Here is a 121,564-nt window from a genome sequence, read left to right as displayed (position 1 = left end):
TACCACGATTTGAACAACTCGCAATAAATAAATACTGTCCAGCATAAAGCACAGTTTTCAGTAACAGTGTCACGTGCACACAGCAGCAGAGTAGTTTTGTTTTGAGTGAAAACAGGGCGGAAAAGCTGGGAGGTTTTAAAAGAGCACTAAGGGAATTATACAAAGGAATATATTAATTAATTAATTATATGAATGTACTTCTGAAGGTTCTGACTGTCTTCAGAAACAATTCGATGGCATTTTGTTTTCACCTTCGCTCCGTGTAATACCTAAAGGAAGTGTTCTTAATCGCAATGCTGCTTTTTACGGGAAACAGCTGTAATTCTGCTGTTCCATAAGCGCCACCTGCTGTCAGAGAGTGGATTTACAGAGACTTATATTTACATTCAGCTTGTGTGCAGTTTCTGTCTGGCCAAAAACGGACCGGATTTGCATGCCCTGCTGTAAACTTTGACCGGTTGATGAAAAACAAGCTTGGATTGAATGTGGATTCTACACATTTAAACAATTCAGATAAGTTATCTAGAATTATTTATGGAGCAGATAAAATACATATAATCATTTATTAATCAATTATCATTTTGACTTAACTCTTCTCTTTATTTAAAGGCTGAAATATGAAGTTTACCTTTTTATAAAACTTTTTCAAAGATTTATTTGAACATTTACATTAGATATTTGAACATGATATTAAACTGTTGTCAGTCAAGTTGTCATTTAAAATCCGAACATCATTGGTAATGTTATTGTTTTAGTAATTATGCAAACAAAAAGTCATTTTATTTGTTGTTTGCTGATTTTTAAATATAAAACTTGGTGAAGTGATCTATGTGTCGGTACTTTTTGAACATCTCCAGCACATTTTAACAATACCGTGATAATACTGATAACCGTGATATTTTTGGTCACTATAATCGTGATAAGAAATTTTTATACCGTTACATTTCTATTCGGGACCCGATGAAGGAACCGCACCATCTCCGAGCGCACAAAATGTAATCTCGTAGCTTCGTAAAATTACGGTTGAACCCCTGATGTCACATGGATTATTTTACCCATGTCCTTCCTACGTTTCTGGACCTTGATTGTGTTAATTGCATTGCAGTCAGAGTTCATCAAAAATAACTTAATTTGTGTTCTGAAGATGAACGAAGGTCTTACGGGTTTGGAACAACATGAGAGTGAGTAATTAATGACAGAATTTTCATTTTTGGGTGAACTATCCCTTTAAACTCACCTTGACGTACATTGTTCATTGTTGCGTAACCTATATTAGTGCACAGCATTTGTGCAAAACATTTCTAAGGAACTGATAAGATTGATGAAACAAAAGACAAAATCAACAAATGCATGTTCTGTTCTTTTAATTTCAATAGTATTTTAATTTAGTCTTTCTTCTTTCATAAGAGTTGAATTTGCTTTTTTATTATGTTCAGATAATAATCATTACATGCTTTCAAAAAAAAAAAAGAAAAAAACAACATTAAAGTTTCAAAAAAGTGAAGATTTTTTATTTGTTCTGTGTGTCGATTTTTTTTCCCCCCATCACTCTGCGATGAAGCGGGCCGTCCAATCAGATTTGAGCTTAGATAACGTGACTGGAGCAGCTGCTGTTGCACAAAAGGCAAAGGGTGAATTCCAAATGGCTTTTTTGCGCCCTTGAAGAACGCCGGAAGGGACGCCATTTGTAGGGACGTTCCAAACGAAAGTGAACAACTGATTCCCTTCACGAAGGGCCCTTCCAGAAGTCCGTTAGCGAAGGGAACATACGATGGTTTGTGATCATGTGATCTTCATTTAGGAGATCTAGTGATGCATTTTAAATCAAAGTTGGGGTTTATTTTGACTTTACATGTAAACGTAAGTAGTAATTAAATGTCTTTATTTTTATGTAATACAAAATATTTTCGTCAGTGATAGAAATATGATTTAAGACTGTATTGTAAGCAAGTTTAGTTTGAAAAAGTTTAATAGTAAATGAGACACAATTAGACAGTATTTGAATAAAATAATAACAATAAGAAGAAATATTTATTTGCAACAACTGTTGGAGCGCTGAATGCTGCACGCACACGCAGCGTTGTCAAGGTAACATCCATAGACTGTATAAAAAGGTAACATCTGGTCCATCATGCCCTTCACCAAGGGAGTTCCAAACGCTTATAGTAGACAGTAATGCCCTACACCCTTCAAAGAACACACTTCAAGGGCTCTGCCCTTCGAAGGGAGTAGGGCATAGGGATGCTCACTTCAGTTTTGAATTCGCCCAAAGAGTGGTGGCGCTACTTCAAAAACAAGTGTAAACAAACACCGAAGAAGAGTATTCCAAAAGAGAAGAGAGTGGACGCCGAATTCTTGTTATCTTTGGTATCTGAGAACAGATTTATTCTCACATGTTCTTAATATAATTTCTATTATTCCATGGTCTGTCTGAATACTGGATTCTGATTGGCTGGCAGGTATGCAATATAACCGTTTATACTACGGGGCCGTTGAATGCTTGAATCTGATTGGCTGCCGAACGTTCTGAGGTGTGCAATTATTTTCAGGGAAACGCACGGCGAACGTAGTTCCAGGCAGCTCTTGACCGCATTACATGACCATATCACTTCGCCAAATGATTACTGTTATTTCAAAGGTCTTTCAAACCAAAACCCACAACGACACTGGCCAATCAAATAAATATAGTAAACAAAAGGATAAAAACGACAGATCATGTCCATGTTTTTGCCTCAAAATTACGCTTTATTATGTACAGAAAGCACATACTCTATCTCTCCCGCTCTCTCTCCCTCAGACCGCACATACATAACAGTTTGCACACACACTAGCATACATCGCGCTAATATTGTTAGCGCTACTCTGACGATTTTATCAGTAAACAACTTAAAAACTACATGACTTCTCACAAGCGAGGTAACAACAACAGCGCTGTTCGTGAAAAAAAGGAACTAAGTTTCACTATAACTAGAGACATTGCTAAGAAATACTATTGCTATAGAAACACCAAAAATACCAAAGGTTTTAAAATACCATGTTGGTAATGATAGAACTGTACCTTATTTAATGTTTGTGAGCATTTACAAGGAACAGTTTTCAGGTGCACCTTAAAAAAAATTTAACATTTTCTGTTGTTGTTACAATCTCTTTGTTAAGCATTGGATGCAAACTGACAGGCCTGCAGTGAATCTGTGAATGACTGGAAGTGACTGCACATGTGCGTGTCTGTCAGATGGGCACAGAGAGAGAGAGAGAGAGGGTCTTATTACTCTTCACCATCTGCCATCTGTTTAAAACACTCAGACTGACACAGAGACACATGTATACCTACAAGTGTTAGTTCCACAGCTCAGACCAGTCTGCTTATTAATGAGTTAAGATTAAATATAACTAATATAAACAACACGCTGTAGGACGACATCTCTGATTGATAACTCATTGAAGACATTGGATTATAGTAAAGCAAAACATCATTAACAGGTAAGTATATTTACTATAGTTTAGGTCACGATTCACTCCTCCTGTTGAGAATGTATGCTTTTACATGTTCCAATATTTACATTTATTTGCTATTTGCAACAGAAAATGTCCGTTGTATTTCCTCTGAAAGTCTGCCTAGTGAGAGATCCTAATTTTGTTGGCTTCAGATAGAGTTTCCAGGCCTAGAAATAGAAACTGTATGTGTGTGTGTAAGGACCAAATGTCCCCACAAGGATAGTAAAACCTGAATTTTTTGACATTGTGGGGACTGCCCTGCGTTCCCCACGAGGGAAAATAAATAAATAAATAGTAAATTATGTTTATCTGAAAGTGTAAGAATGCAAACAAGTTTTCTGTAAGGGGTAGGTTTAGGGTTAGGGAATAGAAAATATTGTTTGGTCAGTATAAAAGTAATAGAAGTCTATGGAAAGTCCCCACAATTCACAGAAACAAACGTGTGTGTGTACTTAAACCATATTTTAGGGACAAATTTGTACCCAAAAGTGAGCTAAACCTGACAAAAGCTCCAAAAACCTCCCTTTGGGGACATCCACATTTGTAAAACAGGTAAAAATTAAAATGTATAAATTAAAGTTGTTTTTATTATTATTATTATTGTAAATATACAGAATGTTTTCTGTGAGGCTTTGGGTGTGGGTTAGGATTAGCTTATAAAATGTATAACCAACTGTATACTAACTAAAGTATCTGAACTAACTATCTGTATCTGTAACTATCCCAAAGAGGCACAAAATCCCTTTCACAGACTTTTACATTAACTGTTCCCTCCTGGTGGAACGACCTGCCCGACTCAATCCCAGCAGCTGAGTCCTTAACCATCTTCAAGAAACGGCTAAAAACACATCTCTTCCATCTTTATTTGACCCTCTAACTCTAGCACTCTCTATTATAACTCTATTCTTTAAAACTTGCACTCTATTCATTTACTGCTTGTTTTTCTTTTCTAATCTTTTTGTATTCTATCTATTTGTGTTCTTTTTATTTATTATACAATTAACAAAAGCAAAAAAAGGCCTCTAACACCAGCTTGCTCTATTCTTTTTCTATTCTGTTTTCTTTTTATGTATTATATAATAAAAAAAGAAAAGAAATGTGTAATGCGTTAAGCTAACTGAGACTTGTTATAGCACTTGTGTATCATTGCTCTTTTGCTGATTCTGATTGCTTCCGTTGTCCTCATTTGTAAGTCGCTTTGGATAAAAGCGTCTAGTTTAATGACTAAATGTAAATGTATATAAAAACAACAGTAGTCTATGTAATGTCCTCATTTAGAGTAAATGTGTGTGTGTGTGATATTAAATGGCTGAACTAATGTTTTTGATTGGACAAATATTTCATATTTCATTATGCTTTACACAAACTTATGCAATCTGCTGTACTTGTTTCAAAATGAATGTTGCTGCTCCTGTACAGTCATCATAATGTTTTCTTCATTAGTTATAAGTAGAAACACAATTATTATTGCACAATAAAAACAAAGTTCAACTGAAGGCAATACATAAATATATAAATAATACTTATATAAATAGTATTTTGTCAAAATTAAGCCAAGACTTTACTAACATCAGATACACGTTGACACATCTACACAGCAGGATTTTCGGTTACACTTTATATTAGGTGGCTTTAACTAATATGTACTTACATCAAAAAATAAGTACAATGTACTTATTGTGTTCATATTGTTGTGCAAAACACTTTTGCTGCTATTGAGGTGGGATACGGGTAAGGTTAGGGACAGCTTTGGTGGTATGGGTGGGTTTAAGGGTGGGTTAAGGTGTAAGTGATGGGTCAACAGTGTAATTATAAATGTAATTACAGAAATTAATTACAGATGTAAGTACATATAGGTATTTTTAAAAATATAAGTACAATGTAAAAACATGTATGTACGCAATAAGTGCATTGTATCAAATGATTACTTTAAATGTAAGTACATATTAGTTAAGGCCACCTAATATAAAGTGGGACCGGATTTTCAATGACGTATTTGTCTGAAGACAGTAAAGTTAAACTGCTTTGTCAAGTTACAGTTTTCCCTGATCAACTTTAATATGTAATATATCAAAGTTACTGATAATTTAAATTAGCAACAAGTAAAAAAAAATAAATAAATTACCATAAAGCATTTAAAGATGTGGGGTGACAACGTCCATGGTATTTACAGTATTTAAAAAATAAATAAAAAGGGGAAAAATCTGATCATTTAAAGCTTTCATACAAACTGCTATAGCAACATAAAAAGATGCACACAGTATTAATTTGCATTATTTTGATGTTAAACTAGCCTGTTCCCTAAACTCTGGTGAGGTGGGCATGTCAAGCAATTAACACAGTGGCCTTAACCAGCTTGCCCCTTTTACAACAGATTTAGTTTATCAACAGCTGGCCATCACAAACTAAATAAGTGTAAATTTGATTTACATTAATCAATACTACAATTCTTATTTTTCACACCATCACTCACACATGTTGAGGCTTAGAGAATCTCCCGTTTTTTGGCTCATTTTTACTCAAATAATATAGCCTACTTGTACAAGTGCTTCTCCATTCTGCTTATTATGGTATTTCAGGAATTAACAACATACCCTGTATAGATATTTTATAATTTGGCTCAATATATGATATGAGGTTCATGCTTCGGACACAAATCTTGATTTTATGTAACAATTAAATGACATACAACACAAACTTGCTCAAACAGAAAAAAACATACATAATTATGAGGCAGCCCTCTCATAATTATTCATAAGAAATAAAGTTCTATGCTGTTGAGTATTGTTTAATTACACTAATTAACAGTATAAGACTATTACCAATAAAATGAAATCAGTATCAACAAAAGTACATCTTTGCACTGCAGAGGTGCACAGAAACTGCATTTATATGTATTTACACTGCAGTTACAATTGTATAAATAATGTTATGAGATCAATGTTTTAAATACAAAATTTTGAATATAGAAATTCATGAAATCCATTCATTTAAATTGGCTGATTTATTAATGAATGAAGCAAGCGACAAAAGCCAAAGCTATTCTATCACAAAGCTAACTTGTTAATATGAACTTGAATATGTATGTTTATAAGATAGTATCTGAAACATACGCTGGAGTACTAACAGAAACCTATATATGTGGGCGGAATTATTTTTTTTTAATAGGCTACTCTACTTTTCTGAAGCATAAACTAATTAAAATAGTACTTATAATTGAATAAACTTTTATTTAGTTAGTTAGTAAAAGTCGAATCCCTTTAATTCAAGGAAATCTGCAGGACAGTAGCTCTCCAGGAGCAAGGTTGGAGTTTCATCGTCAAATGATTTGAGTGAACATCAGATGAGTTTACGTGTCATGGTTGTGTAGGTGCTGAATTCTCCTGACTGACTGCAGGCTGAAGAGGCTGGATTTATGGCTCAATATGACCAGTGAGTCTTTCCACAGATTACATTGTTTTTCAGGAAGATTAAATAAGTGGACAACTATCCAAATGCTGATTGTGTTTCAGACTCGAGGATAAAGATTCACTGGATATTCATGATAACCCTCCAGCTCCAGACAATGTTGTAAAGGAGGACGACAACACTGTACGTATGTCAGTCTCTCTCCTTGTGTCTGTATTTTGTGCACACGGCTCACTTTCTGTCCTCCTCAGGTTTATTTTGTGTATGATGAAGAGGTGGAGGAAGAGGAGGCCCCTCCCGCTCCGACCCCTGAGCCTGTAGTTCAGATCAATGACAAGCCACACAAATTTAAGGACCACTACTGCAAGAAACCCAAGTTTTGTGACGTCTGCGCACGAATGATTGTTCGTAAGTTCACATCTCACACCGGCATTGCGGTGAATCGAACACTCCTCAACAACAAGAAGCAATTGTATGTGTGGGTGTGTGTCTGTATACACGTCTGTTTGCAACAGCTTAACCAAAGGATCCACTGAGACATTCACACAGTTGTGAAAATAAACCGCCACTGTCCTAACATTGGGATGCTTTAGAAAGTAATGTTTTTTTTTTAGTCCAGTGATCCTGTTGTAGTGTTTCTTCTGTCTGTGGTTAGGACAGTGGGCAGGTCAGGAGGATGATGAAGTAGGCACTGATCTGTGAATGTGTCAAAGTGTGTAAAATAAAGCTGCATATTATGCTCATGTGAATGTAATTTAGAGAAATAAGTAGAGTCATACCCATTACAAAAGGTAATTTGGTATAATAACTGATTTCTTTTATACTTTCAGTCAATAATAAGTTTGCCTTGCGCTGCAAAAACTGCAAGACCAACATTCACCACTCGTGCCAGTCATATGTGCAGTTCCAGAGATGCTTTGGCAAAATAGTGAGACATTTTATTATACATATATGACAGGGTAAAATCGCATGAAACTGATTATTTTTTTCATTAATATCTTCTTTGTCAGCCACCTGGTTTTAGACGGGCATACAGCTCTCCACTCTACGATCAAGAGATCAATAACCCTGGTGAGTATGATGTATTTATAAGAGAGAATTGTTTTACAACACAAAAAAAGACTGCAGTGTTGAAGCAGTGTTTAAAAAAGAAAGAAAATAATAATTGGTAACACTTTGTTTTAAGGACCAGTCCTCACTCTTAACTAGCATACATATTACATGCATACTAGCTGTTTAATAATACTTATAAAGCACATATTAATGCCTTATTCTGCATGACCATATTTTAGATCCCTTAATCCAACCCCATACCCAAACTTAACTACTACCTTACTAACTATTAATGAGCTGCAAATTAGGAGTTTATTGAGGCTAAGTTGCAGTTAATAGTGAGAATTAGGCCTTAATACAGTGTGTCCAAATAATCCAATCAAGTAAGTTTTATGTCATGGTTTATGTCATCTTTTCATGTGTTACTTCTTGTGATTGTGTGCACCTGTTTCTTGTTAGTCTTTTCACCGTGTGTATATATAGCCCTTGTGTTTCCTATGTTCCTTGTGAGGTCTTGTTTATGGCTGTTGACTGAATGATAAAATGTGTACAAAATAAACTGAACACAAAAGAATTATAGAATTGAAACTGCATTTGCATAGGTCAGCAGAACCGCACTGACCCGGTGTTTGAAACACTGAGAGTGGGTGTAATCATGGCCAATAAAGAGAGGAAGAAAGGTTCTGAGGACAAAAAGAATGTAAGGGGTCACCTTCTGCTGTCAGGAATTATTAAACATGTGCCTGAGGTCTTCCTGTTATGAAGAATGTAATGAACATGTATCTTTTCTTAAGATGATGATGATGATGATGGAGGAGGAGGAAGCTCAACAACCGAAAGAGGATGAAGAGGGTGGTGAGGGTAAGTTACATTGTTTGTTCTCTGTACGGTGAAATTCCGCAGGTGAAATGCAGTCATTGCATTAGGAATCCACAAGATTGAGCATTTCATTTAAGGGGCGTGTGAGGTGAAAAATTTCCCCATGCACATTTCAAATCATGTTTAATCAGTCAAATCATATCAAATTTGCCACATTTACCCATATAAAACTGTTTGGTTTAATAAAAATAAATAAATTGTATGTACAGTTGTGCTATAGATGATAGAATGGAATAGAATAGAATGAGATGCAGGGATGTGCTAGGATGGAGGTGGTAACAAATAAATATAAGGTTATTGCACATTTTTATCGCATAATGCGGGTAGATTGGTAGATTGCCTGGGGGAACAAACTGTTCTTGTGCCTGGCTTTTCCTGGTATTTGGGGCTCTGTAGCGCCGGCCAGATAACAAAAGTTCAAAAAGGGGATGACTTGGACGTGAGGGATCCAGAGTGATTTTCTGAGCCCTTTTCCTCACTCTGGATGTATACAGTTCAGGGGAACACCAATAATCCTCTTCTCTACTGTTTATATACCATAATTAATTAGTTTAGATTCCACCTCCACTGTAATTCATTTAATTTTTGCATATTTGTTATCTGATTTTTGCTCGTCACTTTGATACAGTATGTCGTTCATTTTCTTTATCCATATAGTCCATATTTGACGTGTATGTGTCATTTCAGTGTTTAATGCATTATATTCTTTAAACATACATATTTGTATGGGCTGGATTTAATTGTCCATATAATACATTGTTCCAAATTTGAATAGGCTTTATATATATATATATATATATATATATATATATATATATATATTAGTGCTGTCAATCGATTAAAAAATTGAATCGCGTTAATCACAGTCATGGACTGTGATTAATCATGATTAATCACAAATTTAAAATACTAGGATTTACCTGTAAATGTGTTGAAATAAAGAAATGCATGACAAACTAGTTTAAGGAAACAGAACCTTTCACACTTCCGCCAGGTATGAGACATAATCCTTATTATTCTTTTATCATTATTCTTTTGTTTTTATTCAGCCATTATCTGCCTTTAAACTGGCAATAAAACATTTACCAAGCCACATCGCTTCAATCCCAGTATACATTTACCCAACTATTATCAAAAGTATTTCTAAATAAATACAACAAAACATTTTCTTGCGACCTTACGTGAAGTATTATGACAAAATGCATTATGAAGAAGAATTGGACCTGTTCTGCAGGTGCATTAGAGCTAATATTAGCATCATGCTACATAACACAATTTATGAGATTTAATAGTACACTTTTACTCAGAAATCACTTCAAACCACCATCGAGTGTTTGTAATAACTTTCTTTTGCGATCACGTGTGGAATTTGGTCATTTACTGTTGCTAAAATATGCTATTTATAGCCTTTTATATCGCTGCACAAATTAGCATTTCAGATGTACACATTCATTTAAAAAAACAAAACACATACAAATATCCTATCGTAATCGTGTGTTTATTATCTTATATACTCTATAGTGGTTGTTGTCAAGTTTATTTCTGCTGTGTAAAAGCCATGTATGCTCTGCTGAAACTCACGTTGTTTGTGATGCTACAACCGCCTCTCCATTCTTAAGTTGCCAGGGATACATTCCAAGTATAATACACATTAGTTAAAAGATCTATTTTAATTTTTATTTGTCTATATACACTTTGGGCGGCCGCGGTACATTATAAAAGTAGCCCCAAAAAACCGCAAACCATGGCTCTGTAATTTTTCACGCGACTGTATTTTCAAAATAGCCCACTTGTGCTGTTACCCTGGCAACACTGGTTCGCTGTACCCTCATCACACAATGATAGATATCCTTCCGCGTTGCGATGACGGGAAGAAGTTGGTGTCAAACCTTATCAAGCGATTAATTTGCGTTAAAAATATTAACGCGTTAAAAAAATTTATTAATCGCACGCGTTAACGTTGACACCCCTAATATATATATATAATATATATATATATATATATAAAATACAAAGTCACTGTAACAGACCAAAGCAGCTGAGATACATCACATATATCTAGACCTGCCACTGGGCATCAGTCCAATAGCACATTGGTACTCAGGGATATCAGTACAACTGGATGAACCATAGTGGATAATGTGCTGTTTCGTTCAAATCTACTTTCACTCTGTCAAATTTCCTCCAGAATAACTCCAAACTGTATTTGATTCCAGTTTCATGCCAATGTTAGAATGGGTCATGATTGAGCCAAAAACACAGCAATATATTATCACCAGCTTAACTGCTTACTGATCTCTTTCACCTAACAATATGACATTGGCCTGTTAATTCTGGTATTTTGAGAGAAAAAATAAGACCGTTTGCATTTTAATCAGTTTATACTGGCTTTTTATATTCATTAATTCCAAAAGGATATTTTGAATGGGCACAATTTATCCTTTAGGAAAGCAAGATGGAGACAAGAAAGACAAAACAGCAACAGATGACAAGGTAAAAGGCTGCGGCACTAGTGTTCATGCTGTGTCAAACCAAGATACATTTGCATTTACCTTTTAAACATTTAAAAGTTGCATGGGCTGGTTTGTCAACTTTATGCAGACTTTATATACTTTCTTGTTCTGACCCTGATTGTGTCCAGAATATTGAATAATATTATTAAATTTTGAGTTTAAATGTGTGTGTGTGTGTGTGTGTGTGTGTGTGTGTGTGCGCCCTTCAGTTTGTCTTGTCATTTGGTGCTTGTTGTAACTTGGGTAGTCTTTAGCTGTCATTAGAGGTGCCACATATAACTATCACTATTACTATTGCTCATAGTGATGGGTAAGGGGTTGAAACACAACTCTAAATACGGCACTTCAGTGCATAACTCACCCCACAACGTTTGTGCTATGGGCATGAAAGGTACTTCAAAATGTGTGGTTTGCTGTGGAGAGGTGTGCTATTTAAAGGGGACATCAGATGCCCATTTTCCACAAGTTGATATGATTCTTTAGGGTCCTCATGAAAAGTCTATAACATAACTTTGTTAATTTCTCAATGGTAGTGTAAAACAACACCCTTTTTACCCTGTCAAAAACAGCTCTGTTCACAGCAAGCCGTTTTGGTGCATGTTCTTTTAAATGCTAATGAGCTCTGTTCACCCCGCCCCTCTCTTCCGTGGGGTGACGAGCAGTTCTCATGAGATTGTAAACCTTAGCCGCATTTACCAGCGGGAACTTGCTAACTAGCACATTATTAAGAAAGGTGATTTGCAAAGATTCATTAAAAAAAAACCTTATACTCACTTCTGCAGGTGAAGCTGGATCACAAATGATTCATGCAAACATTCCCTTCAAAAACAAATGTAATCCACTGCGTCTTCAGCGGCTCAGATGTCAGGAGTAAATGATGACTGCTATGTTCATTATTACGTCCAACAATAAAGCACACTACATGTGTCTTCTACACCTGCTCCGCTGGACTGATGACAGCTCACTCAGGGCGGGTCTGTGCTAAAACGCCAGTGTCAATCAACAATCGTGGGAGGGGCCTTGGCCTGTGTGACATACATCTGGCCAGATTCTGAGAATGGCTTAATCTGAGAAAAGGGTTATTAATTATGGGGATTTTAAAAAATAGAGTGTCTATTTACACTAAGTGCAAATAGCCCGCCTTGTTGGCAAAGGCTATTTACACTAACTCCGCCCACCAACGTGTGATTGGGGTAGTCAACATAGCAAAAAGACGCTTGTTCAACATCAGTTTCAGTGGTGTAGATGGTAAGGCGCGTGCTTTTCTATGACAGATTCCAAGTGTAGCAGACATCCAAAGAACTCAACAGATCGAGATCAGCTTGTCATATTTTTCTCTGAGGAAATGTCCCTGTCTTTTGAAAAATTTCATGATGCACATCAGCCTCTCTCCATTGCGAGAGGAAAATACACGCATCCTGCCTCATCGGTATCTATAAGAGGTCTGAGGCTGATGCAGCTTCCGCAAACAATAACAATACAATGAGCATCACTGATGTGTGCCCCACCTAAATTAAACACTTGCATTGTGGTTCCTAAGATAGTGGTCAGTGACCCACACAGGAAATAAGATCACAAAGTAGATTTTTAACTAAGAAGAAAATAAGATTTTGGGAAGCTTCCTTGTCCTGGGGGTAACTGCAAAGTAACTGAGACCAACCAGTGACCAAAGACTGTTGATAACTTTGGCTTGTGTTCACTGTCAGAAGATCCAAGCCAAATTTGGTGAAGGTCAGATAAGTTGTTTTTCTGAACCCATATCATTATGCTAAATGTCATGGGAATTCCACTGACCACAATGCAGAGGAAGCAGAAAGAAAACAATACAAGACTGTTTTAACCTTTTTTTTTGTTCTATAGAAAAAATAAAACAAATTTCTTTAACTGTGAGAGACTTTGTTAAACATATGCATTGGCATGTAGTACACGCTCCAACATGTTGCAACTAAGTCTGAATCTGGTTCTGCAAATAAACCCTCTAATCTTCTGTTGATGTTGATGTTTGCAGAACAAGAAGCAGCAGCAGACATTCAGTCAGTCTCACTATTATATGGCTTTGTATCGCTTTAAAGCCATTGAGAAAGATGACCTGGACTTCCAGTGAGTTTATTCACACATTTGTTAACATTTCAGTTTAGCCATAGCTTTCATGCATAGTCATACGCATCATACGTTATTTATTTGTTCCATTTGTAAATCTGGTCAGATGTGCTAAGTGTGTATATGTGTGTTTGTGTTTCAGTCCAGGAGATCGCATCACAGTGCTGGATGACTCCAATGAGGAGTGGTGGAGGGTGAGTTCCTCCTACTGGAATTCTGTAGGAAAAAAGTCTGGCGTAAAGTGTACTTTCTTTCATACGTTTATTAGCAATGGAATAACTGGGAGTGATCTCAACAGAGAGGAGCAGCGTTGAGTTCCCTCGAAGGGGAAGCATTTGTATCATTGGAGGAGCATTGCTTCAAGCAGTGTGTGGAGACATAGTATTGCTGTGGGTGACTCGGGGAGCGAGCAGGGCAAAATGCCAGAAAAGCACAGGTTATAAATATGTTTATGATGAGGATGGATAGGACTGAATGATTAGGTTCCATGTAATGGAAATGTGTTTGGTTTTGCACACAAGATAAATATTGTGCCTTCTGTTGTATGGTCAGAATAGTGCAGAATATAGCAAAAGGGAGATTAAAATTAATGGGTTATTTAGTTTACAATTACCAAGTAGTTGCTAAAACTGCTTTCTTGATTAATGGCCAGGTTTGAACATGCTTATGGTAACTTTTAGAGTAAATATGCATATGGATGGCTTATTCTTAGAGTGTACTCACACTAGGCGTTTTGAACCCCCAAAAAGGTTTAATTAGTACTAATAAATGGCTAATATTCTAGTAATATGCATGCTAATAAACAACTAGTTAAGAGACCCTAAAATAAAGTGTTACCCATTCACTGTGTTAGACTGTCAGCTTGTTATGATTCTCTTCTGTCAAACACATGCTTATTTCATTACTTATAAATATATAAAATATGCTTCAAATGCCTATATAAATAGGTAGTACTTTAACAACAAGACAAGGTGATGTAGTTGTTGTTAAAACGAATAATAAAGAATAGTATTGACAGCAGCAATCGTTGTCCCCTCTGACATGTTTAAAGTTTATGGCCTGCCTAATTTGGAAATTCGAGTATCAAATATACTCCTAGTAGTAAATACGACTTCAGAGGCCATTCGTGTCCAATTTCTGATTAGGAAACTCGTATTTACGATAATTTCAACAGCACATGAAGGCAGCATAAGTGTGCTCCGGCCTGGAACATAAAGTGCAGTGTGAGTGCAGGCCAGCAGGGGAGTGGGGACAACCGTGCCTGGTGTGAGTACACCCTTAAAGTGTTTACACCTTAGGCTGAGAGAGAAATAAACCTTCAAAGTAAACACTAGCACAGATATGCTTTAATCTCGCTCTCTCTCTGTGTGTGTGTGTTCTAGGGTAAGATTGGGGAGAAGACCGGATACTTGCCCATGACTTACATCATCAGGGTGCGAGCTGGCGAGAGGGTGTTTAAAGTGACACGCTCCTTTGTGGGAAACAGAGAGATGGGCCAGATCACCCTGAAGAAAGATCAGGTCAGTGTGTGTCTGTGTGGTGACATTGAAGCAAATCAGTGCACACAGCTGCCTCCTGTTGACTTCTCAGTGCAAGCAGCTCAAATTATATATCAAGGTAAACCAGAGAAATGGCAAAAAAAAAAAAAAAAGTTTCAGGTGAGAAGGTGAAAAGTTTTTTTTTATTAATGTTTATTTATTTTTTGTTTGCACAAATGGGGTGTTTTGCTACCATTTTCTGTACAGTATGTCAGCTGTAAATGTAAACAGAGTTCTTTCAAGTTCTTTCAAGGTGGCACCATCCATGAAAAGTCAACAGGAAAACCCCTCACCCCCTGTATGTCCTGTATGAAAAATCTGGTCATCCTAATTAATGTTTGTACAGATAAAAGTCAAAATGTATTTAGAGGCAATTTATTGACTGATTACTAATTGATTGTTTAGATCTCAGCATCTATTACTGTGCCCTGGTTTGTAGATTGTGGTGAAGAAAGGAGAAGAGGTGAATGGATATCTGAAGGTCAGCACTGGCCGTAAACTGGGCTTCTTCCCCGCTGACCTGCTACAGGAGATCTGAATGACGGAGATTTAATCATGAAGAACATAAGTAAAGCTTAAGAATGGATGGAGAAAGAAGAATAAATAAACAAGAAATGACAACAATATCTGACCTCACTCTGTCGCTCTGACAGAAATATGAATACATGTGCATGAACACAGGGTCTAAATTTAATACTCACCAAGCACTATATATGAATACAAAAGATATTTACTCATAAAGAAAAAAACAACATTGCTTACCTGTTGACCAGTTATTTTATTAGGAACATAATCAATGAATTCACACTGCATGAATGATAGTGTAATCCTAGCTCATGTGAGCGACATACAAACTGTTTTGTGAAGAAAATCACAATACTACATTTTATTTAGGAAAAGTTTGTTTTCTCTAGAACTTATTGTGGCAATACTTACAGTACATTGACCAAAAACAAAATCACAGGGTCTTCATGGAGACAGACTAATCTCAGATGTCAGTGGTTTTAAACCCTGTTCCCGGAGCCCCCAACAGTGAACACTTTACATTTCTCCTTAGAACAGAGTTGAAAACCACTGTCAGATGTTACAGTATATGATTAAACGACACAACAAAAATGATCTGTTTCTGTTCTGCTTCTTCTGATGAATGTTTTTGAGAGTTTTAATCATTTCATTAGGGGTAAATCTTAATGCTACAGCAAACAACCTTCTAGAGAATTGTGAGCTTGTTGGAACAGCTTAGGAAACTTTTTTTTCTTTTCTTTATTAGCACTAGTTCTTCTAAACAAAACGAGTCCATAAAGAAATTCTGGTAACATTTTAGTTTAGGAAACACATATTCACTAATTACTAAGAGTTTTCCCTCAATGAACAAATGTGCTGCTTATTTATAGTTAGTAAGGTAGTTGTTAAGTTTAGACATGGGGTCGGGTTAAAGATCTAGAACTTGGTCATACAATACAATACAAATTTTATTTTTATAGCACATTTAAAACAACTGCCATTGACCAAAGTGCTTACCAGCCTCAAAACATACAGTCACAAAAACAAAATTCAACAACAATTCAACAAAATTCAACATTAAAAAGTACAACCTGAACCCTCTAATCAACTCCAAAAGCTCTACTAAAAAGGTAGATTTAATATGCATTTGGAGAGGGTTCCATAAACGGGGAGCAGCCACTGAAAAGGCCCTATCGCCCTTAGATTTTAATCTCGTTTTAGGAACATGAAGAATCATCTGATTCGAAGATCTCAACTTCTTGAATTTTGATAAGGACTGAAGAATTCTGGTCATGCAGAATAAGGCATTGATATGTGCCTAATAAGTACTAATAAACAGCCAATGAACCCCACTGAACACATTTGAGTCATTCTGGAACAGAAAATGACCCTTCTTCAAACTAAAATGGCAAAAATAAAGGCACCAAAATGAAATGTCTACAAATGCTATGTCTCATAATGACAAATTATCTTTCCTGTCAATAAAAATCTAAAATACAATCTGTGATTTGACATACCATTTTTTACGGAAATATCAATAATTACTAATAATTCTTCACACTCCACTATTTCATTGCCCTGTGCATCTGGGTGTATTCATAGCTTTTTTTGCCATGGCTGGTCCTCCCTATATGCAAATCATGCAAGTTACGAATCCAAAGCACACAATTTATATACAATATAATATACAGAGGGGGAATCACGATTTTGAAATCTCCGCATACACAGGTATGTACACAACCATAGTAACGACAATTGCGGAAACAAGCGAAGATGACACACAAGCATATTCAAACAAAAGCCAACAGGGATAAGTTGTCTCTTCACTGCTGGAAAGCTGCTCCGGGTCCTACCTCTTACCTGATCGTAACCCTTATTTTTTAATGTTTTGTTTCTCTGATATTTTCCTCTTTTTTTATCTGCCATCTCTCTCTATCTATAGTCGATCTGCTAATATCCATCCTGTGCACCCAAATTGAGCGCTCTCTTCTCTCTATCAGTACAAGACACGCCCCCTTACTGCTGATTGGCTGCAAGTGTGTTTTGGGATTCGGTCAGGCACTGTAGTCAAAAGCGTTTTTCCAAAATCGCTCCGTGCACATTTAAGGAGCGGCGGGCCGGGCCGCCACTACTTAGGCTAAAGTACATAGCAGAAACCCCAATTAATCCTCTGTTTACCAATGTCGCCTTTCGTAGAGACAGTGAGGGGGACGGATCGGGTCACTATGAATCTTGGGGGGGTCATGTCCCCCCCGTCCCTAGTGCCATCTGCACACCTGAGTCATCAGTCACGCCATCAGCATCAGCATCAGCATCTGACTTTATTTTGGTTAGGTTCAGTTTCTTCTGTAGTTGTGTGTTGTAAAAAATGCTGAATATCCATTCATGCCATGCAGCGGGCAACCTGTATATACTATAGCAGTGGTCTCAATCTCAATTCCTGGAGGACCACAGCTCTGCACAGTTTAGCTCCAGCTAATTAAGGTCTTCAGGATTACTAGAAACCTCCCAGCAGGTGTGAGTTGGAGCTGGTTGGAGCTAAACTGCGCAGAGCTGTGGCCCTCCAGGAACTGAGTTTGAGACCTCTGTACTATAGGCTATGTAAGATATCAGAGCGAATCAGAAAATTTACGATTTGATCAGAACATCGAAACATGAGGAGCCAAAATTCCACAAAGAGGCCCAAGACAACAGGATGTCCGAAAATCAGATCCCTAGCGCTGGCCAGTCTGAAGCAAGCCAACCAACCAACTCACGGAACAGCTTGCAACATTAACACAAAAGAACACTTTTATTAATAATCCCAATTTAGGAAGGAGATTGTCAAATTTGGGGCAAGTAACCAAGATTGATGGTCAAAGACACAGCACATCATGACCATCACATGAGGAAAATCATTTGTAGAGACTTTGTTTGTTGGGTGGGTTCCCCCACCGAGGACAAGAACCAGACTGAAATTCCTTATGAGACCTTTTAACCTCTTTGGTCTTCACAGAACACATTCTTACTTAATGGAATGGCACAGAAACTGCCTTTCCATGCATATGTAGATGAACCAAAATCATCTTAAAAGGACTTATGAGCAACTAATCATCTATGCATAACTCCATATTATGTATGTAACCCACATTTGACTATCATGTTCTAATCACTCATTGTGTATGTCTTTTTAATAACTATTGAATAGCTTAAGGGTTTATATATATGTTTGGTATGTATGAGTGTGAAAATTCTTGCTTGAAATGTTTCTTCCAATCAATTCTTTGTCAAATGTATCATATTCTGGTTATAGAAATCATGTCCAAAATTATATTCTGCAAGAGCGGGAAAATTCGGACCATGTGACTGATAACATCGTGAATTTATGTATTGGGAGGAGAAACAGAGCAACACCCCGAGCTAAGACAATATCTAATTGGTCAACACACCATTTTGGGATGTGTCCAAAAGTCCAGTTACCTTGTCGGCTTTTAGCCACCCTTTTAGCTTTTGCTTTTAGTCATGCTTTTTGTCATCACTTTGTGCGTTCTTTGAATGCCGTTCCAGCGTGCTTCGGCTTGCTCGCCTGCTGCTACTTAGCCACAATGAGAAGAAAACCCACCTAGTCTCATTACTTCTATTCCTTTACTTTAGTTTCTTTTCTTTCCGTTGAGAGTTTTGTGTTCTGAGTTAACATTAAGTTTTGCCTGCCATGTCTCCAAGTTCACCTCGAGTCTGCCCCCGCCTCAAAACTTCAACCAGCCCACAACTCCGCAACTTCAGCCAACGCCCAAGACTTCACTACGAACAACCACTGAACTTTCAGCCAATCTGCAACCTTGGGAAACCCCCTTTCTGTTTAGACATAATTTATTGAAATCACAGGTGTTATCCAATAGAAACTTTAAGTCTAATTGCAAACACGTGCCAATCACAATCAACCTTCTGTTTGGAAATGCTGCTGAAGGTTTATAAACGTGCAGAGCAGAAAGCAAGAATACACAAACTGCACTTTCATTGTACATTCACACGATGGATCTACAGAGGCCTAAAAAGCATTTTACACTACTAGAAGTTGTAGAAGAACTTTGCAAATGAAGTGATGATGAGTAAAATCATCATTCAAACGATGAGCAAAATCTTCACTCAAGTGATGATGAACCAGATGTGTTTTTGCCAGAGGAAATGTCTGATTCAAACCTAGAGCAGTTAATGATTTTTTCAAATTTTTTATTCTTTACACAATCTTTACTAATTTTACTGGGTTGTGTGTAAATGTGCCATATAAACATACAATTGTATGATAAGTATACATTTAAATGTACAGTATACTGTATATAAATGAATTGTGCATGTACTATGCAAGTTTTATGCTTTATTCAATTTGTGCTATATTGTTGCATGTACCATATTAGTGACAATCTCACTTTCAATCTCTTAACTTCAACCAATCTCTGTAAATTAAAAGGTATTTAGAAGTTATTTTATGTCTACCTAGAATATTTTAGTTAAAATACAGATAAAGTACTGACCTGAATAAGTTATTTGACATAAAAGATGTTTACATATAGTCCACAAGAGAGAAAACAAATTAAATTTATAAAAATGACCCTGTTCAAAAGTTTACATCCCCTTGATTCTTAATACTGTGTTGTTACCTGAATGATCCACTGCTGTGTTTTTTTTTTGTTTGTTTTTTTTTTTAGTGATAGTTTTTCACGAGTCCCTTGTTGGTCCTGAACAGTTAAACTGCCTGCTGTTCTTCAGAAAAATCCTTCAGGACTCACAAATTCTTTGGTTTTGCAGCATTTTTGTGTATTTGAACCCTTTACAACAAGGACTGCATGATTTTGAGATCCATCGTTGTCTTGAGGACAACTGAGGGACTCATATGCAACTATTACAGAAGGTTCAAACTTTCACTGATGCTCCAGAAGAAAAGAAAAAAAAAACATGCATTAAGAGCTGGGGGTGAAAACTTCATTATTATATCATTAAAAATCTATTTAAAGAGACGTGTGAAAAGTGCAGCACATGGCATTAACTGCAGGCATTTTGTTAGCCCCAGTTATTTCTGAACTTTGCCCAATCTTGGCTGCTCAATTGACTCTTCACCGGGAGTTTGATTAACAGGCGATCTGACCAATCATTTTTGTCCGACAAACAAACCAGGCAGGTGAGTAGATTAACGTTGGTGGACTTGAACTTGAAAAATGGTGTATATTGATTTCTTTTCACGGTTAAAACAAGATGCCTTCTGATGTTCATTCATGTTTATTTCATTCTATAGCTAGTAAAGATGACGAACATCTAGCACGAACATCTTTCTTACTTTAATTACCAAAATAAAATGACATGCTCTAATTTTATTTTGCATTTTTTCCCCCCATATTAAACATAATATTAAACATAAACTGTCTGAAATGACCTACATTGCGTAAGTATTTTATTTATATAAACCATCAGTAGAATATAAAAGCACAAAAACTGCCGATCTGGGACATATATCTATAATGGAAAACACTCTGCAGTGGTCGCACCACATGATATTTTCAAATTCAGAATTGGCCACCTAAACAAAACAAGCTAGCTTCCCACAAAATGTCACTATGAAATTTTTATTGTATTTATTTATTTATTTTTTTGAGGTCATACCGCATGATATCCAAATGTGATAACTACATACCAGCCGTTAAAAATGTAATTTTTTTTATGGTGGTTAAGGTAGTTACAAACCTGTTTGATGCCTCCAAGGGTCCTTGGCAAATTGGTATGATGCAACATCCTATCTTTTAATGGATTTCAACATAAAAGTCCCAAAATGGTAGTTTGTTGATGGTCGCACCACACAATATTTTATAAAATGGACATCATCGGACAAAGTCTGTGTGTATATTATGATGGAAATATAAATACAAATGCTTTGCGATTTTATAAAAGATTACAAAACACTTTGAAAAAGCATGCCAAAAAGTGCAGAAAATTAATCAGAATAAATTTAGGGTAATTTCAAAGATGTTACCAAAACAGCAGTTATGGCCAGACGGTCGCACCACATGATATTTTGACACTTCGAATAACAGAAAAATTACAAATAACTAATGCTTTTTTTGAAAAGTTAAAGTGAGTACACACATAGGAGAGGTACTTCATACATATGGCATCTTTTTTATGGATTTAAAATGCAATCGGACAGAAAATGTAGGTGTTTCATCATTGACCCTTATGTGGCATTTCCTTAAAGTCATCAAGTACTTCATAAAATGAGGCTAATAGCCAATATCCATGTTATGTGGCTAACTGCAAACATGTTTTTTTCAAATACAAAGCTTTGAAAATGCATTTTTACCACAAAAACCCATGGACATCATGTCTGGACCATATACATGTGACAATACAAATAGTCCGAAACAATGCACAGATCTCAAAGATTTGATTGCACATCTCAGATCACGCCTTTCTGAACATGAGATGGTAAATTGTCTGTTTGCTAACTTTGGCTAAACATTTAAGGTACAGTCATCATTTTCATCCCATATATCCAGAACTCATAAACGCGCCATAACAGGGCAAGTACCATGCAGAGTTGGTGTGTATTGAGCCAGCTTCTGATGTAAATGAAATGTTTGCAGGTGAAAATGCAACTGCATCTGAAGAAATGCTAGGAGACACTGACATGAGTGCCACGTACACAAACAAATCTTTATATGTTCTACGTGAAACTACAAGCAAAACACCTCATTCCTTCATCCACCATGCAGATGATTGTTGAAAAAAATAAATATCTTAGGTTACACTTTACACTGTAACAAGGACACCTTAAAATAATTATACATTTAAGTACTGAGTAATATTAATTAATTACATGTACTTACTATATGGTTTTATAATTAAAGTTTGGTTTAGGGTTACTTGCAGGTAATTATGCATAATTAATTGTTATTATAATAGTAAGTACATGTAACACGTGTAACAAGGACACCTTAAAATGATATCTTACATGACATTTGCAGTCAGCACACAAAAAAAAACAATTCAAAGAAATACTTAAAGTGAAAACAAACATCAGATTCAGATGCAAAAGCAGCTTTGTGGTTTGACAGATTTGCATTCTTCATGAAGCATTCCTCTTTCAACAGATTACAGCAGGAAGCAGTTTTTCTGCAAAAACTTCTCATATGTGCACCCAGAAGCCATTCATTTAGGAACAGACGACAATAAGACAGACAGGTATGCACAGTGCATCCCTCTCAAAGACACTTTAAAAGCTTTATAAACAGATCCTGTGGTGTGGAAGCAAGATGTGTGAAAACTGAAAAATGTCTCTCCTACTGGTGTGTTAACTGATGTGTGTGATGGATCAGTGTTTATAACTAACGCTCTGTGTATGCAGTCGGGTGTGATCTTGAAGCTTATTCTGTGCCAGGATGCTTTTGAGTCAACCCTTTTGGCTTGGAAAAGAAAAAGCACAAGATTGTGGGACTGCACTTTACACTTGCCAACTATGAGCCATTCTTTTGGTCAAGTGTCGATCACTTACAGCTTTTGTGCACAGAGCAAGATTTAAAATACTTTGTGCATGAGAGATTGTTTTCAAGAATGCTGTCAGACATGAGAGTGAAGAAAATAGTCTAGTCACTTCTTCAAGTCATACTGTATGCGCAACTGTCTTGTGCATCATTGGGGACAATTTGGGTTTCCACTGCACTGCTGGTTTTGCTGAGAATTTCAGCACTTCCTCTCACGTTTGTAGGTACTGCTTGGTACCCAGAGAGTAAATTGACAATGTGAATGTTGGTCTTCCGGTTAGGACAGTTGAGAACTACAAAGAGGCAGTGCAGCTACTGAAAGACGGTGGGGAAACCACTGTAAATGGAGTGAAGTTTGACTCACTTTTCAATGGTCTTCAGTATGTTCATGTGTGTCAGATTTATTTGAAGGCGTAGTTGCATATGATCTTTCCATTTACCTACAACAATTCATAAAAGAAAAGAAATGGATGACTTACCAACAACTCAATCGGCGAATCAGACAGTTCAAGTACCTGGGATCAGATGCTAGTTCAGTTCCTTCAGATGTCGGTGAATGTGGAAAGAAAATTGGTGGGCAGGCAGTCCAGAATTGATGGGTACATAGTTGACGCCAGAATTGACTTCGCAGTTACGATTGTTAGGTATTTGCCAATTAGAAAGTCATGAAATTGCCAAAAAGTATCGATACATTATGTAACTGTTACTTTGTGTGTTAATAGGGTATGGCCTATTAGGCCATGATCAGACAGAATACATTTTTTTGTAGTTATAGGCACCTTTTTTAAATTTGTTTCTATCAGCAGTGAGGGCTTTGTGCGCTGTTTATGCACCTCGCGGTTTAGCCGCCCGCTGCGCCTCGCGTTTTTATAGGAGCGCTCTGAGCACGTAAAGTTGAAAAAAATCAACTCTAAGCAGAAAAACACCCCGACGTCATTCACGTTTTTTTCCATTGTCCAAACAAATGAAAGGTGAGGCGGGCCTTCTGTTGTGGTGACGGAAATGCTTGGAACATCCGGAGACTGCAATGATGGAGGAGAAACTTGTGGTGGCTGTTGCAGGTTACCCAGAGCTGTATGACTTCACAAACTGCAACAATTTAAACTGTACTAACGTTAACAGCAGTAGCAACAGTTTGTTGTCTCTGAACTGCTTTCATGCGGATTAACATTAGCTATTAACTAATTTGTTAGTTTAACCCCCGGCTTCAACGTTTATGTCAGGGCTGAATGATCTAATTCTAGTTGTCTAGGTTTATCTAAGAAGCTTGTTTTTTTTCCTGTAGGTCAACCACAAAGATGTTAAATGAAAAAAATGTGAATATCAGAATTCAGGGAAGAAACACCACACACGTTATACTAACCAGGAAAGTGTATTTTAAGCAATTATTTTAAAGGGGTCATATGATGCAATTTCAAGTTTTCCTTTCTCTTTGGAGTGTTACACGTTGTTTGTGCATACATAAGATCCCTGAAGTTGCAAAGACTAGTCTCAAAACCAAAGAGATATTCTTTATAAAAGTTAAGACTCGACCACGCCCCCCTAAAACGGCTCATTCAAACACGCCCCCACATGTCTACGTCACGGTGTGGGAAGATTTGCAAAACACCGCTTTTGACACACCTCACACCACAGGAAAATTTTATTGGAAATCTCATTAATCTGTAGTGCAATCAAGGTAATCAAGATAAGACTAATTACTGCATCGTTCATGGATGGTTATACAATCTACAGGGTCATAGGCGGTAAGGTAATATGTGAAGAGAAGACCCTTGCTGAGACAGCGTTTGGCTTGGCACAAAGGGGGAGCATGCTCTCTTACCAGCACCTGATTTTGCTGAGTTTGACGTGTTCCTAGGTCAACATCTTTGTTGACCCTGGAACAACATTGTGATTAGCCAATCAGATTTGAAAAAACAGTTTATAGTTTTTGAGAAGTTTAGGCTTACAATCAGTGTTTGGTGCTTGTACATCAGTATCATTCTTCTATCATTAAATCTGATTTTAGGTATTACTCACGGGTAAGGTTAGGTTTAGGTGTAGAGATATGGTCAAGACTAAATTTATTAAAATGTAGTTCCAGGGTCAACAAAATATCAGCAAAATCTCTTACCAGCAGCCTATATTGCCCACGAGGTCGCCCAAGATTGTCCACCTTCCCCACCACTGCCTCTTGGGGAGTACAGGCTTGATCCTACAGAATGCGTGCATGTGTGCACCGAGGAGGACTTCCACCTTAAGAGCTTGATGCTCACACTGGACATGGCCTATAAGATGAGACTGACAAAAGAGAGCGAGCAGCAGAACAGGAGTGGCATCAACTCTTCATATTTCAGAGAGATGTGTTTTGTCAGGGGGAGTCAGTTCTGCAGCGTCTCTTGCTGAAAGAATCCTCAAAGGAACAAAGCAGACCGCCGAAATGAAACGAGGTGCAGACATGGAGACTGAGGCTGCAGTGGAGTACTGCAGGATGAAGAATGTCAACTACACACCCTGCGGCCTCATCATCCACCACGATGCCCCTTGGCTTGGTGCCTCACCATTTATGATCCATCCACACAGCCCGTTTGGACTGGTTGAGATCAAGTGCCCTAATTTAAAGAGCTACGTGGACTGTAAATATCTTCAGAACTCCATCAAAGCCACCCTGCTGAAAAAAACACAATAGAAAATGTAATGGTTTTAATGGGAATTGCATTGGTTTTAATGGAAACTATAATGGTGTCTACTGGTATGTGATGGATTCTATCGGTGGGATGTTAAATCCTGTTGGAAAAATGCCCAAAACACACTACAAAAAGGAATTTTGTAATGGTTTTACTGGAAAAAGCTAATGGTTTATAATGGTATTTTAATGGAAACCATTGGAATTTCTGTGATGGTTTCTATTGGGCTTCTATTGTTTTTTTTTAGCAGGGCACTCATATTTCTGGCAGATCCAGGGTCAGCTGTTGATCACCGGCCTGCAGTGATTGTGTGATCTGTGCCCAGGATGATATGATGGCGCAGCGAATATACGTTGACCTGAAGGTAACAGCAGCCTTTAGAGAGGGTGGACCAGTTTTATTTTAATGTTATAGGCCAAAATACCTGTCTTTCTGCAAGAGCTTGTAATGATTGATACAGGATAATGTTAGTTGTTAAAGACTTAGTTCATTCACAATTTATTATTTTTTTTCATCATTTTCATCACCCATGATTTTACTGTAGACATTGACTTTCATAATAGTATTTTTTTCACTCACATGGAGGTCAAAGGCTGCTGTCAACTGGTTACCAGCATTCTTTAAAATATTTCCTTTTGTGTCCAACAGAAAAAAGAATCTTATGCAGGTTTGGAACAACCTGAAAGTGAGTAAATGATGAAAAAGATTGGGTAAACTAACCTTTTAAGTTAGTTTCTTGACCATTTGTATTTTTCATATGTGACCCTGGAGCACAAAGCAGTCTTAAGTCGCTGGGGTATATTTGTAGCAATAGCCAAAAATACACTGTATGGGTCAAAATTATAGATTTTTCTTTTATGCCAAAAATCATTAGGATATTAAGTAAAGATCATGTTCCATGAATATATTTTGTGAATTTCTTACCATAAATATATCAAAACTTCATTTTTGATTAGTAACATGCATTGCTAAGAACTTAATTTGGACAACTTTAAAGGCATTTTTCTCAATATTTAGATTTTTTTGCACCCTCAGATTCCCAAATAGTTGTTTTCGAAAAATTGACACTTAAGACTGGTTTTGTCGTCCAGGGTCACATATTTTAATAGGCATAATAATGTCAGATAGTTTGTTCTCTTTGCCCCGACATCTCACATTGAGGTACACAGCAGAAATCATTATTAGGATTTTTCCACTTCTGATACTTTATAGTTTTTGACAAAGGCATTTTCTTCTCACAAACATTCAGATATCAAAATAAAAAACAACATAATACAAATAATAATAATACAAATAACATTAAAAAGACGTGTCAGTTTAAATCTACATCAAAAACCCATCTCTTTATCCTGGCTTACACAAGACACACTCACATTTCTAATATTATTTATTTTATTTTTATGATGAAATGCAGATAAATAAGGTTTATTTTATTTAAACTATTTATTTACATACAATTTAATTAACCTCAACTCCAAATTTAAAGCCCTGGAAATTTAATATGTTAAAGAATTGAACTACATAACTTTTCAATTATACTTAAAAGTGAGTAGTAATGTTACTTAAATTTGTGGCAACCAATTGTCTTTTTTATGTTTACTTAAAGTAAAATTTAAGACATTACAACCTAAATGCATTTTTAACAACACATTTAACTAAAGGAAAGCTCATTTGTTCAGGCCATCAAATTGTTTTATTTTTATTTATATTTTTTTTTAAACTAAAAATGTCATCGACATAATAATTTCTCCAATGATAACACTTTAAATAAAACCGCTGACGTGTTTTATTATGTATATGTGTTTTCTGTATGTACGTCTGTGGGTTCAGCGTGTGAGCAGGACTTTTATTTGAGGACTTTTAGTGTGGCGATGTGACGTCATACGTCTGCGCCGCGCTATCGCGTCTGTTGTGACTCGGCTGAAGAAAGGTTTGTGTTTATAAGCGTTTAAAGTGTTTAACCTCAATGAACGTTATTTTGTGAGTAAAACGCATGCACACACGAGTAACAGAAAAGGTGCGCCTGATTTCGATGCCTATATCGCGAATCCGTTAAACGAAAACATGAATTTGGCCTCTAGCCACTAAGATGAGAGAAAAGGATCTTTCAAACTACGAGTCAAATGAATCAACTGCTTAAAAAACGATTCACTCGCTCGAATCACCAACACTGACCAGAACTGCAGGGTCAACGAGAACAACAAACAAACGTGAATAATGACAGCTTTTACAAACAAATAGCAAATGTTTTTAGGAACTGTAGTTAATTAAATGTAATGTGAAAATCAGTAAATACCAACTAGGCATATAATTTATGTTTTTTTACTAATTTGTTGTGCTACTTCAGCTCATTTAAGGCCATTCTAACTTGCTGAGCTGTTATGGAGCTGATTGAGACACACACAGATTTGATTTGGTTGTATTTTGGTAACACTTTAGAATAAGAAACACACATTCACTGTTAATTAAGAGTTTCCCCTTAATAAACTCCCAATTAGCTGCTTATTAATAGTTAGTAAAGTTTGGGAATGGGGTTGGATTAAGGGATCTAAAATATGGTCATGCAGAATAAGACATTAATATGTGCTTTATAAGTACTAATAAACAGCCAATATGCTAAAGTGTTACCTTTTTTCTTAGTTAATTGTTCTCATATTAAACACGACAGAGTCCAAATGCACTAAAAACCCTCCCGAAGCAGCGGAGATCCTCGTCTCATAGGCTTCTGTTATAACGATGGCGTTTATTAAAGAGGAGACTGACGACGTTAAGATTGAAGATGCGATCGGAGTGAAACAAGAAGATGCTGAAGAACAAACAGGTTGGTTTTCATTCTCAAAGCTTATTAAAATATCCAGAGCTTTATTTACACATTTTGATTTTCAATACTTTGGACTAATAAACTTCTAAGTGTTAAAGCATTAAAGTGGTATTAATACACGTTTTTCTCTTTAGACCTAATGACGTTGAAAGAGGAGAGTGATGTATTAAATGTATCGGAAGAGAAAAGAGGGTTTGAGAAACTTTGTGATTTCATTACTGGTGGAAAACCCACAGAGATTGAGACGGTGTCCTCCCCAAACACAGCTAAGAGTTACTCCACCTGCCGTCAGTGTGGAAAGAGTTTCAGTAAAAAACGAAATCTTGAAGTCCACATGAGGATTCACACCGGAGAGAAGCCTTACACCTGCCAACAGTGTAAGAAAAGTTTCACTCAAAAACAAAACCTTAACGTCCACATGAGAATTCACACCGGAGAGAAGCCCTTTACCTGCCAACGGTGTGGACAGAGCTTCACCAACAAAGGAAACCTTAACGCTCACCTGAGAAGCCACACCGGAGAGAAGCCGTTCACCTGCCAGCGCTGCGGGAAGAGCTTTACACAGAAAGTAAACCTGGAGGTTCACACGAGGCTTCACACCGGAGAGAGGCCTTTCATGTGCCTTCAGTGTGAGAAGAGTTTCATATATAAAAGAGACTTGAAACGGCATTTGCCAATTCATTCTAGAAAGAATTCAAAGTGTTCCGAGTGTGAGAGGTTTAGAAACAGAAGAAATTTCAAAAAACACCTTTGCATTCAGTCTGGAGCGAGGAGGATTCATTAAAATTATTTTGCCATCACACCTGGAAAGTCACAAGCATGTGAGACCCTGCTGGTGTTCTTTGTGTGGAAAGAGTTTTAAGTTGCTGCACAATTTACAATCACAATCTGTGTGCAATGAAAGCTAAGGTAGATGCTTTCTGTGCTGCTCGTGTAACGGTAACCACCGGGTCTCGAGCTGCTCCCGGGCCGCAAGAAAGTTCTGGGAAAAGTGTCTATCTGTTATTTATTGTGCATTAATGATTGTTCTAATTATTCTGTATTTTCATTGTATGCGATTGATATGGAGTATCGATTTCATGTTAAATTTGTAAATGAACGATTGCTCTGATCTGTCAGTGTCTATATTTAGGGGTTGAAACGGAGTGTAGTTGATACGTACGGACCAGACCCCCCCGTTCGGCACGCATGTGATTCGCAGATTTAATTTGCCAATTTACACGTTCAGGCAATTTTAAACGACAGGAAGAAGAAACAAAAGAGAACTCCGTTTGTTACTCATGCGCTGTTCTCACACACGAGCACAGAGACGTGTTTCAGACTGCGCAGAAATACCGAGTTCATTTCTCTTTCGCGTCTCCCTGCATTTAACTCTGTATAGCTATCTTTGTGAGGACATACATTGACACAATGCGATCTCTAGCTCCTGACCCTAACCTTCAGAACTAAGTGCCTCACCCAAACCCTTACCCTAAACCTGCCCTTTACCCAATTATAACCTGACCCCTGAAACCAAGTCTTGACCCTCAGACAGGCCTTTAAAGGGGTCCCAGAAAGTGAGAACCGGCCAAAATGTCCTCACTTTACAAGATTGTCCTCACTCCGATGGTCTAAAACTCAAACCGGCCCTCACAAAGATAGCTGTACAAGTGCACACACACACACGTTCGTTTTTGTGAAAAGTGGGGACTCTCCATAGGCGTAATGGTTTTTATACTGTACTTACTGTATGTGCTATTGTCCTACACCAACCCTACACCTAAACCTACCCCTTACAGGAGACTGTGCATTTCAACTTTCCCCAAAAAAACCTCATTCTGAGTGATTTATAAGCGTTTTGAAAAGTGGGGACATGGGTCAATGTCCTGAGATGCCACCTTCACCTTGTAATACCTGCCATACCCTCGTCATTATACACATCTATGTCCTGACTTTTCACAAAACACACACACACACACACACACACACACACACACACACACATGCCAGACATGTTCACAAGTCTCAGAGGTCCAAGTCACGTCTCAAGTCTTTGTTCTATTTATTAGCAACAGTTCTTTCAGCTAGTAATTGAGGCTAAATCTGTTTTGAAATACTGATTTCACAATATGATTTTCTCAGAAAAAACTTTAACAAAATTTAAGACAAATTAGAAATGAAAAGGTGTCAATTTATTGTCAAAATGCACATTTCTTTGTAAAATTGAAACGTGTCAGCGACAGCGGCATTAATATACAGTTTCATGTCATATCTTAGCGTATGTCAATTCCATTGTTTTGTCTCGAGATGCACACCAGTAATGTTTTTTTCTAAGTAATTTTTTATAATATACTATATTGAGTATCTTAAAGTGCTATGAAAAATTAAGTTACGATACTGATACACAATTGAATTGAAACAAATAGGAAGTGGCACTAAATTTATAAAGGTAGGCTTTTCTTTTTCTTTGCGTTTATGATTTTTATTGTAGAGCACTTCTTTGAAGCAGTGTTATGCTGTTCATGTGAATGAACGACAGTGATATATCTCTTCCAGTTTGAACTGATGCATTGAAGCACTGCTGATTGATTTTTTAGAAAGCACAGAATGTACAGCATTCAAATGTTTACAAGTGCAACAGTGAGTGCAGAAATGAAAAAAACATACAAATATCTAAACATCAATACTGTAACAACATAAGCAATTCACAGACTTTCATAGTGGTCATGATTTTGCATTGTCTGCAACGAGGTTTGATGAGGACTGAGGGCTGATGCGTAATGAGGATGAGCCTGTGCTGGTGGCTAAAATGTGGATGGTGTGGGTTGTGCATGTGAAGACGAGGATCATAATCACAAATCACTGTTTGAGATGCTCCTTCATTTCACAAATCAATGAAGGCAGAACATGTGCTAGTTGCTGATGGCATGTCAGGTCTTGATTCGGAGAGATCCTGGTCCTCTGCGTCACCCGGCTCACTCGATGATGCACCAAGCTGAAAGAAAGATGAAATTGATACCGATATGATTTGGGAAGAGTTACTTTAATAATCTGCACTTACATGTTGTGTAACTCATTTCAGCACTTTGCCTTAAATGTGGCCACAAAAATCCAGCAAGAATAGTTTTTCACTTGTTTGGAACGATCAGCTATCTGCCCCTATTTCCAGGAAACACGTCTAATGAATGAATGCTAAACGAATCCTCAGACATTAGGCCTAGATGCATATTTCTGGTCTCCGTCAGAAGCTAAGGAATATGAACCCATTGTTAAAGAACCTATTTATGTTACCATTACAGAGTAAATGGAGATGCAATAAAGGAAAATATGAGATTTTCATCCTTGCCTAGTATAAGATCTAATTACAAAGGCAGTATCACCAGTGGTGTAATGTAACGAAGCAATCATACTTTGTTACAGTACTTAAGTATGTCTGTACTTTTCTTGAGTTTTTAAAATTTACTCCTCTACATTTCCTAATTAAAATGTATACTTTTACTCTGATACATTTCCCCTAAGCATATTCGTTACTTACTACAAAATAAAGTCGGATTATCATACAGTATGCATCACTGAATGGCACAGTTTTGACTCTCATGAACGAGTTTGAAATACCTGCTAATTATGTTGCTTTTTCTGATCACTTATATTGGGCACTTTTTGCATTTAAATTGGCTTATTCTGACTGTTGACATTAAAAATGATGCATGTGTGAGGTATCAGGTAATTTCTTGATTAAAAAAGTTTAGAAAATTTCTGACCATTTTTTAAAATATGAACAATAAATCCATCCTTTCTCTAGTTTTGTCTCCCTACTCTCAAACTATGGCTTCTCTGTCTTCCTCATAGATCTGAAACAGCTCGCCCTCAGGCTGATCTCTCCTGTCACCTGATCCTTTTCAGAAACTGAAAAATATGACATTTATAGCTTTAAAGGGTCGTATTAACATAATAACATTAGTGAAACTATATAACCAGAACACAAAACACAGGCTATAAGAGTATGCGCTGTCACAAAACAAGCTAGCTGACGTTAGTTTGAGAATACGTACCTTCAAAGTTCTTGATATGACTTGAAACATACAATTTAAAACCCTTGTAAATAGAGTACAATAGAGTATATTCTCCCGCTGGCCAGTCCGCGCCTGGCAGTCTAGGATGACTTACTTAAAAGCATAAGCGCAGCAGCATAAAGGTGCTTGTGGCTTTTACAGTAAGTTTTTTTACAAACTTTTGTAAACACCGAATTTCTGCTTTTGTGTTCTTCTGATCAATCTAAATTTTATGGGTTTGGAAAAACAATACACAAAGCGACAACCTAATTTCCAATATTTGTGTGAATAAGCCCCTAATTTAAGTCATTTACATCAATTGCTTTTGCTCAACCTTCTCTTTGTCCCCTTGAGTTCCACACATTCTGGCAGGGAGATCTCAGGTTTGGGATCGGACTGTGATGGGGGTTCTGGAAGCAGTAATAAAGTAGCAATGTCATGAGGTAATTTAATTTATCCCATTATTGGTATTTTGCCATTTCAGCTCATTTAATAACCTCTGTTCTCATTCTGTGTTTTTTCCACAGTTGACAGCATGCGACAGCATTTGGACATGACACTGTAAAATGTTATTGTTTCTTATTTAACAATGATTATGATCAGGGCCCAGTGCGAGTTAGAAGATGCGGGGCCCACCTGGCGATTATTCTGTCAACTTCATATCAAACAGTGTATGTGTCACTGCAACGAATCGTTTATCAAATACACAAACAGAATTTATATGCGCAAAATCAATTTTACTCTAAGTTTTTTGCGATCTAGTCGCTTGGCTACTTTTCATCCAGGAAAACCACTTTAATCACGAACGCACAAGCAGTTGTCGTGGTAACGAACAGCAGTGTTTGTGACGGCAAGTAAAAACATCATGCAATCAATTTTGAGAACAAAATGAGGAATAATCAACATTTTTTCACGTCTGAGAACGCATATTCTCACTTGTATTTGTGAAGAACAAGAAAAATAAGCAGCTCCCCACTCTTTCCACACAGACAAGCAGCGCTAACCATACCAATTAAATTATATATATATATATATATAAATATAAAATCTCATGGCAAAAGTAACCCAAAGTGCACACACAAAAACACAATTTTTTGTGCATCTGCTTTTTTGGAATAAACCAACCAATTTCTTTCTCCATTTGGCAGTTTTCTACAATAGAACTCCTCGGTTTTCGTTATTGAAAATTGTAACTTAAAGTATGACAACCAGAAAATGAATGTTTTTGTCTTCACTGGGATTAGAGTTGAATGTTTACAGACATTTTGCTCTGTTTTGTTCGGGTTTAAATGTAATAAAATAAATTCTATTGCCTATCCTCCACATTTTGCATAAACACCATCAAACCGATGAAAGCTTCGGATCTTCCAGTGTTTCTCTATGGTGCTGAAACACGTGCGACTGATACTCGTCTGCCATTGGCTAGTCTGCGTTCAAGGGGAGGGGCTTACCGATAGTGCTGTCTCTGGAGGTACCTTCTTCTGATCGAAATTTGAAGGCAGCATAGTTGCATCCTTCGCTGCCTTTGATATCCCACAATCCCGTGCGTTCCATTCCGTGATGGTTGAGCTAAAAAAATAAAGATGGCGTCTGAAAGTTGCGTTTGGTGGTCAGTTTGTGTGTAAATGTATATTTCTGACTAACTTTTTGCACTTTTGATGTTATTTCTAGTGGGAAATTAGTATTATAGTAATTAAATATTAATTTAGTTATCACCAAAACTCGTTCTATTTTGTTGTATATCTTTAAACCGTTACACTGCATCAGAAACCTGTCCGAAATCAGTTTCATGAGGTGCCTTCGTGCAAAAACGCTGCCTGCAAAGTCATTGCCTGATGAGGCAGTGGGAAAGTTTTCAGATGCAGCCAATATTTCACCTAGCATAACGGGTTTTTGCGGCTTTTTCTGTTACCGCGTGTGCAGTGAGCAACATTCATATCCATTGCTATTTATGCATGTATTTATTTATTTACGTATGCATGATGCAAGTATTAGTTTATTTAGCCATGTGACTGTGAGTGCTTTAACATTTGCATTTAGGAAACGTTTAATATGGTGACTTTTAACAAATTAATGGTCTTCGCTTAGAATAACAATAAATTTGTAAGACTACTTCTAATAATAATGCTATAGTATTACATTGGTTATGCAAGGTACAAAGTAAAAAAAAAAAAAAAACGTGTTCAGCAGTTTTACTTAATATTTTTCACGATGTGACAAGAACAGTTTATTATCAATCATAATGCAAAGAACATCCACAACACATCACATCCCATCACACTTGGCATAAACATGCGACCTGTCTCCTCATACACATTGAAAAGACAAGTGTAAACGCGCTTCTGATATATGTATCGTGTTTTTTTTTTTTATGTGTGTGTGTAGCATAGGCTAAGTGTAGTATTGTAGTGTTTTTTTCTAATGTAGCTTGTAAACGGGACTTTTACTTTGGTTTGACAATATGACGTCATAAGGCCGCGCCGCGCCGCGCCGCTGTTGTGATTCGGCTGAAGAAAGGTTTGTGTTTCTAAGCGTTTAAAGTCAGTGCAACCCGTACGGTTAGCCTTAAAGATGTGTTTACAAGCAATTTAAGTTACTTAATTATTCTAGAATATAACTTTGCAATACTTTATTTAACGTTATGTTTTGTGAGTAAAGCGTATCAGCACATGAGTAACAGAAAACGTGCGTCTCATGTCGCTCCATAAATCGCTTTATCTTAAACACAAACTCGATCACCGGCGAGTAATGATAGAGAACAGCTTTCTGAAGTAATTGCTCTGCGGATTCGCTTCACGCGGACGACATCTGCTGCTCAAAACAGTGTAAATGCAACGAAAACACAAACGTGAGTAAAGACAACTTTTACAAAACAAATTCTAATGCTTTTAAGTATTTGTTTTTGTAATATACAAATTATTACATACAAAATAAACCATAAACATCTAAATAATAGGTTTCTGTATAATTTGTTTTCAAATTAAACCATTTAATCCCAATTTTTTTCTCACACATGAAAATATCAAAATGATGTGTCATTAGTAACCCCTCGAAATAATCAATAATTATTATTTTTAAATTTTTATGGAAAAGTGTGTTTTATGGTTGGTCACAATTAAAACTGCCAGCAGGTGGCAGCAAATCACTGTTAATAAGTGAGTCACTGCGATTGAACCGAATCATTCAAATCAATTCGAATCAATTAGTAATGCTAGTTTTTAGGCTAATCAGACTGTTTTATCAAGTTGACTGATTCTCTTACAGGTGCACTGACTCCTGGACTTGGGAGCTGACTGAGATGCACAGAGATTTGGTTTGGATTTGTTTTTCTGTCTGTTCATATTTCTCATCTTAAATATCTAAAGACAGAAACACTCATGGTGAAGCAGCTGAGATCTCAGTGACGTACTGTTATAACGATGGCGTTTCTTAAAGAGGAAAGTGAAGACATTAAGATTGAAGATGCAATCGGAGTGAAACAAGAAGATACCGAGGAACAAACAGGTTGGTTTTCATTCTGAAAGCTGAACTCAGTCATTTGACCCTTATTTAAATGTCAACCTCAGAAAAATAGTTTTTTTGCATGAGTGAAGCAGTTTTATTTGACATGTCGTGGTTTGTTTCATGTGGACAGACATGTTGAGATCACGTGACCAGAGAAATCCTAATGGCTTGTTTCCACCGAGCGGTTCGGTTCAGTACAGTACGGTATGCAATTACTTCCTTTTCCATTGTCAGAAGTTGTGAATGGTACCAATATATTGAACCGCTTTTTTGGTACCCTTCTGTTGGGGTGCCTAGCACAGTACTAGACTCGCTGCAGAACATTGATTGGTTGACAGAGAAACGTCACTTGTGCGTGCTACAAGAGGAATGAAGCGTCTCCTTCACTTGTTCCACCATGCTGCTTATTCGTGTTGGGCTTGTTTACATCAGAGTGCACAAAATAAAATAAGTGTATTTGATATTTTCACACACAATGTCATGCTTCCTCCTTTGTGTGAGAATGATGTCGATCGCTACTTTCCGGCATACGCCACGCCTATCAAGTAAGGGTACTGTTGGCGGTAGAAGCGCAAGCCAGACCAGGGTGTACCGCCCCGAATCATACTGTACTGTACCGTACTGAGCTGTAGCGCTCAGTAGAAACAAGCCTTAATGCTGCCTTTAAGTGCATCTCAGAAGGCCTTACTTCCAAGCCCGGCATTTCTTATGACATGTCACATGTTAAATTAGGGAAAATAATACAGAAGTATTCAAAACAATTATTTTGTAGCTCGCATTGAATTGTTTTTCAAATATGCATGAAACACATCTTATTAGAGACGCGTGATATAAGTCTGTGCCATTAAGTAGGCAGTCATTACTGTAATTTTAACATTAGGTATTACATGCACATTAATTTTTGACAGACATCAATGTCATGATATAAGTTAGTAAGTTAATTATTTCTTAGCTGGCAAAAGTAATCAGTGAATGATTGTCTATGGCCACATATACACTGCAGCTACATTAGGTTGTCAGTACACATTTTACTCCTTAATTGCATTCTGTACACACAATTCACTAAAATACGGGAGTTACAACCGCATTAACTCCTGAAAAATCCAGGTAGCGACAACCACATTTACAGAAATACTATGCAGTGTTTACTGAACTGAACTGAACAGCTAGTTGTTAATGATGTATTTGAACATGCATCATAAATGTGTCTTCGTCTGTATGTGAGATGTAATAAAATAACAGTGAAAGAAGTCTTAACTTTGCACATTTTGACACGGAGCTAGCTGCGCTCTGCGGTAAAGTGTCAGTGTTGCTAGATCTTCATAGAAAAAACTAAAAACAACAAAGAAGGTCAAGCACACAAAAAAAACCCCACTAAAACACCCAAATGTTTGTTTTGTAACACCAGTTTGGAAATGATAATGTGTTTAAGGGGGGAACTATGTTTGATATTTGGGTAATTATAAGGCGTGCTTAAGACATTTAAAATGTTTTTGCATAGTTCTTTATATTTATTTTATGGAATGAAGTTTATTTTGTGGCTTGAGTAAATTACTTGTTACTCAGAGACTGACATGTTTGGCTTCACAAAAATGTTACCTTCAGCTGTCGCAATTTTGTTGACTTTTGAAAATCAAGTTAATTCTTTACCAGGAAAGGAATGGTTTTTGATGCAAGAAGTTGTTTTAATTGTCTCTTATATAGTCTCGCGTAGCCAGACCTCCGTCTGGAAACTTTGGCCGCTTTGAATGGCCAAGACCCACCCAAGAGGCCATATGACTGACAGGTAAAGCAACCAATCACGTTTTGTTTTGTGGCGTAATGTTTAGGGGCGTGGAAATGTCGCCACAATAATAGACTGGTGTGTAAAACTCTCTGACATATTTGAAAGATTCAATGCTGTGAACTTTAAATTTTTTCACATACTTTTGAAAATCCAGAGATTAGTTGATCCTGATAAGCGCTCGTCGTCACAGTTGTAAACACGATGGCTTTCTTCTTTCGCAAAGGGGTTTAGCGCCACGACATCTTTGTTACCAGGCGGAATGTTACAGAACGCGACACACACATCTCCTGGAAATCCTGTATAATTCAACCAATCCGACGACGACTTTGAAACTCCTGAAGTGTTTCCAGCTAAGTGTGCCGTATGCATCAGACGTTCAGCCAGCGATCCGTGGGCGTGACGTCTGAGACTATTTCAACCCACTTAAGTCAGATCTTGTTGCAAATAATAGTAAAGAATAAACCTGTTCCATTATTATGGCTTAACTGATTTTGATTTAAATATTAATTGAATCAAGCAATACATAATTTTGCCTACTGACACAGCTTTGTAGAGTTACTGCATGGTGTCTACATTTGTTTTTCATTTAAAGGGTTTTGGAGAGCATGTATTTGCTCCAAAGTTTTTGTGTTGCAGCCTTTTCTCCTCCAACCTTTGAGATGCAGGGCAGTGAGAAATTTTAAGTTTTTCACCCTGTTAGGGCATTGAGGATTTAATAACGGCACAAGTCAGGACTGTAACTTGGATAATCACAGCAAGCAATAAAATGTCATATTTGGTGAGAATATTTTGTTTGCTTGAGGTATATGGGTTAACTTCACCGCTTTATATTCAAGCACATTCTGCTAGAAGTGTTGCTGCTTCTCAGTCATTATTTAAGGGTTTGTCTGTGGAAGAGACGTGTGTTGCGGCAGCACCAACGTGAAGAGATATCATGTAGGTAACCTTAACCTGAATAGAGAATGAGATGCAGCTTAGCTTTTGCCACGGTTTCATTTTTACAAATCTGCGAAGCGATGGCCCGAACTCATCTTTTTAAGGCATTGGAGACGCAATGCAGTTGGTGTTAGCAGCACCATCAGTCAGTGAATTGGCATGATTCTATACAGGCTTTAGACAATTGGTCAAGCTGGCGTAGTTCCCATAATGTCAGCTACTGACGCAGCAAATCAAAGTGCAAAGATGTTTTTGGGAAGTGTGCTAAATACATGTTTGTGTTGATGTTTTATGCATCTCAGTGTTTTTACGTTTTGTGGCATTAATCTGGAGTTAACTTTTGTTTCTTTTCTTCCCCTCAGACCTGATTGCACTAAAAGAGGAGAGTCTCAAACTAGATGAAACCGAAGAGAAAGATCAGTATGAGAAACATCATGACTTTGTAACAGAAAAGTACAGTTGCTCACAAACTAAAAAAAAGTCTTCCTCACGAAAACGAACAGGATCTGGTAGTCGTTTCACCTGCAAACAATGTGGAAAAAGTTTCAGTCAACATGGACACCTCAAAGTCCACATGAGAATTCACACTGGAGAGAAGCCCTACACCTGCCAACAGTGCGGAAAGAGTTTTGACCAAAAAGGAGCTTTTACAGTCCACCTGAGAATTCACACTGCAGATAAAGCATTCACCTGCCAACAGTGTGGAAAATGTTACAGTAGAAAAGAGAACCTTAGGTACCACATGAGAGTTCACACCGGAGAGAAGCCTTTCATCTGCAAACACTGTGGAAAAAGTTTCGCTCGAAGAGGAAGCCTTGAAAGCCACATGAGGATTCATACTGGAGTCAAGCCTTACACATGCTCTCAGTGTGGAAGGAGTTTTACACACAGACCAACTCTTAATGCCCACATGAGAATTCACACTGGAGAGAAGCCTTACAGGTGTTCTCAGTGTGGAAGGAGTTTCGACCAACTTGGAAACCTTAATGTCCACATGAGAATTCACACCGGAGAGAACCCTTTCAGATGCCCGCAGTGTGAAAAAAGTTTCAGTCGAAAAGGAAACCTCGAAGTCCACATGAGGATTCACACTGGAGAGAGCCCTTACACCTGCCAACAGTGTGGAATGTGTTTCACTCAAAAAGGAAACCTTAATATTCACATGAGACTCCACACTGGAGAGAAGCCATTCACGTGCCAACGGTGTAAAGAGTGTTTCACATATCAAAGAGACCTGAAACGGCATTTGCAAATTAATTCTGGGAAATCACAGTGTTGCACAGTGTGGCAAGAGGTTTACAAAATAGAGCAATTTTAAAAATCATATGCTCATTGACTGCAGAGGAAGAGAAATGTAATTTTGCTCCGTTTCAATTGCATTTGCCATCACACTCATAGATACACCTGGAAATAAAATGTAGATGTGTGAGTCTATTTATAATATAGCATGACCCTATTTGTGTTCTTTCTGTGAAAGAGTTGTAAAGGGCTTTTTAAAATGCTGTTCAAAATGGCACCTGTGTAAATAGGTATAGATTGTATAAAGGTATAGTTCGTATATGTGACTAAGTTTTAAAGTACCCTTATTATGGGTATGGAAAGGTTCATATTTTAGTTTTGGGAGTCACCAAAAGCAGGTTGACATGCACGCAAGGTCAAAAAACACTTTCATTTTCTTATAATATGCATTTATTTTTACCTTACTTACTCAACGACTCCCAAATGATTCGCTGAACGATTCGTTTTTCCAAACCCTCCTTTGCGTGACACCAATCTGCGGTGATTGGTCTCATTTCATCTCTTCTCGCCTGATAAAGCAGTGTTTGAGAGTGCGGTGCTGCTTTGTGTACAGCGTTACCGGGGAAACATTTTTAACGCTCCAACAGCGGCACCTAGTGGCAAAGAATGAATTTGCATTTTCATTCAGACCAACGCAAAAAGACCAACAAGTGGGCGGACAATATGCTAATGTTTCATGTTGACATCAACATGAAACGGCTTGGGATTCGTTTTAAAAACGACTCGTTTCAGTGATTCAGAGTCGACTCCTTTCTTTTGAGAGACGATAACTTTATACACGGTGCACTTTCAGATTTAAAACTTTGCAGGGTGTTAATAAACTCATAACTTGCTGTGAAATTATATAATGTAAATGACAAATTATAAATAAAATGACTTCAGTGTGGCTACTGTTGTGGCTATCTATGTATTTGTCTGTCTGTCAGGATTGTTTAGGGGCACACCTTAAATCTGGGATCCTCAATCTGGCTCATGAGATCCACTTTCCTGCAGAGTTTAGCTCTATCCCTGATCAAACTGTGATTTTCAAATGATCCTGAAGACATTGATTAGCATGCTCAGGTGTGTTTGATTAGGGTTCGAGATGAAATCTGCAGGAAAGTGGATCTCACGAACCAGATTTGAGAATCCCTGACATAAATCAACCAGCAGCTGAAGTATTCACATTTTCACCCATTTAATTGTATTATTAACAAATGCCTTGATAATAAATAGACAGCATTACAGCAGCATTACTGTCGTTACAGTAATACATTGCAATATAATACATTATATTGTACATAATACATTATAAACAAATATATTAAATGTAAACATGAGGTAAGTGGTCATTAGAGCATCAGCAATAAATAAAATTGTGTATCAATTGACTGAAATTAAAATAATTATAAAAAGACATACTGACTTTTTGATGGAGGTTAGTTTCAGTTTTGTTTGCTGCAGTTGTCCATATCAGTGTGTATGTATGTGTATATAGTTTAATATTTATTATATATTTCCATAGGTGCGCAGGCCATCAGCAGAAAAAGAAAAGAAGAAAGAGAAAAAAAAAACAGTAAACAGCCAATGGACGTAGAGTAGGAGATGGATCGATTTGTAAAAGGGAAGAGAAAGGCCATAGGCGTTGCACAAACCGAGGCAGGTCATTCAAAAGCTAAATGCAGAAAATATGACAAAGCATATCTTGCTCTTGGCTTCACTGTTAATGTCGTTGGTGAGGAGGAAAGACTCATGTGTGTCCTATGCCTTAAAACACTGGCAGCGGACAGCATGAAACCCACAAAATTAAGGAGACACATTGAGACTATGCATCCGAATCATGTTCAAAAGCCACTTTTTTAAAAAGAAAACTTGACCAATATCGTGGGCAGCAAACACATTTTGTAAAGCCACTACAGCAACAGTGAAAGCACAACTGGCTTCTTACAAAATTGCACAGTACAAGAAATCTCACACTATTGCAAAAGAGTTGATTCTTCCCGCTGCCGTAGATATGGTGTCAGTTATGCTTGATGAGGCGAGTGTCGTGTAATTAAAGACTATCCCAGTGTCAAATGACACCATATCAAGACGAATTCACGATATTGCAAATGACATTGAGGAACTGCTCATTGAGAAAGTTAGAGGAAAGCGCTATGCGCTTCAAGTTGAAGAGGCCACTGATAGTAACAAGGACAGTTTGTTAATAGCGTATGTGCGAATGAAGTCACTGAATGAAGATTTACTATTCTGCAAATACATCCCAAAAAGAGCAACGGCTGATGAACTTTTTAAGATTATTGATTCGTACTTGACAGAGGCTGGGATCAAATGGGAGGACTGCTTGGGAATTTGCACGGTCAGCGCACAGACCATGGCGGGGAAACGGGGAGGATTGCAGGTGCTCATCAAGAGAGCTGCACCGAAAGCGCAGTGGACGCACTGCATTATACATCGGGAAGCACTTGCATCACGGCAGTTAAGCCCTACGTTAAATGATGTTTTGTCTGAAGTTGTTATTGTGGTCGATTACATAAAAACAAGACCACTGAAATCACGACTTTTTTCCGCACTCTGTGAGGAGATGGGCTCCGATCACACTGAAGCGAGATGGCTCTCCATGTGAACCAAAGTGCTGTCCAGAGTGTTTGAGCTCAGGGAGCAAATTCTAATTTTTCTGCAGGAAGGTGGCTTGAATGAGCTTGCCAGCAAATTTGATAATGGACCATTTCTAATGAAGCTGGCATATCTCAGTGACATTTTCTCCAAGTTTAATCAACTAAACTTCCAGCTGCAGGGCAAAGACAAATACCTACCAGATCTGGCAGACCAAGTCTCACAGAAAGCACAGTGATCCCATGTTTTTTGGAACACATTTCTGCTCTGAGAGGTCATTTTAAGAAATGCTTCCCTGACAACAGTGTGCAGTTCGACTGGGTGAGAGATCCATTCACTGGAAGATGAAGAACAGAACAGAGCCATCCAAGAGAGCAAAATGTATGTACCACACAGAAACAATTATCATCATATTCTGTAACCACTGCTCCTTAGTAATTTTTTCTGTATTTGGGCAAAATATTTAGCCTTTGTACTGGCAATGGCAAGTTTCTTTTGTACAAAATTGCCCACACTTTCTGCACATGGCTGAACGCTGAGGGTGTAAGGCTGATGGCTCAAATGAAGTTGCTGTGGCAGATGTACAGGCAGCTGAGGGCTTGATCTTTCTAAACTTTGTCTTTGCCTGTCCAGCTGTGTCTGGTGGCTATATTGTGGAGACACAACAGGCTACACTCATGCTGGAGCCAGAGCATCCAATGCACAACCTTATGAAAATTATTTCATCAAGGTGACAGCAATTAGGCCACTGCTAGAGACCCACTAGAACCCAAAACACATATTTTGTGCTGTCGACACCAGGAGTGAAGACAGCTTTTGTAAGGTCCACACGATTGGCCCAGCGGAGGTATCCAATGATAGCTGAAGGTTTCTTGCATGTTCGGTCTTTTCAGTGTCCAAAGTTATTATAAGTTCAATTCTAATCTGACTCCATTTAAATATCTAATCTAATCTCTATTATATTATGACCTCGAATTTAGGTTGAAATGCAAATTGTTTGTTTGTCCATTTTGAATTATTATTATTCTGACATTTGATTATTCTATTTAACTCTTTATTTTATATTTACTCGTTCATTAGGAATCTATGTCGCTCAGAGTGCCTCACGTCGGCTGTTTTACGTGGACCCCACGATCACAAACTCGCCAGTCTGATCATTAGTCAAAGGTTATGGTTAACTATTTAATAGATCGCCCATTCTTACCATTCTTTAAACAGTGGTTCTGTTTAGCCCCTACAGTCACCCATGTAACAACTTAGTTAAAGTTCAAACAATAATCAGAGGTTATACTAGTACTATTTATCTAGCCCTCGATTGTTATATAACTACTTACAACTTAACAAAAGCTGAGACAATAATTAAAGGTTATGCTAGTACTATGAAATATGTTAGTATTTCAATAGTATTTATTATCTAGCCCCCGATAATTAGAAATAACTACGTACAACTTGAATAAAGCTCAAATAATAATCAGAGGTTATGCTAGTACTGTTTATTTAGCCCCCGATAATCAATTTAACTATGTACAACTTGAATAAAGGTGAGACAGTAACCAGAGGTTATGGCTAGTACTATAAAGTATGCTTGAACCAAGCTAGTACTTCAATAGTATTTTGTCTAGCCCCCCCATAGTTAATGCAACTCCATAACAACTTAACTAAGGCCAAGCAGCTAGTCAGAAATCTAGAATCTCACCTGATGTGCCCCATCTAGCCTGAGATATAGTATGTACTTAACCTTGGAAGCAGATTTGCGGTAACATACACCTTAATCTACTTGAGAAAATAATTTCAGAGTAAGTCAGAATAAAATCAAATGTAACAATTTATTATCGGTCAGGTAAATATGTGTTACACCAATTACATGGCTAATTCAGAGATGTCAAATCAATACAAAACATCAAATTCTCAAACATAAATCTAAAAGTAAAAGATGCATACCTAACTTTAGAAAAATGTATTACAGACTTGGCATATGATAAATATTTTGACATTACATTGCAAAAAATGTATCAGTGTGCTATGCAAAGGTTTAATGCCGACAATTCAAGGTCACAAAAAATATTTATTTGCATCCTAATAGATTCAGAATTTAGCACAGTCCTGACCCTGAAGAACACACAATAAAAAGGAAAGAAAAAGCAGAAGCATTCCTGGAAGCTGAAAACATCCGAGTTCTTGCATGGCCAGCATACTCACCGGACATGTCACCCATTGAGCATGTTTGGGATGCTCTGGATCGGCGTATACGACAGCGTGTTCCAGTTCCTTCCAATATCCAGCAACTCCGCACAGCCATTGAAGAGGAGTGGACCAACATCCCACAGTCCACAATCAACAACCTGATCAACTCTGTGTGAAGGAGATGTGTTGCACTGCGTGAGGCAAAAGGTGGTCACACCAGATACTGACTGGTTTTCGGATCCCCCCTGGACCCCCCCAATACAGTAATAATGCTGTCTAATCAGCATCTTGATACTCCATCCACCTCACAGGTGTGGCATATCTCGGCAAAGGAGAAGTGCTCACTAACACAGATTTGTGAACAATATTTGCGAGAAATAGGCCTTTTGTGTACATAGAAAAAGTCTTAGACCTTTGAGTTCAGCTCATGAAAAATAGGGGCAAAAACAAAACTGTTTAGTTTATAATTTTGTTCAGTGTATTTTTCTTTTCTTTATTGGATTATTACTAATTACTTTATATATCCCATATCTATCTCATCCAGGAAGAAATATGCAGACCTCATTTTCTCCGGTAATGTTGCCATGGAGACTCATAATATCTGCACTCCATTGATCATGGCTTTTTATAGTCATGGTGCACGTGCTAAACTCAGCATCAGCCTACTCCGAGTTGATTGAACTAACTCAATTCAGCAGTTCAGAACCCGGAAACTCAAGAGTTTTCCATCTCAGGGTAAGTGAAGTTTGAACTCAGAGTTGGTTGAACCTGCTTATTGAAACAGGCCCCTGAACAGTCTAATCAAACCAATTAATAACAGACTACTTGACAATTGCATACAGGTGTGTTGAAACTACATGTTGCGGGGCAGTAGCCCTCCATGATATGTGCTCTGTATGCGTTTAGAAGTCAGATACACAATAATAAAACTATTGTTTTAAAGTGTTTTTTTTTTTTTCTTGTGCACATTACACCACACATTCACAAAATATCCATTGCTTTAGAATTAAATTAGTTTATGAATGTTATCACTATCTCAAAGTATCTATATAATGTACTGTGAATGCCTAGAAATTGTTTGTTTTATACATTGTACTTACATAGTATTGTACAAAAGGCCACTATTTGATGTTGTTTTAGCAATGCTATAATGACCATATATAATTATTTTTAGCCTCTTTATTGGTATACAACAAGAAAATACATTAAATTTGTAAGTCAAAAAAAAAAACAGCTTCTACAAGCTAACTTGGCAAGTATTTAGTGTGACCTCCTTTATACTTGAGCAGTTGAAGGAACCTGGCTTTTTTTAATGAAATGGAAAAGGACTGAAAGCCCAAGAAAACTTCTGAACAAAATGGCTTCAAAAATCTCTATTTAGTGTGAAAGAACTATGAGAAGCTTATCATCAGATTTTTTTTTCATTATTAATTTAGTTTGTGTATTTCCTTTATTTTCTGTTTTCATCATAATAAAGATACATAAAAATAAATATGGATGGTCATTAAGCATTTGTAAAATGACAAAGCAGGTGGTGACCTATGATTAACTATATGCATATAAAGTTCAATTTAATTGTTTTGAAATACTGTATGTGTGTTCTTTACACAAACCCAAATTTGTAAATGATCAGAAGATGCTTTTGTCTTATAATTTATTAAGCTACTTTTTAGCAATTATTCATCAAGGAGGTGAAGGAATCTTTCCTCCCTTTCCTTTGCCTCCATCTCTCTCCTTTCCTCTCTTACTTTTTTGTTTTTGAACAATTTGTTTGAGAAAAAAACTAATTATGCCAGTATGATGTACAGAAAAAATGGGTCAGATATCTCTTTACATATTAATAATACAAAAAAAAAAAACAGAAAAAAGGCACAGGTCAGTTCAAAACACCACACAAGAGTACTAGTTATGCATGCTTGAGATACAAATCATAAAATCAAAAGGGTTAATTTAGGAAAAACAGTAAATGAATAAATTGGCTTAATTGTAAATTGTGGCTGAAGGTAATAAAAGAATCAGTCCTCTCTCGCACTTGCTTCTTGGTGCCGTCTGTCTTCTCTTTGTCTTGCTGCTCTTTCTCGTCTCTCATCTCTCTCGGTCCTCTTTCTCTCCATCGTCTCTCCTCCCCTCTCAGCCTATCCTCATGAGCTCAGCTGAGGGAACAGGCCTGGTCACTGTAAAATAACACAATAGTGTTGCTAACTGTACATTGCTGAATTATGTAAACCATGCAATACTTCACATAAGTTAATTGTAAACTGTTCCTGGAGTGATGTCACACCAAGATGCAGGGTCCAGCACTCTCAGGTTAAGCCCATATTATTTTTTGGTGCAAAGCATTGACATTTTCAGCTCAGCATTGGTCACTTGACCAGCCTCAGAACGTTTGTAGTTACAAATGCACTAATTGGCTGGGCATGTTTCTGCACCTCTTGGGTATGCTTGTGCTTTGCAGATTTGTCATGTTGGCTCACATCACTTTTCCCTCCGTGTGATTCACTAAAGTCTGTGAAGCATATTTTACAAAATGCATGACTTTGCCTGCATGTAGCTCTTGGTTAAGTCTCCTCGCATTTGTTAAGATACTTGCACCTTTTTTGCAGGTACTCCGACGCCATCTCTCTCAAGTTCCTCCATCTTCGGAATGTTTTTCCTCTTTGGCCGCTATGCTTCTTCTCCTTCTTCTTCTTAGTGAATGACTTCTGTAGATGTTACAGCTATACTGCCACCTGCTTTACCGGAGGTGAATGTAGCAAATACGTGCAATGTAATTATTTTTATAGAACAATTAAAAATACGGGAGAAATATGGGAAAATATTTAAACGGGATGATAGTGGGATAGAATAGTAAGGTAGAGGAGAGTCCCGGGATTCAGGTTTTCAGTCCACCTAACAAATGCTGTCTATGCAGAAACCAAACAATAAAGATTGCTCCGAATACAAGAAGTGTTTGTATTGCCTTCCTTCTGATCCCAACATTCATATCGTTTGATCATTGAGATAATTGGACTTCGGTCAGTAATCACAACTGTCTAGGTGTTACTACACACTTCATCGATAGTGACTGGACACTTCAGTCCTTCGCGTTAATGGTACTGAAAACAGCCACACGGCACTATTCTGATGCATGTGATGAACAGTTCCTAACAGTGGCAGAGAAGTGGGACATTACAGAAAAAGTGCCCACCATCGGAACAGCCAGTGCTCGAAACATGGTTGCAGCAGCAAGAAAACTTCCATTTGATCACATGCACATATACTGCAGAGGATCATCACTGTTTGCCTCTTGGACAGTGGGTTTGTTGGTGCATTGACAAAGTGTCGCAAAGTTGTTGGACATATTAAGCACAGCCCTGCTAACACAGAGGAACTACATCAGCAACAAAGAGAGCAACTAATACAGGATGTTTCAACGAGGTGGAACTCATCACTCGATATGATCACACGTATCTTACGGAATGAAGAGGCTGTTAAGGCTACTTTAGCCCAACAGAAACACAAGTTAGTCATGCTAACCGCTGCTGAGTGGGACAAACTGCACAAGCTGCAGACGCTTCTTGAACCATGCAAGTAAGTCTGCCACACACCCATCTTCCTCAATTACATTAGTGTCACATTCTATTGTTATTGCATGATTGTTGTTGCATTTATTTGTGGTTCCAGTTGTATTTGTTACACACAATATATATTTTATTTGACAAGTTGAACCCAAGAATGTCACACATAAAATGTCTTCGAGCTCTTACTGATCAAGACAAACGTGCTTGTTACAAGAAAAAGCCTTTAAAAATTCCACAAAATGAAAGACTTTTCTCACTGGCGGGCAACATTGTGCAAAAGAAGAGGGCATCTTTAAACTCAGAAAATGTAAACATGTTAGTTTGTCATAGCAACTGGTTGAAGGAGAAATAAGAAATGAGGTTAGTTTAACTGTGTTTCAGTTAAATTACTGTATGACCATTGTAGCATAAGGGACAGGCTTATTATAATAATGAAACATGTCATGGCCATTGTAGCCTTGGTTTGTGTTCAATAATAAAAAAATGACCAATGTAGCCTAAGTGATAGGCTTGTGTTCAATAAAAATAGTAATAAAAGTTGCTTTTTGTAATATCTGTTCAATCTTCATTTAACACAATAATTTTAAATGATATTTTGGGGGGAAATTTCTCATCTAATATTTGTGTGATTAAATGATTAATTAGATTAATTAATCAGCACATCATGTAATTAATTAGATTAAAATAAATTTTAATTACTTACCAGCCCTAGTTAGTAATTGAAACAAAATAAGAGGGATCATGAAAATTCCATATTACTTTTTATTTAGTACTGTCCTGAATAAGCTATTTCACATAACAGATGTTTATATATTCTCCACAAGACAAAATAATAACTGAATTTATGAAAATGATGCTTATGGTCGCTGGACTCGCTGCTCTGGATGGAGATGAAGATCGCCGAATAAATGCTTGAATTTGTAAATAAATAAATGATTCTGAAGATTTGGATTACAGCGCATGAATAAAATTGTTTCATTTCGTGATTATGTTGCATTTTTGGCGTATTTTATGAATCTATTGTCAGTCGGAGAAAACGCCTTGTGTGGCCCATGGCAAACAAAGTAAATATTACATGACAAGTAAAGGTTAAACGATTGCCAAAATGTTATTTATTTTAAGGGTTTAATGTGAAGTCTTGTTTATCATAATGTAGGCCTATTATTGGAATCGATCTGGCAGCAGAAATCACACAGAACAAAACGAAATGTTAACATTTCATATTAAGTAAACAATTTAATGATGCAGTTGAAAACGATAATAATCAAATTAATGCCGCAATTTCAATATTCATAAGGATTCATTTTTAGGTGTCGTACGTTTAAATGCTGAAAATACATAAGTATTTGTACGTTTAGATGCTGAAAATATTTCAGTATTGTACATTTTAGTGCCTGTAAAAATGTAGTTTTGTAGAACCATATTTTACATAAAATACTTATGAATTATCATGAGATCACATTGGCAAGGCTGTGTAAACTCACTCAGTGCACATGGAGAATGATATTGCGTGAGTGCAATATTAAATGAATGCACAATTCAACAGAAAAACATAGAGAGACTATTAAGTCGTTCATTCAACAACATTAAGTATTGTTCATTAAGCTACTTAATAATCTTATGTTTAAAGTCAAAACAAAGATGTAAATGGAATGAACTTTTTATTGAGACAATTTAGCTCCATCCATCGCTAAAAATTGTGTGACGCGTGTCCCGAGCTCTCGTCAGCGTCGCCCTGGAAACGAACAAGGAACGGTCACAGCTGAGCCCAGTTAAGCGCCAGCTTTATAGGCTGCCAAGTCACACACACCGGTGAGACATGTCTCCAGAAGACAACCTGATAACGTTCCTCTCATTTATCTGCAGAGAGCAGTGTGTGACCGGCCAGCCAGGATTCACCCGCACAGCACTGGACCCATCGCACCCAAGCACTCAGACCCACGGAGGACACAGGTTTCAGAGCACAGTTCGACCCACCCAGGACACACGGATTCATTCAAGTTTGCACAATAAACGCACCCTTCGGGGCCTTTACCGAGCCAAACTTGTCACGTGATCCTTCCTCCCGTTACAATCGGCACTGGTTATGGGTCATATGAACAAAAACCAAAATGGTGTTAGGGACCAACTAGCCTTGAGCAATCCAAGCGTGCAAACAAGTAGGATAAGAAGACTGGAGCCAGGGGGCATTGTCCAATAGCAATTGTATACAGTGGACCCAAAACATATTAAGACACTTTAGCTGTGGCCAAACTTATTGTTAAAGCAATTATTAATAAATTGCTTTAATAATCATAATATCAAACCAAATAGTATTTGGCCTAACCATAAACAAATGTTAATGCACTGTTTCTAAAAGGAATACATTTTTAGCTTTCTTGTCAATAATAGTATGCACTGTATTTCATGTAATTTAAACATATCATCATGTATAATCATGGACAAAGATATTAGTTCAAACCATTGTTGTTACCGCACCAGATTTAATTAACAAAACAACAAGTGCTGACTATAAATATATAATTTTCATGTCAAAATATTAATGAATATACACTTACTGTTCAATCTCATCTACCATAGACACCGTAATGAGTTAGAAAGAGGACACTGAGGCAGATATTGTTCAAAATAACTTGGACTCAGAGGATACCAGAGTGGACCTGGAAGAAGCAACAAACAAGTGAGCATGTACCATGTTGCACTCTATCTTTTAAATATCAGAACAATAAAAGCTGCCCACAGCAGGAAAAAAAAAAAAAAACTGTCCATATTTACACAATGTAGCAATTTGCACATTCCCGTAATGCCAGGCAAAATACAAGTTCAAACTGAAAAACAGGCCAGACAGAATGTGCAAAATGGTAAAGATCCTGGTCAGTCAACATGGAGAAATAAAACACAAAGTGTGTGAGAAAAGGCCAGCAACAAACCTCGAAAGAGGAACACTTGCTAGAGGAATTGAGTGGAAATATGTCCAGCTGCGTCAACAAGAATGTGCTGAAGGCAATCAGCTCTGAAATTAGGAAAAATAAACTACTCCACACTGATGTGTTAATGGAAATGCATCTCATGCAAGGCATACTAAGAGGATGTGACACCATATTTATTTTAAAATACCAGGATACATACAGCATTTCAGCATGGACCCTTTTGGTGTTTATACTGCATGTACACTTTGCTTGGAATCAGTGTTCTTATGGACCATTTACGCAGTAGGCTTCTTCCCGTGTCCCTTATCTGGATGCTCCTGGAGGAGTGGTCTCAAAAATCACAGATCAGCCAAAGCAAGTCTTATACTACTCACTCACTCTTTCAGGCAGGGGTCGGGATGCTCCCCCTTTACCAATCTGTGAAATGTTATCAAATGATCATTCAGTACCTCCAATCACATATTGACTCATGCGATTTACATTGCATTGTCCAAATAGACAAATGCACAGCACCAGGTTGAGACAGACTATAGTTGAGCTCTCATCCAAAGTGTTCTGCAAGCTTTCAACAGGGAGCAAATCACATGCCAAGAAAGAGTTTTTGACATTTGCACAGGCAAAAAGATTACGGGATGGCATGAAGCCTCACACTGTGCTGCACATATGTTCTGCTCACATCCTCAAGCAGTCAGACAGGCAATATCAAAGCAAACTGATGACCAAGGCCTCAGAGACTTTGTCACATTTGCCTCTGCAAGACTGCAGAATGCCTGTTCACTAGCTGAAACAAGATCAACAAGGAAATACAGTTTTAGTTCGATTTTGTGAACCGGCTCAAAAGAACAATTCGTTCAACATCATCGATTTACATTGTAATAAATGGCGCTTACAAACTTGTGATATGCAGCGAGTTCCAAACAAAATCTGATTTCCGTCTTGTTTTCTCATGCTGAGAGAGAAGCAGATGTATGTGTGTGAGAATACCATATATTGTGTTTACAAATTAAACAGAATTAACAACAGAATTTAATGAACTTGCTTCAAAAAAGTAACATATCAATACATTCATTTTTGGTTTTAATGTTTTTTTTTGTGGTAAGCATTTTATAAAAGCAATAAGGTACTCGAGGCGTGCTGTATTGTGAATGAGTCACGGCTGAAGGAGTTCCGCTTCGCATCGTGCCTAACAGTGCGTTTCCACTGGCACATAGCAAGTGCCCCGGAGCGACTGTTTTCAATTCATTCATATGGAAGTTGAGCTTAAACGCTTGCATGGTGCATTATGGGATTGAAAGCAACGCCAAGAAAGTGGCCGAGAGCATCAAAAGGTTTGGGCATTCCTCGACTTTATGCAAATATCGAGCGAAAAACTCCGGGCGACAACCAATCACTGTGAAAAGAAGATGAAACGCAAACAGGATGCAAACATTGTTTTTAAGAGGCGTGCTCTGTCCTAAATTTGACACGCCCCAAAGCAGGCGTTGTAGCGTTGCAAGCGGCACTGAACGCAGATTTGATGCTGTAGTGGAAATGCACCATAACAACACCCTTCAGCCATGACTTATTCACAATCCTCCAAAAAAACATTTTCCCACCTCAGTCACAAACTCCTTATCCTTTTTCTTCAGGCAAGGGCGCCTTTCTTGTGCCACCCCAATATGAACAAGACATAGATTTTTTTTACATTTTATGTTTTCCTAATAGTAAAATGTCCCCTTTTTGGAAACCACCAATATTCTCCCATTTTTTTATTCTTAGATCTTTGAAAAATCTTGAAAAATTAATTTGACATTTCAATGACTTTCTGTTTATAGTGAAAAAACTAATTCACTTAAAAAATACAATTAAAGTTACATTTATTTGATTAGACAATTACACACAATAAGATCATCACTATGCATTAATTTATGTAACATTTCATTTTCTTTCCATAAACTTTTAACAAAATGACCCTGTGACGGGGTGGTCCACTGTGACAGGGTGGTATGGACAAAATGTTTCTGTATATGAACTGCTGGTTTTAAATTTTAAAAATTGGGGAAGGGGAGACATTAAAATAGGAGATGTAATGGAAATCTTGGTCATGCTCTGAAAAACTGAAATGAGCATCATAATAGTGACGGGGAGAGTCGCATCCACACATCCTTCTGGATTTCCATGTGGTGGGATGTCACAGGCTGTGGTGCTTGAATGATTTCGAGCACATCATCAAAGAGATTCCACAGGAAGTCATCTCTTAGAGGCCAGAAAAACCCGTTGGCCCCAACACGGTGTATACATTTTACAAGGGAAATGCTGTGTGTTGAGGCTCTGACATCTCAGCTGCTTTTGCGTGGAGCACATGCAGCTAACTTCCTGGTAAAGGATTTCTCCTGGAGTGAATGTGACCACTTGGTGGGTTTTCATTGTTGATGGCACTGGTGGAATCTGGTCTGGCATCCTTTCCATTGCCTGCTCCACTGCTTCGGATGCTACATAAAACAGCTCAACAGTTGTAAATGTTTCTGTGAGGGCCTTATATAGCTCATGGGCATCGGGTATGTCACGGGATGAAAGAATGGACGAAATGCATTTGTCCATGTTTCACTCCATCTCGAATCGCGCTCACAGAAAGTGCTCAAGAAACAGTATCCCTTCCACGGCTCGGTATACGCTTTCAACTCGCTTTTTTTTTCTCTGTCTCGAGCCTTGGTCAAATCTCTGCGCACATTGTTAGACGAGCACTTCGTAGAGAACGAGTTTTTAGGGACAGACAAAATCCCCTAGCTTTTCCTGATACTTACTTGTATGAAAGATACAGATTTTCCGCAGAAGGAATCTGTAATATTTGCGAACTTCTTGAGCCGCACATATCACATGTGACACGTCGAAGTCATGCCCTTACTGTACCGCAAAAAGGTATGCATTGCGTTGCGTTTTTTTGCAAGTGGTACGTACTTATATGCGGTCGGTGATGCAGAGAACCTTGGGAAAAATACGGTTTGTCGAACCATTCACAAGGTGATCCTCACACTGCAGGGGTACATGAATAGCTTCATAGTGTTCCCTGGACATTTATCGACCATGTCCATAAAAGAGGGCTTTTATAAAATTGCCGGTAAGATGGATAGGGTGACATCACATGAACAGATTTACTTTTATACATTCACTTTTTTTTTCTCCCCAGAAAGCAGATTTCACTTAGAACACTTAAATTATACAATACAGTACATGTTAATATTATTCTAAATCTTTTTCTTTTTTTTTATATTAATCTTATGATAGGATTCCCTAGAGTCATAGGAGCAATAGACTGCACACATGTTGCAATCTCCACAGCTCTTGGAGAACATGAGGCAGATTATGTGAATAGAAAGTCCTTTCACAGCCTCAGTGTTCAGGTAGGTGTACTATACATGCAAGATGATTTTTATTTTCAGTGAGATGAATCATTAACACATATGACAATGATCTACTGTACATTTCATCTTCAGATAACTTGATCACGAATGCATGATCACAAGCATGGATGCCAAATGGCCTGGCTCAGTGCATGACCCACGAACTTTCCGTGAGTCTGTGTTGTGTCAGCACTTTGAGGAAGGCAAGTTACATTTGGAACAGTACAAAACACTTTAAAGTGTTCTTTTTAATTGACAAAGCAAAACTTGTACAATTTTCCCCTTTTCTGTTCTGTGACAGGGCTTTTTGATGGCCTGTTGGTAGGAGACGGGGGTTATGCATGCCAGAGATTTTTACTAACCCCCTATCCTGACCCTCAGACAAGGCCACAAAACCGGTTCAATGTGGCCCTCAGTAAAACCAGGGTCAAGATCGAGATGACCTTTGGCATCCTAAAGGCACGTTACTAACTGCCTGCTTTAGTAAGTTCACATACTGAAATCTGTTATTCCAGCTGTTTGATCTCCAATTTGATTTTTTTAATTTTGGAGGCTCCTCAGCTCACAGTCCAGCTCCTTTAGTGTGCAGTCAAATTCTAGGCTCCTTTTGTAAAGGGCCCTGACTGAGTCAGTCTCCACCTGAAACATAATTCCTCCACAAACAATCATTAAAAGTCTTCTTAAGGTAAATCAAATGACAAAAGGCATGACTTAATACAGGCACAGGACTGGCTGTAATTTATGTCAAGGGTTTAAAGCAGTACCTTGTTCACATTCCTTCTGAAACCCATTGAGGTAGAGGCATTAGTTTGTGGGGCCGGTTGTGAAAAATCCTACAATAAAAGAGATAAGGGCCAGTCACATTTGTGAGACATTAAAATGTGTGCCATAAAAAAATGCATTCACCTCAGCAATGGTTTCAGAACACACAGAGAGGGTGTCTTCGTCACTTGCTTCACCCTAATAAATAAAAGTAGGCCAATGTAAATCATAACTGTTATAAAGCATATTCATAGTGTTCTGTCTGCTGCAAGCTCACCTCTGTGTGGGAGACTGTGTGAACGTGTGCCGGCTTCAACAGGGACACTGTATTTCCCTCTACTGCAGAACATACAGTCAGCTACATGTACAACTTTTAAAGGGGTCCTATTATGCTTTTTCACTTTTTGAATGTTAATCAGTGTGTAGTGTGTATGTTTGGGCATAAAAAGATCTACAGAATTACAAATCTCAACGTCCACTCCAAAGGGAGATATTTCTTTTTTTTTTTTAAATCCCTTTTCAAGAACTACAACAAACAGCTTGTTTGGACTACAAAGTTGTTTTCCTGTATTTGTGAAATTTGCAAATTGGCCAATTAGAATATCATTAAAATAAATCCTGCCTATGGAAATTCGAATGGTTGGCGGGTGGGGAGAACGCTTGGTTGAGCACTGCACGTTTCAAAATCGGAAACCGGTGCGGGTGTTTTTATATCACTGTATTTCTGAAGGAAACCGACTGTCTTCAGAAAATTTTGGATGTCATTTTCATTTCATCTTGTATGTAATGTCTGATAAAGCAGTGTTTGAGAGCGGAGCGCTGCTTTGTGTACAGCGTTACCGGGGAAACCTCGCTCTCTACCGGGCAGTGTTGCCAACTTCTTTCAATGGAAAGTAGCTAAAGCCAGTTTGAAAAGTCGCTAAATGTCGCTAGATGACGTCATACGCTAATTAGCATATTCATGACGTCATCACGTCGTATTGCCTTTTACATTGTTTGTCTCTCTGTGCTCACATACTGTATTTTAATGCAGCCAAATTCATAATAACTGTTTTCATTTATATATTTTACTGTTTCTCTGATGTCAGACAAAAGAATAAATATGAAATAGTGACTAAAACGCTGCCTTTTAAGAGTACATGTCTCCCTTTCAAGACATTAATCTGCACAAAAATCCTGATTTATAATTGAGCCGTCTTCTGATTAAATCAAATACACAAAAGACAAGACAATTCCTGTGCTGTGATATCGGCTATATTTGCATGTAAAATTAGAGAAACAACATCATATCTATTTTAAATGAAGGCGCTGCTCCTCTCAGCCGCTCGCTGAACAGAGCAGATGCAAAGAAAGAGGTGTGTGTGCGCTGACCTCGCGCCGTTGCGGCAGTACGAGCGATCACAGAGACTCGCTAAGGTTTGTTGCTTTTTTGGAAAAATAGTCGCTAGGGGGTCTGAAAAGTCGACAAAGTCGCTAAGTTGGCAACACTGCTACCGGGTCTCACTCGTCCTTAAAAGTGAAGCTGCGGGCTCTTTGATCGCCCCCTGGGGGCTGGCTGCAGTACAGGTCATAAACCCCGCCCTCTCCATGTAAACGAATGGGACTTCAGTCGAAAAAAATAAAAATAAAATTACACTTCCAATACAATTTTCCAAAATATGGTTTTGGTCATTTAAGGTATTTGTTATCTCGCTGATATATGTTCAATTGTTCGTTTTTGTGATGCGTTTGAATTTAGCTAGTAATTTGATGCTATAAAAACGGGGCGTGCCGTTATGGTTGATTGGGTCTGCGGGAGTTTGATTCCGCGGCTCCACCTCACAACTCTACTGCGCAGACTCGGGCTCCAAATGACGTCATTTACTCAAGTTGGCAGCGGCCATACGGAGTTGTATTCGCTTCACTTTTCTATAGTGGAAAGAAGCGGAGACGCGTCGTCCATCTTTTTTTTACAGTCTATGCTCTCTACCGCTCCAACAGCGCCTCCTGCTGGCAGATAATTAATTTGCATATACAGTATATGCCCACAAATAGTGTAAGTCTGTGGACTATGGTATAAATAAATTCAACTGTATAACAGTTTCACTGCAGTTCATGTTATAATGTTATAATTAAAGAACAATAAACATAATACATATTACCGTTGCACTTATCTGTACATAGTAAATGCAGTTAATTTTAAGCTGTTGTTGACATCCTATCTAAAACGTGATTTAGCCAAAAAAAAACAACAATAATGTTACCACTTTAATATGTCTTGCAATATCCGTGCGTGCAAAGGTTCTGCACGATCCTCTTGTTCAATATTCTCAGGGTCTGAATTGATATGGCAATATTGACGAACTTGCTGTTTTGGCAAGGGGCGGGGCAATACTCAAACACGTCTAAGCTGTTCGCCAATCACAGCGCACTGGGACAGCTAACCAATCACAAAACATTTCATTTTTCGGAAGGCGGGCCTTCATCAAACCCGGAACTAATCGAGGCGTTTATGCCAGGCTGGGGAGAAAGGTATTATAATAATGTAAATTATGTGAAAAATAATGCGATTTTCAAACCACCAAGCATGAGAGCATGTTCTAGTACACCCCCAAAATAAAATCAAGACTTTGTAAAAGAACATAATAGGACCCCTTTAAAAGGTAGTAATACATTGCACACATACCCAGTGTCACTTGCTTAGAGGAGCCAGCACCAGGGTCAGATTGTACAGCACCTGTAATACCATCCATAATCGGCCGCCAGGTGGCCCTCCCCCAGTTTTCCGAATGTCACACTTTTTTCTGTTTGCTGCAAAAAAGTTTTTTTGAAAATGTTCACGAAAATAATAAAAGGTTATGGTAAATACTCACCACTTTCAATGATATTTTTATATTTTGTCTTTATCTGCTGCCAAGAACATTTGTAGTTGGGGTTGTATCTAAAAATCAATGAATAGCCTATTAATCTATATGACATTGTATATTAGGCCTTTCACATTTTTATATGTATACTATATGTATGTACATTTTAATTTAAGCATTAATACATTTTTAAAATAAAACTGTAACTGTCTAATGCACAGTGAAGTAACTTGAACAACTATCGGAATTAACATTAGATTAATAAATGCTGAAAAACTATCGTTCATTATTAATTCATGTTAGCTAATGCATTAAGTTCTCTAAACAAATACAACCTTATTGTAAAGGTATCATATACACGCGCGCACACACACATCATACACATCATTTTTAATTAATATTGAATGTATTTGTTTAACTTACGCATTAACGCAATCAGCGATCTTTCTCCAACACTCTTCTCTTGCTTTGGCAGCAGAGACAGTATTACTGCGTGCTTGTTTATATGTTTATATTCCTTGTATTTTTGAATAATTATTTCTTGCTCCTCCACGGAAAAATATACGGCTCTGGCTCATCCATATTGAAAGCGATTGGTTGTTCAGTGCCGACGTCACTCTTTTATGTGCACACACCCTTGGAGTAATCATAGCTTAAGGATCAAAGCCCGAGTTGACGAGCTGCGTCATGGTATGCGTCAATGTTTTCATTCAGTTGCAAAATTACTTGCAAAGTAATTCTATCTCCGACATCTTTCAATCTAGCTTTAAAACCCTGCACAGCACTGAGTCCGTGCTCTTGAAAGTTTTTAATAATATTTTGTTGACCACAGACGCCGGTGATACTATGGCATTAGTGTTGTTAGATTTGAGTTCAGCCTTTGACTTTGTGGACCACAGGATACTTTTATCCTGGCTTGAGCATTCAATCGGCATTTCGGGTACAGTTTTGAAATGGTTTCAATCTTTCCTGTCAAATAGAAGTTTCTCCGTTAGTTTAGGTGCTCTTTCATCCTCGATGGTTCGACTTACTTGCGGTGTACCCCAGGGATCGATTTTAGCACCATTGTTATTTTCGCTGTATATGCTACCTCTGGGTTCTATTATGAGTAAATTTGGGGTATTGTACCACTGCTATGCAGATGATACACAACTCTATATACCCATAAAATGTATACCTCAGCATTTAAAAGACTGGAATCCTGTTTGCAAGAAATCAAATTACTTTGTTACTCAACGATGAAAAAACCCAAATCATTCAATTTGGGCCAAAAGAGCACTCAGGTGGAAAACCCATTGACCATGGCGCACTTACTCCATATCGTACCTCAGATGTCAAGGACCTTGGTTTCCGCTTTGATAACAGTCTCAAATTAGACAAACAAATGAATGCAATAGTTAATACCAGATTTTCATCATATTCGTCGGTTAGCTAAAGTCAAACCTTTCCTAAAAATCACACCAATTTTATGCACACTGCATTGGCTACCAGTCCAATATCGAATCGACTACAAAATTCTATTATTTGTCTATAATGCTCTTAACAACTTAGCTCCGAGGTAACTCTCCGACTTACTCACCATCTACAACCCGGCTAGGTCACTTAGATCCCAAGATGGCCATGTTCTGCAAATACCAGGGTCTCGCCTGCAACGCAGGGACGACAGAACCTTCGCAGTAGTTGGTCCTAAGCTATGGAAAAGCCTGCCATTATCTGTCCGAACTGCCTCCACGTTAGCCGAATTCAAATCTAGGTTAAAAACGCATCTTTTTTCTTGTGCTTTTAATTCTTCGTAATGTGTATCTGTTTTTATCCTTACTGTATTTTACTTTACTTTGTACAGCACTTTGGCCAACAAAAGGTGGAATTTAAACGTGCTCTAGAAATAAACTGAATTGAATTGGTTTGGTTTTGTCAACTCAAAACTAATCCTATGACCCTGAGTTTGTTCCGCCACCATCATGGTACAGGCCCCTGAACCGTCTTGTCTTTACATTCCTCACACTCATCATACATGCACATTTTCCTGGAGGTGTCTCAGGTTATCATTTTAATCAAACTCTTGAGATCTGAAGCCTCAAATTATGCAACTTTTTAAAGACAAATCAGATTTTCATGGATCTTGCACAGACATGTGTTCCATTCAAAGAGAGTGGGATATACAACCCAAAACTGGGCAAAGCTTACGGAAAAGGGAGTATGATATGTTATTTGTGTTTTCAGTGAGAAATTTATTGTGAAGATATTTCATTATGTCAACCAGAAACTGCTAATTGTTTGTTTTCATCCAGTTGTTATCCAACTGTTGTCATCTCAAATAAAGAAGCTTTTGACTTGAAAGCAGCAGTGAACCCGTTAATGGGATTTCTGTTGCTGGAACAGAAGTCTTCACTCTGAACACTGTGACGCTTCTTTGAAAATCCAAGAGCATTTTCGGCAAATCCTTGTAGCCTGTACTTCTTCACAATCTTCCCCACTGTTACTTTTCTTTTCTTGCTTTACACTATTCATTTTGTGTCTTCAATCAAGGCTTCATGAAAGAGCTTTTTTTTTAGTTTGGAGCTTACTCTGCCTGTCATAGTTAATTATTTTATTTTTAAATGAGGAGAGTCATTCGTCTTTAAGTGCTTATATCTTTTTCTTATTCTATTTTCTTATTATTTCACTGGCGATTTCTTTAATTTCTATACATAGTGTATCCCTGTTCCCACGCTTTGCTTCTTTATGTTGCCTGAAACAAAGCACAAATCTACTGGTAACTTAGGGGTTCAAGTCATGTGCACCATATGTAAAAACAATTACTCATCAATGATAGGCCTGATCTTGTTTTCTACATGTCCATTAATTTATAATCCTAATTACGGATTACCCTGATTTTTGATCTTGAAGATCCTAACTGCCACTTTGACTGCTGGACAGGATCTGGATGACAAAGTATTTACAGTATAAAATGGATTACCAATTACTGTAACCTAAGATTTGTGATCCGACTTCTAAAAAGAGAGCTTCAAAAAGCTCTAAACCACACCTGCTTGGAAGTTTCTAGTAATCCTGAAGAGCCTGATTAGCTGGATCAGGTGTGTTTGATTAGGGTTGGAGCTAAACTGTGCAGAGCTGTGGCCCTCCAGGAATTGAGTTTGAGACCAATACTCTAAACCAGGGTTCCTCAAATCTTACCCTGGAGGTCCAATCCACTGCAGAGTTTAGCTCCAACCCTGATCAAACTCACCTGTCTGTGATTTTCTAATGATCCTGAAGACACTGATTAGCATGTTCAGGTGTGTTTGATTTGGGTTACAGCTAAATTCTGCAGGAAAGTGGATCCCAAGGTCCAGATTTGAAGAGTCCTGCTCTAAACAGTCTTAATTTTGTTAACTTTCAACATCTAGCCTCTTTATTTTTCTTTATTTAACCAGGTTAAAAAACTCATTGAGATTAAAATCTCTTTTGCAAGAGTGACCTGGCCAAGAAGGCAGCAACAAATAACATAGCATATACAAATTTACATCATAACACAAAACACAAATAAACAGTCTTAATTTTGTTAACTTTCAACATCTAGCCTCTTTATTTTTCTTTATTTAACCAGGTTAAAAAGCTCATTGAGATTAAAATCTCTTTCGCAAGAGTGACCTGGCCAAGAAGGCAGCAACAAATAACATAGCATATACAAATTTACATCATAACACAAAACACAAATCAAAGATCACAACAACAATTCACCAAAGGATAAAACACACAGTTTGTTAAAAGAAGCTTAAATTAATGTAATGATGGAAGCACGGTCATCTTTAGAATGCTTTGTAGATTATTCCAAGCCAAAGATACACTATATCCAAAACCCTTTTTTCCTAGCTCTGTTCGAACCCGAGGGACTTTAAAATATAACTGATCATTAGAGCTTAGAGAGATTGTAGCATACCTTTGATAAAAAAAAAAAAAAATGTTATTAGACACGTTATCCGTCTTCTGTGTGTTTTTTCCCCCCATGTTTAATTTATTTTTCTCAATGTTACATCATTAGGCCAGTAAAACGACGCTACTTGGATACTTTTGAAATTGCGGTTATGTTGTAGCACAGTATTTGTATTTATGTAGCCTATATGCAAACTAAGCAAAAAAAAATCAAATACAATTTCCCTTTTATGATAGGATATTTTCATGCCTGTTTAATGAACAGTAAATAATTATTGCACATGCAGTGAAAGTGTCCACATGACACAAACGGTTTACATTAATAAGGGTCACAGTACAAGGACACCGAAGAAGAACTTTCTACTGACTGTAAAAAATAACACCAGGAGAAAGATGCTCAGGGTCCTTCTGCAGGAGGCATGAGGACCATGTTGGACAACTTTCACATGCTTTGGACGAGTAGTGTAACGTCTTACAGTAAAAAATGGCAAATTTGCTTCAGTCCATGAGGATTAGGTGCACTGTTTAATAATAATAATAATAATAATAATAATAAAGCCCTTTAGGCTCTGGGATGCAAACCCAGGACCTTCTTGCTGTGAGGCAACAGTGCTACCAACTGGGCCACTGTTATCTGAACTGTTAATATTAATAATAATAACAAAAATGATTATTTTTCATAAAATTACATACAAATGACACAGCTGAGCATGGTTCGTTAAACAAGTTTTTCACATAATTATATGCAACAGGTGCATAAATGGCTATATATAGGAAGTGTCACAGTTCAGGTCCAGCATCTCTGGATTTTCATTTACAAGTTTTGTGAAGAGAATTGTAAAAATACTACAAACAAATTCATTTCAAATAATGAGTATCCTGATTCTGCAACAAAGTCAGAAAAATGTACTAATCGAAGAAGAGCCTCCAATTATGTCCTTCAAGGTGAGTTTCCAATTAGTATTGTTTTAAAAGTGTACTTTTGAGTCAATTTCACAAAAAAAAAAGAAAAAGAATTAATGTGTATTATACATTCTATAACTACATGTATAAAACAGAAAAACATGTAACTAATTGCTCCAATGTGACATACAAAATATTTTTTTTTAAACACAAACACTTAAGTTAAAAATCTACCTTATATCTACCTAATATGTTGCTAACCCCTTTCTGAATATATATATATATATATATATATATTATTGTGTCCACATATGGCCATACAGGTATAGCAAAAATTAAACATGCTAGACAGAATTTTATTTTGGAAAGCAGAATTTATAAAGGCTAAACTATTATAGTTTATGATGGCTTTGAATTGGGAGTTTCAAAACAACACCCCACCCCAGGGTGGAATCACACCTCTAGATACTATGAATGAATAAATAAATAATCATTTTCATCTTTCCTGTTTGTTGATTCTCCCATAAGTCATTTCACATGTCAGTCATTACAAATGTGTCATATTCAAAAATGAATAAGTATTGTATTACATAGAATATAGTTTCTCCTGAGAAATTATAAGCATATTTTGGTTAAATGCTGACATTGACTACAGATGAAGGCATTATGTGCATCTAAGTGTTATTCCCATTTCACCCGTTGATGATTTACAGACCAAGAATTGTACTATCTATCTAAAACACAAAGGCACTGCCGAGGGGCTCCGTGTGAAGGTAAGCAGCAGACCACATCTTCCAGGAGTTTCCCTGTAGTGCTTTTGGAGCACACTGCGGCCAAATTAAAACTAGAGATGCCATATCTAAAAGATTCTGCTGGCCTGGAATGTCTTTAGATATTGATGCATGGCTAGGTACATATTTGCATAAACTACAGATAACCTCCCTTACTGTGATTTAAAGTATGGTAACAAGCTTTGAAATTTGATCATTTTTATCTATTCTTTATCTGTGTTTTGTGTACAATCAAGTTTTCAAAAACCCTATAGGTTTCCCGGTGTGTGGTTTGCCAGAGCAAGCGTCGCGACCTTAAGCAAGGTGTGGAGTACATCCCTATAGAGGTATTGAAAATAACCGAATATAATTATATGCAGATTTTAACATTTTAATGATGAAATATAAACATCAGATGTATAGAATGTCACCTCATTCCATTTTCATCTTTTACTGAAGGGTAGTTTTTTATTCATACATTTTATTTTGTAATTCATTCTTCATGGGTGTGATGCTATACAGGAGGACCACAGATATGCATTGTTTACTTATACCCTGTGATTCTCAAGTGTTAATGAACATCTTATGCAGTGGTTCACGTGTGTAAATGGGGTTGAGGGTAAATATTGCAGGACACCCAGGCGGTTATAATTAATAAGCATTGGTTATGTGTGTGGTCAATGCATTCTTTATTTATCAGGTCACTGCCCCGTTTGAGCTCGTTGGGATGGATCTCATCGGGGAACTCACAAAAACAGATGATGGATATCAGTATATTTGTGTCCTCATCGATTATTTCACAAAGTGGCCCCAGGCTTATCCCCTGAAGACCAAGTCAGCCAGTGAGGTCACAAATTGTATACTGAAGTTTTTTTTATCAGTTTAAGGCACAAAAAAAATATCCTCACTGATCAAGGCAAGGAATTTGTGAATTCGGTATGTATCTATATACTCTAAAATATGTATTACAGTTGATTGAATTTGTATTCAAAATGTTTGCATTACAGATTTATTTTGCTAGACAAGTAAAAGGTGAAGTGTGTATTCCAGTGTGCCAGTACAGCTACATATGTGAGTCATTCATTGCCTGATTTACCACGGGCATTTAAAATTGAACTGACCTTCAGTTTTGGATGCAGTACTGGCACAGAAATAAATATTCAACTTAAAATTTAGTTTTCGATGAAGTCATTATTTAATTTCCCTAAAAAATTTATGAAATGTGAACTTTACTCTGAATCTTTCCATTGTCCAAATTTGTACTATTTTCAGATTAACGCAAATGTATGCAAAAGACATTGAGAGGAGCTTGTGTGCCCCTTCTCATCCCCAAACCAATGGGTTGGTGGAAAAAAATAACGGAACAGTGCAGAGGTAAAATGTATTTATTATTATTATTATTATTATTATTGATGTTGCAAACAAAGACAAAATAAGTTGATTTAACAGTATGGTTTTGCTTTGAAAGTACTTCAAGCTATGCATTCAGCTTACTATAAACTGATTTCTGAAAACCCAGGGCCCTGGGAAAACTGGTGAAGAGCAAACCAAACCAATGGAACCAATATTTGGATGCCGTGATGTTTGGTCTAAGAACAAAAAAGCAAATAACAACCAAATACTCGCCGTTTTTTCTCATGTTTGGCAGAGAAGCCCGCTATCCTTCTGAAACACCAGAGCACTACCAGGTTTGAGAAGATTGTGCAAACTATATTATTTTCTCTGCCACTTCCAGAATTTGTATTTTAAAAGTGTTTCTTGATTTGATATTTTTGTTGATATGTGTAGGTTGACAACAGCACCGAACAAATAATTGCAATAGAAGATGTATTCATTAAACAACATGAAGAAATCTTAAAAGTTGTTAATCAAAACAATAAGGCCTCTCAACAGAGAGAGACTTGGAAAAAAAGAAGGGCAGAATATATAGCATTGGGGATCTTGTTTGGAGGAAAAACATACGTGAGCAATAACGGAAAGGGGGCAAACTTGATCCGGAGTTTTTGGTCCCTTTTACTGCAACAAAAACTGAAGGACAATCTGTGGATCTGGTGGATACCAACGGCAAAGCACTGCCAAAGATGAACATCGACCACCTAAAACCATACATCGAGGAAATGCCCAGAATACCCCACAAATTAAAACGGAAGAAGGAAAATGCACAGGATTCCACCACCATCACCACAGAACAAGGCAGCCCCCAAATCAAAGATACTTTCTCCAGACAGGACACCCCCAGAGCTTTGCAGCACATCACAGTGAAAAAGCAAACACCGAAGAAAGCCTCCATCATTACAGGAAACTTGTGAGTTACACAGACAATTTATGAATTTCTCCGAGGGCTAATACAGAAAATTTTTTTTAAAAATGTTACTATTCTGTGCAGACATAAATGATGCTTGAGTTGGGAAGCGCGCTCACGTGTTGCTTTCTAGAATAGGTCCCTATAAACTCTTTTATTGGGACACTGGACAGGCAGAGTGAGGTAAAAAACACAGCACAGTCTGTACAAGTTATCTTTGACATTATTTCTCATATTCAAGGATTTTTCATTTTTAATCTGTTATCGCAAGGTTGTCAATGCCGCTGGATCCCCTGAAAGCAACTGCCTTCAAACTCACCAAATGCCTGGAGTCCACAAAGTACTTTGTACTATCTTTATATTTCATGCATTATATTTTACTGGCAGTGACTGGGTTGACACTAATAACTTGGAACAATTAAATGTTTTTTAAAGAGCATTTATGCAAAGCAGAGGTTGTGCAGTTGGAAACGGGACTTCTGAGACTCTCCCGCACCAGTACAAACAGATGGTGTGTGGTGTATTTGCTCTGGAAGTCTGTACAATTCTTCTGTATGTCAGCTGACACGCTGAAGTGAACATTTGATGACATTAACACATCAGGGCTCAGTGGGTGTATTTAAGATCAATATTATGTTCCTTATAATTGAGTTATCAATGTCTTTTATGAACTGTTATATAGTTAACTTTTTAACTTAGTGATTTTGTCTTTTCAATTAGTTTTCAATCCTGAATGACTATGGGTATTAAGTTTAATACGGGTATTAAGCTACAGAAAGGACATTGCACTCACTCTCCTTGAAGAGACCGGTATTATTCTTTATCTATTCATTTTTCTCATTTTGTTTTATTTAAAAAAAAAAAGTCTGCTATTTAAATTCTATGACTACCAAGTACATTCAGTACATTAACATCAACTGTCATATATACCTTGGAACTACTGAAATTGTTATTTATAATTGTTAGATTGTCAAATGCTAAATCCACGTTTCTTCCAGATGATCTGTCTGAACTGTGGCATGAAAGATGACGAGCCTCAGAAGATCCCACGCCTGACCATCAACTGCACTGTTAAAAGTGATAAGTTGACTTAACTTAAAAAAATTGGGGAAACCCGTTGCCTTAAAATTATTAAGTACATAATAATTAAAAAAAAAAAAAAAGTTAAGTGAACTTGACAATTCAAATTTTTTTAATTATCATTTACTTAAAAAATTTAAGGCAACGGGTTTCCTAAATTTTTTTTTAAGTTAAGTCTACTTATCACTTTTTACAGTGATACCCATATGTGGCTATATTTCAAGTCTCCAGTCATTTCATCAACCACAAGATGTCACTCTGGCCTCCAAACTTCACGAGGCTTAATTCGCTCTTAGCTAAACTAGCACTCTGTGCTCTACTGTTATCCTTTAGACAAAGACATGGAAATAAATTCTTCTGCTTCAAGGTGTTAATAAGCTTGATATTAACATATATTAATTCTGGTTAAAGATTTAAGACCTGATTGTTCATTTACATTTTTTCTTTTTTCTTCTCCAAATGGCTGTGTGAATAATTCTGCTTTTTATGAGTAACTTGTTAAATGAACGGGCCTTCTTGACAACTAAATCAAAAAACAAAAACTTCTTCTTGAAGCAGAATAAACAGTATTGATTAATCTGTATTTCCTGTAGTGAACCCAATAATGCATTTAGTTCCTTTTAAGGAAAGATGGCACAGTAACATGTTGCGATTTTGCAATTTAACGAAACTAAACAAAATGTTAAATGTGATTATTCATGTACACTTATTAAAGTGTTACCAACAAAGAATACAGCAGGCGGTCAGGTTATATAACATCTGTGGCTGATCAATGCCCTCATTTTGTACCTGTGTCCCTTGAGGGCCCAGAGATGGATACTGGACATTATGCAATGGTCAGAAATTGTACTTAATATACAGAAATTGCACATTTTGTGTCTATTATTGCACCACTCTACTTTACTCTAAGGACTAACATTTAATTGCGTATTGTTGTACAATATGACCTACCTCATTGCAATGTTTGTTGTTAGTATTGTGCTACTGTTAGATATGTCCCTATTTTTGTACTATGATGCTCTCGGAGATACCGTGTTTTGAAAATAAAAAGCACTTGAACTTGTGCATGCATATATATATATATATATATATATATATATATATTATATAATTTGTTTTTCTTTATTAATCTTGCACAAAACACAGTATATATATTTCTCACACAAGAAGTTAAATATTAGATTGCAAATGCATGAACAAATAAAGGTTTCTATTAGTTCTATTCAATATTTCAAATCATGAACTGAAAGGCATTAAAATTCTGCTCCACCCTGCAATGTACAGAAGCCCCTAGTGGTGAACTTCCCTGAACATATAAAAACCTTAGTTATCTTTGTTTGCTTGATTCCCAGTTTATAGGATTTTGGTTGTTAGCTAATGAAAAAAGAAGAAAAACAAAACACATGGATCTTTATATATTATTTGAAAGTCTCTGGGGGTCAGTAGAGTAAACACTAAGTAAAATGTCTTCTTATTTCCTGTGTTTGTTTGTTTGTTTGTTTGTTTGTATGCCTTGCTAGTCCGAAGAGAATGTGTACAGAAGACCTTGAGATGAAGATGAATGATGATAGTTGGATGACAGTGATATAAAAATGAAGATAAGTGCAGAGAGACAAAGAGAAACATGTCTATGTGTGTTGTTCTGAACAGATGATCACAGACTTCAAGGGCAGGCCTGAGGGAGCTCGAGCTCCTTCCCATGAGTCTCTGCTGTTCAGGTTCTGTTTACAGAAAGACAAACATCTACTCGTCTTCCTTTTGCCCTTTCTCATGCTCACTAGAGAGAGGTCATGTTATCTCTGCAAATTCTGAGGATTTCTATAAAGCTTAACATCTAATGCACATAAACAAAAGTAAGACTAGTCTAGTCCTTTATTCTGCTCATCTCACGCTAATGAATATGTTTATCAGTGTGTTTTGTGAGGATATAACGGTTCTTGAAATTTCTCTCAAAACACAAACACACATCCACCAACACATTTAAAAGTTATTATTATTATTAGTATGTATTCAGAGTAGTGAGGTGTAAGGGCATCTCAGCATCTTCATGATTAAAGCTGAGGCAACAACCGTGACATGTTCAGAAGTCTGGTCCTTCCTTCTTCAGGTTTTTGTAGTCTGTGTTAATCGCCACAAACTAAAGAAGGAAAAAAAAGAAGACGTGTGACATGATTGTATGGCAGGTGGAGACAGACACTGGGCAGTATAACCTTCTTCAGTACTTTTCTCTTTAGTATAATGCCATTCTTTGATGCATATAATGCCTGTTCTCGTTATTATAATGCCAAAGTTTCTACACTGTAAAAAGTGAAAGTTGACTTAACTTAAAAAAAATTGAGGAAACCCGTTGCCTTCAAATTTTTAAGTAAATGATAATTTAAAAAAAATAAGTTAATTGAATTGTCATGTATACTTAAAATTAAGTACATAATGATTAAAAAAGTTAAGGCAACGGGTTTCCTCAATTTTTTTAAGTTAAGTCAACTTTCACTTTTTACAGTGTGGGTTTATTTTATTTAGAAAGTGTAAATCAGGTGGACTGCCACAGTTCTAAAACACATCAGTAAACATGTGACAGAGAGAGTGAACCCCCGCACATGATTCAATATTTCCACACATGCAAGCATAACCAAATGTATGGCATTTACTAGATGCCATATCAACACTATATAGAGAAAAAATCTTTTGAAGATATCACTGAATATTTATTTTAACATAGTAAAAGCAAAGTTCTGGCTAAAGTAAATTTTTCAACTCAGTTTTTGGTATTCATTTAAAATTAGACAAATCTGCACTTTAATCTCCAATCTGTTATTTATCAGTTCAGAAAGTGTTTAATGCGTCGCTAACTAGCAGAGGATGGGGAAGAAACTTATAATCATTTTAGTTTTCCTGTCTTTGCAGAATGAACATTTAATTTATATGGAAGCCTGTTTCTGCCAAACAAATAAATTGTAACACTGCGCTACAATGTGCCCGCTATTATTAAACCATGCTATTCTGTGATATTAGCGATGTGATTTACACTTTTTTTTTTACTTTAATAATTTTTATTGTGATTTACTTTAATACATTTTAATGAGAAACCACAGGAAATATAAAGCATTTTGGCTGGTTTGTGTCTCATGTGGAGGGAGGGGAGTGAATGTGTGTGTTTTTCTAAATGTCTGAATGTGTTTCTTCATATATTTGCCCACATTGTTTTGAACTAGGCTATACTGTATACAGTAGCTGTGTCTTGTGATAAGGGCCGTCTCAAGCATGGTTGCAATTATTTTTGTCATACTTCAAAATTAGATGATTATAATTCTTTAAAAAAACACCATTATTTTATTTGAAAAGGTTACTAATTTTATTTTGTCTTGTATATTATTTTCATTAGATATGTTTTTTTTCATTTCATTTTTCACTATCTTTCATCAGATAACATTTCAAGTTATCATATGGTCATGTTACAATGTACCCCATCTACGGGGCATGTTGTCACATTTAACTTCCACTCTTTTGAGGTAAATAAAGAAAAATTTATAAACTGTAATTATGAAACAAAGCGACATGTTTGTACTAGACAAGTGTGAAATTAATGTGGATAAAAATTACACTCTGAACCCCACATTAATTTACACAAACTGAGAAAGGCAAAAAGTGTTAGGTTGTGCCCCGCGCTCCCCGACATTGACCAGCATTTAGATTTCATTCCCAATTGTGCTGAAGGAGTCAGACTCATGATCTACCGCAATTCAGACCATCAGGGAATTAACATCCACAGGAAATACCAGAACATCCGGTTCTACACTGATGAAGCCACTTGGTTGAGTGCTGAAATGTTCTCAATCTTACCGAAAAACATGCAGATAATCTAGAATAAATTCTTTGAGTCTCTTGTGTGCTTCTCTTGAGCAGCGCTATTTCTGTTTCTCACACATCTATGAATAATCATCAGCTAAAATGCAACTGTGACTGAATGTTTGCAATAATAATAATAAGTTATCAACAGGGCTGTGGCTAAAGAGAAGAAAGGAGGCGATGATTTTTTTCCCTTTTTAAATATAAATATGGAATAATGCTAAACTAGTTTTAGTATGAATAAATTTGTACTAGACAAATCATAACTGACACAATTGTTGGTTTTAACAAGCATGGACCCTTTTCACAGGCTGGCATGAGGCATTTCTACAATAATATGTTTTTTTGTTGTTGTTGTTTTTTTAAATCAATATACTTGCATAGCTATATTTTGTGTTATAGTTCCCTGACCAAAAAAATAAACATTTAGTTAACACTGCTGATATGACATGAACAGCGGGCTTATATACCTTATACTGGTAGCTTGGACTGAGTTTATTCCAGGGTTCAGGGTTGCTGCTCTTGTTCCAGCTGTCGGGAGTCAAAGATAAAACAAAGTCAAATAAACCACTATTTCTTTAGTATTGGGGGACTACTAACGAAATAAATCTTATTAAACTGTCCAACATGTTCAGTGGCATTAATATTTTCCCCTGCTACTATTTTCTTACAAAATGTTTTTTTTTTCTTGCCATTGAGTTAATACTGTCACATACAAAAATATAATATATTAAATGATTAACATAAATATTGTCATACCTAGTATTTAATAGATTGAATGAATGAAGCCTATGGGATGCTTTTGAAATGATTTTAGCTCCACTTGAATTGAACTGAACTGTGAGTCAGTCAGATATTCCTGATGCTTGTGCTGTTGACAAAATAACTTATTTTGCACAAGACAGATGTATTAAATGCAACATACAGGTTTTTTTTTTTTTTTTTTTTGTGTGTGTGTGGGGGATAGGACCAAATTAATTATCAAAAACAGTCAAAATTGAAAATAATAAATCAATCAAAATTTACCCATTAATGCATTTTGTTTAATATAATAATTCCCTTACGTGACATGAGGTCCTCTGGCAAGACGAAACAAATAAAGGAACGCTCCACCCATGCCCAGACAGATGAAGAAAAACTGTGGGATAAGCTGTGGAAAAAGATATCATTTGTAAATTGCCCTCTTGGAAAGTGCTATAAAATAAAAGGTTCATTGTGCAGTAATTTAGACATTTGATTGGAATATTTAAGCTCAATATTATTTTTCTTTGTCGCCGTCTTCTTTTTTCCCCCAGAATACTAATGTCATAGATCCAACTGTTGTTTTTTCAAGGTTTCATTTTATATTTTACTTTTAATGTTTTAAATGTTTGAAGAGCGTCCACAGCAGATGAGCACATTATACTACACTGTTACTCAAAAAGCATCAAAAGTTGTTAAATAAATAAAAAAATCCCACAGAGCATGCAATACTATTGGTAACATATTAGATACAAATAGATCTTTTTAGAAAACAGGTTATTACTCACTCCTGGATGTTTCCTGACCTGATCTCGGACTTTCTGCAGCATCTTTACTGGAGATTAAAAAGCAGAACTGTGTGTGTGTGTGTGTGTGTGTGTGTGTGTCTTACAGCTGCTGTGAGGAGGGGGTGAATGGGAGGTTGCTCAAGGAAGGAAAGAGAGAGAGAGAGAGAGAGAGAGATGTTTAGAAACACTTTATTTTTTACAAATTCTTACATTCCTAATTCAAACATCATATCCCAAATTCATTGAAATGCAATTTTGAAAAAAATAATTTAAAAAACAATATATTATTTAAAAGCTGAAGACCAACTGATCATCACGTACAACACATAGAACCTCATTAATACACCACATTTCACAAAAATCAGTTACATTATTTGTAATATGCAAATTCTGTTCTTATTCTTGCTGCCACCAGATACACAAGCATTACTTCTGGATCAGTTGCTGCTAGGCCCTTATTTTTCCTCGTTTTCCATAAGGCCAATTTTGCTGTCCCTATTAAAGAATTCAATAAACATACTCTCCTTCTTAATAAAAATCTATATTTCAGTCCTCCTATAAATATTTTGTCTGAAAATTCTTCTGTAAACCCTTGAAACCAAGTTGTAAGTAATTCAAACTAATTCTTTAGTCTACTACATCTTAAAAAAAAAATCCCCTAAATCATGTCCCTCACTGCCCACCCACCGCTGGATTCAGGTGTGCCGTGTGCCGCGTGAATAATGCTCCACTGCAGATCCTCCACCTGTCTCTCACAGGGAAATCTGGCCCCAACAAACCTAGCCATCTTGAAGCTTTTTGTCTCTTTAGTGACTTTTGATGCATCACCTCGACTGTTGTGTGGTAAAGTGCCTTCTTTGAAGCACAATCCAAATAATCCAATTGAGGAGTCCGTAAATTCAAGATTGAATCAGCAACCTCGCCATAAACATTAGCGACGAAATACCGATCCTTGGAAATGCTTGTATGTTGCTCTGGTTTAAATATTGTCCTCTTGGTATACCTTCTCCATAAATGTCTTGTATTGCCAGAGAAATCTCTTAGTAGATGCTTTTTCATAAAGGTTAATATTCTTATTTAAACTACTAATATCCTCTTGCCTTGTGATAAACACTGTTATATCATCTGCATAAGCGGATAAAACCAGTTTTACACTTTCACTTCCATTTTGAAACACTACACCTTTTAAATCTTTTTTTAAGTCTAAGCAATAGAGGTTCAATCATTAAGATATATAACTGAACTGATAATGGACAGCCTTGTCTGATCCCTCTACCAATAGTTACTGGAGCTCTACGACCCCCACCAGCCTTTACCATTATACATACATTAGAGTTTTACATTTCTTCACCAAAGCCAAAATGTTTTAAGACATTAAAAAGATACTCATGATCCACCCCGTCAAATGCCTTTTCTTGGTCTAATGATAAAATACCAAGATTACTATTATTAGGGTGGCTATAATCAACTAAATCTCGTAACACAAAAACATTGTCTATAATTGACCTATCGGGGACACAATACGTTTGATCTTTCTCAACCAAAAACTGTAAACAATGCTTAATTCTATTCGCCAGGCATTTTGACAGTATCTTATAGTCCAGACATAATAAGGACACTCGTCTCCAGTTTTTCAATAAACACAAATCACCCTTTTTTTGGTAACAATGAGAGGACTGCACATCGACAACTTAAAAGGGAGTGACTCTTCTTTAAAACAACTTCATATAAATTAATTCCAATTACATTCCAAAATTCAACTGGCAGTCCATGTATCCCTGGAGACCATTGCCTCTGTGAGTTCCTTAAAAGTCATGTCATTGTCCAGTATTTTTTTCTGTTAATTTGCTAACTTTGGTAAATCATGGAGTAATTCCTCAGTGCTCTTAGGGTCACATGATTCTTTACTGTATAATGTTGCTGTTATAAGGGTATTTGGTTATAGTTCCATTTGCATGCCGAAGATGATACATCTGTTTCTGTTGAACATTTTATTTTCTAAGTTAAAAAAAACCAGAACTAGGAGCATCCATATCTATAATGGAACAAAACTTTGCTCTTATCATTGCTCTCTTTGTCCGCTCCTGTAAGAAAGATCCAAGTTCCATTCTTTTCTTTTTCAAAAGGCTTTCTGCACAGTTCCAGGGTTATCCATGAGTTCTTTTTCTAACTGCACAATGTCTTTTTCCAGTCTTTGTATTGTTACTTTAATTTGTGATTAAGAATTCAAGGTATAGTTCTGACAAAAACCTCTTATTTGTGCTTTACCCACCTCCCACCACTGACTAAGAGTCTCAAAATAACTCTTTTTCATTTTCCATTCATTCTAAAACAATGTAAATCTTTCACAGAATAAAACATGTTGTAACAGCTTTACATTAAAATGCCAATAATATGTACATCTCAACAATTCTTTCATGTTAAGATCTAAACCAACCCTATGATGATCCGAAAAAGCATTAGGTGAATGAAAAACATTCACAACTCTATTGTTCCATATTTTTCCAAGATAAAACCCATCCAATCTAGCCCCACAGACCATATTGTCAGTCACTTTAACCTGTGTACTGTTTTTCCCCTTTATTCCTTACATCTACATCTACCAACCCATTTTTGTTCATTATTTTAGATAATACTAAACTATATTGATTATGAGGTTCTTCAGCATTTCGATCAACAGTAAAATCTGTGGTACAGTTCCAGTCTCAAAATAAAAATTATACAATTTCATAAAAAACCTCACCCTTTCTGACCCATTATTCGGGGCATATACATTAACAAAAGCAAACACAAAACGTCCAAACTCTACCTTTGTTAAGGCCCGAGGGGGAAACATGATTTCTTACGGAGGGGCCCCGACTTATGGAGCGGATTTTGTGCCAAAATTCATCAAATAAACACAATCTGCTTTGCAAAGAAAAACTCGATTTTCAAACAAACGCAAAGTGATTTGCAAATACAAAACTCTATTTGAGAGCAAATGCAGAGGTATGGACAATATATGCATTGTGTGTTACAACTGTGACACTCATTTGCCTTTTAATGAGGAAACTTGGCTTGATTTTCTCACACGTGCAATTGAGTAACTTTCTTTTCCAAAAACAGCAGATGCCGCTGTCGGTCAATTTCCACTTGTCTCCCGAGACCCGAAACACCTCTTTACCTTTTCAGACCAATATGAGTGGAGAACAGGTGAGTTTCTGTCTTACTATCTCTATAATTAATCATTTAGAAAAGGCAAAGTGCAGAAAAACTGCACATTTTAGAGTGGCCTTTTATTGTGGCCAGCCTAAGGCACACCTGTGCAATAATCATGTCTAATAAGCATCTTGATATGCCACACCTGTGAGGTGGATGGAGTATCTCGGCAAAGGAGAAGTGCTCACTAACACAGATTTAGACAGATTTGTGAACAATATTTGAGAGAAATAGGCCTTTTGTGTACATAGAAAAAAGTCTTAGATCTTTGAGTTCAGCTCATGAAAAATGGGGGCAAAAACAAAAGTGTTGCGTTTAGAATTTTGTTCAGTATAATATAATAATATTAAAATGCAAATATGGGTTATGTTTTTAAGCATTACCTACAGCTGCAATACAAAAGATTTTTGGGGGTCAACAAAAATCAGCTGTTGAATAAGTATGCGTTTAAAACCGTCTGCTTCTAGCTCATTCATTTTGTAGAGATCATTCCTTCCCTATTTGACTTCTCGCACACTACCTGTGTGTTCACTTGCAGGGATATTTTATAGTTTCTAAATGCACATCCTCACCCATCTGTAACGATATTTCAAGTCTGTGGTATAAATATTTATTTATGCTGGAAAGTGCATTAATTTATGTCTTAAGTACACTTTATGATCATTTAATTTTTTCTTGTTTACCATTTCTTTTATATGTTTACATTTTGTCTTTAATATTGCCAGATTCTGTTCTCCATGAAGAAAGAGCACGAGTGATCATGCCTCGGATCTCAAACCTATGTTTGCTGAAAGAGCAGCCTGTCATCCAGCTCACCGTTATCTTGAAGATCTGATCTCTTCATCTGTTCCTGTAATGAATGGCAATAATGATGCTGGTTACAGAGGACAAAACACCAGACCACCCTGCCACTGAGCTTTGAGCCGAAGCAGATGGTGGAACTGAATGAAAGATCAAAGACTGACAGCAAACGTCTCTCACGTCCTTATGCAGCAGGTGAAAGCGCTTTCAGCTCTAATACACACAAGCTGTTGTGAAAGATGCCTGACCACAGCAACATAAAACACAAACCCCTGAGCCATGTTAGAGCTTTGATGGTGCAGAGGGCAGAAAAACCGAGTCCCAGGGGTTATCGAAAAGAGTAGGAAGAAAACAGACAGATGTCACACAAAATAAACAGCATTAAAAAAAAAAAGGACAAGACAATGAGGCACAGTTTGTATAAAGTCTATTTTTTATTTTATTTTTTTCTATTCTAAATGTATTCTTAAAAAAAAAAACTTGCTCCTTTTAGACTTGTACTCTATCCATTTACTAACTGCTTGTTTTGTTACAAAAAACAAACAAAAAACACTAGCTTCTCTATTCTTTTTGTATTCTATCTATTTGTTTTCTTTTTATTTATTATACAATTAACAAAAAAAAAGGCCTCTAACACTGGCTTGCTCTATTCTTTTTCTATTGTAAAGCACTTTGAATTACCACTGTGTATGAAATTGCTATATAAATAAACTTGCCTTGCCTTGTATCTGTTTTCTTTTTATTTATCATAAAAAAAAAAAAAACACTTTCATATCATTGCTCTTTTGTTGATTTTGATTGCTTCCATTGTCCTCATTTGTAAGTTGCTTTGGATAAAAGCGTCTGATAAATGACTAAATGCAAGTCTGTGCTCACCAAGTGTTTGTCAGGTGTGTTAATGCTCAATGAATGGCACCCTCGTGTGGTGTAGCGGTACATGTACATTCTGGTTATCTTACAGTGTATAAATCTCAGTGAAGTGTTTATGTTTTGTGCCTCTGAGTATATTAAATCCCATCCAATGAAATATCCTCTTTTAAGTCTTGAATCTAATTTTGCTTCTTATTTTCAGAGTTATCCAATATATAATTAGGTAACCCCACTAACTTTGTGGGGAAAATATTTCCAATAATGTGTGATATGAAATATTTTTGTATGTTGTGCCAAATGATAATGTTTTTTTTTTTTTAAATGTTGGCAACTGCATAAAAATGCCCTTGATAACCAAGTGTGGCAGTTGTGTTTTAAGGCTCAGGGTAATTCGAGCTAATTTTTGCACCTAGGATTTACACCAAGCAGGTAGCCTACTCATCAAGGAATCATTAGTTTCAAGTAGATACTTATCTGTGAAACCAAAATACAACTTTCTTTTCCACTGTCTAGACCTCACACCAAAATTTGGTCCTCTTACTCGCCTTTGGATAATGCAATGTGAGAGTAAGCACGTACATACAGTATTTTATTGATTTTCGCTAATAAACATGGCATATTTTTTGCAAACCTCTTTTTCAGTGAGTTGTTGGGGTGAGACTATACACACAGGGTGTGTGTGTGTGTGTGTGTGTGTGTGTCTGCATGTCATATATAGAACCCTTTAGAATTTTCTGACCCAAAAGATCATCAGATTTCCTTAAAGTAGACAAAGAGAACCCAATCAAACGCAGGGTAACTTCTAAGCAGCTAAAGGCCTTTCTCACATTGGCTAATGTTAATGTTCATGAGTCCATCAAAAAATAGAAAAAAAGATCTGCACACTTAATCTCTCTTTATTCAAAAAAATGTAAAAGTAGCAACGTTTCAGTCAAAGACCTTCATCAGGCAAACACACATAAAAAGGCAACAGCTCAATAAGTACTCAGATTCAAACAGAGTTCCAATTGATTTCACCTGTTAGCAATCACAGTCAATCGTGTGAACAGCTATAGTTTATCACAATTGAAACAAGACAACCACATTGAGGCAAAAATGTAAAGGTGTTTTTTTCTATTTGCAGCGCGTTGAGCTCTCTCGGCCACCTCAAAAACAACATACTGCATTATAATCATAGATAATATGATGAAGTACAGCTGTTAGTCGCTCTGCTAGGACATCTGTGTGAACTTGAGAAGAAATGAGTTCATACATTCACTAAAAATCAGCGACAAGTGATTGAACAAATGTCTAGTTTTGGGGAAAAAAGCTATCAAGAAAAGGGCACTTGTTTTAATATTTCCTTTCCAATGCAATACAGTTTTGAGGGCACTTTAACGCTCATAAAGATTTTTTTGAAATATTAAGCGAGTAAGCAGCAGCTCCAGTTTCTACATGACTGATACATCCACACGTCTCTCCAGAACAGGTTTGAGAGGGGAATATGGGTTTGGAGAATCACAGCCCAGTAGTTGACGTGTAGATGATTCCCAATCCTGGCCGATCTCCAGCCTGCTGCACACACACGGATACTGTCTGTCCGCCCGGCAGGCCCAGGCCACGGCCCTCTTCACTGCCTCCCAGTACATCGGTCTGAATGGAGAAGAGCAGAAAGTCACGGACCGCATGATCACTACACCGCATGAGGACGTGTGCTGGTACCTGGGCTCCTGGGACTCTTTTAGTCGGAGGAGAGACTCGAGCAGCCGTCCCTCGTCCAGCTTCTTCACCCGGATCAGCTGCAGCACCAGCAGAGTCGCCACCAGCCGCAGAATTTCAGCATGAGCCTTCACACCTGACACACAAAACATGCGACTGATTCTGACTCACAAACTGTGTCTGAAAAATCGGATTATTTTAAACTATATTCAGATTCAGCCTGATGCATACTGCACTTTAAACTGGAACACAAGATCTGGGTCAATATCACTGTAGGGTGCCTTTTGGTGTCCTGTACATAACTCATTTGCCATGATAACATAAAAATGACTATGAACGGGTGTGCTATATTAAGTTTTTATATTCATAACAAAAGCATAACTTGGCTCTTTAGATACATTTTCTAGATTTGTTTTAGTTTTGTGTAAGAGGATGTGTGTTATTATGTCCCATGCACTGCTCATTAAATTTGTCAAATCATAAAATTAAAAAAATATATATTTTGTTAAATAAGAGATTACTCAATTTGAGTGTATTGATCATTTGGTAATAAAAAAGAAGAATTTGTCCATGTCCCTGGAATGGTTGTCCACCCTGTCGTATTGGGGAATCCGCCCCTTTAAGAAAAGGCCGTCCCCTTTAGTGACATCAGGACAACAGATTTTTTTGTCTCTTCAGTGGCGGGAATTTCAACCGCTGAGGTGAGTAAGTTGGTGACATTTCAATTGACAAATTTTCTTCGGAGTTTGCTTACTAGCTTAACCTGTCCACCCTGTCGGCATAACGCATGCCAGAAGTGATTAGAATACAGTACTTTCAAAATATGTAAGTTTAAACATACCAAATTATCTTCAACAACCAGAATAAATATTTAGATAGTCACAGTTTGTTGTAAGCTAATATGCTAATTAAAGCTCAAAATATCCAATATATAAAATATACAGCCTATTAGACTCAATAGATTGGGCATAAACATGACATAAATGGGGGGGGATATATATCAGTGTGATTGAGGATGTAATTATATTATTTATAATTATTATATTATTTTTTTAAATAAATCTGTTTAGGAAAGGGACATCATACTTTTCAGAAAATATAATTTGCATCTTAATTTTGCAATGAAAACATATTTAACAGTAATATATATGTCCATAACAGGGTGGACATATCTTATGGTTTATGCTTCGAATAATGGCCCATAATTATCTAAAAAAATAAATGTGTGGGAGCTCAGCTAAAATGTTTCTATAGTACTTGAGTATCTATTTATGATATGACATAATGCGAATGGGAAATTAAAACCAAACGTTTTGAGTATTGTGAGGGTTGAAAGGCACTCTATGGTGATATTGACCCATCTACTGTGATTGGCTGGTGTTACACAGTAAAGACACACAGGTGTTTTTCTCAGTCTGTCTGGAAACAGTCGTGTTCACAAGGTACATATGGCACCTAAATGGCCCGTATGAACAACTGTCTAAATGGGCAGTTCTTGCAATATGGACAAGACCAGCAACAGGAATTTAAAAAGATCTTCTTACCTAAGGAACGGATGCCTTTCTCTTGAAGGAAGACATTTGCAAAAAAGTCTACGTCCAGGTTAAGGAAGCTGCTCAGCCTGTCAGTGCACTCCCAGTATCCGTCCTATATCCAAACACATCGCATATGTTCATATTCCCCCACACATTTACATACTGTATAAAATCTAGTGAATTAAATAATGTGTAAACACCTCATGTTGAAGTTTAAACAGCTCATTCCAGGCCACTGTGTCTCGTTTTTCCACTTCTTGTCGGAATAGTTGTATCTGTTCCTTTCGCCGTGCTATAAGGGCTAAGGAACCAGGACACAAACGCTTATTGCTACTTCTGAGGGAACCACGAAAGCCACCAGATGCAGTGGGAGAGGGTGGTGGAGACACTGCAGGTTCAGCAATGGCAATGGAGCCACCAGCCCTTCCCCTCATGAAAATAGATGCGTCTACCCTGCGAGAAGTAGCAGGAGCGGGAGCATGGCTTGGAGTCATGGACATGACACGCCGAGATGAACGAGGAGGATCTGCACAGACAGGAAGATCTGAGGCATAAAGCTCAGTGGCAAACCCTGCATCAGCAGAAGGAGGTAAAATCCGGCGAATATTGGAGAGAGATTCTGCTGAGGGACAAGGAGGCATACAGTAGGGAACCGGGGAGGCAGCTAGAGGGCGAAGCCTGTCACTCATGGAGGAAGCACCACAAGCAAAAGGAGGAGGAGGAGAAAGCTTGCTAGCCTGGCGGACAACTTCCACTGGTATTTCACATCGCCGTCTGGCTTTAGGAATGGGAGCAGCCTCAAATGCAAGCTTAGCGGGAGGGCGAGGGGGAAGTATTAGACTCATTTTTTTCAGACAGTCTCTGGAAGCATTACTGCTACTTTCAAAACGTGAAGTATGCCTGGAGCTACTGGAGTCAGGAGGAGGAAAAGAGCGATCTGCAGATCTTTCTTTTATAAACTTTTCAATATTTTCATAGTCCTCCTCTAAATCATCATCAAGTTCAGCTGCTGCACAAGCATCAGAACACATATCTTCATATGTGGAGCTACTGAGCCATTCCTCTGATTCCATCTGAAAAAAAATGAAAATCGTTGTTGTGAATACTAGAAGCCGAATGATGTCAACATTTATCACTACATTACAGCTTTAATAGACCCTTTTGTTGTTACCCATACATCTTGAGAACTACTACTATAATGCGTAGCCCTCAGCTTCAGCTCTTCAATCCAGCCCATATATGGCAAAATATCCACATCCTCCTCTGAAATGATTTTAGGAATATCTGTGAATCCGGTGTCAAGCTCATTTTGTTTCTGCAAAGAGCAAATGAGAGTATTAGTTGGTATTTTGAATTGTCATTCAGTTAAAAATGGTACACAGAAATTAATTCATGGCATATTTTACTTATTCTACCTTTTTTTGTGAAAAAAAAAGTGATTCCCTGTGTGTACAGATGTTTGCTTTTTCTTTATTGTCAATATTAAACAATTAATTTATGTGTGAACTTTTATTATAAATGGCATGACTGACTAGATACAAAACATTGTTAACACTTTCTATGAAGCCCATATTTATAACACATTATAAGGGTGTTTTTAAGGCATTAAAATGAATGCATAATGCATTATAAAAAAAAACCTTATAATATATCACGAATATGCATAAGAACAGTTTTAATGTATTATAATATTGACTTATTTGTGGTTATAGCTTTTAAGAGTATGATGATTTATAACACACACTAAACAAGTTGCATCCACTTAAGTAATAACCACAAATGTGTAAGCATTATAATGTATTATAATTGTTGTTATGATTATTGATAAGATATAACATCTTATAAGGTTTTTTATAATACATTATGCATTTATTATAATGCCTTAAGAATACCCTTATAATGTATTATATGGGCTTCATAGAAAGTGTTACCAATATATTTTTCCAGATTTATTTTTAGATCCTTAAATTAGCAGCAATCATACCCTCTCTTCAATGGCGACAAAGCTTGTGAACTGGGACAAGATAGAGAACTCTTTACTGAGCTCAATGATGTAAGACTTCAGCTCTGCTTTCTTCCCCTGATAAAAAACAGCAAGTAAAGTTAATAAATCTGCCAGTTATATAAAAAATATCATCATGCAGCCAAATATTGTACCTCGTGTTCTGCCTCACTGTTAGCTAGAATGCCATCTTCATAGTCTCTGATGATCGCTCTGGCTGTTAATTTGTGAAGGAACTGCACATGAACACACACACACACACACACATCTCTTCAAACGCCTGATAAACAATTGATAATGTTTCAGATCATATGAAGTATTTAAGATGTTCACTCACAGTTCCCTTTGTCTTTTGTAGTTCTGTGGTGGACACCATTGTTTTGATCTCTTGTCCACTCAAATCACCAAACAGTGTGGCCTAAATGAATAAATATTACACAATTCAAAACAAATCAACACACAAATAACTGGGCAATTCAGCTAAAACATACTGATATTTTACAGCCTTTATAACATTATATAGTTATCTTGATAAACCTTGCTCTGAGATTGCTTCATAGGCTTATGTTTTAGACAGTAGATTCAATGAAAATTTTAATTTAAAAAACTAAAATTCTGTTTAAGTCTAGCTTAAAATAATTAAGGCATGTTTTGCACACTGTTGGTTACTAAATTAAGAATTATATTTAATTATTTTCATTTATTATATGCACCAAACAAGGTTTTTGATGTATCAATACATTCTTAATACTTCTACATTCAGTCTTCATAAACATTTTTCAGTGATTGAACAAATGAATTGTTGATTTGGAGTTTTGAATCAATTCATTGAAACAGTTTGAACTGATTAACAAAAACTAATAAAAACATACCAACTCAATCTGTAACACTGAAGAAACACTAAATTTACCACTACATTCATGATGTTGCCTAATTTTTATTGTAAATATTTAATATATGACCTAGGGGTGGGCGATATGACCAAAATCTTACATCACGATATGAGTAATTTTATATCACAGTAACGATATATATCACGATTTAGTTTTTTTTTTTTTCTTTTAAAAAGGTTTTTAGGATATTAAAATCTTTGATACCATAGAATTTCCATAACCCTTGTCACCAATGTCAATATCAAACTAATTCAAGCCTAAAAAGAGACAAAAAAACAACAACCTCAAGCTCACTGAAGATAAATAAACAGTCAGTGATGAAATAAGGATAAGAAATTAATTGCAAGCAATAGGACAAAAAACTAAAATAAATAATGAACACTACATACTATAGGTAGACATAATTAGCGAGGCAAAGCAAACACACACCTTATGAGGTGCAAGTTGAAGGAAAAAATATGAATCAATTAGAGAACAACTGCACACTCACTTAAGCATATTTATTAACCAACGTTTCGGCTAGTAGCCTTTTTCAAGGTATCATAGATATAATATACACGTATATATATATATATATATATATATATATATATATATATATATCATTATTATTATTTTTTTATTTCATCTTATTAAAATTACAAAAATGATTTAGTCATGAGCAGTACGAGATTTTCTCTCACTGTTGTTTGATTAATATGAATGGCAGACAGACGAATATTGGACAGCTTCCTCTTTAAGACCGCAGTCCAGATCCAATATACTGTTACATGTGCGTTTTCTTTTTCAGCTGTTTACTCTCTCTTAAGACCTAAATCACTGTGTTTATGAACTTACAAAGCCGGGGTTTTATGATGCATATAAGTGTGCTTATGTAATCGTTCAAAGCCAATAAAGCGGCAAAAAATGTGTGCTCCTCTCACACAGAAACAGAGACGGCGCACACATATAGCTCTGTTGTTTGTGTTTCAACAGCTTAAAATTGGTTGTTTTAAAACAGCAGTTCTTAAAAACACGTGTCCATGCTACAGATGTAGTCCCTCGTTTAGGAACGAGCTCCTCGTTTTGTCCCGGCTGGTTGTTCTCCTGCTCGGAGCCCCATGGTGGCGTGTAAGATCGCAGTCATCCAAATCATGAAAAAGTATTGCCGTAAACAATGTATTGTTTAACGATCACGAAATAAACGATAGAGTATAATATGAAACAATAGACTTTTTATTTCATCCATCCGATATATATCATCATATCGCACGGCCCTAATATGACCCATTCCTAATAACAACTACAATAAGTAACAATGCAGTTTTTAAGTAAAGCCTGTCTACCTGAGTGCAGTGTGGCACAAGTCCGTATATGAGAGTGTGACAGTCACTGAAGAGAGCGTGAAGCTGTGAGGGGGCTTGAACAGGAGGCGGCGCTCTGGGATTAAACTGCTGCCACTTCACTGCCACTGATCTGCAGCCTGGAGACTCCATACGCTGAACCTGAGCGCGCACCTGAAATTACCCACAAATCTCGTCAACTCAAGCCTCAGACTCAAGCTGGCCCATATTGTAAGGATAATGCTTCCTTTCAAGTTATTAAAAACAATGCAATAAAGAGTGTGATTCACCTTTTCTGCCCAAGTGTGTTTCATCTTTGTGTCAAAAAATTCATATGTTCCTCCACCTGCCTGAGCCAAAGCTCTGAGCATATGACGATTAGCTGTCAAGCTACACAAACACAAACACAATCAAACTGTGCGTTCAGAAACTCAGTGTAAGTGAAGGAGACACATAAAGAGATTTGTTTAAGGCAGACCTGAGTCCGCAGGTGAAGAGGCGCGTGTGGCAGGAGTTTTCTCGGACCAGCTGTAGGGTCAGAGGCTGGTTCTGAACATGTCCATCAGAGAGCAGCAGCATGTTCCTCGTACCCCGGCCGGGAGGCAGCAGACTCAGGCTCCGGAGAGGCCGCCACAGATCAGTGCTGCCACCAGAGCCGCCACACGACTGAAGAGAGGAGAAATGCATTGATACGCAAAGAAACTGAGATTCAGAACCATCTTTAAACATTTGCAAACTTTACTCACCATAATAAATTTTCTGGCTGCTTCAGATGCTTCTTCTAAGGCACTGGTGCAGGAAAAGCTTCCCTGTAATCTGTAAAAACACACATGTTCACTGTAATCAAAAGAATGAGGGATATACAAATGTCCACATGATGATCAGATCAATAAAACAATATCAGACAGTTTCAGTGAGCTCTAACCAGTGCTGAAAGAGATGATGTTGATCTTCACTGAGCGGTTCAGAGATTTGAGGACTTGAAGGGCAATCCTGCGGGCGTTCAGCATGGTGTCTCCCCGCATCGACTTGGAGGAGTCCAGAAGAATGACCACATCGCTCACACTGGACGGACCTCCAGAGCCGGACACCCCGCTTGACTTAAAGTCTGGATAAAACACCAACATGCAGGCCTGCAGGGATCAGATCCGCATCAGTGTTCAGTTTTGTCAGGGAGCGTAAGATGGAAAGTGTCAATCATCGTGTGCAATAACCGTGACAGACAGGAAAACACATTTGAGTGATCATTTCTTTACCTGACTATCTTTATCCGGATGGTTCTCGACACACATCCTGGGCATATGGATATTAGAAAGACTGAAGGACACCTGTAACCCTTCAGATCCCAGAGTCTGTCCCGGTAACGTGCTGATCACTGCCTTACAGTCTGTCCTCTGAACAGAGAAAACACTCATACTGTTAATATAGGCTATTTTCGTGTTTTAAGTATTTTTGTAAGACAATGCACCAAAGTGAATTGATAACCTTGGTTTTGATGCGGTGTGAAGAGCTCAAGTTGATGATCTCATAAGGCATTTCAATGGACATAGACAGAGAAAACTCCCTGAAGAAAGAGAGAGGGAACAAATCAAAGAGAAGATATTGAAGATATCAAAAAGATATTGAACATTTCGATCAAAACCATACACTAAACAGAACAATGCAACAACCTTGTAACCGCTCCATTAAGATATTTTGTAAATTTCCTACTGTAAATATATCAAAACGTAATTTTAGATTAGTAATATGCATTGCTAAGAACTTCATTTGGACAACTTTAAAGGCGATTTTCTTAATATTTAGATTTTTTTGCACCCTCAGATTCCAGATTTTCAAATATTGTCCGATCCTAACAATCCATACATCAATGGAAAGCTTTCATATAATGTATAAATCTGAATTTCGAAAAATGACAGTTTTGTGCTCCAGGGTCACATATGTGGTTTGCTACATAAAATAATTGGCCTTTATATTGTTACTCATCAGCAGGTGCATCTTGAGTGAATTTCCCTGTGAACTCTCCAGCGTTTGAGATCCTCACCCCTCTGACTGAAGCTCCGTCACACCAATCTTTTCAACAGTGGCCTGAAATGCAACACAGGTGTAAGTCAAAACACTAACAATCAAACAGGATTTTAAATACAGTGACAAAAGAGCGCCGCACCTGAGTTGTCTGATTAAGAGCGGCTCTCTGTTGCCATGGCGCCACGCTGCCAGACAGTGAGAAGACTATAGAGCCTGATCTGACCACCAGCTCAGTGATGAACGTCACCTTGATCAAAACCATGGCTCCAGGAGGAAGATTCCCCACGCTGATCGTAAATACATCCTGCCTCACATAAATGCATGACCTTAAAGAAACCTTCTGATACATTATCACACACACACACGAGCTCCAGATCAGTTACAGTAACTCACAGGTGCATCCTGGTCCATCAGGTAGGCTCCATGACCTTTCTCTATGGCTTGCTTGTACTCCTTACGAGCTTGCTCTTTTTCCTTTACCTACGGGACAAAAACAGACATTAAAAATGTTGAGAAAGAGGCTGAAAAAGCAGAGACTGCATTTGACAAATTCTGAATGACTCGCACCTTTCCAATGACGTGTTTTCCATTGATAAAGGCTTCAAATCCACACACCGCTGCCGTCTCCTCCAGTGGAAACACATACTTCGCCTCAATGGGAACAGCGCTCTGGTTTGTGTAGGTCTGAAATATGATGACCTGGTGGAAGTTAAGGATGTGGTTAGAGTTGAGAAATATAATGTAATACTGTGGGTCTATGGCTGTGGCAAAATGTAAGCCAAAAGAATTAAACTAAAAGACAGACACAAATCAAACAAATCAAAAGACCACGCTTTGATTTGTGTCTGACTTTTAGTTTGTTAATTCTTTCGGCTTTAATTTTGAAGTTCTTGTTATGCATGTACTCCCATGGTCTGATTGTTCTAGTTCTGGTTCATTAAGCGGTTTTGTATATCATTTTGTTCTTTTAGTTAGATTGCATATCTTTAAATTGTACTTCCGTATGTGAAAGCCTTTAATAATAATTTTTGACTGTATTCTATTGTTTTTTTTGTTTTTTTCAGTTTATAAACAGTGGGCCTCATTCATGAAACATTTGTAAATATAGGAGTAAATTCTGAGTAATTTGTGTATAAAACGGACCTTCCTGAATACTCTCCTCTGGATTCACAAAGGCTTCGTAAACGTCCGATTTGATAGTTAAACATGCGTATGTTAATGAATTCCAATCATTCATAAATAGGGCGTATGTGCACGCTCATTCACAATTAGCATAATCCCCGCCTATGAATTACAGCTGCGCAAATTGTGTGTCCAGGAACGCAGTGGAATATTCTGGTCTACTTTCTCAGATTTGGCTCCAGTATATTGCATAAGTGCAAAAAAGACTAATAGGCCATATGCCTAACAACAAATATTCAATAAGGTGTGTCCACCAAAGTGTTTTTAGCCAGCTGAAAAATGTCAGGCGCTCTTCTAAAAACAGCCAGATGGTGGCGCTTGAGAATGCTTTGGTGGCACAGCGTTTTTCCAGACGCTTTGGTTACATTTAGCAGACGTTTTTATCCAAAGCTACTTACATTTATAAAGTTGCAGTTTATAAATTTCTATCGGCTCTCGCTTTCCCTGGGACTCAAACCCATGATCTTGGCGTTGCTAGCGCCATGCTCTACTATTTGAGCTACAGGAAAGCTGTGATAAGGAATATCCACAGCAGTAACGTATTACTAGTATCTGATTTTGAAGAATATCACTGAATATAAAAATGCAATATTAACTTCTCTATTGTTGTACGAGTAGGATGATTGGTCGGTGTGGTATTTGTCCCGCCTCCTCCTTTGATTGGACGGCTGGGTAAAAAGTGACAGTGACAAGTGCTGCATTTTACCCAAAGCTAAACAGTTTCTCAACTTTTTTAGCACCATTTACTCGTCGTAGGGAGCAGGTGTACATTTCTGTCATACCAACTAACATTTTGAAAATACGAGCATTTTCATGAATTCGAAAGTTTACGTCAGAACGGCTTTACCAACGATTTACACACAAATCCGTTCTGCTCGTGTTTCATGAATGAGGCCCAGTGTGTTTAACATGTAAGAGAAAAAAATGATACTTTGCCAACTCTTCTCTCACACTAGCGGTCCACCGCTGTAGCATCATACCTGACACAGCAGGTCCATCAGCTTGCATCTCACATTGACAGCCTGTAGAGGAAGTTTCTGACCACTGCTGTCCAGCAAACCTGCGTTCATCTCCTCCAGAGGATTCTTAGTGGACTCCAAACCCTCACTGTCATCACTGGACACTAAAGAGACACATTCACACAAAACCACTGATGAATTTAACAACACAAATCATAGCATTCAGCTTCACAGAGCATCAGATATCTATCAGATATCTATCGCCCCACCATGTAAAAAACTTATTAAAAGGGATTGTTAATTTAACACAATTAAATGTAATTATTTTAATTTTAAACAATACAATTAATTAATTCCTATCCTATGTAAATTCTAAAATGGTTAGAGACCAAGAGACCACATGACTGACAGGTAAAGCAACCAATCACATTTCGTTTTTTGCTGCGTCATGTTTAGGAAATGAAGCCACAATGACAGACCAGTGTGACCAGAGTCTATGCATGAATATTACATTTTCACTTCAGGTGATCCTGATAAGCACTCATCGTCACAGTTGTAAACACGGCATCTTTGTTACCAGACGGAACATTAAAGAACGTGCCACATACGTCTCCCAGAAATCCTGTTTAATTCAACCAATCAGATGACGACTTCGAAACTCCTGAAGTGTTTCCAATTTTGTGTGACATATGCATCAGACATTTATCCAACCATCCGTGGGTGTGACGTCTGAGACTGAGACTAAACTTTACTCACAGATATCAGGCGTTGTGTCTGTGAGCTCCACAGAGGTGTTGATTTGAGGCAGGAACTCTTTTAACTCGTCTCCCTCCAGACTGTACTGCACCACATACTTCAGTCTGATCTGCTCTGTGTTATAGACCACAAACTCACCATCCTGTCAAAGATACACACACACACACACACACAAATGCACATCAGATCCCAAAAACACAAGCAGAATATTTAAGTACACAGAAAATGAGTAAGAAAAGCACCTCAAATTCAGAGCGTCTGTTGGGAGAGCGCTGGACTCCATGAACACTGTGGTAGTCGTCAGGAGCACTAGTCAAAGTGGTGTCTTTCTTCAGCAGGTCCTTACACCGACCCAACGCCACATCACACACCAACAGCAGCCGAGAGCCGTCAGTCACACTGGGCTTGGAGTATTTCACACTAGTCCTTTAACACAGAGAAGAAACCTGCTGACCGGCTAAAATCTCCAGCTGTCATCATGATAATGGATTCACATTATTAATAAATCTGTTATATTAAGAGATGACTGAGTAATGCTGAAGACAACTGACTTCAGAGAGTCACTGAAGTAGATTCCTCCTCCAAGATTCCCGATATCCGTCCTCTCAATCCCATGCTGTTCGACTCCAACCCTGGGCAGCAGCAGACCTCTATAAACAATGTTTACAAAATTTTAATTCACTTTGTGCATTCATTTTCATTTATTTATTTATTTATTTGTTTTTTTTTCAAAACGCAGTGTGTCTGTCTTCACTTACCTCACCACAGTATATATGTGACCCTGGAGCACAAAACCAGTCTTAAGTCGCTGGGGTATATTTGTAGCAATAGCCAACAATACATTGTATGGGTCAAAATTATAGATTTTTCTTTTACGCCAAAAATCATTAGGATATTAAGTAAAGATCATGTTCCATGAAGATATTTTGTAAATTTCCTACCGTAAATATATCAAAACTTAACTTTTGATTAGTAATATGCATTGCTAAGAACTTCATTTGGACAACTTTAAAGGCGATTTTCTTAATATTTAGATTTTTTTGCAACCTCAGATTCCAGATTTTCAAATAGTTGTATCTCAGTATCCAAATATTGTCCGATCCTAACAAACCATACACCAATGGAAAGCTTATTTATTCATGATGCATAAATCTCAATTTCGAAACATTGACACTTTAGACTGGTTTTGTGGTCTAGGGACGCATATATGGTATGTGACAGACATACTGTAAGTGCGTGTGCTGTTTTGTCATTGCATGTAAACAAAGTTTTTTTTAAGGATGAGCTCTCACCGTGACAGTATTCCAACAAAACTGCTGGGACTAGTGGAGTGGAGGAGGGGTTTAATGTTGCCTAAATCCTCCATAAACAACTGAAGCTCCACCCCTCTGCTGACACGCAGTATCTGCTGAATCTGAACAGGCCTGTAGTGCATATAAGATTAACATAATTATTTAAAGACATACTCTGAAATATATTCATGTTTGAACTTCCGACCACAATCAGCACAATCATGTTTACCTCCCCTGAAGCAGCTGAGAGACAACATGAAACTCAGGGTTTTGTGGTGGAACAACCTCAATGCTGCACCTCAGAGCTCGATACTTTCCCAGAGACGAGGGGCTTCCCAGAGTGGCCTCGCTCACATTTACAATGTCTCTGATCAGCTGGAGACCACAGAGGAGCGAAAAGAGTGAAGAGGTCAGATCTGCACTGTTGAATTAAAAAGCCAAATTCATCTAACAATATCTCCAAATGTGAAGGAATTTCACTCAGCATTTGATTTTAATGTATTTAAATAGTATAATCATTGTTTTACAGTAATTTAAAAAAAGAATCTATGTAGTAATTAGTAATGATCTATTTATATAACTGACAATGATTTTTAAGAATAATGAGAATTACAAAACAACAAAAAGTAAAAGAATCCAGTAATAAAAACATGAAGACAATGAGCTTAACTGTCATGAAAATAATTATTATACCAAAATCTTAATGATCCTAAATAAGGATCATTAAATGAACTCAACTCATGATGTGATGCGATTCACAATACTGATACTCTTTCAACAAAATGAGATTGAGGACATATTATAAATGAAAAGGTGTTCTTTTATTATTTCTTAGACAAAATTCTGTGCATTTGTTTGTGAAATGGAAATGTCAAATAACAAAACTAAATTGAAATTTTCAAACAAATCACAAGTAATGCAAATAAAAGAAATATTTTCATATAAACAAAATAAAGCTTTTTCTCTTTCCATTTAAAATGAGAGGCAACCACTGTATATTAATCATGATTCAAACAATGCTGCATGAGCGGTTTGTGTGTAATTTTGAAATTTGAAGCAAAAACAGAATGATCTGACTTTTTTATCTTTGTGAAGTATTACAGCATGAGATGTTTCCTTGGTTACTGCTGCACTTATAAATACCATTTCAATATGCATTACACATAGATGAGATGAAAAGAATATAAACCGCCAATTGTGTCACAATTTGCTTAATATCTCAACCAACTTGAGTTACCATATTTTTAGCGATTTTACACCAGCTTGGCATGCATCGATACACCATATTCCTAATTTTATACTATAATTGATGTGTGATACCTGACAAAGGTCCAGTTTCTGAGACACAAGCTTGTGTTTGGAAGGAGGGTCGGTCATTCTGAGGGGCAGAAGAGTGTTGACCTCCTTCAGCAGGGCTTTGACTTCATCCTCTTTCTCAGTCTTCTGTGCCTGCAGTAACAGTCCCTCCACCCTGCTCACCTGCGGCAGCACAGAGCCAATAAACACAGCGTTAAACAGCGTTAGATTCCTGTCAGCTTCTTTACTGATGATCTGCGCTCATTCTCACATCATTGAGGCTGATTCTGGAGACAGGGACTGTCAGGATGTTATTAAGGGAACCGAGAGCTTCGGTCCAAACCAGCTCCACAAAGACACCAACGTCCCGAGACAACGTGCTGCAGTTCAGCTTCTCCTCCAACAGCAGCTGCCAATCAAAAGAGTGAGCAATTACTTCTAGGGCTGGGTATCGTTCAAACATTTTCGATACCAATCCCTTGACATCGATACCGGATCCTGATACTTTTTTCGATACCAATTTTATGAAATCAATTTAAACAAGATTACATTATCTCAAAAAACTTTTGTTTTATTTATTTTTTTCAGCTTGCTGACATTTAAAAAGACTCAAAGACTCATCTCCTGAGCCACTGCACAAAGGAACAAAACCTATCCAACACAATAAATCAATTTGAATAAAGCTCAAATAGTTTTCAATTTACACATCTGTTAGGCTATGTTTACACTAGTGCGTGTTTGTTTTAAAACGCATAGCTCAGACAGAATCATCATTTCATTTTCCACTGATTTACTGATGAGCATTAGCAGCTTCCAGCACTGTCTGCCTGTATATATATATATATATATATATATATAGGCCTAACGTTATATGACTTCTCTCTTCCGCAACTCAGAGGAAATAACATAATTCAGCAACATTACTTGGCCAAAACACACATTAGATGGCAAACGGAAGTTATTACAAACACTCGATGGCGGTTTAAAGTGAGTTTTGAGTAAAAGCGGGAATATAAATCTTATTTATTGTCTTATGGAGAATGATGCTACAGTGTGCATGAATGGTAAAGTAACGCACACTTTCGGTTGTGTAGTATGGATGAGGATTGCTTTCATTTTAAATCAAAAACACACCAGTGTAAATGTAGCAAGGGTGTTGGGACGCTTTCACACTACAGCCTCACGTGTGAGCCACATCTCTGAGTGTAACAGGTGTAACCCTTACCAAAAAGTAGTTTACTTCATTAAGTATATTTAAGTAAGGTTTGAGTATATTTGTAAGTATACTTTATGTAGTAAGTATAAAAATATCAGTGTACTAGTAGTATACTTGTAAGTGTACTATTTCAATACTCCTTGGGACTAAATTGGCCTACTTTCTAGTATATAAGTGTATACTTGAAGTATACCAGTAGTACACTTTGAGTACACAACTAGTTTACATCAATGTTTTTAGCTGGTACTGCAACTATACTAAAAGCGAACTTATAGGTATACTAATAGTTTACTAATTAAATACTTGTAGTAGCATTTTTAGTACACTCTGAAGTATTGTCTCAGTAAACCACTAGTTTAGTAGTTTTGTACTGCAAGTATACTCGTATGTTTTCTTTAAGTGAACTTTACATCATACTTTAAGTATACTACTATGTCCCTATTTAGGTATTAATTTGTATATATTTTGTTGTATGAATATCTGAACATACAAAACATCAAAAGAAAGAACAGGGTATCTGCTTGTAAATAAAAATATTTTATTCTAGCTTCATACATTCTTTTTTTTTTTTTAAACACTTGAATGTGGGTCAGTTTCATAAATAAAATATAAATAACATTTTGAACAAAAAGCTGAAAAAAAGTCTATGAATTGGATTCAGAATGATAATCAAAACGTAGATGGAGCCGATCAACACCCCAAAGCTTGACAGTCATTACTACCTCTTCATTGGTTGATATTTTATTCCATGACGTTACACAGTTTTGATGCTGTTTTATGTCTGATGCTCGTGTTAGATTACAATGTGGAAGTATCTGTTGTTTTGGTTTCTTCTTCACTTGTGTTTTTTTTTTTGGAAATTCTGTACAGAAGATGTGTACTAGTGCCCCCTACCATATAACAATGAAAACACGGATTCTAGGAGCACAAGTATAGCTCAAATATATATTTTAATCATATTAAGTATAAGTCAAGTATACTTTAAATGTCATTTTAAGTATATTTCTTAGAAGTACATAAAAAGTAGACTAAAAGTAGACTTCCCTATTTTTTTGTTTAAAGGAAGTATACTAATAGCACACTTGAATAAACGTCTTTTTCGTAAGGGAAACTAGTAGGTGTGTTCGACATGATGCGAGATATGTACCGCGAGATATAGATAGCGGACTGCTCCGTATGCTTTCGAATCACTCTCGCGGCTGTCAAACACTGATCGATCTGCGCGGTGCCACTTCTAGTCGAACACACCTAGTGCTGCAAGCTTATTGGCTCACTGACGTTGACGAGATTAACCCCTTAGGTATCGAATTTTGGAACCGAACAAGACGTTTTTTGATACTTAATGGTATTAAGGCAATTCGGTCGGTGCCTAAAAAGTATCAAACTCGATACCCAGTCCTAATTACTTCAAACCCATTAGTCACATGTTATACATATATCAAATGAATAAAAACAGATCTGTGTTGTGTGTATCTAACCTGCTGAAGGCTGTAGGATGCCAAGCGGTCAACCTCAGGTGGAAGCGTGTGTGTCTTCGTGAATCCCTCGGTCTCCGTCTCCATCATCAGCTGCTTATATGCTTCCACAGCGTCTTCAGACGTCACGCAGAACACAAGCTTGTCCTGAACCACTGTGGTCTATAGCGAGAGAGAGAGAGACCATCACCGTCACCACAAGACAAATTCAGCACCTCCGTCACCATCTATGATTCTAGAGATAACAACATTCAGGATGATCAAACCTCAGCTTCACGCAAGACTGAACACAACACGCGATACTGCTGGCCTGCTCGGCCTTTGGCACTCTGCAGCTCCAGAACACACAGAGCCTTGGGTTTGACCTGAAACACAAAAACACTTTCAAACAGTGGTGGGTGCTAATAGAATCAAGAATGTGTTAAATGGGTCATCATACTGTACATTTTTCACTATTTATTTTATTTTACCCCTTATGTCCACAAATAATTTTATTGTGATTGATGCATGAAGTCACCCACCCTCTCAAAAACTGAATACTTGGCCACTTGAAAATATGAAGGAAATTCAGGCAGGCCATGGTCACCTTCTTTGTAAACTCTGCATAGAGTAAATGAAAAGAGGTAGTCAGGTAAACAAGAGCCCCTTTCGCACGGCTTTAGTTCCAGAACTAAAAGTACAGTACTAAAGTACTGGGACGATTTTGCACGAACTATTTCCCAGTACCATTTAAAGGGTTGCATTCGCACCGACAGTGGGTACTAAGAAGTGACATAAGCCGGTTGAAAGCGACGTCATTTGTGCGCGGCGTTCAACAACGAAAACAAAGAAGAACAACGTTAACAACAGGAGGATGGAGGACGCTGTGATCGGAGCTGTGTTTTTGTTGTGTCTTGCGGGGATCACAATAATGGACATGGAATGTCGACGTAACTTATACGTCAAGCGATTGAAAGATTGGAAAGGAGTTCAAAATGTTCAAAAGTGCCTGCACTTCAGCGTCCGTCCATCTATCGCTGTTCTCCATTCTTGTGAAATATAAGTTAATGCGATGTTTACACAGTATGTGTTTACACGGAGTTTTAAATCATGGCGGGTGAGGGCGTTTTCGTACGCGTTTAGCCAATCAGCGTACACTTACGTCACGATAGTTCCTATGGAACTGTTTTAGACCCTACTCTGAAGTAGGAGCTAATTAGTTCCTCCAAACGGAGTCCCGGGAACTAAAACAGTTCCTAGTTCCCACGGTGCGAACACGCCAAAAAGTGGGTAGTTCCACAATTAGTTTGGGTACTATGAAAAGGTTCCTGCGGTGCGAAAGGGCCTAAGCATATCTAAACAGTACAAGTGCTGCAGAAACTGATTAAAAACCAAAAACTGTTGAACAAACTCAAGAACTGACAGTTACAAAAAACCAAGAGCACACCTGAACCTGCCAGGACGGGGTCCACCCTTCTGAAGAATGTCAGCTTCAGTCTTTGGGAGTTCAGGGTGACCCTTGAACGTCTCTTTTCTTGGTATGTGTGTTGACACTTTTATCTCTTTATGGTGAAACAACATAATGTCAACAGTGCCACGAAAATACATGGTTTAATCTCACTTAACACTCTCATAACCCAAATATAATGCCAAATACATTCTCAACAAAAATGTACTGCAACACAAAACCAAACATATACAAACACAGAACCAAACGTCAACAAATAAAACTAATCTGGCTGTGACACTCTCATCTGTTCTGTCCCTTTGACTTCCTTTCACATCTGATGCAAGTAAACCTTACATTATCACTTTAGACGAACAACTGACATCTGTTCTACCGAAGAGAGACAGTGATAAAATACATTTACAAGGTAGTGCTTGTTTGACAACCACAATCTGAGGAAGTGCTTTGAATAAAAAACTAAACCAGGATTCTTGATCACAGTGTGCTAATACAACCACAGAAAACAAGCAGTCTTCATGAACTCCTACCTGAATTAGGGAGGAATTTAGAGGTGTGATATGGCAGCTGTGGGGTCAAATTATGCTCCGTCAAAGGCAGGAGATGCCCTTGGTCCAGACAGCTCCACACATACTGCGTCCCGACCACTGGGATCTGCAGCTTCTGGATGCTGCGCTGCCGGTTACTGCTCAGATCATTCACACTGCTGGTCACTACAAAAGAGCACTGGAGGAGATAAACAGAGGTCAGCTCTGTACAACCATTCCACTGATAAAAACATTTTGGTGTCACTAGCTATGTTTCCATCACCCTGCTTTTATGTGCATTTTGAAGTATCGCATTAGAAACGAGTGATGGAAACGCTTAATTTAGAATAAAAATGCCTTAATTCACAAAACAGTTTTTGCGCTCGCTTGAGGTGGTTTTTGACTTGTGCGAAAAAGGGTTAATGCGAATAATGGGAGATGGAAAAGCATTTTGCGAATAAATTCTTCCAAGCGCTTCTAAAAAGTCATATGACTTTGCGCTATGGGACGTAAAACCTGACTAACCAGTGGACCTCATTCCACAGCATCTGAAATGTTGTTATGGTCATTCGGAAATGCCCGAGCAAAGCCTGTCAAAGTATTTCTGTATAATTGCCTCCCAGAACTGTTCCACGACTGCGTTCACAAATCAATGAAAATTATTATATTCTCCTAGTTTTCTTTGTGATATTTAGTGCCAGTTTATCAGGAAGTGATGATTTTGTTCTCTTTGACTCTTTAGATGGAAACGGTGCTTGTTCGCAAATGTTTTATGCGAAATTCCAATTTTGCGAATTTGTTAATTCCGCAACTTTGGATGGAAACCCGGCTACTAGCTATGTTATGATATGTATGGGATATCGCATTAAAAAAAAAAAAAAAAAAAACGCTGGATGGAAAAGCCAAGATACGCATATATTCAATGCGCATAAATTCTAAAAATGCGCATTAAAAAAAACTTATGCGCTCAACTACTAGGGTAAATTTCTTATCCATTAAGAAAACACTTTTACCGAATAAATTCCTTAATGTGCATTAAAAAAGACACGTAACTTGCAATGGGACAGCATAAAACTGGAGCAACCAATGGACCGATCTCACTGCACAGCATCTGAAATGATAGTTTCGTCAAAGTGCTATAATTAACTCCCAGAACTGCGTTCCCAAACAGGCTCCGAAAATAAGATAACATTGTCTGTGCGCTCTGAAGCTCGTAATTTATCGTATAGCCTACACAAATTATTATATATTCCTTCTCCTACTGCAAAATTATTATTTTTTCTTCGCGATATTTAGCGCAAGTTAATCAGGAAGTGACGATTTTGTTCTCTTCAACTCACTGGATGGAAACGATGCTTTATTAACCCTTGTGCGGTCTTCATTTTGGGTTGTGCACTTATGGTCTTTGGGGTCTCTGGAGACCCCAGGCAACAAAACGTAATTTTGTAGCAAGATAGTTGGGTTTTTTTTTATTTTTGTTTATTAATGTTTTTACTCCACATTTGTGTAGTTTTTGGAGGATTTATGATATTGTTTTAAATTTATATAAATAAATTAAAAAATATTTTTTATATAGGTTTTTATACAAAAAACAGCTTTTTATGTAAATTTCACTTAATAATTTCTAACTTTCATTCATGGGGATAACATGGATCATTTGATATGGTTTAGTGTAAAATTTTTGTCCATATTTTGGAAATTGCAGTTTCAAAAGTAAAAATTATCATTTTTACCACTAGATGGCTGCAGAGCTCCACTATTTACTATTTGCTATTTGACCAACTGAAAGATATCTTTTCACAAGTTTTTTTTAGTTGGATTCATATCTACATATTGTGAAATCACAATTATAACAATAAAAATGATTTTTGTCAAAGTTTTGCATTTTTAGAACTGAAAAAAAATCAAATTTTCAATAATGTTACATTATGATTCAAGATGAACAAGATGTTACAAAGAAAGGTTGAGTCTTTAGAGTTCATCATTTATTTCAATCATCTGTGTTTCATATAATTTTCAAAGTGTGTGTTTGTGGGGGGTGATTGCGTGTGCGTGCATTGTCGATGTGTCAGTATCACCAATTTGATTGGTGATACTGAAAAAAGAGCAGTTTTTTTTAGTCTCACAAATTTATTCCTCTGTGTTTGTGTGTGAGACTGTATGTGTGTTCACAGCATGATCATTTTGCAATATTGGAAGTGTGACACTTCATTTCTGTCCATGTGTGTTCTGTGTTGTTTCTGATTTTGAGGATGAATTTTGTCCATTTTCTATGCGGGTCTCTTCAAATAAAATAATCCAAAATGCAAAACCACCACAAAAATAAATTGGTGACACTGACACATCGACAATGTGTGCGCGCACACACACACACACACACACACACACAAATAAATTTGTGAGACCATAAAAACTGCTTTCTTATAATTTGTCAAATAAAATAATCCAAAATGCAGAACCACCACAAAAATAAATTGGTGACACTGACACATCGACAATGTGTGCGCACACACACACACACACACACTTAAAATTATATGAAAACAGATGATTGAAATAAATGATAAACTCTAAAGACTCCAACCTTTCTTTGTAACATCTTGTTGAGGTTTGATTCAAATCATAATGTAACATTATTGAAAATTTGATTTTTCAGTTCTAAAATGCAAAACTTTGACAAAAATCATTTTTATTGTTATAATTGTGATTTTACAATATGTAGATATGAATCCAACTGAAAAAAAACTTCAGAGTAAAAGATATCTTTCAGTTGGTCAAATAGCAAATAGTAAATAGTGGAGCTCTGCAGCCATCTAGTGGTAAAAATGATAATTTTTTACTTTTGAAACTGTAATTTCCAAAATATGGGCAAAAATTTTACACTAAACCATGTGAAATGATCCATGTTATCCCCATGAATGAAAGTTAGAAATGTGGGTCTTTTATGAAGTGAATTTTACATAAAAAGCTGTTTTTTGTATAAAACCTATATAAAATGTCTTTAATTTATTTATATAAATTTAAAATATATCATAAGTCTTCCAAAAACTACACAAATGTGGAGTAAAAACATTAATAAACAGAGTAAAATTACATTTGTTTTAAAAATATATATATTTTGTTAAAAAATTACATTTTGTTGCCTGGGGTCTCTAGAGACCCCAAAGACCATAAGTGTAACTTTTTTTTCACACTAACATAAAATCAAGAAATCATTCCAATTTTATTTTTTATTTGTAGATCTGGAAAGTGTTGACGACCGTACAAAGTCTCATGCCATTTGGAAAAAGAGAACATTTTTTTTAAATTTAGCAAACTTCATTTGCGGGTCAAAAAGACCCCGAAGAACGCACAAGGGTTAAATGTTTTATTCGATAGGCTATTCCAGTTTTGCGCAAAAGTTTAATTCGTAACTTTGGATGGAAACATAGCTACTGTTATTGCTTCTTTTTTTAAGCATTATTGTTGGTTCCATTCATATGTTCCTGTCGCAGCAACAGAAAACCAAGAATAAAGTGTCTGTATTTTATGCAACTTTGAAACCCAACTTCTTACCTAAATAATAATTAGCTTTAGACAGAAGAGACTGAAAGGTTTTAGAAGGGGGATGAACACAATACGTACCTCTTTGTTGATGACATAAGAGATGTTTCCTCCATTCTCCAGAAGAGCTAATCTCAGTTTATTCCTCTCCTCAAAAGGCACACTTCTCACATCCAACACCACAGTACAGTTTTCAAACACTCTCATGGTGCCACCAGTGTCTAAACATGCCGAGAAAAGAGACAGAAAGACTAAGAAAAACGGAAACAGTAAATAACAATCATAAACCAACACGATAGCGTCACTCTATTTCCGTATTACCACACAGTAGCCTACACATACAAGTAAACATCTCGACTATTCATTACATAAATCAGACCGCTTTAATAAATATATTGATATATAAATGAAACAAATCAAACGATCTTTCTTTTGATAAAAATCAATTAAATACTCGGCTATAACGCAAATCCTGCAGCAGTATAGTGTTGTCATGTCATTAGCAGATAGAAGAGTATCTTACCGCAGACAAAGTCAGAGTCGAGTGACACGTTTAGATTTTAAGAAAATACATGAAGTAGTAACTAACATGCAGAGTGAAGTTCAGTAAACGTGCTTCCTGACTCATACATACAGTAAAGACACGCCTCCCTGAGATAAAAACATCAGACGAGCTCCATCCAGTGGTCCAAACACAACTTTTTAAAAATTAACATTCGATCTCCTTAAAACAAATAAAAAAACACACATTTTATATTTAATAATTAATTGTCTCATTTCTGTTTAAGACTTAACTCACACAGGAAGCCTACCACGTGACCTAAACGCATGTCATACATAACTTACAGTAAATGCATGCAAACACAAGCAGAGCGGCGCTGCATCGCTCCAACCAGCGGCTCCTGTAGCGGGATGATCCCGGTGATCCCTCCCTTTCCTCTGCCCCATCCACTGAGAACACGAAGCAGCGGATATCAGGGACGGCGTGTCATAATGTTCGCTGAACAGCTGAGATTTTTCTCAATCCGCATCGGTTTCGTTAAGCATACTTGCAGATATGGCTCGGCACGCGGTCTTTTCGACTTATGTACTCAGAAATGTGCCCATCAGGACAGCTGTCACAGTCATGGCCATGCTTATCTTCTTCAAATATGTGTTCACATGCCCTTGCACAACTCCCGAGGAAACTGTCCTGCACTGCTGGCTCTACCTGTGCCTGCCAATAGGCATACTGTTCTTCATAATGATCCTGATGGACGCTCGGCTGCTGAAGATGTGCAGATGTTACGTGTGCAGGTGTTGCGCGCGCGGCCGGAGCAGATGCTGTAAGAGCGCGTGCTGCGGTACTCTTGAGTGCTGCTGCTGTGCCGGTGGTCACTGTTATCACCCAGAGCGCTGTGGACAGGAGGGCTGGTATTACTGTGGTGTTATTTGGAAACACCTACTCAATGTCTTTTATGCGGCATCGCTGTGGATAGTCGTTGCGTTTATAGACGGGGACTGGTACGTTTGCGTGCGGACCATTAATGTGAACGGTACCGGGGAGCAAATTGCGTGCAAGGATCTACCAACTCCACGAGAAGCAGAGACTCTGAGAAAATATGATAGTGAATCACGGGTAAATTTTCTATACTGCCTTTTATCAATTTCTATCGCTATTCCTGCATTTCTCCCTCTATTTTCTTCATTCTGCGATAGCTATCTGTCTTAAATAAAATTCTGTAAATAAAATGCTGTCCCTCAATGAGAAATCAGATTTGCCAACCTTTATAAAGGTGTAAAGGGAAAAAAGCAACAAAACCAAACAGACAAATTATAATGAATTAATGAATAAAGATCCCCTGGTGGTTAGCGCTGTAAAAAGTGATAAGTTGACTTAACTTAAAAAAATTGAGGAAACCCGTTGCCTTAAAATTATTAATTAAATAAAAAAAAAAATAAATAAATAAAAAGTTAAGGCAACGGGTTTCCTCAATTTTTTTAAGTTAAGTCAACTTATCACTTTTTACAGTGCACTTGCTTATGTGGATTTTCTTTAAATCACCTTACTATAATCACTACCAAAATAGGCCTACCATAAACACTAAAGTAGTTGTTACTAGTAATAAAACAGTGGTAATTCACTTTAACTATCATTGTCATCAAAAATATGTTTGTGTGATATTTAAGATATGCTAAAAATGTCAAGATTGAATTTAGCATTATTTATATAATAATATAGTATATATCGCCTATTTAGCAATATTTAGATTTATATATATATATATATATATATATATATATATATATATTCAGCTTTCATTTTAATTTTAGTTTAACTTTTTGACAAATTTTGTCATGTGCTTTTGTTATTTTTGTATTAATTAGTTTTAATTTTCCTGTTTAGCCGTCTTTTAATAACTTTTAGTTTTTAATATTTCTTTAATATTCGTCTTTTAAAGATTAAAATTAGGGGTGTGCAATATTGAAAAAAAAATGATATCTCGATGTTTTTTGGGATTATTTTCGATAACGATAATTAGACGATATTTTGCCGAGTGCGTTATTGTGCTGATATCTGACTACCGTGGACAGCTGCAGTTTTTGATATTCTTCATATCTGTGTGGTCAGTTCACATCAGTGATAGAAATGAATATTTTCATATACTTTTAAATTGATTTTTACCTTTTATGGGCAATTTTACCTTTAATAAAGCCATTTTTTTTCTAAAAGTATGACTCTTTTGAGTCAAATTGTTACATTTAATCAGTCAATTAGAATAATAAGACATTTAGGCTGTTACCAAACAAATGAAACCAGTATCAACAAAATTAATCTTTGCAGAAGTTGCATCTAAAGTGGCATTTAAATGTATTTATACACACTGTTTAGGACATGGAGTGCTGTAACCTGCAGTTACAAATGCATAATATTTTGATATTTTAAACATAAAACATTAAATACTGATATTTGAAATTATTTTAAAATGAACAGATACTTTGAATGTGAAATTAAAACCGCCAGCAGGTGGCAGCGAGTCACTGTTAACAAGTGAGTCATTGCGACTGAACCGAATCATTTAACGGTTGATTCATTCAGGAACTAAACATCGTTATGTTGCTCAGAGACGCAAAAAACAGTGCTGTAGCTGTTCGGAATTATTTTTTTGTTGGCGAAATGAAGCAAAAATAGGAAATATGGTGTCTAAAACGTAAGTCTCTTAATATTAACTTATTGTTTATTGAACTGTTGTATAAAATCAATATCACAATCATGCTTATTTTTGAACAAAAACGGCACTCACTCTATATATACACCGTGTATAATACACACACGCACATTTTCTACCCTCATATCTTGAATTGTGTGATCATTCTTAGTGCATTTTAATAGACTGAATCATGCAGTGAAGGAACACACTCTAAATGGCACGGGCTATAGTCTAGACTTCACGTAATGAGTGCGTGCTCTCTGTTGGGGTGTTTTGTTTGGTTTTTGCAAAATACTCGATAATGTCAAAATGCACATCGTTAAAACAACAATTACGATATTATCGCAGACGATATATATCGCACACCCCTAATTTCAAGTTTAACATATTTTATTTTATTTTATTTAAGATACCAAAACAATATTAGTTTTAGTTTTAATAATTTTAATTTGAGTCATTTTAATGATTACATGTATTTTTATTTATTTATTTATTTTTGTTTTAGTTAACAGTAATTACACTGGTCTGAAACATGATGCAGAATTGCCACCATTAATTTTTAGAGTAATATTTAGATTGCAGTTACCTTTAATAGACATCTTTACCAATTTGGTGATCATGTTTTCCAGCTTTTTTAGGTTTATAAATCTTACCTTTGTAAATTTAACGAAAAGCATCATGTTATGAAGGATTTCACTGAAATGATACTTGTGAAAATGGTGTGTTGTATTTATTCTTTGCTTATTTTATATTATGTTCTGCACTGACCTATGCTACTTCTCATATTTTCATTTATCTGTTTTTGTCTTCTAGGTAATTGGCCTAATTCTTATTCTTGGCCTTTCATTTTTGTTGACGATAAGTTCATCTCTCACGACCCGATGGAAGCCGTATTATAAATCGCTCTATGAGGTTTATGTGGAGCGGGAGACTTCAGCCATTCTGGAGGACAAACTACATGAAAAAGCCGTGGAGAGAGCCAAACATGTCAGTGAGCATTCACTGAGGAACTTTGAACATCCGCACATGAACATTCAGGGTGATGCTCATCATGTTCAGTATCAGCAGTTAGGGAACGCTGAAGAAGACGTGTGGCACAAAATATCAGACCCAGCCCTACATTTAACGGAGTTGCCATAAGCAACGTAAACTTTATGCCTACTACCTGCATCTTGCCAAAGGAATAGTGTTTTCACATTTATTTGCATATTCTAATGCCGTTTTAATAATTGTGGGTTTATTTTCTGTTTAATACTGAGGTACAAGCAAACTGTTACAATATTGCAAAAAATGCTATACAGAAAGCAAGAGGTTCGATAACTCCAAATAAAATACTGAGGTGCTAAGGAGGTTAGTGTGTGAGGATACACAGCTGTTTTTATGAAGTATGAATGCATTAAATAAAAAAATGACAAAAAGACATTTATAACGTTACAAAAGATTTATATTTCAAATAAATTCAGTTTTAAACTTTGTACTCTTCAACTCCTTAAAACATATTTCACATTTCCACAAAAATATTAAGCAGCCCAGCTGTTTTCAACATTGGTAATAGTTATAAATGTTTATTATTGTTTTGTTGTTTTATATATTCAAATAGAAAACAGTTATTTTAAATTGTAATAATATTTCACAGTATTACTGTTTCTACTGTAATAATGCAGCCTTGGTGAGTGGAAGACTTCATTGAAATCATACCAGTCCCAAACGTTTGGATGATTATTGTTACAATAAGAATTTCAGATCCAATGCACAGCAAGAAGAAAGAAAAATGAATTCTTTATACAAAAAGCTTCACAGTTTACAAAAAGACATTTTCTATTCTAAAAATAATTAATGACTATGCACTATTTTTGGCACAATATATGAGCAGAACTAAAAGGACCGAATATATAACATTCTTCTTCTTCTTTTTTTTTTTTTTGTAAACAAAGTTTTCTATAATTGATTTTATGAATAATAAAAAAAAAAAATCTCTTTAAAAAATTCCTTTAGAATATTAAGCCATACCGGTATGTATATATATGAATGTTAATTATCTGTGACCTTTAAGATTCACTTCCCTTCTCTTCACAGTAAACGTCTTCACTTAATATCTTCAGATCTATTGGGCACATCACTGTTGTGCATGACTTGCATCTGCTGGGTTCATTCAGGTCAGCCTCCTTTCAAATACAGCTGAAGTTTGTTAAAGTGTAAGTAAAAATATAGGTGGACAAATGTGATTGTTTGGGGGCTTTATTGTTGTGGAACCAATTATATGTATTATAGCGTGATGATCATATTGCATTTTTTGAGAACCACGTTATATTTGCTTTGATATGAATAAACATTTTTGATATTTGGTATCCCATTCCATTAATATTTAAGCATTTATCAAATGTGTCACGGTGGATGTGAAAGGTTTTCAGAAAAGGTCGGTTAATAGAAGAATAGATGACAGTAGGAGTGTATGCTGTGAGCCTGCAGTTCCTCCATCCCAGCACACGAGGTTCCTCCTCACCAGTGTTCGTGCTCACACATTAAGTTGTTATGCATGTGTGTTGAGAAGCCACAGCTGTTCAGTTGCCGTATTTTTTGTCTGACTGATTTGTCTGTTTTGATAGATGACTGTAGCTGAAGCTCAAGGCCATGATGAGTCCTGCAAAGCTGTGCGCCATTGTGCCTTCGACCTCATGTTGCTCTGTGGTTTTATTTGCCTGTTGACATTAATATTGATTTGAATTTGCATAATCTATAACTTTAATACATTTTTAGCACAAGATGCTAAACATGGGTTAGATGATGTTATTTACATGTACAGATATACATATTTAAGCTTTTCAATGTAATGAGCATACATTGCTTTAAGATAAGATTTAGAGTCAAAGAAGAACAGGAGTGCTCATCCCTATACTATCCATAAGAGGACAAAGAATGGCTTCACGCTTGACAATTCAGTCTCAGCCCTTTCGAAGTAGTTGAAGTCATCAGTTGTGTCTGGGAGAAGGTCAGCGTGAATCTGTACTTCAAAGGAACGCTCTTCTGTTACCCTCTGCATAATAAAGCTTCTGTGATCAGATCATAATATGATTCACTGGACATCATGCAGCTTTTTACGATTCATTGCTGATGCAGATTCTTTTTTTTTTTTTGGAGAAATGTGTCATCCAGTTTCAATGTCAAAACTATCAATTTCTCCGCATGATCTGAAATGTTATGATGTCAAGCAGGAAAATAAGATTTATTTATTTATTTATTTTAGAAGTGATGAAAAGATTTGCAAATACTCAGCTTGAGGGATACAGATTCTTCCTTTTTGAACACTAGGGGGAGGCACGCGTCCTCTTAAAGGGATAGTTCACCCAAAAATGTAAATTCTGTCATCATTTATTCATCCTTAAATTGTTCCAAACCTGTACGAGTTTCTTTCTTCTCCTGAACACAAAAGAAGATATTTTGAGGAATGTGGGTAAGCAGTCAGTTTCTTGTCCTCTTCGACTTCCATAGTATTTTTTCCCAAATAATGGAAGTCAATGGGGACTAGCAACTGTTCATATTTTCTTTTATGTTCAACAGAAGAAAGAAAGTCATACAGGTTTGGAACAACTTGAGGGTGAGTAAATAATGATAGAATTTAAATTTTGGGGTAAATTATCCCTTTAAGAAATGTTTTTGCTGGTGACTCCAGAAAAAGGTAAAGATGAACTCTGTCTTTTTCTGTTATTTAAAGAAGTTTTATCGTTTAAGGATAAACAAACAGAGAAGGCATTCATTTCTGCATTTTAAGCTGGCAAAGAAAAAATATTTTTTTAATCAACAAAATTACATACTTCCTCTTTAAATATTACGTAAACACAATTTAGCCTTCATTGCTTCTGTATTGTGATTTCAAATCATATAGATCTGTATCCTATATGCACTTCTCTAAGTTCACAGCCTCTAACAACAGACAGACAGTTTATTAAAACAGCAGAAAGAGCAAACATAATCAGGTCTTTTTCCTTTCAGCCCGCGTTGCACCCAGACCCAGATGAGCTTTCATTTATTTATGCCAGAGTCAGTTTCAATTTGATTCATCTCAATCCCTTCTGTCTTCAACAAAGGTGGATTAAAAGAGAAGTTGTTCCCTGTGGTAAACGACAGACACAAAAGAAAAGCAACATTTCCCTGGGCATACACATTTCATTCCCTCTTAAGCTTGCCAAGAAAATAATGGATATTTCACAAGGACAAAGAAAAAACATTAAACCAAATACCTCACTTAAATGGCATACAAAGGCAGTGTTTTCATTCATTGCACAAATATGAGCATTGTGATATTTTTACGCACACTGAAGCTAATTTGCTTGCACTAAATGTATAAAGCAATGTGTAAACAGCTGTGCAGGCCGACAGTCTCTCCTGTTAAAGGTGATGCTAATGAGGTTTGTAGAAAGGTTATGTTTAATGTAAGGTGCTGAGAGGTCACCTGGCACTTCACCAGCTCTCCATCAGGAGCTTCAATGATCAAACACACAATAACATGTTTCTGAATTTGCACTGCTCGCCCACATGGAGCTGTACTGAGCCTGTATGTTTGTTAATACTCTTGACAATTGATAAAACATAAAATAAAATCACAAAACTTACAAACAAACATCATTCTTCTATAGCTACTCTACAGCTATTTTTTACTTTCAATTGCTTTCGAACCGTATGTTGTGCATCGTATTGATCTGTGTTCTATTGAGTTCACACTACAGAGATGTATGAATTGTTTTTCTACAGCACCCTTAAGCCATATATAAGGGTCTTCTTAGCTTTGACTACGTTGTGCATCTTGTTTTCTTATGCTTACAGACTCAGTCAAAATCAAGTCATATGCTCGGGGATTGTGTAGAGTTTTGGGGTTAAGTCAGAAATTGTGTATATAATATGATTTACAGTAACATGCATGCTTCTGATTATTTTGAATAAGTCCTACTGAATTACTCTTAGATGAAATATGCTCCAAAATGTCTGTGTTAGCAACAACTTTTAGCCTTAAGTGAATCTTAAGTGAATGCTGTGAATACGGCCCCTGATTTTGGCCGAATTAACAAAGTCCTGCCTAAGCATTACAAATAACTGAATAGAAATTAGCTACAGATTCTTCACATTTCATTCTAGTTAATGATTACGCTTAATAGATTACACTTTCATAAAAATAGATCTGTAAAAGGTGTCTTTATTAACACCTTTGGGCTGTGTTTTTATGAGCAGGTTTTGCCAGAGTGTGGACTTGTACTCAGAATAAACATCACTACTCGCATCATCTACATAATTAGAACACATTTTACAGAAAACTATTATGAATACAGTCATCTCATGTGATTGGACACCATTATGATCGCTCATAAACCTTTTAAATAAGCACCGAACTGCTGAACGCACTTTTAAGTAGGCTATAAGAAAAAAGGAGAAACCATTCACTCCCCTTTGCCTCTATGTCTTTCCCTGTATTTCTTTTTCTCTCTCCATAAATATGAAGCACATGGCTCTTAAATCAGATTCGAGCCATCAGAAAGGCCATTAGGAGGATATGGACATTAGCCATGTGAAAACGCATCTGGGGCTTTCTCACAACACAAATACATACAGTTTATGGATGACTGAATGTCCATTTTCAATCTATGAAAGTGCAATTTCAGCTGAGAGAGAAGAAGAACTTATCAAAATGTCAGTGGAGATGTATTTAGAGTTGTGGGAGGTGATATAGAAAATTCGGGAAAGAGCTCTGAGGGAATAGGCCTAAACAAAGAGGAGGCAGATGATTGAGGAAAACGCAAGATGGGAAGAATTTTTCTTGTTGCAGTTTTCTGGCAAGTCACAAACTGAGGAAAATGTGTGGGCTTCTGGATGCAAAGACCACCAGTTGTCAACACTTGTTTACAATTTGTAAAGCCATAATGTGTTCTAATCTCTTTTAATTTTCTGAAAAGCCACAAACACAGAGGTTAGATGCTTTGGCTTCTTTCGTTTTATGCGTGTGGGTGGGCGCCCCTCAAGAGTTGATGTTGTGGGTTCAGTGCTGCTGAACGTGTGAGAGAACCTAAAGTCGAGGGTGTAGAAAATCAAAATCAAATCAAATCTGCACTGGGACTCGCCCGTCTGTGTTTGCTCCAGATAGACAGTCAGTCTGTTATTAGTGCTGGGGATTTTTCAGTAGTCACAAGTCACTATTTTTATATGTCTGAGTCAATTGAATCATTGAATTATTCACTCAACCAACTGAAAAGACACTCATTTAGTCGAAAACAAAATCAGCTAAACACTACTGTGTTGATCGGAGATGCGACAGTTGATACTCCCATGGCTTTGTTTTGAACCTTTTACATTAAATAGACAAAGTATCCAGTAATACTGCATCTAAACTACACTGTAAAAAAAAAAAAAATAGTTGTTTCAACTTAAAATAATTTGTTACCACGCTGACTTAAATATTTTAGTTGACTAAACTAAAAATTCTGAGTTGTCCCTTAAATTAACATTGAGTAACTTAAAATTTCAAGTTGACTAAACTAAAAAAAATTAAGTCAGTGGGGTAACAAATTATTTTAAGTTGAAACAACTTTTTGAAACAATTTTTTTTTACAAGGTCTGGTCTGACCATTAACTGGTCCCAAGATAACTTTAGTGGAAGTAGAAAGTCATTTACCCCCTCAAGTTAACAACACCAACGTGTCTACATTTATTTATTACTTATTTAATCCATTCAAAATTAAAATTTACTCATCATTTTGAAAAGTTTTTCTGTTGTTTTATCGCTCAAAAGCTAACTTTTGTGAAATATTATGCTTGGTAAGTAAGCTTGTGCTATATTTCTTTAAGAACACAATATCGCTTGGTCATGCTATCATAATTCAGTGGCATTATGGTATGGCTTAAGGGCACAAAGTGAATTATTTTGCATAGAAAACAAAAAGTTTAACAAGACGCTTCAAGAAAAATGACTGGAAGTTGTAATGTGAATAAAAAGGTTTGCTGGGTTACAAAGCAATGCTGAGGGAACTGACCGTGTTGGCAGGAGCTCTGGCCTGGAGAAAGAAGCTGTGCAGGTGTCGATTTGTCCTAGTTTTCAGGGCATAACTGTTCTCTGCTGTGAGGGGAGACGGAGAAAAAGAAAATGGCTATGGTAGGATGGGTTGACCATGATATTTCCCACCTTCATTTTCGTCTTGCTGTAGATGCTTATGTCTGTGAGTGAGGAGAGCTGGCAACCAATTATTTCCTCTTAGAGTGCGATGATGCAGAGCCAAACCAGACGAACACAGAGGTCAAGAGGACAGATTCAATCACAGCTGTATAGAACTGGACCAGCAGTCTCAGAAAATAGCACATGTCTGATGTGTGCCTGTAAAAAGAAACCTTTTAAGACGACTTCAGTCTTATTAGAGGTTCAAAACAGCCTTGAAAATGTAATTGAAGGAAAAACAACAAATAACATACTTTTACACAAGAACATGTAAGGTCCACACGATTGGTCCAAGGAAGGTGTCCAATGTTTGGTCTTTTCAATGCGCAAAGTTCTTTAATTTAAGTTCTCTTTAACTCTAATCTGACGATCTTAAATTTAAGGCTGAAATGCCAATCGGTTGTTTGTTCATTTCTAATTATTCTTATTCAGATATTTGATTATTCTATTTCACTCTTTAATCGTATTGAATTTCATTCACTTTGAGTCTCGTAGCTGCCGGTATACAGATCTCATACTCACAAACTCGTCAGTCTTGCTCATTAGACCGAGGCGATTGACTAATATTCTGGATGGCCCGTGTAATACTTTGCTCATTCTAGAATAATTTTATTTAGTCCCCATAGATCTGTACACACTTAATTAAGGTAAGACTATATCTAACCAGAGGTCATGACCATTACTATAGAACCAAGTTGAACAACTTAATTTCATCTAAGTAATTTTATATAATCATGCCATGATTTCTCACCTACACTTAGTTAGAATAATATTACATTAATCAGAGGTCGAGGCTGACCTGAATTTAGGTTGGTCAACAACACACTGTTGCTTTAATAGCCTCTACAGTCTAAGTATACATAATAAATGCCAATGTGTTAGCCGGAGCGTTTTAGTCCGTTACTAACCTGAGCGCAGGTTTCCGGCTACAGAAGGCCCTGATCTTCTTGCAGCATTTCATTAAGTACTCTGACCAAGATAAACATCCCCCGAAATGGAGACAGGGACTTACAATTGGAATTTGCATTGATCAAGTAGAGTTATCACCTTTTGGGACAGAAGATCATTTGCATCAAAGACACTGGGAGTAGTCTGTTTTCAGTATTTTCTAATCTGGATGGCCGTCTGTCCTATTGTTTAAGAGAATGAGACCTTTTACCAGACACACAGAGACCTTTCAAATGACATCAAAACATGAACAGTTGCATTGTTATAGTGTAATCATTCGTAAGGTGTGAAACTTTTGTCTCTCTCTGTTGGGTGTGTGTGTTTGTGAGGCTTGTTAGTCAAGTCAAGTCACTATTATTTGTATAGCGCTTTTAACAATGCAAATTGTGTCAAAGCAGCTTTACATCAGCTTAATATAAAGCTGGGTGGCTTTATATCAGCTTTACAGTGTTTGTCAGACAGTGTTCAGACGTTGATTCTCGCAAGAGTTCTTTTTCTTTTCAGACTGCGGCCCTCCTCTGGTCCAGACAAATGGCATCAGCTTTACAGTTTATCAAAGTGTATCTCAGATGATCAATGTGTCTGAGATTCTGTAAATCTTACAAACATGATATTAATTCCACATTATTGTGAGATAAAGTGTAGATGAAACTTCTCTCCAATAAAAAAACAAAAAACCTTTCAGAGTGTAACAGCTTGTCAAAAGGTAAAAAGGTGTACCTTTTGAAAAGGCACCACCCCAGTGACAGGTTTTTTTTTTTTTTTTTTTGAGAGTGCTAAAAGGTACATAAGTAAACAAATCCAAATCAATACAAACAAACTCTAGTGCCAAAAACCAAGGATTCACAGGACAGGCAAATTGTTTTGTTAGAGCAAGCTGACTAACTGCAAGATGATAGCCTCTTCTAGCAGCATAAATACGACACCAACATAAGGGCGTTTAAAAGCTTTGTTTATGTCGTTCTGGTCATATTCTGTGTACTCTCAAAAATGTTGAAAGACGGTAACTCGGGGAGAAGAATTGTTGAATGAAATATGTTATTTTTGTTTTCTTTGCGCACAAAAAGTTATTGTTGTAGTTTTGCAAAATTGAAGTTGAGCCACTGATGTCACATGGACACTATTTTAACAATGTCCTTAATACGTTTCTGGGACTGGGAACATTTCAGTTGCGTTGCTGTCTATGCAGGGTCTGAGAGCTCTCAGATTTCATCAAAAATATCTTAATTTGTGTTCCAAAGATAAACGGAGGTGTTATGGGTTTGGAACGACATGAGGGTGAGTAATTAATGACAGCATTTTAATTTCTGGGGTGAACTAGCCGTTTAATGACTTTAATGAGAGAAGGAACTATAGTGACATAATGAATGACATAATCATTAAAAATAAGTTCCCATGTGGAGAAAATGAACTGTTGCACTCTGTTACACACTTCAGATTTAAACATGAAGTGTGCAATTTCTTGCAGTTTCTTTAAGCCCTTTATACAAAGGTGTTAAAAACCATGCTTTGATGTTTTATATCATGGTACAAACATTTTTTACAATTTTAAACAAAAAATATTTTTACCAATTATTTCAAGGTACTTACTGGAATATCATGCAAGTACTATTTTAAATGTCCAAAAATGTAGGCCTATACAATTTTTTTTAAGCATCACAACCAATGGCATAAGTGTGAGACGGGGCTAAACAGGAGTCTTTGAAAATAGTCATAATTTTAACAATTCTGTTTGGTGATGCTAGTGGGGCACATATTACTTCATCTTAAAGAGTCTCTTTTTGAATCTCTGCAGCTTTGCAGTGTCAGATAAAATAGTATACATGGCATAGACCTATATATATATATATCACTTTGAGCTTGCATAGACAAATTCACAGCCCATACGAGAGCCATTCATTCTACCCCAGATCGTGTGTCAGATATTCACTGTGCTCTGAGAACAAAGAATCAACACTTCATCCTCAAAGACAATTCAGTACCATGCTTTTACTCCAGTCTGCCTCTAGCCCCGTGCTATTATGGCCAGAGATATTAAAGGCCAGAGAAGGTGAGGAGGGGGCAAAACTACCAACAAATAAAGCAATGCTCTCAGGAGTGAACCTCAATAAAATGGCCCTGTGTATTGTCATGATGATTAACCTATTAAACATTTATGATTTAGAAAGATTAATAAGTTTAATAAAGTGAGATTGCCAGTCAGTGTTAGCTTGTTTTTTAGTTGTTATATATATATATATATTTGTAACATATGTATATTTTTCTGTAGTAGGAGGTTTCATGTATTAATTATGAGTGGGTGTGGGTTAACATAATATGTAGCAATGTTAACTGATGTGTTTATTAAAAATACTAGCAACTCAACAGTCAATCTCATCAGACTTCACCTGCAAATAGAAGGACACCGTATGAGAATGAGGCTTACTGTCAGACAGTTTTGACATATTGTTGGATCCTGCAGCAACTGAACAGCATTACATTCAGCAAAGATAATAAATCATAACTGTCACTTTTTAAAATTGCCTTGAAGCTATTCATATTTTATACTTTTTAAAACACGTTTTACAACGTTACCCATCTCAAGCTGAACATGTGTCAAGGGAAGTGTCTCTGATTTTGTGATGCATCATTCACTGCGTCACACGTCGACACTCTGTTGCTTCCAGAAACAGTATTTTAATATACAGTAGATGTCATGTAGAGGTTGCAAGGTCCATTATTTTTGTTCTGTACTGTCGTTTTCAGGAGGTCAGCACTCTGGAATTTTTAATAGCTTCTTTTTGGTGTCTCTAAGTGGTGGGCTAATGTAAACCCTATGTCTTTCTTTGAAGCCTTTGAATGGAAGAGTGCATGCCTGTGAATAATTTGTGAGGTTAAAGGCTGTAGAGATTGTCTGTGGAGATTGGAGGGCCATAAGATTCAGGAAAGACTCTGAGCTGTTATAAGAGCATTAGGTTAGGGCTCCTGTGCATTAGGCCGTATTGTAAAAGGCTAGTGGGAGCTGTTACTCTAGGGCCTGTTTGTATGCTGGAAGCGATGTGGTCTATAATCATTTAAATTAGAATTGGCAGGAGAAGGGCAGGGGTTCCTTAACTTTTTCATGCAAGGACTCACCTAGAGAAGTATAATTAAGCTTGAGACCCACCAAAAGCTTGGTAGAGTGAAATGTGTTCTCTTTATCATATTAGAAAACGTGTGGATCGCTTTCAAATGATAGGAGGGACCTCAACTATTGTCTTGGACAAAAGGGCGCCCTGAAGTCAAGAGGGTAAGAGCCACTGCAACTGGAATGTTTATGTTATGTCTTTACAACCTTAAACTAGACTGCCAAGCCCTATCAGCTACCCATCTTATGTCCAATTAGGCTTCATCATTCTAATATCATCTCCAGTCTGCTGTCTTTTAAAGCATCAGGAAGTGTAATGAGCTGTATCGAGTTAATGGAACGTTGTGAATGGGACTAAAAACATCTCACCATGGGCCGTAAGCTTGAATAAAGCTTTATGGCTGCAAAAACATGATGCCTTGAAGCAAGAGGAGGTGCGTGTCGATTTCAGGATGTGGATGGATTCCACCTTCTCCACTTAGTATACATAAACACATTTCTGCAAAGAGCAGAGATGAATCTTTCAGTACAGCCTCTCTGTGTAAGAGATTTGCATCCCATGGTGCTGATAATTTAGAGAATATTTAAAGAATTTATCTGTGTCCCCGATTTTCATCAATAATGGTAAAGAGTTTGCGCACAGACTAACAATGGCTTGGTTTGGTAATTGTTGTGACTGGAAGTCTGAGCAAACTTCAGCCAGCCAATTGAATGTTTTAACCAATGCAATGCAAAATATCCTTTCAGTTGGAGAGATCAAACACGCTCCACTGAAACCATCAAAACCAGTGCCCATCATAGCTGGACTCCTGCGGCTTGGCATCGGGCAGGATTCTTCATCCTTTACTCACACTGCAACAGAGCCTCAGTCACACATCAGTCACACTGTCCTCTGAGGCTGTGTTCTTGCTTTTCTTGTGGGGGAAAAGATGCCTTGACTTTACCAGATATTATGAGCTTGAGCAGATTAGAAGGTCTTCTTTTCTTGACCAACATTGCCGTTCAAGTCAGTGCTTGATTTTTGTGAACTAATTTAACTGAAATGTTTAATTTCTGTGAACTTCTGAACTACAGTGAAAATTCAGTTTCACTGTAGTTTAAGTAGTCTTGTTTAGCACATGAACAGGTTGAATGGTTGTGGAACATATCTTGTAATTCCAACTTGCAATGTGACTATATATTCTGCAACTGCAACACTGTTTCTCATTTGTGACTTTATACATTATGATGTGACATTATATTTCACAACGTGACTACTCACAAATATTTGTTGCAATTGCATTTATCAGAATTGTGACTGTCTCTTGTTTTATGACTGTACTGTATATCTCACAATTTCGACATTATTGCAATTTAACCGTGTCTCACAATTGCAACTTTGTTTTTTCATAATTGTGACACTGTATATCACTACTGTGGCTGTTACTCATTTTGTGATTTTATATCTCTCAATTGCGAATTTGCTACAGTGTGGCTATACCTCACAAATACAACTTAATTTTTTGTAATTGTGACTATAAAGTATATCACATTGCGACTGTGTGTTGTTTGTGACTTTATAATCTTACATATATAACAATGTGACTTTTTTTAACAAATTTGATCCCATATTTTTCCCTTTTTCTTGTTTTTTCTAAGGTGGCTTCCATAATTTGTAGTTCTTTGGTTTTTGGTCTTCCTAAAGGAGAGTCCCTCAGTGTTTCTGTGACTTTATTATCTTGTTTTGTTTTGTTTTTGTGAGAAACTTTGCATCTATATAACAGGATCTCAGTTTAAACGAGGCTGATAATCATAGTCCAATTAGCCTCTGCAGATACCATAAGCATTTGTATCCATTGACAACTATTCAAACATTTTCTTTCTTTTCACAGGTCATGCAACAGGGTGGCAACTGTCACTGAGATGGTGGGAATGCTAACAGACATCTCTCTCCAGATATAGTAGGCATATTATAGAGTTTAACCCAGTCCTCAATAAGCTTATGAACCTAGTGACAAACAAACGTTCTCTTTTCAACTTTAATCAAAGTAAATTCACATCTTTTAACGTAAAAAGACACAGAAATGCTGATATACCGAGATGCAGGGAGGTAGTATTCAGAGAAAGTCACCTATCTCTCTTGGCACTGCACTCTGTTCGTCTCTATCTCCAAAGACAGCACATGCACACAAGCATGAAATCAAAGCTCATTCTCTCTCATCTTTTCTCAAGGCCTTGATCCCTTTTCAGTTTTTCACTCACATACTGCCTCACTTCCTTCATTTTCTCTCTCTGCCTATGATTTCACCCATATATTTATTTCTATTCTCTTTTCACTCCAAATCACTTCACTCCTCTCTGTCATATCTGCTTCATTTCCTCTAGGAATATCTGCAATAGAATTTACAGATAATTTGCAAAATCGGTCGCAGTTTATCACAATATTTGATGCTTTAACATATTATTTGTTTAAATAAAATAAACATCCAAAATGCTTGTGACTGAATGGACATCTTTGTGCTTTGTAACTGAAATTTCAAGAGCACAAAGCAGCAATATATGCAAAATCTGGCCTATTGCATAATGTTCTGCTGTCTCCACAGTATATTTACAGAAAGTCTAAAAAAAGCTCTCTTTCTCTCTTTCACACACTCCTCTTCACACCTGCATCTTCACATTAACACAGGTCATTATCACTTATCTTTCTTCTCTGTTTCCTCTTGCATTCTCCTCTCTACCAGTAAAATCTCACGTTTTATTTCCAGCTACATTTTGAAAGCATTTCCTTCATTTTGCCACCAAACACTCATGCGTCCTGTTTTGCTCACCAATGTCTTAAATCTTTTGCAAAGACAGTCTGGCATCCCCTGAGACACAGCTTGCTGGTAAAGTGGAAAAAAAAAATCACACAAAAACAAAAACTCTGTGTGGAGCAACAACTGAAAGTAGTTTGTAAGTTTCAGTCAAGTATACATAGTGTTAGTGCGGCGACATGCCCTTGTTCTATCTACCTGGCAGGATCCAGACTCTGAGGGAGATATTTCCATGCTCGGTAACAAAACTCTCTCAATTAAACTCGCAGGAACTAATTTGATAGTATAAGGAATGTTCTTTTCTTTCTGCTCTGCTTAAAGGTGGGGTAAGTGATTTCTGATAGCCAATGTAGCCAATAAATCACCAAAACAAACACCCCAAAAGGGTCTTGCCCCTATTTTGTTAGGTCCACCCACACATACGTACGCAACCCAGGCAACGATCAGTTTTGTGAAACAAAGCAAAACCAATGTTACTCACCTATTGAGAAGAAACAAAGAAACCTCGGCATCCAATCGCAGGCCTTCCCGCTCCTTGAGTTCTCTCCAGCGCTGGAAAGTTGATCCAATATTTACACTGGTCCTACTTCTTGCCTTATCGTAATAACACTGTGTCTTCACCGGACGCGAGCGGCACGGCACAGAATGACAAAATACATTAGAACTCATTATAATCAGTGATGCTGTCTACACTGGATGGGACACGACAAATCCCTGACAGTAAACTGCTGCCGCGTTCTAATTATGACATATTGACACAAATTTCAAATGATTTTCAACGGTCGCTTTATTGCGTCCAGTGCAGACAGACTTTAGCTTTAGATGTCCCCAGAGTGTATATGTGAAGTTTTAGCTCAATATACCCCACAGATAAATTTTTATAGCTTGTTAAAATGGCCACTTTTAGGGTATGAGCCAAAACACGCTGATTTTGAGTATGTTGCTTTAAATGCAAATGAGCTGTTGCTCCAGCATTAGCAGTGCTAGCCTTTGCAAATAAACATTCCACTATTAATACAAGCCTGTTATCTTTACAGAAAACAAAGTCAGTCATCTGATTATACTGTGCATAATAAATTTGCGTTTATGAATTACACAGACGTTGAGCACGGCTGGATAAAAATAACAACATAGCTGGTCTCATGCTATCACAAACTTTATAAGTCCCACCTCTGATCATGAGCTCAACAACTTCAAGCGATCGACTCACATTGCTTTCATATGCAATTTTTTACTACCATATTCCTATTCACGATCATTCATGAAGGCAGCGCCAGTGAAAACAGACACAGACAATGATAGCTTTAGCAATTAGCCTTAAAGAGTCCCAAGAAGCACATTCTGTGTTTTAACATAATCTTGGGTGTATTTGACAGTTTAAGTGCAATAATACATAAAAGAGAACTTCGTTTAGTACTCACATGCAGTGTGACAGCCGCTTTCTGTGTGTGTCCTCTCAGAAAACAGCATGTTTCTGGTTCCACTTAAAATAGGCATTTTCAAAATGATATAATAAATGATCTGTGGGGTATTTTGAGCTGAAATAGACACATTTTGGGGACACCTGAGATCTATATTACATCTTGAAAAAAGGGGCATAATAGGGGCTCTTTAAGGTAATAACTGAAAATGTGTGCTAATGTAGCATTACTGAACTGGGAAGGACATTTCCTGTTCCTCATTCCTGAATGAGAACGAATATTAGTAATTAATAATCTGGTATGTAGAAATTTAGAGGAGTTCTGTCATGTTGCAGTTTTGAGGGTTACCATTGTGGATCTTGGGCTGAAACAATTGAGGATTGGTCTGTTTGTTGGTTCACTCAAAGAGAAATTTGCCAATACAGAGAAATGTCTTGTGCTTCCTGCCAACATACCCTACATATACCATCCTTGTTTCTTGCTGCTTGTAAAAAGAAAATTACATTTACCATGGAACCACAATTGAATTAAGTTCAGACAAAGAATCATATATTTCTTTCCCGCAACGTCTATCGGAAAGTCTTCCCAGAAGAATGGAAGCTTTTAGGGATGTTCCTCTCAGGGGATGATGGGAAGGATAAGATACTAATCAGCTACGGAGCTCCAGGAACATCCAGGGGCGTCACCGTGACAAGCTACTTCAAGGAGCTAGCGGGGCTTTCCAAAAGACATTTGCATTACACTCTTATCTGTGCACATGTAAACTCTGATTCTTCCTCTTTCTTTTTTAATCCTCCTATTTTTCCTGTAAATGTGCTCTTCTTCTGCAACTTCCTGTACGTGTAAATGAATGCATGTGCATGAATCACTAGTCTTGTAAACCTTTTTTATAGCAGTTGATTTACACTGTTTGCAGGGCAAGATCTGTAAACATTATTTGTAGCTTTTATTGCTTGCTATGTAAGCATTAAAAACCCTTTTTGTAGGATTTACTAAAATTTGTACTAATTTACTGAGTTGGTAGTAAATTAACACATAAACACATTGAATTAAACACAAAATTTTGAAGAAATGTTTAAAACATATAATCTTAATAATAATCACAGTGCACTATTGTGGTCTCTCATCTTGGGTCATACAGTAACTATGCAAAACCACAGAGTTTTAAATAATCATTCACATGAACTAGTGAAATTTTTATTCACAGTCTGCTGATATAATAGGAGGGGGTACAGTGTGTTAAACTAATAGCTTGCACTTCCAGATTTGGCCTATTTATTTCCAACTGGCACTTAACACTGAATAATGTGGATTCGCTGGTTGAATTCACAGAACATGTCCGAGCTTCTCTCAGCAATCGAACGCGAACACAGTAATGTGTTTGTGCTAATGAATGGGAGTTCCTAGCATCTTTGGTCACTCTGTTATCTCATGGTAGTTGTTATGCAATAAATTATTAGGAGTAAAATTAATGCTGTTTTGTGGCCAAGTGCAGCATACAGTATTAAACTGTCAGACACAAATTAATAATTCTCATTCTGACTTTCAAGAGCTGTTTGCAGTTTAAAAGTAGTGCGGCCATCACTTGCTGTGTTATTCACTCTGTGTTTTCCTGTAAAAATAACTATAGATTTTTATGAAAAATCCAAACTTCAGCACTTGTCCTTCTTGACAGCTTCATAATGGAAATATTGATGAATGGATGTGAATGTAATTATGTTTGATTTTTATTTGTGTTTTTAAGCACAGACCAGGTGGTTTAATTTGAGCACAGACCATACAAGAATTTCTTTGCTGACAAAACAGTAACCAACCTTTTTCAAATGCAGCAAGGACATTCTATTATAAGGTCATCATGAATCATTGTCAGCCTCTCTGCTGTGTGTGTGGTCAAAGCGTCAGTTCTGTCCTACTGACTATTCAGTGAACAATTAATGTTAAAATTAATAATCGTGCTATGGTCTCGGTATACACGCGCGTGCACGTGCACACATATTTACACGTATATATTTATATTCATATAATTTATATTATATATAAATATATTTAATATTTAAACATAACATATTTTTCTGAAATATATACATGCATGTGTGTGTATTTATATATACATAATAAATATACACAGTATACACACATATATTATGTAAATAAAAAGTGTGGAAGAACTTGACTGGTCTGCAGAAAGCCAAGTCCTAATCCCAGCTGAACACCTCTGGTGTGACTTTAAATGCAGA

At 36.9% G+C, this 121,564-nt stretch overlaps 6 protein-coding genes and 1 pseudogene across 13 annotated transcripts; 5 read left to right on the top strand and 2 right to left on the bottom strand.

The window, feature by feature from the left end:
* The first annotated feature begins 3,304 nt into the window (after positions 1-3,304).
* Positions 3,305-16,924, top strand: stac3 (SH3 and cysteine rich domain 3). The gene is made up of 13 exons (XM_058786139.1): positions 3,305-3,480; positions 6,866-6,927; positions 7,008-7,086; positions 7,155-7,311; positions 7,734-7,831; positions 7,914-7,974; positions 8,559-8,656; positions 8,751-8,817; positions 11,282-11,328; positions 13,357-13,448; positions 13,591-13,642; positions 14,831-14,968; positions 15,426-16,924. Exons 2-13 carry the CDS (start codon positions 6,911-6,913, stop codon positions 15,522-15,524), a joined length of 1,005 nt encoding a protein of 334 aa, XP_058642122.1. The 5' UTR covers positions 3,305-3,480; positions 6,866-6,910; the 3' UTR covers positions 15,525-16,924.
* A 10,652-nt stretch (positions 16,925-27,576) lies between these two features.
* LOC131547470 (gastrula zinc finger protein XlCGF8.2DB-like) lies at positions 27,577-40,923 on the top strand. Of its 8 annotated transcripts, XM_058788060.1 has the most exons (5): positions 34,979-35,364; positions 35,781-36,020; positions 37,725-37,806; positions 38,030-38,233; positions 39,105-40,923. In XM_058788060.1, the coding sequence occupies exons 4-5, from the start codon at positions 38,170-38,172 to the stop codon at positions 40,058-40,060; spliced, it is 1,020 nt and encodes a 339-aa protein (XP_058644043.1). In that variant the 5' UTR covers positions 34,979-35,364; positions 35,781-36,020; positions 37,725-37,806; positions 38,030-38,169; the 3' UTR covers positions 40,061-40,923. The 8 variants fall into 8 exon arrangements, 7 of the variants coding, with proteins under 7 accessions (XP_058644041.1, XP_058644038.1, XP_058644043.1 ...); XM_058788058.1 differs by lacking the exons at positions 34,979-35,364; positions 37,725-37,806; positions 38,030-38,233 and adding an exon at positions 27,577-27,594 and having other exon boundaries at positions 35,882-36,020; XM_058788055.1 differs by lacking the exons at positions 37,725-37,806; positions 38,030-38,233 and having other exon boundaries at positions 34,906-35,033.
* On the top strand, positions 27,617-30,377 carry LOC131547471 (gastrula zinc finger protein XlCGF49.1-like). Its single transcript, XM_058788062.1, has 3 exons — positions 27,617-27,874; positions 28,333-28,485; positions 28,620-30,377. Exons 2-3 carry the CDS (start codon positions 28,401-28,403, stop codon positions 29,267-29,269), a joined length of 735 nt encoding a protein of 244 aa, XP_058644045.1. The 5' UTR covers positions 27,617-27,874; positions 28,333-28,400; the 3' UTR covers positions 29,270-30,377.
* Positions 40,924-52,582: 11,659 nt separating the features above from the next.
* Positions 52,583-55,161, top strand: LOC131546682 (putative nuclease HARBI1; annotated as a pseudogene).
* A 14,079-nt stretch (positions 55,162-69,240) lies between these two features.
* On the bottom strand, positions 69,241-72,733 carry ndufa4l2a (NDUFA4 mitochondrial complex associated like 2a). The gene is made up of 4 exons (XM_058787644.1): positions 72,641-72,733; positions 72,176-72,261; positions 71,582-71,642; positions 69,241-69,402 (listed from the first exon to the last, which is right to left on the bottom strand). Exons 1-4 carry the CDS (start codon positions 72,680-72,682, stop codon positions 69,346-69,348), a joined length of 246 nt encoding a protein of 81 aa, XP_058643627.1. The 5' UTR covers positions 72,683-72,733; the 3' UTR covers positions 69,241-69,345.
* Positions 72,734-78,389: 5,656 nt separating this feature from the next.
* LOC131547424 (protein mono-ADP-ribosyltransferase PARP4-like) lies at positions 78,390-101,627 on the bottom strand. The gene is given in 35 exon segments (XM_058787964.1): positions 78,390-79,141; positions 79,211-79,343; positions 80,752-80,854; positions 80,943-81,815; positions 81,914-82,057; positions 82,727-82,822; positions 82,900-82,980; positions 83,082-83,162; positions 84,963-85,133; positions 85,250-85,349; positions 85,438-85,625; positions 85,706-85,752; positions 85,755-85,775; positions 85,885-86,092; positions 86,216-86,353; positions 86,445-86,523; positions 87,001-87,044; positions 87,124-87,288; positions 87,378-87,464; positions 87,552-87,683; positions 89,147-89,289; positions 89,882-90,023; positions 90,124-90,307; positions 90,433-90,531; positions 91,174-91,305; positions 91,403-91,548; positions 92,494-92,652; positions 92,741-92,878; positions 95,164-95,322; positions 95,427-95,525; positions 95,682-95,760; positions 96,587-96,701; positions 97,135-97,330; positions 100,756-100,895; positions 101,521-101,627. Coding segments are annotated over 34 exon segments (5,010 nt in total). The 5' UTR covers positions 100,882-100,895; positions 101,521-101,627; the 3' UTR covers positions 78,390-78,939.
* A 104-nt stretch (positions 101,628-101,731) lies between these two features.
* On the top strand, positions 101,732-106,094 carry LOC131547425 (uncharacterized). The gene is made up of 2 exons (XM_058787966.1): positions 101,732-102,292; positions 104,679-106,094. Exons 1-2 carry the CDS (start codon positions 101,732-101,734, stop codon positions 105,003-105,005), a joined length of 888 nt encoding a protein of 295 aa, XP_058643949.1. The 3' UTR covers positions 105,006-106,094.
* The last annotated feature ends 15,470 nt before the right edge of the window (positions 106,095-121,564 follow it).

This window comes from Onychostoma macrolepis, chromosome 09 (assembly GCF_012432095.1).
Source record: "Onychostoma macrolepis isolate SWU-2019 chromosome 09, ASM1243209v1, whole genome shotgun sequence".
Lineage (NCBI taxonomy): Eukaryota > Metazoa > Chordata > Actinopteri > Cypriniformes > Cyprinidae > Onychostoma > Onychostoma macrolepis.
The sequence above is the reverse complement of the archived record's forward strand: the minus strand, read 5'-3'. Positions and strand labels throughout refer to the sequence as shown.

What these genes read in the sequence shown, in the direction of transcription:
- LOC131547471 (XM_058788062.1), top strand. Translation starts at nt 28,401, where the DNA reads ATGGCGTTTATTAAAGAGGAGACTGACGACGTTAAGATTGAAGATGCG. An exon ending in AGATGCTGAAGAACAAACAG is followed by an intron (nt 28,486 to 28,619) that starts GTTGGTTTTCAT and finishes TTTTCTCTTTAG; the next exon opens with ACCTAATGACGTTGAAAGAG.
- LOC131547425 (XM_058787966.1), top strand. Translation starts at nt 101,732, where the DNA reads ATGGCTCGGCACGCGGTCTTTTCGACTTATGTACTCAGAAATGTGCCC. An exon ending in AATATGATAGTGAATCACGG is followed by an intron (nt 102,293 to 104,678) that starts GTAAATTTTCTA and finishes TTTGTCTTCTAG; the next exon opens with GTAATTGGCCTAATTCTTAT.
- ndufa4l2a (XM_058787644.1), bottom strand. Translation starts at nt 72,682, where the DNA reads ATGCTGCAGAAAGTCCGAGATCAGGTCAGGAAACATCCAGGA. An exon ending in AGGTCAGGAAACATCCAGGA is followed by an intron (nt 72,262 to 72,640) that starts GTGAGTAATAAC and finishes CTTTTTCCACAG; the next exon opens with CTTATCCCACAGTTTTTCTT. An exon ending in GCCAGAGGACCTCATGTCAC is followed by an intron (nt 71,643 to 72,175) that starts GTAAGGGAATTA and finishes GACTCCCGACAG; the next exon opens with CTGGAACAAGAGCAGCAACC.
- LOC131547470 (XM_058788058.1), top strand. Translation starts at nt 35,936, where the DNA reads ATGGCGTTTCTTAAAGAGGAAAGTGAAGACATTAAGATTGAAGATGCA. An exon ending in AGATACCGAGGAACAAACAG is followed by an intron (nt 36,021 to 39,104) that starts GTTGGTTTTCAT and finishes TCTTCCCCTCAG; the next exon opens with ACCTGATTGCACTAAAAGAG.
- stac3 (XM_058786139.1), top strand. An exon ending in TAAAGGAGGACGACAACACT is followed by an intron (nt 7,087 to 7,154) that starts GTACGTATGTCA and finishes TGTCCTCCTCAG; the next exon opens with GTTTATTTTGTGTATGATGA. An exon ending in AAACAGCAACAGATGACAAG is followed by an intron (nt 11,329 to 13,356) that starts GTAAAAGGCTGC and finishes TGATGTTTGCAG; the next exon opens with AACAAGAAGCAGCAGCAGAC.